The sequence below is a fragment of the Tetranychus urticae genome, chromosome 2, assembly GCF_039701765.1.
Source record: "Tetranychus urticae isolate SD_2017Ah chromosome 2, NJAU_TeUrti_SD_1.0, whole genome shotgun sequence".
Taxonomy (NCBI): domain Eukaryota; kingdom Metazoa; phylum Arthropoda; class Arachnida; order Trombidiformes; family Tetranychidae; genus Tetranychus; species Tetranychus urticae.
This window is the reverse complement of record NC_142959.1, coordinates 3806152-3930097: the sequence shown is the minus strand read 5'-3', so window position 1 is coordinate 3930097 and position 123946 is coordinate 3806152. Positions and strand designations below refer to the sequence as shown.

Sequence of the window (123946 nt, the reverse complement as noted above, 5' to 3'; positions counted from 1 at the left end):
AACTATCAATTTTATTGTTTCTTTCGAGGAAAAAATTTGTAAAACTTTTAGAATTGAGTTTTGGTTGTTGATCAAAATAACGGACAAAATGTAAAAATTTGAGTTTCTTCTGAACAGATTTCGAATTTATTCCAGAAGAAATTTGAACCTTTGATCGACTGAGTGAAACTTTTGAGTTTATTTGCAAAACAGAGAAAAGGAAAAACGTTTGGGAGGAAAAAGTTTCGATTTTTTGCGTTCTGCCCATCAAATTGACTTTTCTTATGGATAACGGTCGTTCTTTGAATTGTAATAAAAGAACTCGAAAAATTAGCAAATAATATCGAGAATAATTACCAACTAAATGGACTAAAACAAAGAGTTAACCCATCGAAGCTGTTTTCAGCTGATTTTGGTTGTGAAGTTGGTAAGTTAAGCATTCAATAGTCGAAACAATTTTCGTTGAAAAACTGTTTCTTAAATTCATTTACAACTGATTTCTTCCAAAAACATTGATCGAATCTTCGAACAAAAAACTCCAATAGTTTTCGTATAATCATAAAAATCTTTAGTTTCTTCTCTCAACCGTTCTGGTAACTTCGTTCTCATGAAAATTATGTTATTGAATCAACTTTTATTTTCCCTCATAGCGTTTTAGATTACATATCGTCTTGCAATTTTTCTGATTTGTTGTAAATTGCTGGAAAAATGTTCGTGCAATGATTTGGATTTTCTCGAATATTCAATTTCCTATGAGAGAAAAATGTTAACAAGAACGAAATTCAGTCATGATGAACTTTATAAGCTCTATCCTATCTGATCAAGGGATTGGACAATCGAAAGTTCTTCTTTACATTAACAACGTTAAGAAACTTGGAAGAGACCAAAGAGCAGTCCAGTAATCCAATAGCAAACACGAGAATCCTGTCTTGACTAAAATTTGAATAAAAATTGTTTAATGTTATCAGAATCTGAATGATTAGAGTTTGTTATTTCATGATGTTTCCTTTATAACAAGGTTTACTTAGAGATGTTCATTAAATATCAAATGTTACTCGAGATTCATTTTTACAGTCTAATTACTAAAGTAACTCTTCATCTCACATTTCACATGATGATTACTGTTGATCTAAAGTTAAATTGAAGGATTGATATTCCATAATAATAATAATAATAATAATCCAGAGACTAAACCTCTTTTGAAAGCGTCAACTTGATCCATCACTACTTTACAATGATTGTTAATACCACTGATAGTTATTAGTATAAATATGAATGTAAAGGAATGCAAAGAAGTATCTTAATAATGACAATAATTCCTTATATAATGGATTCTGTTGAAGAGGGAAAAACAGAGATTCAGTTTCAACCTATTCATTGGGTGTCCAATGCGAATGGATAATTGAAGGGAATGAAAAGTAAAGAGTATAACTGACTTATTAAAAGGCATCAGTCAAAGACGAAAAGATGAAAAATATGAAATCCGATTAACGTGAAAAGATGAAGGATAATGTTGAGAGACATGATGAGACTGAAATGGAAAAGAGAAAGAAAAAGATTTCAATCAAGATTATGGTTAATTTGTTATTGAAATGTTCAGCAAATGATCAGAAAAAAAAGGTAAAGAAAGGTAAAGATGAAGGAAAAAAGATGAGAAATGAGAAAAAGATGAAAATCTATTGTTAACATGTTCAATCAATACTGACAACAATAAATGGTGTTGCTTATTATAATAAACAATAACATTAAGAGTTAATAATTTACAGATTATTGTACTTTCAATATTCCAATCATTTAATCATTTCACTGCTTATCCATCAATATATTGACATGAATATCACGGTCTCAATAATTACTCATCATTTGCTAATGAAGATGTTATTTTACTTATTACTGTCAAGATATATTGATTTGTTGGCCTTAAAAAAATCACTTTTTTCCTTTTTCTTTTCGCTTTTCTACTCAATTGGCCAAAGATGAAAGATGAGCGAAATGAGATAATCACGAAGAGAGAGAGAGAGAGAAGAAGAAAAATTCATGATTGAATCAAATTATTTGGTGTTTTCGCCCTTTTCTTGTGCTTCGTTCATGGGATGATGATTGGGAAGGAAGGAAGGAAGAAGTTACATTGATTTTGGTGTAACTTCAATGATAACTTTGACAGCTTCTTAACTCCATTGACCGTTATCTTATATTATTTTTTCACTTCAACTGTCAAATCTGTTTTTGTTTTTGCTCTTCGTTTTCGCCAGATTCAATCATTTCTTCTTGCTTCTTCTTCTCCTGACTTTCACTTTTGTTTCAAGTGTTTGTTTACTGTTTGTATTTATTTGTGTACAGAGTTTCCACTTTGTTTTGATGGGCAGATGATTATGTTGATGCTGACCAAAACGGGCAATTTTTGCCTTCCATTTGTTTCTCATTAATAGCTATAAACGTTTGTAAACCAAATATCAAATTACCATTGAATTGCAAGAGATTTTCAATGTTTTTCAGCTTTTCTCCACTCAAATTGAAGAGGAAATTTCATTTTGAGTGAAAATTTTTCATCAATTGTAGCAATATCTATCATTTACTCCCTTTCAGTTAACAGACTTTCACTTTTTATTCAAAGTAAATCACAGTTTAAAGGATGTTTTAAAAAACAATGATTCAAGTCTGTAAAGCTCTTTCATGTAACTTGCATCCATTGAGATTTCGGTTTTGAGTCAAAAGCTTTGCTAAGGTTATGAAATTTTCAGGCAACATTATTGATCGATATTAATATTTGCGAATTGATAAACTGCAGTTCTAATTTGTTCAGAAACATAGCAATTTACATTGTGAAAACGTTTGCTCTGTGCTCGAGCAACTAGACTCAAAACTAAAGTTTCAATGCTCTCTGACAATTAGATTGTTGAAGTTGGTTTTATATTGTAAAGTTGGGATTTTGTTGGTTCAATAATCTTTTAGTTGGCAAAGGCCTCATAAGGTAGCGTTAGTTGTTTATCGTTTCAACATTAAAACTTTATTATGTTCTTAGCATTCAAGTCGACAGAAAAGTCTACTTTCGAAGTTAGTCACAGATTATCATCGGCTTGTAGTTTGTAATCGTTTGTTTCAATCCATTGTGTTTATTCATATTTTGCATGAAATCCCTGTTAAACTAAAGTCATTGATCATCCCAAAACTGGTCATTGATGTAACTTGGGTTTAGTCAAAAAAGTAGCAAAAAAGCTTCCCTTGATTACATAAATTATTACAGAATTTACAGGAAGGTTTGTAAACTTAAGCTTCATTCCCGATGCAAGCACACCAACTCGAAACGTTTCATCTAACTCAAACTGCTTTGCAATTGAAAAAAAGCTAAAAGGGAAAGTTTTCAGTTGATTGTCCGAAAGCAAAATCATTACTTCTTTGCATTTTCATTAAAATAAACTTAGTCTTTGACTTTACAATTGGAAGAGATGAACTCTTTTCTCTGAGTAAAAGCAATTACAAGTCGTTGTAAATGCTGTAAATGAGACAATAAATAATAGTAAAAACAGAATGCTTTGAGCGACAAAATTTGATATAAAATATTACAAGGCAATTGAACAACAAACCAATAGCAGGAATACACAGTTAAATGTCCCAATATCATAACCTGCGGCAAACCTAATGAAAACCTTACCAATATATTAATGGCAACAATGTTAATAGAGGTTCAACCAAATATCATGTAAAGCTAAATGGAGTGAAAAAAGAGCCAAAACTTATCAAGAAATCAATCAAAATGAGTTGAAAAAATGAGATTTACTTCTTATTTATCCATTTCACTTCAACTTTATGAAACAAAAAAGTAAACCAAAGGCAATGTTGAAGGGTAAAGTTAAATGATATCAAAAGCAAAAATGTCCAAAAGTGTCTATTGACACTTGAAGCTAATATTAATACAATACTTTGAAATAATATTTCGCTCATTTTTCCTGTTCTCTTTCCTATTAATAAATTATTTCAAAACCTGATTCACTTGAGCAAATGCCTTACGGTTAAAAGCGAGATTCAAAGCGATCCAAAAGCAATTCAACGATTCAATGATGATATCCATTTACATAAATACATTTTTCATTTGATATTAAAAAAGAAGAAGAAGAAAAGTGTTTCTCTGATATCATGTAAGTGTTTGTAAGCTCATTATTGTACCAATCGTATCAATGGTTAGAAGTCCATTCTCTGTCAATTTGTCGCGATTTGTTAAGCTGATAATGGACTGTTAGACTGGGTCGAGTTGTGCCCTCGAGTCGAAAGAGCTTTTTTCAATGTTTTTCTTTCCATTGTTTTCCTTTTGCGATCAATGTTGTTGCGTTTTTGCTTTCCTTTAATATTTAATATAAAAAGCAATCCAAATATCGATGTTCATTGTAAATAATATCCATTGAGGAAACTTGTTGAACCGTTTAACCATTTTATATGTTAAAGGTGTGAACAATTAGGAAAGACTGTCATCTCTTTCAACTATTAAAACTATTCAATCAACTTGTCCCAATGTCACTGATCGCTTCACCTTTTCATTGTTTGGCCTCAACATTTTGATAACAATCATTTATCACTTTTCACTTTTCATTTTTGCCCAGCGTTTGTTACCTGTGAATGTTGTTGGTGTCTCACTTAGAATCACAATCATTCCACTTGATTGAGAATGGACAATGTAAAGTAGATTTGCAGTGAATGAGAGAAGAGTGTTTTTGTTGGAAATAAAATGTATACTTAACTTAATGTGTTAAGTATTGCCTTGTTATTAACAGTTTTTGTGTCCAGAGTATTTTGTTTTCATGTTTTTTCTTGTGTATGTTAATGGTGAACATGATATGAATGAGTATAAATTTGGATGGGATTGAGGGATATTCAGTGGAAAAAGGTGGTCAAAGTTGTTGCTTTTTGTTGTTAGTGGTGAGGTTAGTATAGAGGAAACAGATTATCGTATTATCGGCTCGATTCAACTCTTTATCTTTCATTGGAGGCGAAAAGCGAAACATTGTAAATCCAAGTGCTCAAAACTGATATTCATCTGGATAAGTGTCTGAAGAGGAAACGATTATGTGGTTTTTGTTGTTAATGTACAATGGGTCAGATTCATAGGCCGTGTTAAGCCGGACAACTTTCATGTTCACTTATTTCATGTTATGTTGCTTTTTCTCGCTCAATCAAGACTATCAACTTTGCCGACTCGGTTTCTGCGTTTTAACATTGCTTCCGAAATTTAAAAGCAAAACAGAGAATGAAATTCAATCGAAAATGAACATTTTTCAAATGCAAACGCTTCGTTCTTCAGCAAATACTTGCAAGAGCATTTATAATGTCATTTCATATTCTAAGTATTGAGCAAATTGCTGTGAAAAACATATTTTCTTCGCAAATATTCACTAAATTTGCAACCTGAGGAATCTTTTCATCCGTTGAACCTAATTGCAAATGATTGATTAAATGCTGAAATGCACCTAATATCGAGATTTTAATATTTTCTTGCTTTCCTCCTAAACTATCCAAGTTAACATAACTACTTTGTAAATGTCTTTGCTTCTTGAGTTAGCGAAGCACTATCATGGCATCGGTAAGCATGTTAAAACAATCTTGAACGGAACTTGATCCATCATTTATCATTATTAAATCGTAACATGAATGGCAATATGTGCAGTTTGCAAAAGGGACTGATCTTCTTTTGGAACAGAATTTTTCTCTAAAAGTAAATTTCGAAGCAAAGTAAACCTAGAACATTCAATTCTTTCTAATTATTATTGGTCTTATTGGGTTTTAAAGCAATGAAAGTCTTAAATGGTTAGGTTAAATGCTTCCAATTGTTTACAAACAAGACTCGGTGTTTCTCAGTGTTCAACATTTAAAAGTGTCTAACACACACGAATAGTCTTTTGATCAGTCTTTTGAAGACCAAAGTGAACAGTAATCAATTAAACTGTTTGATCCAACATTGATCAAGCTTCAACTAATTTGGTTTCTTTATTTTTCCTCGACAAATCCCTTTCCTCTTTGATCACACACTTGATCAGGTCACTTTTCACTAATGTAAAGCAATGTTTACTCAATGTTTTTGTGAGCAACTTTCAAATTTATCAATTCAAGTTTATTAAACACAGTGGATGGATGTTGAAGAGGCAGAGAGAAGCCAAAGAAAAGGTAAAATTGAAAAGAAAAGCAAATTGAATAGGAAAAAAAGGATTTCTTGTTTTGCTCCTTTTGGTCAACCATTTACCCTAAACTAACCCTTGCAAATTGTATGCTCTCATCTTTGTCATCCTCATCCTCACCATCACACTGATTGACAGCTATTGATTTCTTATCTTATTAACCATCTAACAGTTTCAACTGAACTTGTTCAAGTAAAGACTACAATTATATTGATTACTGAGACTATTAAATGATTTAAATTACCTCTTACTGTGATTATGCCAATCGATGAAACTCAAGTGTTGGTTAAAATTTTACTTTGTATTAGAGCAAGTAAATCGAGAAAAAAGAAGAGAAAAATCGAAGAGAAAAAAAGTCATTTTTCTGTTATTCTTGTGACCAAAAGACACACTATTTTGTCAAATTGAATTCATTTAATGTTCATCACAATTATAATATTCACATCACACTCGATGACAATCAAAAGAATTGAATAGAAACTTTGGAAAGAAAATTGTTCTTTTGTTCTTTTTGTGTTTTCTGATTTCTGAACAAAATAACAACTTGAAAAATGTAAAACAAAATTAACAAATTGAAATCATTTAAACCATTCGAAGAGAGAAAAGGCCATTTTTCTTGTTCCATTGAATTGTCATTACCTTTGCGTGGTACAATTCAATCGAAATGTAATTTCATTAATGATAATTTAAAAGTGTTTTCATTATTATTCCTTCAATCTTTCAGATTCTTGTATCAAGTGAAACTCGACATGTGAACATCTTTTCATTAGAATTGGCAAATTTCCCTCAAAAAAGCACAAAATTTAGATTCTTTTGTTGAGAAAAGGCGAAAAGAAAAGTTTCAAAGTTTTTATTCTCTGATAATGTTTCACTTTTACCAATAACATTCACTAATTACAGGTTTACTGTTAGTGTTATTTTATTAAAAAACATTTTACTCTCAATGGAAATATTGTAATAAAAGATGAAAATGAAAAGTTTAATCGCATTGAGATAATTGCAATCTGGACTAATTAGATGTTGTTGTAATCATCAGAAGTTTGGTTCTTCGAATTTCCATTGAAATCATTGAAAGTTTTTGCATGAAAGGAATTCGCAGAGTTGGAACAGCTTGATTCGTCTAGTTGAGTGATGAGCTTTGATGGCCTTCCTTGGTTCCTTTCAGTGAATTGATCGTGGCTTGACCAGCGATTGATCCGAGTTCTGCTGCAATGAAAGAAGTGAAAAGAATTAGAATTTTGTATTTTGGAGTGAATGTTGAACGGGTTAAATTGATATAAATGGATGAGATAACCTGCGGGTAAAGCAATTATTGTTATATCATGAAATTGTAAATTTTTAGGCAACTTTAGTTACTTCAATTTTCAAGTGTTACAATCTGGTTGGAAATGTTGCCAAATTGAAATTTGTAATTGCCAATGTAATTGGCCAAGTGAGAAACGAAGGGAAAAAATATGTTTCAAAATTGATTCATCATCGCTATTAACATAATCATAATCACTTGGATAGTTTCATTCATATTACAAGGTAAAGTGAAAAGAAAAACATTTTGTAATGAATCTTTCCATGAAATGGGTAATGAAAAGTTGAATGTAATGTCCTCAGGATTGAAACATTGCAAATGGTTAAAGGCGAAAATTTAACTCTTTCGTTCTCATCACACGACTAAAACTCAGACTAATATCGAGCTTCAAAGACAACTGACGAAAAAGAGTTCACCAAATTTCCATTCAACGCATAAAACTTTCTCTTCTTGAGCTTTTGCATTCAATAAGAATCACATTTCATGAGCTTTAATCGAAAGTCATCTTTTAACTTTTAAATCTCGACAATCGAATCAATTCTTGTACAAAATTTGAAGAAAGTTTGTGAAAAGTTTCAGATTTTCATCAGTCTTTTTGTCTACTTGCACATTTATTAATAGATTGATCCAAAAGAGTTTTGTCAAATCGAATGTGAAACTTTTTGAAAATGCGTTTCAAAAATGTAACTTGATCATGTTTGAATTGCGAATGGAAATTATTGAAATTACTTTCAATTTTCCAATCAAAATAGACACAAAACAAGATCTAATTTGATGTAAACCCAACTGATTCATCGTGTCCTCATTGCTTCAATATTGATGCACATGAAACTGTAAATCCAGCGTAATCATAATTTTATTGCAAAATGTCTTCTGATTGTTGAAAGATGACAGGACCAATCAACACGATCAAACATTCATTTTCCAACCTTTTTCAGCCCAAATTTGGCACAATTTTCGTTTTCCTACTTTTCTTATTTTTGTGTTATTCTAGCTGCACTTTTCATCGTCGCCATTAAGTTACATGTCCAGATAGACTGGACAATAAACATTCTCACTCAACTTCAACTTTCCAAATGAACTCAAGTTGGAAATGAAAAGAGTTTCAGAACATCTTTTTCCAACCTTTTCTTCTTCTCCATGAAATCACAGTAATCAGTTTGCTATACTCTAATCAAGTGTATAAATAGTTTCCCGTCACAATAATATGTGGGAATTTCGTTGCTCTGCAAATGTTCACTTTGGCAACTTTGAAACAGCTTTGCATTCGCATGATAAAGTCGATTAAATTGATTGACTGCCAACATTGAACATTGAAGCAACTTTCACTTCATCAATCTTGATCATACTTGCAAAACTCAAATTTTCCCTGTCATTCATTTTCTCATCACCATCAACAAATAATCACAAGTAAAGTTTCCAAACTTTTCCAACAATTAAAACTCGAAATGCAAACTTTTCTCATTCAAATCTTTCTCCAAATTTCACCAAAATTTCTTCAAAATTCGCAATTTCTTCCAATGAAAGTTGAAGTTGTTTCATCATTACTCATTGCCAATAACAATACACTCTAATTGTGCTTGGTAAAAGAAGAGTTTGGAAGCAAAAATGTTGAAAGATATTGTTTGATTTAGTATCAATCATTAAACTTCAATCACTGAAGAGGGTGAAACCATCGAAACTATCGTTGTTAAAGATATTGAGAAATGAACATCAAAAATGATGAAAAAAAAACTTGTATTCAAGGTTAGTTAACAGAACAAAAGAAAAGGAAAAATTTTGCAGAAAACACAAAATGATACAGAACTTAACAGTTGAATGAGAAAACAAAAGGTAATCAGTAAAGGTTATCATGATGGTAACAGTGAGTTAATAGTGTGTAGGTTTTAACCTGAACCAGGCTCTTGTAATTGAACTAACAGGAGCAACATTAAGTACTACTTGGAGTTGAAGTTATCGTTAAAAACAAGTGATCCATCAGTTACAATATTATATCCACATATACACACTTACGGTCAGGTAATATATCTTTTACTCACCGTCATCCCTATCATTATCATCCTTCATCTTGTTCACCATTTCCCACCACGAAAAGAAGGTTAAGAAGGAGCGAAAAAAAGCTTTTTGATATTAATTTCTTTTTGCCATTGAAACAGAAGAAAAAAATTCTCTCTTCATTCTTCTTTACTTCTTTTGTGTGTGAGTATCTTGATCATGGTCAATGATAATTGACCAAATGGATGCTTATTTATGACGATGATGAGCTTGATGATTCTAATGATGATCAAAGTGGTGGAAGATGAAGAATGCATTATATCGATGAGTGGCTATTTGGTCAAGGTGCACCAATAATCAGGTAAAATGTTTGTTACATTTTTGTTTCTCTTTTTGCTTTTCCTTTTTTCATTTTCTCTCATTTTTAGTCTCATCCAGTCTTGAGTGGTCACGGTAACTTCAGATTTAGACTGAAAATCCATTGTGTGTTTCTCCATGAATATTACACTTCATTTCAATGATCAATCAGATTATGAACCATTCGTTTGGGTAAACAGAGTAAATTGCTTTTGGTAAATATCGCTTTGCTTCTCATCATTTCACACCGAAAATGAATTCCACTTTTTTTTGCAATAAAACTGAATGCAAAGTAAATGATCAGTTTAATATCGAAATTGACATTTGGAATTTTGTTGTTTCAAAAAATCAGAGTTCAACTTAACACTAATTAGTTGTTTAAATGGACATTTGACAGAAGACGAGATTATCATCAGAAACTTGATTTACTTGGATGGTAAAATGTCAAGCAATGTTCATTTGCAAATCAACTTTACCATGAGGTTTCCTCAATTGTCATGCAACATTCACATGCAAAGTGTATCATGTTACCCATTAAAATGTGAATATTAATCAGTTTAAGTCAACTTCGATTACAATTTAGATTAATTAGTAAACTTGTGAATTTGCAAGAAAACAAAAGGCCTTTTTGAACTCATCAGTAAAGGTCACTTTGACCATCAAACATGATGTCAAGTGACAATGATATCGGGCAAAAAAAGAAAAGAAATGTTCTTTGAAACTTTTCTCTTCCTCTCATGTTATTGATTTGATTCATTTATTTAAACATTTACCATTGAAATGTTTTCCTTTTTATCCAAATGATAAGGTAAACAGAATGAAATTCAATGAATCATGAACATTATTTGATACTTTTCTCGTTTTCCCTTCTCTTCTAATCTTTACTCATTTCTTCATCTTGTCTGTTCCATGTGATGCTGAGTAAACACACAAAGTTTTTCAACTTTTCTCAATCAAATTAAGAGTCAAACTTTGAGTTGAAATAGCAAATGCAAATAGAATGGAAAATGAATGTACAATGTTGGCGAAAAGGAAAAAAGAGAAGAGAAAAAAACTTTTCCATTCTATTCTTCTTTTCCTTCTTCATCATTATGATCAACTCGAGTTTTCTCTTTCACCTTTTCACTATTAATAACGAAGATGAAATTATATCATGTAATCTCAACTGTTTGTTTCTCTGGCCTTTTAATCTCAATTTGCACTTTAATATTTTCCACTTTACTCCATTAACGTTGATTACAGTTCAATTCGATTTACTGTTTACTTTTCATTCTCATTTCATTTTCACCTTCACTTATTACATCAACAAGATCGTATGACACTTGTACAGTTTAACAACATTGAACAGTTTGATTGGAAAATTAAACAAAAGTTTATTTTATTTGATTAAAGATGATCAACATGATGCACTCATCGAGATCAACAATCATTTCATTTACTGTCAATTGATATAATTGTTGATCAACTCTTGACTTTACTCAACTTTTCAGTTCAACTTCAAGTTCACTTTTCAATGTTGATTGCAATAAAATATTTTAATCGCAACTTTGCTAATCTAGATTTGCATTAAAGATTTTTTAGTTTCTAGTTTGATCCAAATGCGAATGTGAATTTTGCTGTTTGGCCAGTTGATCAACAGGTAAAATTGACGGGCAAATGGTGCTGTGGTCTGTGAATGCCTTTTCATGATAAGAAGTTGAAAATGCATATGAAGGTGAAGATGAAATCCTTTCAAGGATAGTCTCATAATTGGTCAAATTATCTTTTGTTGAAGCTCAAACAAGTCCAAGGAACACACAATTTTTGCTTAACTTGATTGAATTAGTTTGCAAGCAAGAGAAAAGGGAAGAAGATAAAGATGAAAATGATGAAGAAGAAGAAGAAGAGAAAGGTTGGTAAAGAAAAGACAAATAGACAGAGGTAAATAGTTACGCTTGAATGATCATTTTTTTGTAGCTCTTTTGCCTTCTCTTGACCATCTTCTTCATCATCTTTATCGTCTTCTTCACACTTTGAAACCAACCAAATAACCACTTGAAAGTATTTGATAGGTTTGAATGTACCTTAAAGGTGTTTTTCTTTCTTCTTCTTCTCTTCCAAAGATCATGAGAAGATGAAGATGAATATGATGAGATAGTATGAGTGGTTTTTAATAAAAGCAATTAGAGCTCTAGAAGGTAAAATTGGCAGAACAAGATGTTGATGAAGAAAAAAGAAGAAGAAAAGAAGATGAAGATGATTATGGAAAAGAGAAAGGTAAATGAATGTATACCTTGTAAAGGTAACAATGGTTCATGATGAAGATGTAAAGGTAAATTGTTTTGAGCCAATTAGGGCGAGTAGCACAGAAAATGTCATTTTTAGAGAAGCAAATGATTTTTGAAAAAAATGCTCTTTTCCCTTGTTCTTCTTTACACTTTCTTTTTCTTCTTCTTCGCTTTTCTTCATCTTCTTCTGTCATCATCATGGCCAACATCATCATTTTGTATGCTTGCATTTGCGCCATTATATTCTTGTTACTGTTTGGTCTTGGTGGAGTTCATATCATTATTGAATTGTTGCTACCTTTTTCATTGTGCAAAACGCATGTTAATATACTTATATCCACTTGAAAGATTATTGAGAACAGGAGAGATTATTATTGTTATCATTATTATAGCTGGTTGAGCTGCTCTTTTGTTGAAAGTGAATCTTTTTGTTTTCACGTATTTCATGTGATCGGTCAAAAGACTCTTGTGCTTCACTATTGACCTGACACTTTCAAAATGATTATCATTAATACCATTATAACCATCATTAACTACTTCATCAGATGCAATAATATCTTAATCAATCTTTAATCAACTTTTTTTCTGCTAAATTAATGCCAATTTCATCCAATTGCCTTTACCAATTCATCATTAAAGCCCAAGATTTGTTGCACCATTGCTATCATTAATTGAATATTCAACACTTTTTTTCCCACTTGATCTTTACCTTTTGTTAGGTGGTTCAATTGATTATCAATAACAGCTATTAGTCAATATTTAACATCCTTTTTGCTCAATTGGAGGCAAGTTTAAGGTCAACTCACAAGGGAAGTGTCCCAAGTCATCGAACCGATTTCGATGAGCAGTGTGTCATTCAATTTGTCAATAACAGTAGAGTTGGAATTCTGAGATCTTTACCGTTAACCGTTCGCGAATTATGATTGCAAACCGGTGTAAAATTGAAAACAATCGCCCGTTATAAAAGGAAAAGGAAATGCGTTTTAACTGTTGAATTGAATAGAAAGACTTGAACTTGAATTTGTGATGAGAGGCGAAATGGAAGTGTCTTAAAGTCGTAAACTGATGAGTAAAATCGCAACCTGACAGTTCACAGCATCAGGTTATTTTGCATCATAATTGTAACGAAAAACTTTTTTTATTTCAATGTTGACAACTTTGATGATTAGCGTTGAAGTTGACCTTTCTGTGAGTTTGAATGTTGATTATGGCTTAGCGAATGAGATCCTGAAAGAACGAGAAGTTTCTTATTGAGCCAGTGTTGCCCTTAAAATAGGAAAATGCGGTGAAAAAGGTTTCACTCCTAATTGATCATGTTTCAAATGAATGAATTTCAATTTTAAATCTGTTGATCTGATTGGCTGATGTAATGGTGAGAAAAAGTTGCTTCCAAGAAAAGTTTCATCCATATCTTGCATCTTCAAGTTTTACTTTGACAATGTCATTGACTGATAATTAAACATTACTTAGCAACATCATTATCATCCTCCATGATTACCAGTATTATTCTTGTTTTGCGGATGAATGAATATTCACTGAATTTACTCTTAAACATTACAAAAGTGTGTTCGTGTTTAACCAAAATTTTAGCCCATCCGGTTGAATTTATCAATATTATTGATGATTGTTAATGATGATGCAGTGATGATGGTTGCAAGAGGAAGGTAAACTTCATTGTCCTCACCATAATCATCTGTTGACAATAAAATGCGAATGGTCAATTAGTGATGAAACGGCCAATTGTCAATGAGAATAAAGTTATTAACGTTTTCCTCTAATTAGACGGCGATTATTGTGATTATCAAGACGATGTCGATAATGATGATGATCATCAAAAGACATTTGCAAATATCATCAATGTAAAGGTTGAAAAACTTTTCATCAACAATTGTTATTAACATGAAAGAAAAGGTAAAAGGAGAAAAAGTCAAACTTGTTCGTAGTACTTCAGGTTTGCGTGTCAACCTACGAACCTCATTAGTGTCTTTTGTCATCCTTCATCATCTTTACTCTTCTTATAGGTTTCATGTTTAATGGGAAAAGAAAATTGTTTTCTGAAGTTTTCCAGATTTTGGAATTTTTTGGCGAAAAATTGCAAAACGAAATCAATTTTTTCGAAATTGAAAGCGATGAAAGAAATTTAGATTCTTGCACTTGTTACTCAGCATGAGATTATCGACTTGGAACAACTTTTTTGATATAAAAATATGATTGGAATTCATGTAAACTTGCGGTGAATTTCGTTTTTTATTGAATTTTTGAACATGATAATTAATTACTAAACAATTGGATAAACATAAAATGTTCAATAATAATAATATGTTCGTTTTATTGAGAAGGGAAAAGAATAGAGAAAAGATAAAAAGTGAAAAGTGCGATTGAGTTATCAGTGAATCAGGTCAAAACTCATGCTGATATTTTTATTATCATTTTACCTTTTTAACTCTTGTGTGTTAATGGATTAAAGGATGAAGAGTGGATGGAATTGAGTAAAAAAAGAAACAATAAAATGATGAACAACAGGATGAAAGGAAAGAGCAACAATTATGAGATTAAACAAATAATCAGAAGCATTCCGAGCTTTATTAGTATATTAATATTTCCAATTTTGGAATTACTTTTCTATTAAACGACGTAAACGTAGCTGTTAAACTTTCACGCTTTTATGTAACAAAAAATGGTCAAAATTCATTGTCTTGGTTCGTCTTCAATTGAATTTGAAAAGAAATAGTTGACAGAGAAAATTTCGTTCTAACTCGCGTTCCAACTTTTAAAAGCCTAACAATTTTATCATCTAACTCAAAATTTAACCGTTTAGTAAAAGTTAGTGAAAAGCCTTTTTAAGTAAATCGTAAATATTTTGTTACAAAATAAACGTCAACTTAGCATTTCGTTTCAAGTGCAAAAAAATTGAAACGTAAAATTTTGGAAAATACAAAACTCGAAACTCTAGCACATCTTTAAAAACCTCGAATTCAGCCTGAACCAAGAACGTTAATCTATCATTTTTCATGCAACACTTTTGGGATAACTTTTCATTGAGTTTCCATTCATGAAGATGAAGATGAATTTGTAATTATAGGCTGAATATCATGCGCATTGAAATGAATCAATGAAATTTGCTCAATTTTCACCGAATCACTTGTTCATCAGTTTATCCATCAATTTTGACCGGCATTTGACACTCATGAAAATAATTGAATAATTGGCACAAGTTTTGATTGAAATGAATGTTATTATTTATAATATGGATGACTATATGAGAAAGGGCAAGAAAGAGAGAGAAACAAATTGGGAAAAATTTTCTTTTCTTTTTTACAGGGGAAGATGAAAATTCTATCCATTGATAACAATTATAGACAGATAGAGAGGTGAAGAATGATGAATAAAGAAAAGGAAAAGGATTGTTGAAGATGAAGATGATTATGGAGTGAAGATGCGAGTTGAATGGTGACAATCGGAAGGGGCTCATGAAAATTCCAAGTAGCTCAATCCAAATAATCTTTGAATCCATTTACTTTTGTGTGTGTTTGTCTTTGAAATTGCCGAGAACAAACGAAATGTCATGTTCACATTAATATTGGAATTGATTCGTTTACGTTTTTTTTAAATACACTTTTACAGGTAAATCAAGAACATTTTGTTTCCATATTCATTTATCTTTTGAATTCTGGTGTAATAATAATTTCCATTTGCAAATACATTTTGTTTCGTTAGTTTCTCGTTTGTTGCCGCACTTTTTGTTTTTTTTTCGTGTAATCACAGTGACTCAATTTTGTTGCTTTATTTAACTAATTACATGATCCTTGATTATCCAACACCCAAGTAGTTTTAGTTTCTGCCGATAAGTTATTTCCATGATAAGATATTTTTCCTTTTCCAGATTAATCGAGTTGCGGATTCTGATCAAATTGGATCTAAGTTTTTGTAGCCTTTGTATTTCCAGGTTAATTTCCTATCATCATCAATGTTCATTCTTTAACATCTTGGAACTTTGTAATGGACTATTATTCACCACCACAGACACGGAATTTTGTAAATTTTTCTTTAAATTCAACAACGATTGGTTGAATGTTAACGGCGGTGAAGCGGGCTTATCATCGATATCAATGGGATCTGGCAATGAAAAGAAATGCAAAATTTTCAGAAAACTTGGAAAAATTTTTCTAAAGTTGCCGAAGTTTCAGTTTTTTTGAAATTTGGAAACAAATAATTCTGTTTAAACTTCGAAGTTCAAATCAAATTTTATGTTTTGAAGCTTCGGGAGAAAGGAAATTTGAGTTTTTCAAATTTGGGAAAACAATTTTTCTTTCAAATTTCAAGATTGAATTTTGGTTTTGGGTTTTCGGAAAAGTTGAGGTTCTTGAATTTTGAAAAAATAATTAAGTTGGAGCTTCGAAGTTGAAATGGAGTTTGTTTTGTTTTGAAGTTTGGGAGAAAATCGAGTTTTGAAATTTTCTATACTCACCGTCATCATCAATGTCTATGTCATCCAGGTCATCGTCTGAATTGACTCCGTCATCACCAAGGCTTCCAAGGGAGGCATCTTCATCGGACGTCAAGTCCAAGGGTTCCCTTTTAGCGCCACCACCACTTGATCCATTTACATGGTGACCCTCAGAGGCGGGTGAAGATGATGATCGAATACCGGTTAAAGATTCAACACTGAACCGGTGCAGGGAAGAGGTATCATTGGTTCCCACTGAAGAGGGACTAATAACGGTGTTACCCGATCGACCCGAAAGGGAGGATCGATGGTGGTGCGAATGGTTATCACGGTCTCGATGGTCTCGATCACGTTCACAACGGCTCGACTTGTGAATCGATGAATGGTGCCCATGCATACCCAATTGTTGTTTTTGTATTTGCTTTTGAATTATTCTAGAAGAAAAGTGGAGAAATAAAAATTTCAATTAATATTCATTACAATAGGCTGTTAGTTACATGGATAAATATTGATAATTTAAAGAGTCAACAATAAACTTTCCCTCATATCATGTAATTCATCATAATGAAACAATAAACAGAAAAATTTTCTCAGACTTTTCATTGAAACTTTGATTGTAACCAAAATTTCCATGACCAATCTTGTTTGCACATTTACGCTTCTTATTTAAAAACCTGTAATCATGATGAGCTGAACAAGAATCCAGAAAAAGGTTGGCAAAGCACAGCAAACGCTTCAATTTAATAATAGTAATGAGTTGAACAGAAAAAGATTATTTCTGTTGGTAAAATCGGATTAACCCTGTTTTACTGATTATTATTGTAATTTGATGAAAGAAGATGAAAAAATAGATTTTTTGTGTTCAATATTGAACATGAACAAATGACTTCATTACTACAGATAATGAGTGAAAGGAAACAATGAAAATGGTGAAAAGAGCTTTTAATCAACTCTCGTTGTGATAATTAATGTCTTTTAATTGTCGAACCAAATGAGAAGAGATTTCTCCTCGAATGGCCTTAACTCGAGTATTCAAAGTTAATACTTGGTGCCTTATTGTTATCATTATTGTCATTATTATCAAGTATCTATTGATGATGAGTTTAGTCCTTTTATTTTGACGTTGATTCTTCATTGACACATTTAACAGCTATTAAAAGGTGGGCCAACCCTTCACATGAAGCAAAAAAACATAATAAAATATAATGGACTGATAATATTACTTTTATTATGGAAGTACAAAAACTTAAGCTTGACTTGTTATTTACAATAGCTTCAAGGATAGGCTCACTTGGAAGGCTTGTTGATCATCATCATCATCATCATCATCCTACATCAGTTGACATCTATTCAAAGAATGGTAAATATTGAAGACTCGCTTTTTTTCTGATCTCCTCATTTTTATTTGCATAAACTTTTATTTCAGTTGAAACTACTATATTGAATTACGGTGAGAAGAGGCAAGATGATGAAGATGGTGATGACGAGAAAGAGAGAGAGAGAAAGGACAAGTTTGAAAGAGAAGAAGAAGAAAAAATTGAAGTTGAATTACAATGGAAAGAGTCAAAGTAGGATGGTCCATGTTGGGAGGAGGAAGAGGAGTGATGAGTTGTGAAGAGGATGGGAAGGAAGTGGATTGTCAATACTCTCTGTTTGTGATTAACACTCTTAGTGAGTAAACCAAGAGTAAACCTAAAATGTAAACTTTACCATTGTACAATCAAACAGTTAACATTGTTGCATTTGAACAATGTAAAGAAAAGTAATTAAAATGAAACAAAATTTAAACTCCCAATTGGATTCACATTGGAAACCTTTTTTTTGCTACTTCTTCAGCTCAATTGCAACTCATAAGCAATTTAAAAATTGATATCATCGAAATATCGGCCAAGTTATAGCAATTTAAAAAAGACGCAAATTCGGATTTTTCAAGTTTTTCAAGAACCACAAAGAATCTACTGCAACATGATAAAAGAATGCCGAGAAAAACTGACAAAATTCTTGTCCCATCGAATGTAAAGTGATAATCCATTACCATTAATCAAACCTTGATTTGAGATGCAAAGAAAATCGATGAAAATCTCTGAGTGAAAAATGCTCGAACTGACTCGATAACTTTACGAAAATCTCGAGATCAACAATCGACTTTACCTTGATGAAATGTCGATTGAAACTCTTTTTGATGAATTGATCATTGAATCATTTTGCATTATTGTAACAAGAAATTGATCCAATTGAATTAACTTTGCTTTTAAAGCTTAATCTCAAGCGAATCTCATTGTCACATTATTAACATAATTGTGCATTGGATTCCCAGTTTTACCTCAACATGTTAATGGTTAGCCTCAACGGAAAGAGTCTGTTTTGACCAGTGGAATCATTAATCAAAAGTTGAATCGCGCAACAATCTGTAAACACTTTTAGCCACAATTGCATGGTAACTTGCTAATTGATCATTTATTACAAATGATTTACCAATGAATACTCTTGCTGTCTACTCATGCCACATTATTAATCCATTTATCTTCTGGTTTCTTCCTTTTCTTTCATTTATTTTGTTTCTCTTCATCTTCATGTTTTTTCCCTTTCACAAGCAATTGACTAGTTTTAATACCTTAACCTTGCGTGTGTTTTGTTTGTATTACTTGTGATAATGGTATTGGTAAGTAAAGGTAAAGGTAAAGTAAAGAAATGCTATTATTTTACTTGTTATCAAATGGTAGTCATTAAAAGGTACTAAATAACCTTGCATCAATAATAATGCATAATTATGTTGATTATCATTGCATTGATGATACATGAAAACCTTGGTTAAGAAGTGACTTGAGCGTATCAATACTAATCAACTATGATTAGTAAATAAATGAACAATTGTGTTGACAGGTAACCAAGCATTCATCTTTTTTCTTTATCAATTATTTTCTTCTCTTATTTTTTTACTAATTGTTCTGCCTTCAATTATCAAAAGTTAGAAGAAGAAGAAGAAGATAAATTAACTTGCATTGGCATGTAATTAACAAGATGCTGACAGGATAGGCGGTTTGGACTCCCACCTTTTAAACCACCAACATCAGCACGATGCAGATGTTTATCATCATTCAGCTTTATTTACTCACTAAGACCAATCAATCTGCAAGATGAAAGCTCAAAGATGATTTCCATTACCATAACTTAATCTGATTAGAGTAAATGAAATCTGATCAAATCACCTTTTATTCAATACTTCAGCCAGTAAGAGGTCGACTCCAGCACTCTCTGCACAGTTTGTAATTAACAGTTTTCCCTTTTATTTTAGGTTAGGTCACAAAGAGACTTACATTGGGAAGTTCACAAAGTTACATTCTTAACTGAATTGAAAAGAGCAGAAAAATCGGCAAAAATCTTTTCCCTAAACTTCACAACGATTTTGAACAAAATTTCTAACCTCGGATCCTAGCTGTTTTACCATCAACCTCAGCTACCTAATCTCGACTCAATAACTCCAAAGACAAAAAATTTTTCTCAGAAACGGAGATCACTTTTTTCGCTATAAATTTTAGGCAATACAAAAGTGATATCAGCTCTTCAAAGTTGAAGTCAAAACGCAACATCGATTCGCTTACTTTGATCAAAATTAATCAGTCAGACTTACACCCGCAAATGCATGTATATTTGACCCTCCAATATCACATCACTTTGCATCACTTCATAACCTCAACAAGAAACTTACGAGCTGTGCAGAGATTTCTCAATTTTTCACTTCTTTTTCAACGAATCGCGATTTTGTTCAACATTTGTCCATTTTTTAGATTTGATTAAAAATCATGTCACACAATTAAATGGCTCGATTAAACAATAATTTTCTCTCCCATTTGAATGCTCATGTTGACATGAAAATTGAATGACTTACGGCTTTTGTAAATAATGTCAATGAATCTCAACTTTAATCAAGCTTATTATTATCCTTATTAGACGTTATTCACGTGGTAAACATTTGTCAAGGTAAATTTGAATTAATCAAGTTTTCGCTTAAAGGGTTGAACAGGCAAAAGAGGAAGCAAAAATGATAAGTTTTTGGATGATAAATAATGATACAGAGAGTAAAGGTACAAGACAAGACGAGACTTGTATCATCAAGTCATGAAGAGAAAGAGATAAATTGAATATTAAATATAATCAAGAAGCGAAAGACAAACTCCAAGTAAATTATATTTTTCATTTTTTCTTTGCTTTACTCTTCTCGATAATAACTACAAGTAAAAAATAATGAAACTAACAAATGAAAGTTATGAATTGAAAAGATTTGCATAATTTGTTATCCAATCCCTGCGGGATCTCAATGGGCAAGTTAGACTAAATAGACATCATTTCATCTTCATCATCTTACCATCATAACCATCTTATCATCTCAATTTCCATCTTTCATCATCTCATTACAAGCTTATTAAAGACTTACCTTTTTTTTCATTCAGTCTATTTTACCTCGAATTACTTGGAATATTAATATTTTTGTTTCCCTGCTTTTTCAACACATAAGGATTATTTGGCCTTCAGGGAATCTTCAGATGAGGACAAAAAGTGTATCTTTATCTACCCTTAAGGATGACATTTACATTGTCAAATTAAATGCAACATTTTCCTCTTTTTTTTGCGTTTCGATTTTTTCCATTTCTAATTTTCAGTCAATCAAAATCTTTTGAAACAATTTCCATTTTTTACAGTTTTGTCGAGTTTTTGGTCAAACGTTTTGATGAAATGAATTGCAAACGTTTTCTCATTGTTCATTATCGTGTTCAGTTCATCTTTCATTGTATGAGAATGTTGAAAGTGATGAATAATATCAATAATATTTTATGATAATATTTGCTTTTCTGGTGAACAAGATGAAGAAAGGTGAGTTTTATTGACTTTATCCTTGGGTTGAATCATAAGTAAACCTACTCAATGAACACAACAGAAGCGGAATGGAATGGAATGAAGAAGAAGAAAAAAGTTAAATCGTTTTTTTTTTCTTAAACTTGACTGATAAGTGCTTAAATAAGATGTAATTTGAAAAGTTTTGAAGGTCAAAGTCAATTGTTGAAATAAGGTTTCAATGTGCTGATGATTGGAATGAAAAAAGGTAAAGATTAGGTAAATGTAAAGTCAAGATTGACACAAGAAAAGAAACAATCAAGATGGATAAGAGATGAACTGGAAATTTGCTTCTTCTTCTTCTTCTGATTCCTTTCTCGTGTTTCAAGATGAGAGAGAGATATTTATGATTCTGATGATTCTGTTGATTAAATAAGTGCAAAAATGGCATGAAATTGAAACCCCTGAAAATGGTAAAGTGACGTCTTTATCATTTCACTTTGGTCTCAACAGATTTTGTAATTGTCCTTCTTTACCTTGCCTTTCACCTTGTACACACAATCATTTGCTCTTTAATTATCATCATTAGTAACTTGCAGTTGTATCAATTGATGCAACAAAATGATTGATAAACAGATGATTACTTTGATTGATAATTGAGTCAATAAACGAAACATGTTTTGTTGTTGCAATCATTCATTAGCTGCGAATTGAACTTTTTTTGAAAACTTTGTTGTTCGCTTGCAAACCCAATCGATTAAGGGATGATAAAAATATTTAATTAATGATCAGTTTGGAGTGTGTTCAAGTTGTCTGACAAGTTTGTTAAAAGATGATTATCATGATGATGATAAGGGCAGGAGATGTGCTATTATTGTGATGGCAAAAGGCAAATGGACATGAAAACGCGTGTTACACTTAAGAGACTCTTGAGACTGGCTTTTTTACCCTCAAGAAAGAAAAGTGTAACTTTGTGTTTGTACAGCGATAACAGTGATGAATGGTAATGTAATAAGCACAACAATTGACAATATGTTAACATTTTTTCTGGTTACAACAGTAAACAATTGAACTTATTTTTACCATTTTTTTTTTGTCTTCTTTTCGATTCGTCATTTTCGTCCTTTTGGTTCAATTTGTACAGTTTTACCTTTTACATTTTTGTTTCAAGTTGGGTTTAATGTTCAAGAGCAACTTTTTTGATTGATAATTTAATGGATCTGCCTTTTGCTAATAATTTGTTTTGTGTCAACTTTGATCGGCCTTTTTGGTTGTTGCACACTTTTACGGTAAAAGAGTCAAAGGGACAATTGTACTTCAATGGCTGATGCTGATTGATTTGACGAGTTTTAATCATTTATTTGGTAAAGTTGGCTAAAGGTGACTGAAGGTTGAGTACATTTATCAAAGCAACAGTAAATTTGTTACATTGACTCAACTGTGCAACTTTACTTGAGCTTGTTGAGTTGTTTAGCAAAACTTATCTCATTTGTCAAATTGATCGGCTTACTAAGCTGGGTCAAAATTTTAAATCATGATCGGGTTATTTTGCATTGTTGAGACAAAATTTGTCAGCCACTTATCAGTTACAAGTGATGAGTTTTTAAGATTAAAGTGATTTTATCCTATTAAACAGTTCATTTGACAAAGCTTGAACTCTTGAATAAACTTCAAGCATTTCATCCAATAGCGAGGTGTGAACGGTGATTCAAACCACTAACCACTCTAACTTAATCCCTTAATTTTCAAATAAATTTTGTCTTCACTTTTAATTTTGACTCGGTCTTATCATTGTCTTATGATTGACTTTCAGTCCAGTCTTGGCTGTCTAGTTTAGGTTAGGTAAGGTTAGGTTATTTTGGAAAAAATGTGTTCAACTTCAAGAGTTCATCTGTTTGATTGATTACTGTTTATCTTAAACACATCGCTTGAATCTGTATTTTCATCGGTTCTTCAATCACCAGCATCATCACTTATTACACGAAGGTAGAGTACATGTAAGTCTTAAGGTCTTCCTTGGTACGATTGACTATAGCTGAGAGTTGGGCTTTAATGCTATCAGACATCATATCTTGCATATGTGTTCAAACTAGTCACTCAACAGCGTGAGCAGTATTAGTCTAGGACAATGAATTGAGGTAATTTAATAAAAGAGCAGCGTTTATCTCAGTAATGGTTGAGCTAATGGCTGGAATTGATTTGATCCTGAAATTGCTTTATCTATTAAATCCACATTTAAAATGATCGACAACAAAATACTTTCTGAAAATCTTACATTCTACTGTGCTTTTTCAAACCTGTGATATCAATTATATTATGCGTTTACCATATTGAAAGCTGGTTAACATTACAGGTCAAAATTGATTGCCTTGTTAATCAAGAGCTTTTCTTGAATGAACAATCCAACAAATCGTTTCATTCAATTTACCTAATATTGGATGAAGATAACAAAAAAGTGAATGACAAAATACACAGAAGGAAAGGAAAAATGTTTACAGGATCAATGAAAAGTTCAGTTGCTGCTTCTGTTAACAAGTTAACTTACTCCAAGTTTATACTTTTCATGCCATTGAATAATACCGGGTAATCCAATTAGGTTAGGGTGAAGATTGGGTTACATTGGGATGAATATAAACTAAAAGTTTACGATTCTTTGTCATTGGAAGGATAACTTAATTTCATTTAATTTCATCTTCTCTTTGCTTTTCACTTTTTTTTCTCGATGTAAAATCAAATTAATTTGAATGGGCAATTTAAATTTAAATTGAGATGCAAAGAGATATTATTGAGGATGAATGAAGAAGAAGAAGAAAAAGGTTCCCAAAATGATGATAAAATGAAAAGGGAGACAAAGAGATTGAGAAAAGAAGAGGAATAATGTAAAATAAGATTGAGTGAGAAGGATATTGATGAAAGTGTTTCATTCTTAATTCAATTTCATGGCAAAGAAATGATATCATCATTTTCATTAATGGCTAAAAATAACTTGAATTGCTTGTGATTTACCTGTTGGCATCATCATAGTCCACAGTATTATTACAATTGCTAATTATCTTGCCAACAACATCAATCAGACTTTTTCTTGTTCACTTTTCTTCTTCAATCACAATTTTCTTCTCTTTTTCTTCTTTTTCCTTTTTCATCGTTCCAATTCTGTTAATCTCATAGGCATTCTAGGTAAACACGCAACGACGCAAAACACTGTTATTATCATTTCAGTATCAAACCTATTCTCACCAGTAATGATAAAGTTAATGACAAGATTATGAAAATGAGTTGAGCGAAAGTAAAGTTTCAAATTTACCGAAAATCCTGAAAAAAAATCCAATCAACTTGATTCCATGAAAACTCTGAAAATTTCTCAAAACGGCAAACAAATTTCATTCTAAACTCAAGACTGAAACTGTAACACAATGTGAACTTTAGATGTTGGAACAAAACTTCAGACTTTTGATCAACTTTCACTTCATTTAATCTTAGGTAAATGTTATACCACTTCATGGAAAGTATCTGTGAATATATGAACAGAAAGCTGTCTTAATAATGTTAGATAAAAGAACTCTTGTTTAAGAATTTTTCTGAATCAGATTCATATTCCGTTCTTAACCTGTTAACATTGGTTATGAATGAATGAAATCGACTGAGAAAATGAAAAATTTATGAAAAAATTATTTGATTTTGGAAAGTTTGAGTTGTGAAAAAGTTTTTGGAAAAAGTTTGATTTCTCAAAAATAAACATTGAAACGATTGTAAATTACATTTGAGGCACGCACCATTCAAACGGTGCTTGACTGTCCAGGACAAAATTGGATGAAATGGCGATATTTGTTTGCATGAAAAGTCACTAAATTGCAAGTGAATATCAACTAATAAAGGAAGAAAGTTGAAGATGAGAAAAATTGAAAGATGAGTCTTGATTTGATGATTATTGTCATGTAATTACATTGGTGGCGATGATGATGATAATGAGCATCATCAACTGACCAGGTAAAATGTCATTGCATGATGAATAGATTTTTAGATTACCTTTTTTTTACTGCAAATTGAACTATGATTTTCATGACTATCCAATAACAATCAATCTAATAATGTAAAAAATAACTGAATGTTACTTTTCAATCTATTAAAGGAATCAAACAATTTATTTTCTTGTCCAATTTTGCCTACTTTTCTTGTTACATCTTCATCATCACATCTTGTCATTATCTTCATCATTACATCAACAACAACAAGCGAAACTGAAAGGCCAACATTTGTCCATTTAAAATGGTCAAAAGTGGTCAACAGTGAAAGGTAAAACTTGGGATTAGAGAAGCAAGAAAATCAAGTTTGTATCTCATTATGTTGATTGTTGACAAAAAAGATAATTTTTTCAATTCTTTTCTCATTTATTTCCATGCAATCGCCAATATTCATGGCAATATTGTTGAATGATAGTCATGTTAATACAAGGAAATAGGAGAAAATGTTTAACTTTGTTTTTTCCCTTTTCTCAACTTTTACCAATTCCATCATATTGAACAAGATGTTTCATGATAACTTGTGTGAGTGTAATTGATGGAATCATTTGTCAATGAAATTGACATTTTCAATGTCAGTTAATCATCTCAATCAATCAATTGAACCTTCCTTCATGATAAACAAAATGACAATTAACAATCACAATTGATAATCGGAACAAGATTTTACAGAAAATTTGAGAAACAAAATGTTGAACAAAAAAATGCAAAAAAAGAAGAGAAAAGTTTCCAAATTCAAAGTTGGTAAAGTGAATCATGAGCAAGTTCAAGTGGACAGTTTCAAGGCAACTCAACACCTACAAAGAGCTTTGGACTTGAACTAGGAAAATGTCGAAAAGAATTGGAAAGAATGAGAAAAATGAGAGAAAACAAAAAACTCGAAATGTCAATTGAACTTTATTGAATAATCAATGAGAAACGAGTTGCAACAACAAGCAAATATCATGACAAAATTGATGTATCATTTGTATTATCCTTGTCCCACTAAGATTTGTTATTATTAGTAGCTTGCGTTTCTCATGAAAAATGTGAAAACTTGATATCATGATTTATCTCATTTTTTACTGTTTCCACCTTCAAGGATAACTGCTATTACAGATTCAACATTGGGCCAACATTTAGCACGAGATGTTCAACTGAGTAAGCTGCGATTGTTTTCAATGTTTGACTTTACATTTATTTTCATTTGTTTCCTTCATTACATTTAATCAAGTTAATTTCATGTTGATTAACTGTGAAAATGAAATGTTGGTGTAAAGACAAAAGCAAAGGTAAGAAACTAAATGATCAGTTTCAGTTTATTTGCTATTCATTTTTTTTGGTTATTTACTTTTCACTGTTTTCCAGTTCATTTGATTGATGATATTGATAATGGATGATATTTGATTGGAAATGTTGTTTACTTGAAAATGTTTTCTCGATTCGTTTCAATTGATTTTTCAATGATTTGGGTTTGGGTCAGTCAATGGATTTTGGCCCAAAATTTGGAAAGGTTGACATTCGACCTTTTTTCTCAACTCGCAGGGTGTTCCGAATCTAACTCTATGTAAACTAGTGTCATGATGAGCCCATATCCGATATGAACAAAGGCACTCTTTTGACTCCCCATTGAGGTTAATTGTTGATTAAATTGAATAAAATGTGCAAAAAGAAGAACAAGAAATAAGATTTATCTTTTTTCTTCATTGTGTCTCTTCAATGGTTGTGTGCCTCTTCACATTACGATAATAATATCCAACGAATTGTGAACATTTTTTTTATTCATTTCAATCATTTCTAAGGATAACTTAAATATTATTATAAATATTATTCACTTTTTCATCATCAAGTATTATTGATAACTTTTTTGCTTCTTTTGTTGGTTTTTTATGTTTGCCCGAGATGGTGATGAAGATGCCGGTTAAGATGATGTTCAAGATGATGATCGAGATGATGATTGAGATTATTGTTAAAGTAATGAAACCATCAGAAAAGAGTTACGTGATACTTTTGTGAATAAAATTGAAAAGAAAAGGTAATCCAAGTGATCATCATGTTGTGGATGTTGGTAAACAGTAATGATGAAAAGACATTTGAACATTATTGATACAAGAACCTTGACCTTCTCAGCAAACAATAGTTAATATTATTTGATAGTTAAATGGATTTACGAGATTTTACCTTGTATTATTTATTTAAAAAAATTGCCTCTCAATTTATCTTCTTCTTCAATGTAACAAAAGATTTCCTCTTTTAAACACTTTTTTTTCTGGTCAAACATTATTAACACACTGATCAGGTAAAGTACAGGTTGAAACAAAATGTTTGCATTTCAAAGGTTGAGCTACTGAGATGAGTCGATGAAAATTGAACAATCTTTAGGTTGTTAGACTTTGGGAAATGAAACATTTTTTTTTCGCTTAAAAAAAGTGTTCTCTGAATCGATTTCAAGTTGATTTTGAGCAACAATTTAATTAGTCAAATTGATGTTTGTTGTTTCATGAAAGTTGATGGAAAAGGTTGGAAAGCAATTTATGAGCGAAATAACATGAAAGGAAAAGAATAACAAAGAAAAATGAAATGATGATGAGGATGAGTTTAAAGATGAAGTTAACTTAATTTAAGGCGAGAAAATATTAAGATATATATTGCGGTTAAAGAAAAAGTCTGTCACTGGATTATGATTGATGGCAAACCTTGGTTACGTTTACTTACCTGTTCACCTTTATTCTCATCCTTCACCTTTTCATAGGCCCAGAGGGGGTAAGCCAGTTGCTCACGAAGGTGAAGATATTACCAAAGATGTTGATAGAGAAGAAGAAGAAGAAATTACAGAAAAAAAATGAAGAAGCTGATGAAGATGAAGCTGATTGCAAGGTAAATACAGTTTTGTTACCTGCGAAATTAAAATGGCTTCTGTTGCCTCCCAATTTGAGGTACACTTTTGATCTGCTTCAAGACTTTAACCGTAAATTATCCGAAAGTAAAAGCTAATACAAGAAGCAAAATAAGCTACAAATGAGGTAATGTTACCTTCAACTTGTTATCATTATTGTTGCTGCGATTATTATAATTGTCGTTATTATTTTTCGTGTCCTTTTCAAGTCACTAGTCAAATGGTATTGAAAGGTAAAGCAGAGAAAAGGAAAACTTCTATTTACTGTGATTTACCAGAAAATCTGGTCAGTTAATTCATCCAATTGTCCATCTTCAACATTCTCCTAACGATAATTTGCTCTTTGGTTGTTTTTTGCTCATCATTTTTTTTTGTTGTTGTTGAAGAGTCTCTTTATCATCATCGCCTTCACCTCATCTTTACCTTGACGAGGTAAATACTCGCCATTTTTATCTTTCTCTTCCTTCTTCTTCTTTTTCTTCTTCTCAACATTATCATCTTTAAATGTTCATCTTTCTTCCTTCACCTTTTCATCATCTTCTGGAACATCCCTTATAGACTTTACCTTTTCTTTCTTGTTTCACTCTTAACCTGGTTTTGGGTTAAAACCTGGCACCGTATCAAGTTAACATTAAGTTTAAGAGTATAAAATAGGTAATAACATCTAACTGTTTCAACAATGTGTGTTTGTAAAGAAGCACAACATTTTGATTAACATAATCGCAAAGTTAATTCACAAGTTAAATTGCACAATTAAACCAACATTAGAATGAAACATTTAAACGTTATTGTGATCACTTTTCATGAGAATCTCTGGTTTATAAACTCATCAACATAACATAAGTCACCTAATTTCACCTTTAACTTTTTTGGGTGAAAATCGTCTCGAGCACCTTTGAAAAACTCTCAAAGTGAGATGAATATTCAAAGAAAATTAATAAATTTGATAAATGAAAATAAATCAAAGTATTGTCACAAGCTTTCGACAAATGAATTGGTATAAAACCTCGAAAATGTTGAGAAATTAAAATGAATTTAATTTATACCGTTCAATCAAAGCTTCAACTTGAATCAGTTTCAGGCTTAAAAGACAACATTGAAAATTTCATTTCTTATTTCTGTTGGACTCAATAAATTGTTTCATACTGATCAGACCTTAAACTTGAATATTGGTTTCAGCCAAGGACAAGAATTGGCCAAAACTTGGATTCAAAGTGGGACAAAATTTTTCATGAGGAAAAGGCGATAGTTTTAGAGGTTGAATGGACAGTCACTCACGGGCAAAATGAAAAGCTATTGAAACATTGGCTAAAGTATCAATATTTATCCATGAACACTTAACTTGAAAGTTGATCGAAAAGGAAACTTACTCATTTTTATTTTGCGCAGCCCTATCACGCTGCCTACGATTCTTAAACCAATTTCCGACCTGAGTTGGCGTTAGTCCAGTTTGCTGGGCAAGTTCCTTTTTCTTTGTTGGATTTGGATATTGATCTTGAAGGTACCATTCACGTAACAGTGTTCGAGTTCTTTCCTTGAAACAATGAGTCTTCTGTTCACCGTCCCAAATGGTTCTTGGAAGTGGATACTTTTTTCTTACTCGATACTTGTCCACTGGACCCAATGGACGTCCTCTCAGCTTTTCAGCCTCTGCATAATGAGCTTCAAGCCACATTTGTTGCAACTTTTGATGGGAAACACGGCTGAACCGATTATGTTCCAATATATTGTACAATTCACGATAATTGCCTGTACTAAAGGCAACTAATGCACGAGCTCGCAACACTGATTCATTTTTGGAGAGTTCAGCACAGTTTGGATGAGCCACGGGAAGAGACCAGAGGAAGCGACTTAACCTTTCAATGTCCGCCGACTCTTCCAATGTTTCACAAACAGTGGCCACTTGGCTAACAGTAAAGTTTAAAGTTGGTAACAATGAAAACATGATGGTGTCAATGGTGATGGCAGAGAGGTAAGAGTGTGATGAGTCCAGTGAGACCACGGGCAACACTAAACACAGCAACACAAGACAGTTTCTGGACACACAGAGAAAGACGAAAAAGACAACAAAACTAAACGAAAGAAAAGAAAGAGTTGCTATTAATACAATAATATACTTAATACTCTGGATAACTGAAAAAAAGGCAAAGAGACGCGAAACTGAGATGAGGACTCACAAAACAGATATGTTTCCATCTTCCTTCTCATCTCTCATCATCATCATTATTATTATTTTAATCATCATTCTCATTCTCATCTTCATTTCTCTACTCGAAAACCTATCCTTTTTCCTGTCTCTCTCTCTCTTTCTCTGTACAATCTCCTGAACTTTGAGACCGCCTTAAAGCGTATTATTATCGTCATTGAGAAAAGTAAACAAGAAAGGAAAGAGAGAGAGAGAGAGAGGAAAGAAAGAAGATGAAAGAAAGAGAAAGATGAAGATGAACCTTTTCTCTTGGTAAAGGTGGAGTCTGTGGGAGTTAAAAGATGAATTCAAGTGTTGCTATTGGTATCAGGGTATCAGAGTAACAGTATAATGACTTGAGGTAGGCTGTAACCAAGCCGTGTATCATCTTGCCTTGGATATCAGATGATAATATGGTATAAGGCGTGTTCACTGTAGACTGGATGAGAAGGGATGATGATGATGATAATGATGATGAGGTGGAATGAGATGCTAGATGAGAAGTAGGATAGGCAATAGGGAAGAAATGAAGATGAGAATGAGACTGAAAATGAGAATTCAATTTCTTATATTGTATTGTTATTAATTATGATACTGGCTTGGGAGGGTCAATATGTGACTCTTTTTTTACTGCTGCTGCTGTTGTTGTTGTTGATCTTGTTGTTATATTGTAAATAATCAAAATTTACATTATCTATTCAACTTTGCGGTCAATCAAACATTTATTTATAACCATTTCAACTCAATTAACGATTCATTTATTGATCATCAGCTACCTTTTAATTTACTTTCAACTCTTTTCTGCAGGACTTTTGCTTCCATTACCTTTATTATATTCACTTTTTTGTTACATTTTACATTGAATCTTTGGGTTGATCGATGGAAATTTAAAGTTGTTTTTGTTTCATTGAAATTAAATTGGAAAATTTAAAATAACAATTCAATTTTCATCTCATTTTGATGAGTATTTTTGTTAGTTTTGATTTACTTGGATGGTTGGTGTTGATATATGCGACAATTAGACGATGAGTGGTTTTAAATTGCACATTAGGAAAATTAAATCATTTTACTGTTTTTATGCCACTTGATAGTGATTAAGTATGATTGTAATTTGATTTTATGAGCTTTTAGATTTGATCGCTTTTGCTTTTAACAGTTGATCAATGTTATTGTCAAGTTATTTCAATTTGTCTGGTATCTTTTTTTTGCTCACTGGCTTCTAGGCGATGGATAACTTTACCTATGATTAAATGATTCATTAGCATGAATTAATTTAGCAGTTTTATAGGTTTTCATGTTAATTTATATGAATTTGTTTGAAAGTTTTTATGGTGGTGATAACGCCATCTATTGGTTGTGTTTTGAAAAATTTGGGTTATGCCTGTTTTTAAGAGTTTTAGTTATTTACTGGTTTCTCGCTTTGGGTTTTTTATAATTTTTAGTTGGTAATAATAATTGTTAAGTCAATTTATTTTAAAGTATTTTGTCTGATGAAATCTTGATTAGTATGGTATGTTCAAATGATCAATGAATGATGAAAGACTACATTAATTTGATGATTAAAAACGGATTGAATTATATTGCATTTTTTTATGGAATGAAATTACTTTAAATTATTGAACTTTTACGAATAATCATAGCTAATCTAACTACTTTAACCCTCAAGTTTATCTGATAGTTGAAAACCGTAGGTCAACGTTATCCTCATTTGATTAAATGACATTTTTTCCAATTTATCGACATTCTCTTGATTTTAGCCATTGGCCTAAAAACTTTGAGCCCAAATATTTCGAGTGCCAACAACCATCAAACATTAGATTCTACATTCAAGTTTTTAGGCCGATGGCCAGAACCAAGAGAACTTTCCATGAATTGAAAAAAGTGTTCGATTGTTTATGTGTACAAACATGGCTTATCGACGAATTGTAAGTTCCAGCTCTCTAACTCTTAAGATCACAGAAAGCGGATTGTTCAGCGGAAAATCGAACTGACTTATTGTACAGAAAGAGAAAATTTATTTCTCAAAATAATAATCTGGTTGATCAAAAGTTACATCAAAAATTTTACATTATTGATAATTTACTTTTATTGCTCAGGTCAATATCATGTAAAGGATTTATCTTTAGGTACAATCACGAATGTAGGTACAGAAGATACAACAACAAACTTTGAATCTGATAAAACATCTTTCAGTCTCTTAGTCAACTTGAAAGGATGGAATTGACTTGTCCTAGGATCTTGGAAGGCAATTTTCAGGTCATCGGTTTTATATTTTCTCTCGATATCCCAGTTTGGATGATTTTCATCCAAAGGAAACATTAACTTGAGATGATCGGTGAAAGAATCGTTTTCATTGAAACTTTCAATGAAATCTGTTTGGCCATATTCAGGGTAAACAAATAGCACTGGCCAAACCAACTGTCCTAAATTGTTAAGATAAACTTGATGTCCTTCAGCGGCTGGATGTGAAGCAGTGAAAAGTGATCCTTGATAGTTTATTTTACGTTCAGCTACTGCTTTCAATATCTCTTCTTGTTTGGCTTTAATCCTTCGTTCTTCAGCTTGTTGTTTCCTTAAATCTCGCTCAATGCGTTTCAATTCGTCTTGAGCTTTGGTTATGAATGAATTTAGTTCACTTTTAAAATTTGAATTTTGACAAAAGTCAATACATTGTTGATATTTTTCCAGTTTCATCATGCATTCGACAGCTCTTAGGACTGCTTTCTTGTTATCCGCCTTATACTTAACTGCTTGAAGTGCATCTTGCATGGAAGATCTAAAATTTCCAAGATGATAATGGGCAGAAGCTCTATTATTGCACAGAACTGAATTGAATTCACTGTCATCAATTTTACAATCTAAGGCTTTAGTATAACAGTCGATTGCCCATCGATATTTTTTAAAACGAAAATTTTCATTGCCATCATCCTTATAATTTTGGGCAAGCTCTCTTTTATTATCCATCTCTTCATCATATTTAACTTGAGCGATTGCTTCGACCAAAGGAGGTAATTCACCTTCTGGAGATTTTGTCATAAACAAAGGATGTTCTTCCATTTGCTGTTCCCATTTATCTTCATCCCAACCATCCTTGTATTGTCCAGACGTTACATGGTGAGCAATCACGTCAAATAAATCTTGCTCTTCCCCCACATCACCTTCCTTGCTATCCATGGTCTATAAAAAGAAACTTGAATGAAAAATTGATTGAAAAGACTAGTTAAAAAGAGATTGAGAAATAAATAGAGCAACATTTCGAAACATGTGTTTACCTGAAGCGCAAAGTCAAATCCAAGTTTAAATCTCTGTTAATTAAGAAAGCACGTGTACCATGTGTACCATTGAATTGTTGAGAATGTGAATTAATACGACAGTCAACGTGAAATAAAATCATGTGTAAACAAAAACAAGTTTCTTGCATAACAAAACTTGTACAGTAAACATGGTTTCAGTTGCCTATGACAATCAAACACAGACTCTTATTTGTCGAGCTTATTCTGTAGAAATAGGTTTTTTTGTCTAATTTAACTAAAATTTCTGTGAGTTTAACTCTTATGTTTACCAATTTTTCCAAATGTTCATCTGATTGTAATACTTTTTATTTTTATTGCTAGTCATTTTTTTATATGATTAAAATTATTCCAGGCATTTAGTATGGAGAAAATTAAAGGTATTCAAAGGGAGATTTATAAGCAAGATATTTTTGTTAAGACTTTACTCAAAGTAAGTTTCATTTTGTTTATGTATTTTTGTCTCTTTCATTCAAACGTAACGTCATTCATTTTGCTAAATTATTTTTTATCTTTATCTCATCTTATAGCAATTATGGGAGGCAAAAGACCAAGAAAATTTTAACTCAATCAATTCTGATTACATAGATGCAATCAATAATCATAAATTTTTAATAGATGTAAGTCTGAGAACATTTTTGATATTGTTGACACCTCTTGGCGATTCCAACACATAATTCAAGTAATCAGATTTAATCAGTTGTAGATCTATCTGTACATTGATAGACTTACAAGTGAACTGTCAGTGTTATTGATACTGTGTTTTGCTGATGTCAACTCCAACAAAATGCCAACAGAGAATGTCCAATGTCTCGGCAATTTAAACCTTTTATGAAATCTTTTTGTTTATTAATTTAGTGAGGTTGAGTTTGAGTAATTTTTCAATTTTTATTTTTCAGGACTTGGAGAGAAAAGTAAACTTATTCATCAAGCCATCAGAAAGGGAAGCCATGACTTCTGAATTGGAAGCCTTAAGATATCAATTAGAAAGTAATTACAAAAACCATAGGAAGGCAACGTGTGAAGTTAGAGAAATGATCAGGGAGGAAGAAAGAAAACGATTATTCAGTCATTCGAGTGATGAAACGGAACTAAGAAGACGACCAGTTGTATCCAAGACAGCAGGTCAGAGAGCAGCTAACGTCACCTCCGATTTGCATAGGATAAGAAGCCTTTTAGCGGATCAAGTGGAACGAAGTCGATTATCATATGAAGCATTGTTACGCTCATCTGACAATGTAAACCAAATTCGAGAAGAGTTCCATTCAATGAGAGGAGTTATCTCTCATTCAAAGAGTTTATTGAACAAATATGGTCGACGAGAAATAACTGATAACATTTTAATAATACTTTCATTTGTATTTTTCTATGCAACCTGCGCCTACATAATTTGGAAACGATATCCTTTTTGATAAATTTTTCCATACAATTTGTTTGATCAACGGTGCATTTATGTTTATAATAATATATAAATATGTGTTGGAATTGTTATTACAACAATTGTATCATTTTCAAGAGAAATGAAAATGTGTGGTAAAAATGAATGGATCGATTCAACATTAATGTTAAAGGTTACCATTTTGAGATGAAACGGAGCAAATCAAGAATGATAAATCCAAGTAATCAATACACAATGTCAAGGAATAGAGGAAATATAAATGATTGCTGTAGATGGCATCACCAGGGTTGAGATTTTTCTCAGATTTTTCAAGTTACCAGATATTCAGTATTTGGCTGGATAAAAGGCAAGAATCAATGTTAAATCATCTATTGAGTCTGGGCCAAAGAAAGTATCTGATGATAATAATAGCAGAAAGCGAAACACTAATCGAAAGAGGAAAAGAGGAAAGCAAAAGAATTGCTATGAAACCCAAAAATACGAAGAGGAACAATTTTGAAGACAGAGAGACAGAGAATACAAATAGACAGTAAAGCTAGACATAACTGTCAATAGAGACAGAGAAAGAGATGATGTAAAAATAGAGACACAGAAATGGAAAGACTGTAAAGACGGGAAAAAGGGAAGAAGAAGATGAAGATGAAAATGAAGGCAGATTGGGAAGGAAGAAAATCGATATAATATTATAGTTAGGAAGAAAGTAGCATAAGAAAACTGTGGGTTTCAACTGTATTTGGATCCACTTTTTTCTCTTTCTTTCTCTCTATTCTTTCTCCTAAAACCCAAACAATTTCAATTTTTCTTTTTCTGTTTTTATTTTCTTTCAATTGTTTTCTTCAGTTAATTTTTTTCTTTTCATCTGCTAATAAATATATAAAGTACAACATCTAAACAAGTGACAAGTCAAATTAGACAAACTAAAAGGACATCAGATGATATTAATTTGAAACACTATCAAACCGTTAGTATAACAAATCAACAAACAATCATCACCTTTACCCAAAACATTCACTTTTTTGTTCAATCGTAAAATATATTGTCATAATTTTTTGGTTGCCAATCCTTAAAATCCATTCCATTCACCGTCTCTTTATATTTGGTTGTTTTCCCTGTTTTCCTGTATCTCTTGATTTGCCACCGTTTATTTGGTTGTTTTCCCATTTCATCTTTTGCACCACATTTTATTTCCACCCCACCCTTTGACACTTATTTTCCTCTCTAACTCAGTGTCAATTGTAATCAAATTATGTGGACAGACCATCAAAATCATCATTACCATAACCTACATTCAATCCTTACCAGAGAGTCATCATTTAATTTCATTTTAATCATGTTTTGTTTTACAACCTTGTCCTTTGCTCTTTCAAAAGGTCGCTTCACCAGTTATTTTAAACATTAACCAAAAGGACTGTGCCAACATCATAGTTTTGATACTTATTTGTAGTTAACCAACAATTGGCTGTACATCAACACCGCCATCAATCCGTTAATAGTCATCTATTAACCATCAGGAATAACTCACCTATTCCTTGTATATTAACGGTAAGTCTAATTTGTCTTTACATCAGTTAATCTTCACCATTGAATCCCTTGGTTCACTTTTAAGCTTGCAATTTATTCCACCAAAGAAATCAATTCTTAGCCATATTAAATCGGCATTTACATGAGAATCAACTACAAATGTTAAATCCATTTGCGCGCTTCTCACCAAGCAACTCATGGAGTCATTGAAAGAAAATCACTTTCAAGAATCATTTTCCAGATCTTGTTTTTCTCCATCTCAACAAATTTGAAATGCATTTCTTCATTATCTCTGGTTCATTGAATAAATGAAACCAGTATTCCTAGGATTCTTTTTATAATATTTAATGTTTTATTAAGTCTGGTTTACAATGAAAATTCAAGATGTTCAGTGTGACCAATTGATTCTTTTAAATGAAAGGTTTTTTGATGAGAAAGCTTGGCAAATCATAGGAAAATGACCTACAATTATTACCATTTATCATGTAATAAGTATCTCTACTTGAATCTTCATTGGGTGTACCTTTTGTTTCCCAAATTTCATTAAATAATTAGCCAATGTGAGTTTGAACAATTCATCATTCAGTTTCCTCCATACATTCGAATCTCACTTTCACCTTGATTGCAATATTTTTATTCTGAACCAGGGAAATGAAACAAAAATCTTAATGTTCATTTCACGAAAAATGGCCAAAAGCAAGCCAAACCCAGTCAAATAAAATTAATGTGATGAAAAAATGTTCCATCAACCTATCAATTGATTGGTAATCATTTCAACTGAGCAACATAAATACCATACAATTATTGAATGTTAAACATTGAACATTATCGTTAAATCTAACCATGTCTAAGCATGAGTCTCATACTCACAATTACTAATCGTTGTTAACATGACCATGAACCATTGAAGGAACCATTTTTTTTATTCTAAACTTTTACCCAATCCAACAATGATAAACACTTTGTTACAATTCAACTTAAAACGATAATATCACAGCATTTTCAGTCTACACCTTCCTCTACTCATTTGTGCCTGTAGGGTTAACCATTTATCACCAATTAACGTGATTACAGTTTGATTCTATTCCAATCCTTTCCTTTTCTGCAAAAAAACGACTTTCCATTTCACTTTACATTTATGATTCAACACTCTAAATGTTTCACTTTGCTATCAATTTTAATCACAACACAGGTTAATTAGGATTTGAATTAGTGTTTGAAGTATAAACCCAATTTTGATCATTGAACACGAAATAAAAATTGGCTTCTTCAAACATATGTGAACATTGGGTTTATAATCATCGTCATCACCAGTTTTATCAACAACTAATTATCCCGTGAATTTAACAATGTTTAACCATCCAACATGATCATTATAGTATCAACATGATCATCATTAACATCATCATAATGAGAAATAACTTAAGCTTTTAACTTCCCTGTTTGCTGTTTCAACAAAAATCTCTGGTTTCAATAACCAGTGAAAAAAAAGATTGAAAGATGAGAGTGGAATGGACAAGAGAGAAAAGGGAAAGAGAAATGATCTTTACCCATTCAGTTTGAAATCTTGTTGGCGGTAGATGATGATTATTATGATTATGATGAATTTGTTGATGGTCAATAGCAACTCATTTAATCTGGTTAAACTTGTTATTGTGTATTTGACCGCAGGCTTTTAACAGTTCCATTCTTTACTTTTTGTTCATCTCTCAACTCTTTACGGTCAGTATCAACTTTTCTCATTCCATCCTTTTCCATTTCTCTTTCACTCTCTCTTTCTACCTTTCCCTTACTCTCCCATCGTCTTCATTACTTTCTTTCATCATCATCGTCATCCCCATCAAGCACGCCTTACCGATAACATTTAAAGCTTGTAATCATGTTGAAACAAACACCCGGTGTATCATGCACTCTCTTTAGTGTCTATTTGTTCATCTTTAACCGCTTCCATTTTACCACATTTTCACCATAATCTATGACCATCATTGAAACACCATTGGAATCACTCTTTTTCTGGTTTATCATTCTAATGTCATGACAAATCATCTCTTTACGCCAACATTCAATAGTCTTAACAGTTAAACTCGACCTTTGGTTTTTTTATACCTTTTCACTTGCTTTCCCATGTCTCCTTATTTATCAACCTAACCGTTTATTTAGCCGGTCATCTGTTTTTGTTGCTACAATAAGATTACTTCTCCAACGGATAAACTCATCATATCTACATTTTAATTTAATTGTTATCAACTTATAAATTCATGTCTTGTAGGTTTTCTGGTAACAAACCTTTGTGCTTTCTTTTTTTTCTCTTGTGATTCTCTTCTGGTTCATCGGCCATCTTTGCATGTTTTATCTCATTTCTTTAAATATTTTGTTCTACTTTATCTTTTTCACTTTGTTCTGTTTGCCTTTGACTACTGAGTAAGCAAGTTTAAGTGTTAATTGATTATTAATTGTTCACCGGTATAACCAAAAGTGTCCATTGTAACCTGCAAAAGAGGGAATATAAAGTGAGTTTATCCAATGGAAAATGAACGTCTTTTACCGGTTTTCGCTAAACCAACGTCTATCACCAAAACCAGGTTAGACCTTATGTTTACTTTTTTTTTAACTGTTTTACCCAAAGAATCACAAACTTAACCCAAAACCCATTTTTTTGCTAACTTCACATTCTGGTCTTTTCATGCCTTCTTATTTCATCATTCATGTGTGTTTCTAAACCCTCTCAATTAGTGATCGTTTCCTTTTCCTGTTTTCTCTTTCTCTCTCTACTTTTCTCTGTCTTCACTTTCCTATTAATGTTAGTTTCCTCTTTTTTTAAAAGGTAAATTTGCACTAAAATATTCTCTTTTCTTCTCTTTCGCCTCATCTCTGTCTATCTTCTCTCTAATTTTCCCTCTCTTTCTCTTTCTTCTGGTTTTCTTTGCTCTGAAAGCTAGTGTTTTTAGCTTCTTAATACATTAAATTATGTTACCTTTATTTTTTGCTGTTGAAGCCAATTTGTTGACTACTATCTTAACCTTGAAATTATTAGATTAAATTCAGGTAAACATTCTGGTCTCATCAGCATTTTACCATTGTTTTCTCATCATCTTTTCATCGTTTCAACTCTACTCTCTATCCTGGTTCCTTGTGGCCAATAGCAAAGTCAACAATTTCTCGTTTTTTCTGTTTTGTAAAACTCGCAATCTTCCGTGACAATTATGATTCTCTTGATTCAATTGAATTAGAGTTGATGAAACCAATTAATTCAGGTGAATGTTACTTGCAATTTGGTGAAATGTAACAATATTGAATTGTAACCTAAAGCGTCAACATATCAACAATAGGGATTTCAACATTATCCTCTTGAGCTATCATTGATTACTGGCCCACTCGTTTTTTTATGTCCGTTCTTCGTTTCATGCTTGATTCAGAGCTTCAATCAATATTTTCATGCTCATTTCAACTGCTATATTGAACATTTTCATTTTACAGAAATTAGAGGAATGAAATTAAAAAAACTATGATGTATCGATTTTGATGATTGTTTTTTTTCAAAATCATTTCAACAGTCACCAACCAATGTCATAGCAATTACAATTGTAGTTACAATACTTTTACCATTTTGTCCATTGATCACATCATCATTATCATTATCATTATAACCTTTTTCTGTTCAAATGTTGTTCATCATTCTGACAATTGCCTGATACTCATCAAATCATTAGATCAGCCAAACAAAACAATGATAAGTTCACAGTCCATTAGTGATACGATTTACAATAATCATTGACCAAGTAAGAAATTAAATAAACCATTGAAAATATAATAAGATTAAATGTAAAAATTTTACATTATTGAAAATTTATTCTTATTGCTCAGGACAATTTCATGAAAGTATCTGTCTATGTGTATCATCACAAATGTAGGTACGGAAGATACAACAACAAACTTTGAATCTGATTCGTTCTTCAGCCTGTTGTTTCCTTCAGCGTTCATCAGCTTTGGCTATGAATGAATTTAGTTCACTTGCAATATTTGAATTTTGACAAAAGTCAATACATTGTTGATATTTTTCAAGTTTCATCATGCATTCGACAGCTCTTAGGACTGCTTTCTTGTTATCCGCATTATACAGCCTTGTACTTTACTGCTTGAAGTGCATCTTGCATGGAAGATCTAAAATTTCCAAGATGATAATGGGTAGAAGCTCTATTATTACACAGAATTGAATTCACTGTCATCAAATTTATAATCTAAAGCTTTAATACAACAGTCGATTACAATACAAGCCCACAATGGTTATTGTCTTGTTCTAGGGTAAAATCCAAAAGTCCAATATTGATTGCTGAATTATGCGCAAATTAAATTACATCATTTGCAAGATATTCTTACACTATTTCAAAATTAAATATCATTATGGAATTCAAATTGATTGTGAAATATTTTTCTTCGTTTAGTCTTAATCAGTGTTATTTAATACTGAAATTGTTATTGAATTGCTCAAATTACTGAGCATTGAGTTTTATTTTTGTTTCATTTTACTTATAAGAGATGGAGCGAGCGAGCAAAAACAAAAAAAAATGAAAATTATGATGAGATTCTCATGATGAGAAGGGAAAGAAAGCTGAAAGTAATGGGAATTGAGATTTTAAATTGAGGAAAGTAAAGGATGATTGAATTGAGAGGACCCTTTTGACTTGAAATGAGATATAAGATGATGAGCCAAGGAGCTCATCGTTAGTCCCATAATTAAATCACCATTGGACCAAACTAAACTAATCAAATGAATCTCAACATTTGGGACCAACAAAGCTGGTTTACTGTACAGATACAACCAAATGGTTATCAATAAAACTATTCAAATTGATAAGGATAAAGATGATTCAGAATCCTTTACATAAATCTTAGCAATAGGTGGGATGATTGGATAAGAAACAACGGTTTTCTATCAAATGCTCATGTTATTATCTCAATCTTGTTATACTTTCAAGATATATTTGAAGATAGTTTGAAACTCAAAGCACAAATGCTAATTGTATTGAAATCGACACAATTTAACATTCGCTTTAAAGTCTCAGCACTTAAAAATCAAAGCTAAATTACAAACCATGTTAGCAGAACGAATCTGTATGAAGTAAAACTTGAACCATTTGTCATCAAATGGTCAAGGATTACCTTTTCATCATTCAACTGAATGAAAATTTAGTTTAACTCATTGAACCAGCCAGACAAGATAAAAAAATATTTGCTGAAAATTTGCTTAAAAAATCAGAAAATCATGGTTTATTGATGTTTTCCAGCTCGTACTTCTAGCATAAAAATCAAGATACTTTTTCGCTACTCATTTGATTCAGTTGAATAGCATTTAAACAATCAAAGGTTTTCAATTGCAGTAAACACTTTCTTCCCAAATGTTTCAGTTTTTCAGCAAAAAATTCCCCAATGTATTAATATTTACCTAAATGCTGTCAGTTAAACTTCTGAATACAATTGCAACCTCTGAATGTCGATGTTTTCAATCGGTTTGTCATTTTCTCGAACTGATTGGAAATTTATTATAAGAAAAGATTATTTGGGTGAAAAATCAATTGATGAATTTTCTTGTCGGGTTAAAAGTCCTCACCACAATTTAAATCATATCTTACTTTTAGCTCTTTACATATTCAATGGTTCAGTGTTTATACAGTTTGCTGAATAAATTATTAAAGATTTTATGCTCTCTAAGCGAATTAACTAATTGTATCTTTTTCTTTACCTATTTCGTTCGCCATCATCATCTTCGTCATCACTTCTCATCCAACTATCTGACCTTCTACTCAATGTTTCTTATTTCACCCAAATTTCATCATGTGGATAAAATAATCATTGTTAACATCCTCACCATCAACTATTCAAGTGTTATCCCATTGTGACCTCAGCTTAGTTTTGGTAAAAAAAGATTGCAAATTAATGTTGTTAGCTTATGTTAACATGTTAATTTCAGCATCTCTTTCCACGTCTTTTTTTGCGAGCTTCTTGCAAAGACGATGTTTCTTGAAATCACAGTTTCTAATAATAATTGTGATGTTGATCTTCTTTTCGATTCATCTTCCTTTCTCCATTTTCCAGTTACATTTGAAATTGCTCAAGCCATACTTGTTTAAATTAATCATTTATTCAATTTATTTAATCATTCAAGCTCAAAAAATGCACCAAAAAATGTGAAAATTGTTGGAAAAATTTTCACAAAATGTGCGATGGATTGACTTGTTGTCTTTTCATATATCAAATCGACATTTATCTATTAGAGGAAAAAAACTCAATTTCCTAGTCTTGATTCATATTTATAGTTGAACCCTTTTATTTTTATTGGAACCAAATTTTCACTCAATTTCCTGGTTGATAAATTATTTAGTTCATGATGTTGCTACAAATCTGTTGATTCCTAGCAAACTTGGTCATTTTCAGGCAATAATCTCAACACAAAGATATAAAATAATCCTATCAATGGACTATGAAAATAATTCATAAAGACTTTTCAATTTCAAAGATTTCTATGAAAGTTCCAAGTTTAAAATGTTCGTCTTTTAGAAAATTCATCCGAAATCAATTTTATCGATTTTCAAGTCTTCCAATGTAACTATCAAAAGCTTACTCGCATACAAAAAGTTACTGACGATCGTTAATATTATTGATGATTTTTCTAGTTGTTATTTCCGTGTCTAGTCCATATTCACCAACCCAGATTAAAACTTGAATCCATTTAATCTCCGATCATGTAAGCTGAGGTCATCATTGCCAAACACATTGTTAATGATGAATATAAGCAAATCATGTAATCAAAAAGATACTTCGATTAAATAATTGAGCAAAGTAATTTATCCTTAAGTCAACTTTGATTTGAAGCTGACAATCAGACTCAAGGTGAAGACATGTAAACGTCAAATAACCTGAAATCTGGGAACAAGTTTGTCCTCAATCAATCGAACTCATGTAAATTGGCTTCGAAGCTCAAGACACAATTTTCTATTCATGTAAAGGGTGTTAAGGTTTATTTGTTCCAAAATGGAAAGGAGAAAAAACAAGCTTACCTTAAGATAAAGATGAAAATGATAATGAAGAGATGATAAAGATGTAAAGCACAAATGAAATTGAATCTTTATCATCTCTTTCATTATCATTGTCATGTTATCATCATTTTCATCTTTATCTTAAGGTAAGCTTGTTTTTTCTCCTTTCCATTTTGGAACAAATAAACCTTAACACCCTTTACTTCTAATTTCAGTTTCCAAGCAAATTGAAACGCTTTCAAAAGTTGAATAAATATTCATCAAAACCCAATATCATGAAATTTTCTCAGTTTTACCAAGTAAATATAACTTTACATTTTGTTATCGATCACTGATATTTCCAGAATATGAAACCTCAGAACAGTCTAATCCTTTTCTTTTACACATTACCAGAATATCTTAAGATTGTTTGAACAGTTTCCATTATCGATCTGAAGTTACCTTTTGTATTTAAAAAGGGCAACTAAGAATACCAATTTTCATGAACAAGAAAAATGTTTATGAATTTACCATGTGATTAATTAATGACGAATATTGGCGATTATTGGATTTCATGGATTCTTAACATTTGAAATGTGATACTCTGATTTGTTCTTGTTCAGCTTCATGGAAATGTTGAACTTTTTTCTCTCTCTCTTTGCTCCTTTACCTTTCCTCAAATTGTTGTTTTGTACTTTTCATTTTCCTGTGATTGGGATTTCTTTTTTTTGCTGTTGCAGTGACTTTTCCTTTCACTTCTTTTCATCTCTTCTCATCTTCCCTGTCTCATCCATTTCATTCTTACTCTTCTGCTAACTGAATCTGAAAAACTGATTATTCCAAGTGAATACAATCAATAGTAAAAATCAGTTGTAACTCTGTCACCATTTTTCAAGTAGACTGGCGAGCATGTCTATTTGAAAAGATATTTTGTTCATCGATCAACTGAGTGAACCATGATATTCTTATTTTTCATGTAACTATTACTCTTCTGCTAATATAACCACCATTACTTGTCCTTCATCTTCATCACCATTTTTACGTTGAAACACACAATTTTTGCTGACCCAAGATGAAAATTTTTATCCTTTTCATCTCTTTCTTTTTCCCTCAACAACCAATGAACAATTAAAGTGATCAGAATCGTTTCAGCTGCTTACTCAGAGCAGAAAGAGTAAAAGATGAACATTAGGAAAAAAATAGACAGTGAGTTTGGAAAGGAAAAGTTCATAAAAATGGTTTACAAATCGATATTTTTTTGCTTTGCAACTATTATATCTAATAATAAATATTAGCTTGTAAATCATATTGAACAATTTAACATCAATTCAGATGTTTCACCGAAAGATTCAAGATTCAATTGTAAAACAGTTGTCAGCAGAGTTGCAGATAGATGGTTGAACAGTTGATTACACTAAATTGATTGATTCATGAAATATCCTCTTTAAATGGGCAAAAAACTCGTCCAAAAGTGAAACTGAATAAACGTTCATATTGATCTTGTCTCATTGTTGAATCTTAATTTGTTAATTACGTTGCCGTCTAGTTAACAGGATGATTTATCTGATTATATAAAATTACACTCGAGTTGCTTCAATTTGCCATGTCTGATGACATGATAATGCATCAACTAACTAAGTTGATCTCGAAATGTAATTGTATTATAAACGGCTTGTAAATGCTATAAAAATTAGTTGTAATAGTTTCATCAATTATCACAAAATTTGCATGAAATTGCGTGAATTTCATAGTAACCTGAAAAGGTAAATTTTCACTTCTGATTTGATGTCACATTCAGAAAACATTGTTTCCATTAAACGTTGAATCGACCATCTCGGACCAAATAAAGTCTCGATTGTTGACATTCAAATAAATTTACTTCTGATTATTGAGAAAATAGTAAATCTTCAGAAGTCTGAACATGATTCAACTGAAATGTTAAAAGTCAATTTAAACAATTTGTACTTTCCAACCAAATCAGTTTAACTCTTTAAGTCTTCAGTCTTCAGATTTATTCAGCTTCTTGTTCAAAATGTAATACAATTTAATATTGTTTCTTGAGCTTCTTACTGAAATCTGTGATACGCATTCCTCAGCCTTCTGATTAATCTGACCTTTCTAAATTACTCTAAAATATCAATTCACGTCAAACGCAATGATCTCAACGAATCTAATTATTCAAACCGATTAATGAAACTATAATTAGACAAAATGTTGATAAACCCTGATTAAACTAATTTCCGTTGCATTGTTAATTAAGATAGCTTTATTTCAGGTAAATTTTGCTCATGGGATTCTGTTTCATTCTTCATTCGTCAACATTTGAATAGTCGTTAATCTAAATTGCTTATACTCTAATCTTCCTTTTCCATTCATCATCAAAATCGATTGACTTAAAGGCCATCATTTGCAATAATTGATAGTTAAATACGAAAAGCAAACTCGATCAAATAACCAAAAAGCAACAAAAAAATCATTCAATTATAAACCTTTTTTAAACCCAAATTGAACCCAAACCCAAACCTTTGAAATATGAGGATGAAAGTATCCAAATTTAGGTGAATTCAATAATGTCAATGAATCGAGTTGAAAAGGTAAAAATTAAAACTGATTGTCTCAATAATTATTCATTGACAATAAACTTATTCAATTTTCAATTTTGATAAAGTTGATTGAAGGAATCGATCAATCCTCATCATTCAAGGCTTTCAAAACGAACCCTTTATTGGTTAAATTACGTTGTTGTCTCTCTGGTTTATCATTTATTTCATTCATCCACACTTCCGTTTGAAATTAAAAAATATTAACTGAATGATAATAGTGATTATCATGGAATCATGAAAAATTATTACAACTCTGAAGCCTTGAAAATCGCAAAAATAAAGTGAATGAAGATGATTTGGTAAAGCCAAAAACAATTTCAACATTGATTACCTATTTTTTGTTTGTTTCAACTTGATTTGCTTCAATGAAAAAGCTTGATAATTAGTTTTCCCAATCACAATGATAATAATAAAATAGATTAATAGCAAAAATTGTTTGCCTCATTGGTGATTTACCGAATGTAAATTCATAGCATTCAGTTAATTTTCACTTTCTAACCTTTCCTTTTCAACATTCAAGGTTGACTTTTTTTGTGGTTCAATTTTTGCACTCCCTGAAAAGTTTCAATAATCATGAGATTTGTTCATTAACCATTCCTTTACCATGAATCCAACAATTTCAACATTTCCACTTATAAACACTTTTAATCTTCATATCAATGAAATCTTTAGCAGACTTTAAATTTATTCAATTACATTTTCCCATCAAATATTCATCTTTTTTCATCATCATTTAGGATATCAAATTGTCTGTTTATTCATCTCATTGTTGTATTCAAATCAAATGAACAGTCATTTACTCGGAAAATGTGATAATGAATATGATTAACAATGATTTGCATTGAAACTTACATATTGCTTACACAAATCCAATGGTGAATCAATTTGCGTTTTTTTTGCAAATGCATCAGATATTGGTCTAAATACCATTTAATCTCCACTTCAATGGCGTTTTACTGATCAAATGATATTAAATTTGTTTAACTTTACTCATTAATATTCATTTTCAAACAACAATTATTGATGATTGAAGTATGTGTTGATATTTCATGAACATCAGTCACACAATAACGATTACAAACATAATGATGGCAACAATGAAATAAACCGAAAGGTTAATTTTAAGGTTAATGGTTAAAATTATCAGGAAAAAGTTGATTCCAATTCCAATTATTCCAATAAGCATGGAAATTTGAAAAACAGAAACATTAATCGGTATTTCCACCGAGTTTCAATGAAAAAAAGACAATCAAATCAAAAATTGAAATCGATACATTTTCTGGTTAAAATTTTAACCAGAAAATCTCAAAAGTCACCAGAAAAGACAAGCTTCTCAAAATTAAAAAATGTTTCTTTTCATTCACTTCTTTAGTTATCTCTTTACTTTATTTGAATTGAATTCAGATGATTCATATTGTTCATCACCTGATTGTTACATCGATCATTCAAGTTACTATCGACATTGTTTGTCTTGTTTTCCTATTTTTTAGCAATCCTCTTACCCAGCAATTAACCAATTTGCAATCAAAAGCAAAAAAAATCTTTACATTATCAAAACGTCTGTTCTTTTGTCACTCTTCATGTTCATTTCCCTCCTTTTTCTTCTCTATTCATTTTTTCCCTTGAAACACTTGAAAACTAATAAACCTTGATTTTAATATTTATCATTGATTAATTGTTTGGGTGATTTAAGTTCATATTGAATTGCTTGCTGTTTGGCAAAAAAGGAGGAGAAAAGGACAGTTACACTTTTATAAATCTTGTTATCGTCAATTGAAATGCTATAAATATACGTAGCCATCATCTTGTGTCATCCTTTTGTTTCTTGAATCTCATGTTGACTTGTTTATTCTTTTTCCATATTCAACTTGTACAGAATTGGCCATGTTTTTTACCCCTTAAACTATCATTTGTTTTAATTTAAACGATTTCCTTTCTTTTCTTATTTAACTTAACGGATTTTTTATTTTTGTAAAAGCCAACTCAAAGTTTAACTCTTCAACATTGTCTTCAACCAATTTTTAACCAGTTTTGCCTTCTGACTAAATCAAGTCTTAACCAGCAAAATCAACAAATCTTAATGCCTCTTGATTTAGATTGACCTTTTCCTTTGTTTAATACTCATCTAGTAAAAAACCGTCATTTTTATCTTTTGCCTTGTCTTTTCAACTTTACTGTTCATCAAACGTTTTTGATCTTTTTGTACAATCCTTTATTCAACGGAAAAAAATCAAATTGATTGATTTTAATAGATTGTCAAGAGTAAGGAAAAATGACGCTTAAGAGCACGCTGTAAGTTAACTTATCATTTCTTCAAATTCACTTTTCTTTCAGTTTTCAACGGTTTTCATTTTCCATTCAACTCAAATTGTGTTCTATTTGTTTTTTCACCTTTACAACCTTTATTTATAATTTCAATTTTTTGTCATTAATGTTGAACAATCTTTCCAGTTCAACATTAACAAAAGACTGTTTCAATGGTAAATTTGTATCAAAGTGAACAGTCAACTCTAATTGGTGCTAAAATATGGCGTTGAAAGAGTTTTCATCAGCCTTTTTCCCTTTCTATTCATGATATTATGATCTTGTGTATTTAATTGGTGGATTTAGTTATTTTACTTTAAGTAATATGATGCAAAATGCATCTGTCAACATTGATGACTCTTCCATTCACCATTTTATTTCACGCCATCACAGTTACGTTTCTCAGTTGATGTCAGTGTAATGGAATCAATGACGATGCTCTTGTGTGTTGATGTAAAACAAAAGCAGGACATGTGAGTTAAAGTTGAAGGTGAAGAGGGTGATAAGTGACGATGATCTTAAGAAAATCTGAAGAAAAATGAAGTTGTGAAATTGTATATAACATGAGTTTTAATCCAGTTTAGAATTAGCATCTACAAGATGTAAAAGAAGAAAAAAGTAAGTCATCCTCCTTGTTTGGCTTGGGTTCAAGCCTTGAGAAGGAAAACGAAAAAGGTTCTGTTGATATTTCCAAATTTCAATCTTCATCTTTTTTCCCCTTTGCTTTTCTTTCTTCATTCTCCATCTTAATTTTTTGTTCTTCTTAACCACCAAACGATTATCATGCTCTTTTCCATGTACCACTTTGACTTTACCATTCATCGTCTCAATTCCATTGCTTCTGTTAACAACATTAAGCTCATCATCATCTACAACCGTTAATGATCTTACACTTCATTTTGTATAATCTTCATTGTAAAGGACGTTTCATTCAATTTATATTTTATAATTAGTATCGTTTTCATTAAGTGAGAAGAAGAAAGTCAAATCAAAAGTAAAGTTTAATTACTGCTTTGATTTCTATTCCTTCCACCAGTAAGTGATATTTATAATTCTGTGTTTTTGTCTTCTTTGATATTGGTTTTGTTACCATTTGTTTCTCAAATCAGTCTAGTTTCAATTGATTCCTTCGTCATCTTTGCTATATTTAGAAGTAATATAAGAAGCTGTGTTGATTGTTATGTTGTGGAATAAATTGCCGCTTTCTCAAATTGCAAGTTGCCTTCTGTTTATGTGCATTTCTTATTAACGTCATCTTTTATTTTCTCTTTTCCTTTTATTCTTCATGTTATTCTCGATGTTTCCCTAATGATGATTGTGATGATAACTTGACTATTAATACAACTAATAATGATCACAATAATGTCAATATCAACATTTTACCAGGCCTTGGATGGATGCTAATAAAGGTGGTATCCCAATGGACGAGGCTCCTAAAGATCCCGGAGTCTTAACCACGCATCCATCATATACGGACACTGATTTTGAAGGTAAGTTACAATTTAAATCTGGTTATTATTCACACTCTTCCTAACCTTAACTATTTATGTGTTCACCCTTTTCAGGTCACAGAGCCCATGCTATGTATGTTGGCTTTCATGTTCCCGGAGGCTCGTATAGAAGACGAGGACATCATCGAAGGCATAAACATCATCACCATAAAAATGGTCACACAAAGAAACGAGAAGATGGAACCTTGAGCAGTGAACAAAGTGATATTCGTCCTGGTAAACTTTCTTTTCTTTCAACACTTTATTTCTCATTTATCATGTTAACTCATTTCTCTTCAACTCAATGAATTCCAGTATCACATAACTTATTTTAATGGCGCGATTGGCTGTATTTCAATTTCATTACTGACAAACCGATGTTTTCAAGTGTTAGATGTGACTGTTATGCCTTTATTGTGTTCGTTCAATCGACTGATTTGTGTGCATCAGATGAATTTTCTGCTTATTAGGTTAAGCTCTATCTTGTGAACACGTTGGATAACGTTATCAAACATCTTCACTCTTTTCGTATAATTAATTTGTTATAGACTCTTTGATAAGGAATTATGCATTTCAATTTTACATGGTTATTCAGTTTATCGTTTGGTGTTTACCAATAACCAATTATGCAATTTTTTGATAACTTTATCCAGTCAATTAATGAGATTGAACAGATGGCTTATAAAACTCAACTGGTTGGACTTGTGATTAAAGAGAGATGATAAAGGTGATGAAGATTGACTAGATGAAAGTTAATACATCCCAGTTGATAAGTGACATTGAATTTAGCTTTAGCAGTTTTGATTGAACTCATTTCATGATATCATGAATGGAAAATGTTTATTATTAATACTATCTTAGTATCTGTGTTTATTTTGTTAAGCAAACATTGCCATTCTGTTGAGGTTTCTTTCAATTAGCCCATCAATTACAGATCCTTATTTACAAAAGAGCTCTTACAGCATTTTCATCTTATCATAACTTCCAATTTTTAATTTTCAAATTTTCGCAACTCGAAAATTTTTTTAATTTTAATTTAATGTGATTTTTTACTAAAAAGCACTCATGTTAAGCCATCTCTTTCTAAACAATCAACACATTTCATGTCAATGATTTACTCTAATCTTTATCCCAACTCTGTTGAATTTTGTTCATAAGTCTAATCTTGAACTAGAGCTATTATTAGTGTTTCAAAAGGTTAATTACTCTTCATAATTTCGGAGTTCATCTTAAACTTAATCCATGAATCAGGATTTTGCACGAATATCAAAAGGCAGAAAATAGGTTAAATAAAATTTCATTACCCATTGATTTGAAAGTATTCACTGATATCTGAAATTCATATTGAAAATTCATTATTACCTTCAAATTTCTTATATTTAATAATTTCTTTACATAGTAACACCTCCAGCTGAAAGAGTTCAATTCATTTTGGGTGAAGATGACCAAGATGGTGCTCATGAATCTCATCCATTGTTCAGTGAACTGGAAGAACTTGTCAGTGATGGAAATGAACTGGAATGGCGGGAAACTGCAAGGTTGTTACTTTTGATTGACATTATAACTTGAAAAACTAAATTACAATATCTTAACAAAAGATATCTTTGTAAATATGGATATTATAGCTATTATCCTTTTTTTCATCTGAACGTCAAGTTCTTTCATCAATTCTTTATGAACTTTATTTTTTGGATAAAAACGCATTTACTATCTTTTAATAATTCTCATTTTTATCTTTTATGCAAATATTTTCCCTGTTTATTGTTCAACCCTAAAGATGGATCAAATTTGAAGAGGATGTGGAAGAAGGTGGAGATCGTTGGTCCAAACCTCATGTTGCAACGATATCTTTGCATTCTTTATTTGAACTTCGCAGTTGTATACTTAATGGAACGGTCATGTTAGACTTGGAAGGGTCCAGTTTGGATCAGATTGCAGGTAAAAAATTGTATTTACTTTTGTGGCAAACAAAAAAATGGCTAAATATTGTATTCCGAGAAAAACAGTATTACCAAGTCTTTTTTTTTCTTGACTAAAAGGTTTTATGCTGAAAATGTCATCATGGTATCATTAACATTTCTTATTGCTTATTTCACACAAGTATTTGTATTAATTCTTATATCATTACTCTTTGTCAGATCTTGTCTTAGAAAATATGGTGAATTCGGGTCAATTGAAATTAGAAGCTAAAGATAAGGTAAAAGAATCATTATTACGTCGTCATCGTCATCAACATGAAAAGAGACATGATAAAGATAAAAATCGTCTTCCCCTGATCCGATCACTTGCTGATATTGGAAGAAATTCAAGTAAAAGCATGTTTGGTTCTCACAGTAAGTTATTTTTGATTATTTTTAAAATCCACAAATGGCACAATTAGATTAATTTATTTCTGTATCGAGCTTTTGTTTTGGATAAAATATGGTTAAAATTTACCAGAAAAAAAAGGATTTTTAGATTGTTCCAAAGTAACTTTGATTTCTAAAGCTCCATCAATCTAATATTTCTCAGAGTTATTCAGTTTTTTCAGTTTCAAATCATTGTCCTCAGTTTATCCATTTCCCTAACTCAGGTCAACTTGTTTTGAATTTTTATTTACCTTTTTTGTGTTCTACCTGTGATTTGTTTCGCTTGCTTTGTCTTGTGAAACTCATGCTTGGCTCTATGTTATTTTACCATATTTGTTGTGTATTTTGCTCACATATTATCACCTCGTCACACAAATAAATGGCTAAATTATTAGGTCAGTTGGATAAAATTAAAGATAAAGATGGAGGTCATCCCAATGCTCCGGTTACCGCACCAGTAACCTCATCAGAGTGGAATCCTTCATTCGGCAAACTCTTGAGCGTTTCACTGGGTAAAAAGTTTTTACACTTAGATCATTATTATTACCTTAGTTACTACAGTAGGAAATACAAAACAGTAGTCTTCAATAAAGAATCAGTAAATATTGGCTTTTATCTAGTCCAATATATGTATGCGTATTTTACCTTTATATTTATTTAGTGAAATGCATGAAAACAATCAATCAATCAAGACAATGACAAAAACATTGATATGCATCATGCTCGGATCTATTAAAATTTATTGTAATGTTAAACACACACAAGCACACTAATGCCTAAAAATCTCAACTTGTTCATTCACCTGTAAGATATACTTTTTTCCAACCCTTTTTTTCAATACAATTTACATTGAAATTGATCAATAGTTGGCAAATTAAACAAAAATAACATTTTTGTTAATCCTGTTTGACAGAACCAATAACAATGCGTGAAATTGAAAATTGTTATCATTCATCTTCAATAGATACTTTGATATTAATATTTTTAAGATTATCATTTTTTGTTATTCTTCAATTCAACTCTTCCCTGTTTACCTTCAATGTTTTCAATCTATTGAACTGAAAATCTCTTTTTTAGTTGTAAAATTGCACGAAATTTCATCTTACATTTCTTTTTTATGCACTTTTCATGATATTTTCATGATATTTATAGATAAATAACAAATATCAATCTTTCCATCAATATTGATATTAATACATATGTTTCCATCATTTTTTATTAAACTTAACAGGCGGTAATCATGAAGGTGGATCAATACCTTTAAGTCCCAGTGCAACATCACTTCACTTAGGTGCTAACTGTCAAGGACTTTCGGGTTCATCCCTTGTGGACCAAAATGGTGCTTCTTCAGCCGATTTACAACACAAGGTATTTACACTTAACAATGTAAATAAATCAAATCACTAAATTTTTTGCTTCCTTTCAGGCGAATCAAGCATTCATGAAAAAAGTACCACCAGGAGCAGAAGCGGATAATATTCTTGTTGGGGAGGTTGAATTCCTTGATAAGCACATATCTGCTTTCGTAAGACTGGCTCAGGCTTGTCATTTAGGGGATCTGACTGAAGTACCTGTACCTACTCGATTTTTATTCATCCTTCTGGGTCCCCATAGCATTCCAGGCCGGTATCATGAAGTTGGACGAGCTATGGCTACTCTCATGTCCGATGAAGTAAATGTTTTCATTTATTATATCAAATTTGGCCATTTTTTTACAACAAATTTGAACGAACTGACAGTTGTGTTTTTATTTGACAGATTTTTCATGACGTGGCATATAAATCAAAAAGTAGGCAAGATCTTCTTGCCGGTGTTGATGAATTTTTAGACGCAGTAACTATCCTTCCCCCTGGAGCCTGGGATCCAAGCATTAGAATTGAACCACCGAATCAAATACCATCTCAAGAGTCTCGTAAAAAGCATGATCCCTCTGAACCTAAGAATATAATTGATGAAGAAGAAGAGGAAATGAAGGAACGAGAAGCAAGTGGATTAAAACGAACTGGAAGGTATCATGATAATACTACTATGCTTCATAACACAGAATTTGTTGATTTTTGCCAAATTTCTAGTCTCGTTCTTTGCTCTGTCTCAGAATTTTATAACTTTTTCCTGTTTGAAGGTTAAATTTATACATTTTCACTGCACAAATATACTTAATTCAACACCAATTCATCAGTTTATTGCTAGCTTTTTATCACTTTTCATCTCTTAACTAAACACAAATTTCCTATATATATTGAGTAACTTGTAATGGGATAACTAATATATCATGCTATCTGATATTTCGAAATGTCATCACATTTGAAAGTTTCAAGTACTTTTGCAATCACATGAGATTTTTCTGCAAAAACAATGTTTTAAATCTAAGCTTGAATATAGCTCAAGCCAACTATGCAAATTTACTTTAAAATCATTGAGATTTTACTATTTGATTTTTCAATTATTAATTTTCTTTGTTCAATTTCATGTTTTTAGATTATTCGGTGGTCTCATTAATGATGTGAAGCGTAAAGCCCCCTGGTATCTCAGCGACTTCAAGGATGCCTTAGCCTTGCAATCAATCGCTTCTGTAATTTTTTTATACTTCGCTTGTTTAGCTCCTATAATTACCTTCGGTGGTCTTCTTGGTGATGCTACAGGAGGAAATATTGTAAGCTATCAAACTTATGTTTGAACATTATTTAATTCAAACATGACCATCCGAATGTCTTTTAAACGACCTTTTAAAATGAATCTCAGGCTACCATGGAAAGCTTATTGAGTGGTGCTATTTGTGGAATAGTTTACGGATTTTTAAGTGGGCAGCCTTTGACTATACTCGGTAGCACTGGCCCAGTACTGGTTTATGAGACGATTGTTTATAATGTTTGCCAGTTAGTAAATTTTTTTTCAATATTATTCTTTAATCTTCTCTTGATAAACATTTAATTCCAATCTTGTTTTATCATGACAGAAAATTCGGGTTTCTTTATTTGTCTATTCGTATGTGGATTGGACTATGGACGGCTTTTTATCTTATGGTGTTTGTGGCCACCGATGCAAGTGCTTTTGTATGTTATATAACTCGTTTCACTGAAGAAAATTTTGCCACTTTGATCTCGGTAATCTTTATTTTCAAAGCTGTCGAAAAGGTAAAGTATTCATTGTTTTTAAACATTTATGGTTATGTTGATTAATCTCACTAATTTCATTTTCAGGTCCTAGAAATTGGTAAAGATTATCCAATACGAGGGGGTGTTATGGAAAGAATTGATTATAGCTGTAGTTGTCTTGACAAAGACAAACAATCTTATGAGATTCAGAAGTATGTCTACAATTCAACTGGAATCAAATATTGCATCGAAAACAGTGGAACTCTCGTAGGTCCTGGTTGTTACGAAAAAAATGTGCCTGATGTCTTCCTCTTCTCCGTCTTGCTTTTTATTTTCACCTTTGCCATTTCGGTATCTCTGAAAGAGTTTAAATTCACTCCTTTCTTCTCTAGTAAAATAAGACAATTTGTCAGTGATTTTTCCGTAGTGATAGCTATACTTGTTATGACTATGGTCGACTATAAAGTTGGCATTGCAACCCCTAAATTAGTTGTACCAGATAAATTTCAGGTAAGTTTATTATAAACTCTCGATAACACATAAAAGTTGAGCTTAGAAACCCTCTTCAAATAAGTTTATCCCATCGATATAAACCCTTATGGGTTCCAAATTTCACGAACAATACTTGAATATTTACCAAAAAAAAAAGGATATCAACTTTTTTTGAAGTATTGCTAAATTCAATAAAATTTCTGAATTTATTTGTGAATATTAACAAGCAATTTTTTTCGTAGCCTACTTCTGACCAACGTGGATGGCTTGTTCCTATCTTAGGAAACAATCCTTGGTGGATGCCATTGTTGATGCCGTTCCCTGCTCTTCTAGCTGTAATCCTTATTTTCATGGATCAGCAAATTACTGCTGTTATCGTCAATAGAAAAGAAAACAAACTCAAAGTAAGGCATAAGTTTATCTCTCTTTCATGTTTGAACTCTTTTAATAACATTTATTCTTATTCTCACCTCCAGAAAGGATGTGGTTATCACCTGGACCTGTTTGTCCTCTCCATTCTTATTGCAATATGTTCAATCTTAGGACTCCCATGGTTTGTTGCTGCCACTGTTCTTTCCATGACTCATGTAAACTCATTAAAAATGGAATCAGAATCAGCAGCACCAGGAGAAAAGCCACAATTTCTTGGTGTACGAGAACAGCGAGTCACCCATGTTTGTATTTTCATTCTTTGTGGTCTTTCCGTTTTTATGACTTCTGTTTTAAGAAACATCCCAATGCCAGTTTTGTATGGAGTCTTTCTTTACATGGGTACATCTTCGCTTAAAGGCTCTCAGGTTTGTTTTAATGATGGTTAATTTTATTTCTCAATCAACTATTGAATCACTAATAATTGATTTTTATCTTTTTTTATAAACAGTTCTTCGAAAGAATTTTGATTGTATTCATGCCTCAAAAATACCAGCCAGATTATGTTTTCTTACGACATGTTCCAACACCCAAAGTCCATCTTTTCACATTAATTCAAATAAGTTGCTTTACGCTTCTTTGGTTAATCAAATCATACAACAAGACGTCAATCTTATTCCCTTTGATGGTAAAGAATCGTTAAAACTTTCATACAATTAGCATTAATCTTGAATACATTCTGATTTATGAATCTTCTGGACAGATAATGATACCATATCAAACCTATAATATTGCTCTGTTATTGATTGATTAATATATTAATGTTCGTCTTTTCCTTGTATTTTCAGCTTGTTGTCATAATTGGTGTTCGTAAATGTCTGGACCTTATCTTTACTCAGCGAGAATTGAAATTACTTGACGACATTATGCCTGATTCAGTTCGACGTAAGGCAGAAGAAGACAAAGAAGACGATGATGATTCAAAGGGTGATGATAGCAATATGATATCTAATGAAAGTTTAGGTAACGTTGCTATTCCGTTAGCTAATGGCAATATACTCAAGATACCGGTCAATAAATTTAACGCGGAACCTGATCAATGTAATATTAATATAACTGAGCAGCTTGCTAAAAGTGGTACTTGGAAAAGTATTGATCAAAATCAAAAATCTAAATCTAATAAAGAAAACAAAGAATCTTCCAAAGATAAAGAAAAAGAAAAAGACAAGGAAAAGGATAAATCTTCAGGGTAAGATATTTTAGGTGAAATCGCAATGATACTAAAACATAATTATAGTTAAATGCTAGTCCTAAATATAACAATTTAATTCTAGTTTCCTAATATATTAATAGTTCCTATTTTTGCACTCATAATTGTTTTTTGTTTGCTATTGCCTCTTCCATGCGCCTTTATTTTTTTTATTAATTTTCAATTAACATTAAGTTCTATTAATTATTTTAACATTGTAGTGATATCGCCGTTTAATTTTTAATTGTTGGTACTATCAATGAGGATGATGATGATGATGAAGATGATTATTTGCACATAAATAAAATTGCACGAAATGGCCTAATCAATGAGTCCACATCGATGAAAACCATACTTCTAATAAATCAGCAATCAACCATCTTCGACAATCATCCAGACATGATCTTTAATTTCCAACCATTTTGGATTAAATTGTCCCCATTCCCGAATCTCACCATTAAGTTAATATTCACTTCCCATCAACTGTTTTCCCTCTTGATTAATTATCAATCAATCAAGACAGTCCAAGAAAATAATTTTGTTTTTTTGTTAAATCAAAAGAAAATTGTTGCAGCTCCTCAACATTGCTTTTAATTTTAACCATTGTTCTTATTATCAAAATGATGATTATTATTATTTTATTATTTAATTTGATTCCTCAAATCAACTTTCATTTTTCCCTGTTTAAAATGAAATTTCTTTTAATTTTGTTCCCATTTCTGTTATTTAATAACCAAACAAATGAATACTTATCACTATTCATTGTAATATGAAACAAGAAGAAAAAAAACAACTTAAATCAACTTTTTTTTCCTCATTTTTCCACAATTATCATTTCATTTTATCTGTTCTGAAACTGAGTATGATTGAGACAAAAATGAATCCAATAGACACAATTAAGTGTGAATTATCCACTAGACAATTACCATACAAATTACAGTAATATTGTAAGACCTTTATTTCATGTTTAAGGTATGTTAATTGCTTAACCTAATCAAATGTCCAATCTAATATCTTCATCATCAACATCCTCCAAATAAACCAAGAAAATTATGATTCTGTCTTTTCATTGATTTTTTTTCATTTTCCTCATTTTTTCACATCTTAACACATAAATTATTTAGACCTTTGGTATTTATTTCATTAGTTTTGTTTCACTTTCTCAACTCTTAATCGATTCCCGCAAGTTTAATCCTAAATAGTAAACATTAACCAATCAATGAAAAAATGATTTAATAGCGTAATCCGGTGTATTAATAACAAGATTTCATTACTCTATCATCCTTGAAACATGAAACAAACGTAAAACCAATCAATTTTTGTTTTACCATCCATACAACAACACAATAACCTTTTCCATTGAACCCAATCTTTTTTTACTCCAAACAAAACTCCATGTTTATTAACTTGTATCAATCAACTTATCATCATTTACATAATTATGAAGACATTTTTACGATTTTATCTTTGAGCTTTAAATCCTTATTCAACTCTTGCCACTTAACCTTTAAAGAACCCATATTAGTTATAATTTAATTACATTTAATGGTAATATTTCAAAAGCCAATTTTACAACTAACATTTTCAGTTGAAATGAACGCCTCTAAAATTACGTTTACTGCTAAAACAATCAAATTAATGCTTCTTAATAAATTAGATTGAAATAAAGGGTGCACAAGAAGTAGAGGCGCTTTTGGTTTTCGTTTTTTGGGTTTATTTTGATTATTTTTAAGCCAATTTTAAAACTCTTTTCAATAAGATGATTAGAAAAGTCTAGAGAAAAAAATACTGATTTATCAAAAAATAAAATTAAATCTTGATCGGTATTTACTCAAAAATCAAGAATGAAAAAAGCCTTTACTTCTTGTGCACCCCTTAAATCTACATTTTACGCTTAATTTTATCCATTTATCTGATTCTTATATTTTTTCTTCTCTTCATTTCTGCTCATCTCTTTCATTTCCTTTTACTTTCTCTTTGTATCCATGATGATCTTCAGGAAAAAGAAACGAGGTAATAAGAAAGATGCCAAAACAGAGGAAGAGAAGAAGCGACTCTCCACCATGACGGAAGAAGATGATGAGGAAGATTGTGGTATTACTATTAAAATAGATGGACCCACTCCTGTTCCGTCGGTTGTACCTTCAACTTTAAACTCACCCCAAGATGATTCAGCTCCATCAATTAAACACAATGAAACTCCTGTTTAAATAATTTCCTCATAACAATCACAATCATCTTCACTTTCATTATCCATTACCTGAATAATCAAAGAAAAATGTGAGAAGTAAAGAGATTGGTTACTGGGGAGAGATGAAACACGCCATTAAAGACTAGAGCCAAATGCTAAGACAGCAAAAGATATTGGATTTGCGTCTACTCAAATCAAATCTGGTACAAACTGAATCGAGTTTGTATTTATACATAGTATTAGTTAGTTAATTGCTGACAAAAAAAGATTCGAATGATGGGATTCTCAACTCATACACTCATACAATGAATACAAAGGTTCATAACTTAATTAAAAACTGTTGCCATTTTAACTTCATCTGGAATCACATATGTTGATTGAAATCACCAACCAATTCATTCTCATGACCACCACAATCGCAATCATCATAGTCATATATTCATCTTTATTAATCAGTTATTTTTAAATCCAATGATCTCATCTTGAACCTCAACAAGTTAGCTTAGGATAAATACTAGGGTTGATGAATAATCACAATTGTCGATAATGGAAACCAGCTAATTTGAGATTAATAACGATTGGAATAGGATTTCACGCTATAAATCATCTCGCAATCAATACAATTTTAAATTGACAATAAACATCTGCTGATATAATAGGATAGGATTCACTGATTGACCGATTGGCGTTGGATTTTTTTCAATTAAATAAGCAAATACAAGAAATTGATCAAAGATGTTACTCAATCTAGTAATTTTATGGTATTAATCTGACTCTAATGAGGATTGGGGAAGCAATTGAAACTATCCAGCAAACACTTTTCAACATTAGAGTATTTATTGATCAAACCTCTTCTCTCTTTAAAAAGAGTTGAATCTTTATAAAACAAATTTCTTCATCTTATATTGATACAGTTAAATCACCATCATCAGAAACAACCGCCATCACAGCCATCATCATCATCATTCATCATTAAAATTCATCTCTTCTTGCTTTTGTCTTTGTCAACTCAACCCAATTCATCTGAATATTCATATTGAGCTGTTCTGGGTTCTGGTTAGATCAGTTTAAATTAATTAGAAATGAGAAAGAGAAAAGCAAAACTTACATGACAAAAATGACGCTTAATTTTATAAAATTAGTTAACTATTATTGCTACGATTACAATTATTAAAATTGAATTAATATCTATTGACAATTTCAACTAGGTGATTAAAAACAAACGAACCCAAAGTTTTACAAGAAAACAAAACACTGATAATTATTATTACAATTTAGTTGAAGAGGAGTTTCAGAAAGATGTTGGTTTTCATCTGGAAACAGTTTGAATAAATAGTGTGAGAAGAGATGTTAACTTGAAGTTAATTATTGAGGAAATTGTGATGATTTAGTTGTATAATTACCTAATCCAATTGATTTTAAATTAAAACAAATCAAAAAACACTTTGTTATCTCTTTATTTTCAACTGTCAAACATTCACTAACAGTGAAACAATTTTTCAAAACTTTCGGCCAATGCGACTCTGACCGGGTAATCTGAAATCGATCAAATTCCCAACTTAATTCCTTAAAGTCAAGTTAGGTCTTAATAGCTCATTTTTTTCCTAAATTCACTGAAATGCACAAAATATACTGTATGTATAAACCCATATACCGGGTGTATCAGTCAAATAGCCGGTTTTGAATCGCTAATAACTTTTTCGTCCTTTGCTCGAATTCGAAATTTTTTGCAAATCCATGTTGTCAATGAGTCAAAGTTTTGTTTTTGGTAACTTTCAAAGAGGAGAAATGAGTCTACAGGGTGCAACACTGCCTCAAAGTCAAAAAAGTTTATTTTCAATGAAGGCTTCGTATATCGACTTCGAGTCATAGCTCGTGAGTGAAAGGACGCAGAATATTTTAGAAGATATCATCCGAATCATAAATTTTGACTAATTAACTATAAGGATTTGAAAAAAATTTTAAATTCGAGCAAAGGACGAAAAAGTTATTAGCGATTCAAAACCGGCTATTTGACTGATACACCCAGTATAATAGATAATAGAAAATGGCTTTCGATTCTGGCCAAACTTTTTTTGATACAGTGAAAATAGATTGGTTGAAGTCAGTCTCAAAAAAGAATGAAATGTTTTTGAAAAAAGAAGAAACTCACCTTAAGACGATTAGTATTAGCTCCTGGTAAATCCATGGTTCCAAAAATGGGTGAATCCGTTTTGAATTTGGGTGAAGAGAACACAAAAAAGGGTGAATATGGATAAGAGGTTTAAGTGGGTAAAATGAGGGTGAAGTAAATATTTTCAAAAATGGTGAAACCAAAAGTATAAAACAAAGAACTCATTTCAAAAAAGAACACATTTAGTCAAAGGTCATTGTCAAGACCAGAATTTTTTGAATTATTTCTTTCTTTTCAATTGTGAATTCAATATGACTAAAGTTAGTCGTGAGTTGAAAGATTTGATAATACAAGCTGACCGTGATGGAGAGACAACATCTTCGATTGCTGAAAAATTGAAAATTAATCTAAACACTGTGAAAACAGTCATTTATCGTTTTAAAAAATACAAAGTTGTTGAACGTGAACGTGGACATCGACCAAAAAAGCTTACTCCTGAAATGGTGTTAGAAGTGCAATCTTGGTTCGATAACGACTGTCAAACTACTCTAGCAACTGCTGCAGATCGAATTAAGGAAAAATTTGACATTGAGATTCATCCAGCATCAGTTCGCTACTATCTGAAGGAAGTTCATTTTTCAGTCAAAATTGTTTCATTGGTACCAGAGCGACGTAATTGTGAGTCAACAAAGCTACTGAGAAAAGAATATGCTTTGAAATTTTTGGAGATTCAAAGTTCAATGAACAAGATTTTCTATGTTGATGAAACAGGAGTGCAAATCAATGTGCGATCAAGACGAGGATGGGCGAGAAAAGGATGTCGAGCTAATTTGACAGTCAAAGCTATCCGTAGCAAAAGTCTATCTGTTTGTGCCGCCATGAATAACAAAAGTTTATTTTTGTATGAGGTCAAAGAACATGGTTATGACACAATTTCATTTGTTGATTTCTTGAAACAGCTTGTCGATTTCTTCGACTCAGAACAAGTCAATGGAGCTTACGTTATAATGGACAATGTCCGATTCCATCATAGAGGAGAAGTAAAAGAGCTAATTGAAGGAAAAGGTCATAATTTAATTTTTTTGCCTCCTTATTCTCCATTTTTGAACCCAATTGAAAATTTGTTTAATCAGTTTAAACATCACATTAAACGTCAAAAACCGACGACTTGTGATGATGTTTTTGCTGCTGCTAATGCTGCTTCACAAGTTATCACTGAACAACATTAAAACAATTATTTTTCTCATATGATGAAATATTTGGGAAGATGTATCAATATGGAGACAATTGAAAATTAAAATTTTGACAGTTTCAGTATTTTTTGAAATGAGTTCTTTGTTTTATACCTTTGGTTTCACCATTTTTGAAAATATTTACTTCACCCTCATTTCACCCACTTAAACCTCTTATCCATATTCACCCTTTTTTGTGTTCTCTTCACCCAAATTCAAAACGGATTCACCCATTTTTGGAACCATGGATTTACCAGGAGCTAATACTAATCGTCTTAAGGTGAGTTTCTTCTTTTTTCAAAAACATTTCATTCTTTTTTGAGACTGACTTCAACCAATCTATTTTCACTGTAATGTGAGCTTACAACTTTAGTTTTGAGAATTTTTGACGTTTGTGTTTTCATATACAGAAATCTTATCCGTAATGTAGTTGAAAGTAGCAAAGATCAAGATATCAAATGAAAAATTTTACCGTGAAAATTATCTTTATTGTTTTAGTTTGTTTGATTAAGCATTATGATTATCTTTAGATAGTTATAATATTTCTGATTATGAAATCTCAATTATGACCGTTGAAGATTTACTTGAACTTGTTAGTTTTACGCGAATGAGAACATCAAGAGCTATCTCTTGTTCATACTGCAAGGTTGACACAAGGTGCTCAAAAACAAATTCAATGTTTGAAAATAGTTGAGCCGTTTCGACTTTTTACCAAAATCAATTGATTTGACATGAATTTTTCTTAAATGATTTCTCCTTATGTGATACGATTTTTGAGTGTTTTGATAAAATTTGGATTATTTGACAGTTTCTTGGTTGTGGACGACTCATCAGGCTGATTTAGCTCATCCCAACTGAATCCGAATCGCTGGAATTAAATGGCCACGACAATAAAGCAAAATGCATCGACATCACTCCCGATAATCACAGCATACTTTTCTGTTCATTCAACATTGAAACTTTGTAGTACTGCCTGGCATCCCGAATAATAAAGAAAATTATGAAGTTCACCTGTAAAAACTGCACCTCACCAGAAATGGCTTATTTACACTATTCGTCGAGCATCGAAATTCATGATTTTCAATCTTCCTTATTAGATCAAATTTAACCTTAAATTTTGTTTTAATCTGATTTTGCGAGTTTTTTGATTGATATTTCACGAAAGAAAATTGAATAAAGTCAATTGATGAGTAAAGAAATCGAATCAAAAATCTACGAAAGATAAAAGTAGATAAAACTTCTTCTTAATAGGGACCATTTATACGAAGACATTATTTCATGTGTGTTTTGTTTGAAGTATTTAATGTATTTATGCCTAAACTTAATGATGATGATAATAATCATGATACCTGTTAATGAGTAAAAAGGAAGAAGAGATTCTGATGGATTATCTCAGTTTATTTGGAAGTTGATTTTTTAAGTGAAATGAAGGTTGGCGTCTAACGATACAGTCACCATTGAGATAATGCACCGCACTGGGAATAGCTTAGTTTCACTATTCGCCGGGCAGTGCATTGAAAAAATACAGATTTTTTAAACCCCTCCTTTATTAGAGACCATTGACAAATTTACTGTCATTATCTGGTATTTCACTGTAATCAAGAAAAAAAGTAAAGTGCAGTCACCATTGAGATAATGCACTCATTTTTCCATGGCCCTATTAAGGAGAAGTTTTATCTACTTTTGAATTTCGTATATTTTTGCTTCGATTTCTTTACTTATCAATTGACTATTCAATTTTCTTTCTTGCAATATCAATCAAAAAACTCGCAAAATCAGATTAAAGCAAAATTTAAGATTAAATTTGATCTAATAAGGAAGATTGGAAATCATTAAGCACGCTTCCCGAAAAATAGTGAATATAAGCTTTTCCCATTGCGGTGCATTATCTCAATGGTGACTGTATTTCAAGTTACTGTCATTATCTGGTACTTTACAGTGAGATCCCAGATAATGAGAGTACTGTGGAATAGCTTATTTTCACTATTCATCGGGCAGCTTATTTCATGATTTTCAATCTCCCTTAATAGATCGAATTTTATCGTAAATGTTAGTTTAAAATGATTTCGTGAGTTTTTTGATTAATATTTTACGAAAGAAATTCGAATCAAATCAATTGAAAATTAAAGAAATCAAAATGAAATTTGATGAAATTCAAATTGAATTAACTCCTCCTTAATTAGGGATCGTTGATAAATTTATCTCATTATGTGGGACTCTCATTATCTGGGATCTTACTGTACTGTACTTGTCAAAATTTGAATTGCAGAAAATTGTAATAAAACCAGTCACAAGGTGGCGCTTAGTGAGCCTCTTGAAAAATGAATCGTGAAAAGCGGATTTTTTATCATTCTTGTTCAAGTCTTTCAGAAGTTAACAATCAGTAACATGAAATGACATGATCTTTTTCTATGGTAACGATTACATTAAACATGTGTTAATGCTTTACTTCAATTCAAATGTTATTCACCTGTGAATCTTCGTGAAATCAACTTTACACTAAACTTGCCATCAGATAGTCGGACTTAACATTTATTGCAACAAATTGAAACCCATTTTCAGTTTTCATTTTTGTGTGACAATCTTTTGTTTCTTCATTTATTTTTGTTCATTCCAATGAATCCAATCATGAGGTAAATTTTAGTGATTTATAATTGTTCAGTTGATTTTAAATTTTTGATGAATCTGATGGGCTAAAGCCATCTTCTCTACCGTTATTTTTGCCCTTTAAAATGGCTTGTAACAGTTTTCTTGATGTGCTTTATTGACAAGTGAATTGTAATCTATCCTAAACTTTTTTCTCTCTTTTATTTTGACAGTTTAAGCACAACTTCATCCCCTTCGTCTTCATCTTCATCTTCATCCACATCATCTCTATCATCTTCATTGTCAACACCATCTCCATCCAGTTCACCTGAAATACCGCCAACATTAATCTCATCACCATTACTGAGGAATACTCGAACCCCAACTTCGCCTGAATTGAGGTAAGCCATTCCTATCACTAATTAACCTTGTCATCTCTCTGATTAAAAGGTGTTTTATATCTGTCAAATGTTTGTTCAAACCAACGAGGTTAACAGAAAGATAATGCTCGAGTTAATCTCAATGACAGTGTTGATCAACTCATTCACGTTTATCAATTCATTGAGTAGTAAACAAATGAGCATCTTTTACCCAATGCAAGTCTTTTATTCCCATTTCCCTGTCCTTGCAATTCCAACAAACCTTTATCCAATATCCGCCAATTAGCATTGATGAAGATGAAGATGATATTAAATCAAAGTCACAGCACAATCGATCCGACCCTTTGTGCCTTTTCATTATAATCTCAATCATGACCATTATTTTCAAGAGCATTTCCACAATCTAACAAAATCTTTTGGCGGGAACTCCACCTAATTTTAACTTGACAACCATGATAAGCACAAGTGGATGCGAGCTGAATGATAAGTTGAAATGAGCATGAGTAATGTTCAGATCGATATTACATTTAACTCGCTAAACATCCAGCAATAAACCAAAACAAAAGGCTGATTGTCTTGTATATAAACAGACAATAATGGCTCATAAACTGAATGTCATACTCAGTCTATATAATTAATTACCATCATTATCAACTTTACATTGACAGTAGTTTTACGATTTAACAGCGTAAGCTTAAAAACGAAAATTGAAAATCGATTATATCATGCAACACTAAAAACTGAACCATTTCCAAGTATTCAACCTTAAATCTTCAACTGTTGATATTGAAAGCTATTTTTAATACGATCAACAATCAATTATGAAAATGTCAACCTTGAATATCGATTCAATTGCCCATATTTGTTGTCAAAAAGGTTCAAAATTTTCAATAAAAAAGCATATAAATCAACATTCAACCCAAACATTCATTTTAGGTAAATTCAGTTCATTGAACTCTAAATTTTCTTCCTATCAGAGTTTATCTTTCAAGAACCATCAGAGTTTATCATTATTCCAATCATCGACTAAATCATTATAATCAGTAACTCCATAGACTTGCAATAGACTTGAAAATTAAACATTTATTTTGCCTCTAAAATCAATATTGACGACATTTTTGCTTCTCAAACATTCCAATCAGATCAGATTGTTCAATTGAAACGTTTCAACAATTAGAGCGTATAACTTGATATTTAAAATATTGGTTTATATTTGAAGTGTTTAAGAAAAGAGTTAATCACCCAAATCGTGTTTACTTTGTACTATACTGATCTTTTAATTGCATTTGTTTATCAAAAGATGATCAACAAACAATTTACAATTTAATGATACAAACCATTTTAAAAATTTCACTCAAAAAGTGTTGCCCTTTAATCACAATTAAAGTACAAGTAACACATAATTAGACTTACAATTGAAGGTGAAATATTCATTAACTAACTCTTCCTTTGTTAATCAATAACACAAATGATCCAATTTTTAATGGATTAATGATTAATTACAAAACTGTTGATTATCAACTAAACTTGAATTACATTTAGACACGCATCTAAATCAACTCACAATCAAATTGATCAACAGCCATTGTTGAACCATAGTTGCTCTGAACAATTCAAGTAAAAGGGAAAACCAAATTTCACTCAATTTTACAGATTAGTTTAAAGATGGTTAAGCAAATCCGTTATAAACAATCAACCGTTTCACCAACCAATTTGGATGAATCGGTGCAAGATTCAACAGTTAAATCTCCTTATGTTTACACTCAATTTTGGCTTAAATTGTCCGGTGTTTTGCCCTTGAAGAGTATCCAAGATGGACAGAAAGGAATCAAAATAATGTCGACAATTTACTCTCTTTATTGTCGCTTAATATCTTCAATGTTGTGGATCTTGTCCATTCGTGCTTTCATTTTAATGTTTATCGATGATCCCAAGTTGGCCTTTAAACTGGGCGATCTAACTGTTCTCTTCACTGATAATCGTTACATTTACTATCGTATGGTTTACTTTTGTTGGTCAGCTTCAGCAACTCTAATAGCAACATCTTATGCCTTGGATGAGACGCAATCATGTTTAGTACCTTTCAATACATTCAACTCGTCAAGATTAAACCATTATTACAATACAACAACTTATCGTAAATTGAAATATCTTTTAACCATTTGCTTTTGCTGGGTCATTATTGTCACAATTACTGGTGTGCTCAGCCACCTTCATTATCAATCGATGATAATTTACAATTTACTTTCTTCTCCCTCTTGGAATCCAATTGATCTCGCCAATCTCAACGTTAACCCATCTTTTTGGCTTATTTTACATGCTATTTGGTATTTTTACATTACATCAATTGTCGTCTTTACAGCTTTTCATTTTTCCCTGATTTGCTCAGTTTTGGAGCAACAATTTGATCTGGTTACAAGCAAAACTGAACTGATACTTTATTCAGACAATATAAAGCTTGATCTGAAAGATTCATCGCTTTTATCTCAATATGTTGAACACAATTTTCTTTGTGAAACACTCATCAAGTCCAACTCTTTCTGGAAAAGTGTCATTTCAACCATTTCAGGCTTTTACATTGTCAACCTTTGCTACATTTTTTACACTCTTTCCTATGGTCAAGTTAATCTCAACCTTTTCACCTTTTACTGTCTCATTGCTGGATTCAATTTTTTGATTCTTTATTTGATTTTCTTTCCAGCTGCTGCTGTTGCTAAAAAGGTTTGTCAAAAGTCACATCAAAATTAGTTTTCAATTGAAACTCAAGAGTCATCATCGGTTCATCTAACTTTATTGAGTATCTTTGATTTGATTATGATAAACGTTTCAGGCTTCTTGGTTAAACATAAGGTTTGACAGGAGAAACTTGATAATCAGTGGTAAGGCAATTAAATCGCCCACTTTGGGACAGATCACAATTTATAGCGAGATTAATCAATGGGTTGATCAAACAAGTAGCAAGTCAATTTTTCTTCCTTTTCTCAACTGTGCTCAATCAAAATCAGTAAATGTTTTGATAATTCTTGATATTTCATCTTGAAAACATCAACAATTTTATGCATTTTATTTGCTCGGAATCGCTGTTTATTCATTTTTCAAACACAACTTCCATCAGACCAAATAGCAAACCTTGGGTTAGGGTCAGCGAATGTCAAAGGTAGCTCTCGACTCGAATTTTGTATTATTATTCAAAGTGCTCTTAATGAAAACAAATGAAAGCTGTATTTACAAATTGATGATGAATAGAGTTCATTGAATCTTGTATTAGATAATTTATTTTGGAAATTGACATTTTTGAATGAACTCTTATTCAATTGTTCAGGCTTTTGCGGTCAACACAGCATTGTATCTATCAGGATCTGAATTTCTTCCCAGCTTTATCTATGTAAGTTTCAATAGTTGGCCTTATTCCTTGTGATTTTGCCTAATTTTTACTATCTTTTGATGTTTTTAAGGTTGAATCTTTTATTTTGCGCCTTAAATGTACAATCGGATACTCGGCATATCGCTTTTTTGTCATCAAATATACGACAATTGGAGCTGTAAGTTTCCCTAGAAATACAATCTTAGGACAGATTTTAACCTTTCAACTTTCATATCTTAGGTTATATCAGCTACTATAACTTATTTCCTGATTGTTGCTGACTTTTCACGATCAACTGGAAGTTCAACGCCAATAAATGATACCGACATTGATGTTTCATTGTCTTACAATCGTACACTTTTCACCAATCCATCCTTTATTAACATTTCCAGTGAATCTGGTTAATTACTGTTCTATCAAATTCAATAATCAATTTCATCTCTTCCCTCAACTTGACCAACTTCAATCCAGTTCACCATTAATCTTCAATATCAAACATTGATAATCTTCACATTTAATCCTAAATACTAAATCAATATCCATTATTAGATTTAACCTTTTAATAACAGTTAATCCAATTTACTTTCAACATGAATGTGCAAATGTCGAAACAAAATGCATAAAAACTCAAAAATCTGGTTTTACCAGAAAATCATCAACATCAGTGTTACTTGTATGAAATTACAAAAAATAGTTAATTAAAAGACTATCACTAATTATCACCTTATCATTGAACAGTAATCAGTAGTAATTCAATGTACTGAGCCAGTAATTTCAATAAATTAATATTCACAGTTAACTGGTCAAATTGAAATTACCAAAAAGTAGAAAGTAAAATATTAGACTTTTACAGATTAACCCAAATCCAATGTAAATCTTGAAATTTTAGGTCAACCTTTAAAACAATGTTGTTAATCAATTGTTGGCAACAAGAAGTTGAATGAAAGTTGAATGAACACTTTCAACTATCCAATGTGTTTAATTGTTCAACTCACAGTTGTTTTGCATTGTTTGTACACTATTAATCATTAAACAACCTCTGATCACAATTAACCAATACTGGTAAATATTTCAAACGCAAACTGTTCAATTGTTTGATTGTAATCTTGAAATAAAACAAAAACTCCAACAAAAGCAAAATCATATCTAAAACTGTTAATCAAATTTCATTCAAAGTTGAATAGTTTCTTGATCTTTGCATTATATCATTTACAATTTGATACAATCAAGGTTACCTTTTCATCTTCCTTCATCTTCCTTCATCTTTACACCTCTTACAATTTATCTGTCTATCATTTTCTTCTCTTTCTCTTCTCTCTCTCTCTTCTTTTTCTGTCTACCAAGTGAGTTGTTTTCCTTCTCACTCAACATTATTCAATGACTTTTTTGCTGCTGCTGTTGAGCGTTTTTGCCGAGCTTCTCATCACCAGCCTTATGTTTTGTGTCTCAATGTGACTCTTCAATGGGATAACGTTGGTTCATTCAACGCACCTTCATCTCTTTCATCCCATTTAACCATCTCATCATCATCTTCATAACAGCGCCAATTACTGTTCAGTGTTTCAAACAGCATTTTTCTTTCAATAGTAATCTAAATTTTTACTAATTAATTCACCTTATCAAAAATGCTCATTATAAACGTTACAATGTATGTTAATTTATATCAACAGTAATGTTTCAATCTCATGTGAACATTGATCTTTATGATTTACTCATCTTTTACCTTCGCTCATGTCAACCCGCTTCAACTGTCCCACTGCCCTGACTTGCTTTCCCATGCTAACCCTTTACTTCCCACCATTATTGACCTCTTTTCAGACTGTCATTTGATCAACCCTTTTCAACTTTCCTTCAATTTTCCGCTCTCGTCAAACCATTTCCTTGAATTGACAAACATTTTTACTCTTCGTTAATATTTACACCAAAATCATCATTGCTACCAATTTTTCATCTTTTCTCATCTTTTTCTTCTTTTTGTTTTTGTCTATTTTTGAATTAATTTGGTCAACGAAAAAATGAAAATTGAAAATTCGGTGGACATTGAATTCAGGAAATCAAGTACTGAAAAGTTACCGACCAATGGGAATGACTTGAAAGCAAACGATTTTCTGACTGACCCTCAATCTGAACCCATTAAATCTGGTGAAATAATTACCAAAGGATTGGATTGTAAAACTAATGGAACCAATGGAACCAATGGCCGGTTAAGGTCAATCAACTATGTTAACAATGACCATTTGTCAGCCATTTTCTCGTCCCTCAATTACATGAGGAAAAATGGTCAACTCTGTGATATTATTTTACAAGTCGCCGGATCTCAATTGAAAGCCCACAAAGTGGTCCTATCAGCTACCTCTGCTTATTTCAACGCCATGTTCAATAGTAAGTCATTTAAACCTTCAATCATAATCCATGTTCCCATGATAATCAATACAAAATAAAAGGCAAAATCTAAATCCAAATTAACCCAATCCAAATGGTTACCAAGACTTGCTTTTTATCCTTACAATATTGTAAAAACTTGATTTGTCATCCATTTTACATTATAATGTCTAATATCAATTGTGCGTTGTCAAGGTTTCACCAGTTTTTTGTACACATTTTAATTGTTTCACTGGTGATTATCATTGACAAATTGTGATTACTTTTCATGTTGCTAATTTTTTGTTTAATCATTTCAATAGTTTTATCTTATTAGATTTCATTTTCAAGTTTCCATGTCAACTGCCTTACAATTCAAGTGCATAGTTGACTAAATTGAGTTTCAATTTGCCAATATATTTTTGGGTAAACACTCGACTAGTAAAATTTTGGGTGTTGATCGTTTCATGTCTCATTGGTTCCTCTTTTGTCCCAACCAGACTATCACAATTTATCATCATTAATGAAACCATTACTTCCGCTCACACCCTTTAAGTCCTATTTTAATTCAATTTAATGATCAAACTGTAGACTCGGTTTGTCATTTGCTTTTTCAAAGTCTAATTTGTATTTTGTCAATTTATTAGGAAATTTAATCGGAAAAATCATCTGTTTATTTCACCTGTTTTTTCATCAAAATTAATATGCATTAAGAGATTCAAGTTGATTCAACTTTCAACTTTCATTAAAACAATTGTTCCAAATGGTCAGAATAATGATTAGAAAAGGCAAATCTGTTGATTCATGATGAACAATACTTTGATCATAACTAATATTAATTGCATGGTTAGCTAACTGAGGCTGCAAATGATTGTTCAATCTTTGCTTTACTTCAACTTAATCATTCATCCTCATGTTGACATGTTTGATTAAATTAAACAAATTGTCAAAAGATTTGCACTTACAATTAATAATCATTTAAACTGGTTTAATATTTTCTGGTAAAGATTGTATAACAAGTATATCAACATGTTTACAATGTTTGATAAAAGGATGATTTTAGGATTATTAGCACAAAAATAGGACCTTCTTCCTGATTTATTGATTGAAATGTGTTCCATATTATAATCATGTAACAATTGAAGTCAATCATTTATCCCTTGTTGTCCATATCATGATGAAAATTGTGAGTTAAATCACGCCAAGACTATAGTTTAACGGCCATTTGAATCAATTTGATTTTACAAGATAAATGTTTTTGTTGAAAGGTCAATTTGAATGAGTCTCAGTTGTTGCCAATTGATATATAAATTGCAAGATATAATTTGATCTCATCAGCAAGGAAACAATTTATATATTGATTACACATTTTACTGTCAACAACCATTAATCCATTTCCAATGATAATAACTTTCCAAGATAATAATCAAAGAAAATAGTAAAAATATATTCTCCGATTTTGTCTACCAACATGATTGTCCATTGACTAGAAAAACCTTACCTTGAGCAACAAAAAGATGATAGTAAAGGTTAGTTTAATGGCAAACCTTATGATTATGTTTGCATAATTATCTTCACAATCACGATATTTTGATTAATATTTTAAATTTCAACGATAATTCCACTGATTCAGATCGTCTAATGTTTGACCTCGGGCTGTGAATCATGCAATTGGGATTCCCTAATCAAAGTCAACCTTAAGTTATCCTTAAGTCAATTAGCTAATTGATTGATTACAAATCTGTGGATTAAATGTTGATATTCAAAATTACAATTTAGCTTCTTGGTTTAATTGTTAGTCGTAACCTTGATTGATTGGTTAATTGTTTGTCAACTTGAAAGAGATTTATCAAAACCTTGATTTGCATTGAAATTACTTGATTGTCAACCATCGTTAAGGTCAACCTTAAATTATCATGGTTTCTGAATGTCTCAGGCAAATGGTTATCATTGTGATTGTGATTAGTCTACAATTATATTCACGCATTTAAACGTGTTGTCACACGAATTTGACAGAAAATTTAATTTCGAATCAACTGTTCAACTGATTATCACGGTAATTGTATTCACATATGAAACCTTCAAATTTTCATCTTTTTCAAACTTCTCAAGGTTTGTGATATTTGGTTAATTAACCCAAACTTGAACCCAAGTTTCAATAAGATTCAATTGAAGATTCGTTCATTTGCTCATTTTGTAAACATTGATCTGCAATTAAATTTACAGTTGATTGGGTTTTCAATTTGAATCTTGATTGTTTGAGACTCAAAGTGTTTTAAAATTGAAAAGCTTCCAAAAAAGGCATTTAATCAACCATTTGAAACATTCAGTCGATTGTTTTTAAACTTAATTGTTGAGTTAATTGGACAAATTAATGTAATATTTTTGGACATCAGTTTAACCCAATTACAGTGTTTACATTTGATGATAAATTTCAATTTACCTTTTGATTGATAGTCACTAACTTTCCTTTTTTTCCCTGTTGATTTAGTGTATCATTATCATAATACTAATGATTAAAACGTTTGTAAACTAATCATTAACTATTAACTGGTTCAAGTTAATTAGATTAAAAATCAATGATCTTATTGACCCCGGAAAATGGTGAACAAAAAGGTTTTAAATAGTGATGAAGTTTCAAATATACATTTGAATAAAAAGCCATGAATCAAGATGAAACATTGAATGTAAACAAATGATTTTAAGGCTGTTTTTCAAAATTAATCATTTGTATTGGATGATTGCCAATTGAAATTTGATTAACAATCGTCAAAATTGATTTTCAACTTTTCACCAAACAAATAACATTAAGACGTTACTATCAACCAACAATAGATGTAAGATTGATTCACTTGAACTGTTGAAATGAAATTGATAAATTGATTTGTAATTGCGATCTACCCAGTCAACAGATTTAGTTCAAAAATGAGTAAAAAAAACCGTTCAAATTACCAATTTTACTCATTTCTTACTCAACACAGATTTTAGTCACTAATGAGTAAAAAAATGAGTAAAAGCAATGATTTTTATTCTTTCTTGACTCAAAAATTTCTCACAATTTGAGTCATAATAGAGGTTGTTTTAAGTAAATTTTGAGTCAACCTTTGCTCAAAGGGAAAGAAAAGTTCGAATGAATTTGAAGTGTGAGTTTTCGAAACTATTCGAAACACTAGATTCATCATCATTTGAATAATTTCCCTAGCTTTATAATTCAAGCTGTTTCGATTCGAATAAAATTTTGTAGGATTCGACAAAAATTCGATTTTCAAATCGAATCGAATCGATGCGATGGAATTATTCTCACGATTCAAAATCACAATGAACATAATCTGATAGAAAATATTCAACTGAAATTTTTCACTAAAAATAAATCCATTCAGTTTTCTGTCGTTATTTTTTATTGAACCCATTATTGAAAACGAAAAAGAACAAAAAAGAGGTTTTAAATTTGATCTGAAAAGTAACAAATTCTGTGTTTGATTGAAAAGAGATCAAAATCGTTCATTCATCCATATTTGATTGCGAGAAAATTTCACTTGAAAATATTCCATCGGTATAATTATCGTCAGTATCCAATGAGTTTGCCTGTGTTGATTTCTTTCTTTTTTCCTTATTGAGAAAGCATAAAACTCTGATTATTCTTGCTCTTACTCTTGCAAAATCTTGTTCGGAATACTTGAACAGTCCAGCTTTTCTAAAAATATGGTCTAAAAGAAAAATTAACATTAATAAGAAGAACAATTCACATGTTTTTTTCATCATTATTCATATTTAAAATTTTGAGTTAATTCTCAATTCAATTATTCTAATTACCAATAAATGAATCCACTCTAGCTTGACCCAAGTTATAGTCAAATTTACCATGGAAACGTTTGTTCAGTGGATCTTGATATCCAAAAACAATAGCTAATGGAATTTTTTCTGAAGAATCTTTTCTTTCGATGGCTGATATGAATGTATTCAATTCTTCTGGAGTGTAATATTTTTTTCCTAGGGTGGCATTCTGGAAGTAGCTTCTGGGAAACGCAAGTCTCACTATTTGATAAGCTATTGAGAACGGATTACTTGGTTTTGATAACTTTATTGCACGATTATAGGAGTCGAGTGGCAGCTGTAATTTTCCTTCAAGAAAAATCAAATTCTGTAAAAAAAATCTGCTGAATCAAACTGAAGTTACATAAGCTGATATTAACCAACCTTTGATTGAATCTTGTATGTTTCATCTGATTTCGGAATTTCACGGCTATTCTCATTAGATTCCACGTATTTGTTCATCAGAAAATTGAAAATATCATCCAATACATCAATCAACTGTCGCAGAACAACACCTGAGTTCTCAATTTCTGAAATAAAAGCCTTTCTTTTTTTGAGTTCGTCAATTTTACTTTTGACTTCTTTCAGCTTGATCTTTTTCTTGCTAGTAGAATTTTCAGAATCCTTTTCTTCAGACACAGAGATTTCATTTTCCACAAAATCCTTTTCTTTATCAGAATGTGAACCAGATTTTACTCTTTTCAATTTTGATTCTTCATCCTTAGAACCTTGAGCAAGCACACTCACATCATTTTCTTCATCCAGAAACAGGTGTTCGTTGGTCTTGGATTGGTCTTCATGGTTAGCAAATAGATCAATCAGTTCTTCAGTTTTCATCTCAACATATGGAAGACTATCTTCTTCGTAAATAGATGGATCTTGGTCAATTTTCAATACTTCCGATGTGAATTCGATCAATTTTTTCATGTTTTTCCAAGAGCTATTCATTGAAATACTCTTTTCTAATGAAACTTTCAATTGCTCGACTGATTCTGGTTCAAAGAAAATTAAGAATTAGTATAAAGATTTTTCGAATTTGAATAGATTCTTACCTCCTAAAGCTACTATCCGATAAGAAATATTCATGTATTTAATGAAGCTGCAGAATAAATTCAATTCGTCATCCAGAAAATCAAAATCAATTGTTACGCCAAGAATTTCTAATTCATTTTTGTCGAAAAGCACTAGCACAGGTTGTTGCATATTCCTTTTCATATTATCAACAACTAAAGGAAGAATAACAGCATAAATCTCAGATTCATCCATAATTTTCTTCACAGTAGAGCTTGTGTTGAATCCATCAACATTTTTGAAGAAACGACTTTTCTTGAATTTGTTCGATGATACTGTTGGATTACGGATTCTTGAGTAGGTGGATTCATTGTCATTTGTATCCGGTTGGCCGTAAGTTTTCAAATGATTGGTTGCAGATCGGGAAGAAGATCGAAGCGAAGAAGAAGTTGAACCACACTTTGAAGAATAATCACTTTTCGAGAACGAATTTTTACTAGTCTTTCGACTCATGTTTGCAAAGATAAGTATTAAATTAACACAAACAAAATAACAAACTGAAAAATTGAGTTAGTAAAGGTTATTTATTGGATCAAATGTAAGAGGAACACTTCAAACTGGATTACACAAAATGAAAGAGTTGATATTTATGAGTTTCCTCTATTTGTAAAAAAAACTATTTGCAATTCTCAACGGATTTAACTAGGTATGTGAAAAAATTCTGTTAGCACTTGATTGGCTATTGTAAGATTAGGTGATTTCATATTGAACACAACACTTGAGAAGAGGGAAATCAATGTGGGGGAAGAAAAGCAGCTTACTGCATTGGTTAGAAATTGAGAGGAAGTTTCTGGAATTTGAAAAACGGAAGTTGATTTTTAGAATTTCCGTTGAGATTGCAAAAAGTAATAATTAGATTTCACTTAGAATTTAAATCTTGATTTTGACCACTAATGGACTCTGAAGCTGATTTTAGAAATTTGTCCAAAAGATTGTTTTGTTTCAAAGCGAGTAACATTGCCTTTTGAGCTTCAGAAATAGTGTCTAGATTTTCAATTCTATTTGAGAAATCTATTTGTGTTAGTGGAAAAGTAACAATATCATCATTAGGTAAAGACACTTTTCTTTTTTTTTCAGCGTCATTCTCAGAATCTGACATTTCAATAGACCTTTTTGGAGTTGAAAATGTTTTTGGTTGACCAAATTGATCTGCATTTTCACTCGACAATGTGGAAGCATCTACAAAACCTGAAGAGTCTGTTTCAGTTTTGTCAGATTCTACTTCAGTTTTGCCAGATTCTTCTTCATTTTGTTCAGATTCTGGAATAGTTTGATCCGATTCTAATTCAGTTTTTTCAGATTCTTGAATGATTTGATCCGCTTCTAATTCAGTTTTTTCAGATTCTGGAATGATTTGATCAGATTCTACTTCATTATCTTCAGATTCTGGAATAGTTTGGTTTGATTCGGAAATGGTTTTGTTAGAATCTGAGAAGGGTTGAACAGTGTCTGTTGGTAATTCTTTCGGCTGATTTTCAACACTCGGAATATTTCCACTTAGCTTTCTTTCCTTTTGTTTTCCTTGATTGGTATTGGAAATTCTTTCTTTTTCACTTTCATTGGCGTCTTTTGTTGAGTCATTAGATTCTTTGTCATTGTCGAATTCTTTACCCAATCTTTGTGAATTTACTCTGGCTCTTGGCGCGAGAATTTCAACGTCTGAATTTTCATCTTCACTTTCATTCCCTTCCATATTATCAAAAAGGTTTTCACTCAAAGGGAAGAATCGAAGACCTCTCAGATTTCGTAGTTCTTTTTCAGCGGCAACAGCAGCATTTAATGTAGATCGCTTCGATGGTTTTTCAATCTTTTTCTCAACTTTCCTCGATGGTGTTAGCTTATTTCTTGCATAGTGCATCGCTTTAGACAATGTTGAAACTAGATTTTTCTCAACTTCTTTTCCATAAGATTTTTTTCCAGACATTCTGACGGAATGATCTAATTCAAAAGAAAGTTTGAAAAACATTTTCATTAATATTTTTCATATAATTTCATTTGTTGAAATTGCAAAATAGCGACAATTCTCACCTAACAATGCTCGAAATCGTTTTTCACCCAATTTCGGGTCAATTGGCTCCACAAGCGGATCTTTGAGTGGATCGACATAATTCCATATTCCGATCAAAGAAGTACGGCCTCCGGAGCCTCTCAATGTAACATTATCCAACCAATGATCCGGAAATGCGAACCGAATTATGTTACTCATGATGTTAACCGAATCAAGTTCCACTTTTTCATTTTTTATTCCTTTGAATTTGATTGCTGATCGGTAATTACGTGCTGGAAGCGGTAGGATTCCCTCTATGAGAATTACTTTTGAATTGAGATCTTTCGTGTGATCATCTTCAGGAATTATACGAATGGAATCACAGTTCGCAAAAGATTGATAAAATTCGATCGGCTCGAAACTTTCGTTGATCTTGATAAGATACTCCAAAATAGCTGAAGTTTCTTTGAAGAAAATTTTCTGTGGAGCGTTCAAAAGCGTTGAGCTACAAGTCGCCTTTATCTTTGCTAGACTTTCGTGAACTTTTTCACTATCCGGGGAATTCGCCAAATTCCTTTTACTTTGATTTGAATTATCATCTCCACTTTCATCTTCATAATTAGAAGTTTCATCACTTTCTGAGGACGTAGATTCTTTTTCCAAGTCGACTACTTCACTACTGCAGCTCGGAAATACTTTATCTGGAATTGGCTTTGAATTTTCTCTTCGTTTGAGCACATCAACTCTATTGAAAAACCCCTCCAAAAACTCTTTAGAAATAAGTTTCAAGCCTTTAGCTTCTGGTTGCTTCGCGATCCGAATTCCACTGATAGAGATCCATTTGTCTATCTTAGAAACAAAAGGCGCAACTTTATCTTTAATTTTTTCCATTTGATCACAGTAACGTGAATAAATTCCAATAAGATCCTTAGAATCATCTAGAATAGAAAGAAAATAGTCAATTTCAAATTGAATTTAGGAAAAATCAAAACTTACCGCCAATGGAAACAATCATCACTGGTACTGGTTCATAACCATCGATTTCCAAGCACACAAGATTATTCCTATGAATTTTTAAAGGTTTCAAATCTTTTGGAATATCTTGCTGGCTGATTTTAAAACCAAATGGAATGTTCAATTCAGATCCATATGAATCAGCACTTCTGGTTATAGCTACAACCAATTTTTCACCCTCCATTAGAGAACAATAACAACCTAACAAGGTTCGTTGTTTGTAGATTAATTTCTTTCGACGATTTTTTAAAACACTTGTTACAAGAGTATGGCTCTTGAACATGAAATTCACGAAATTAAAACAAGAAATTTGATGCACAATGATAAAAATTACTAAAATACGAATAATAATACGAAGAAAATTGATATTCTTCTGATAAATGTGAATTGATTTATGCGAAAAAAAGAATTTTTAAGCTTTAAATGCTTTTTTATGCTTTTTCTATTCTAAATTATGCTTTTTGTTCTTTTCTTGAAAGTCACGCCTTTCCTTTCTAGATAAGCTAGAGATTAGATTTCCTCTTCCAAAATTTCCTTTTTTGATAAGATAATCAGTTTAAAATTGTTTACTTCAAATTGTTTACTTTAAATTGTTTACTTTAAATTGTTTAATTCTAATTGTTTACTTCTAATTGTTTACTTCTAAGTGTTTACTTCTAAGTGTTTACTTTCAAGTTCTTGAGTATAAAATGAGTGAACCCTCAGAAAGATCAAAGAATCGCCGAAAGCGTAAGCTTCACAGTATTGAAGCAGATTCTTACATTGCTAATCTTCCTGATATACCAGAAGAAACTGTTGAATCTTCAACTTATGATACATCTTATAATGAACTCAAGATACCTTTGATGTTCAAGAAGAAACCGAAAATTGAACTTTCAAAACCAGCAGAATCTACATCAAATTCAAATTCCATTGGACAAAATCCTGGCAGTCCGAGTAGAATGGATTATTGTGAAGCTTTATTCTCATCAATTCTTTCATGCTCGAGTGTGTGTCTCAGCTCAGCTGAAAAAATCGTGAATCTTTTCAACTGCTATCTCGAAAGATTTCCAAATTCTAATAATCTTCCGAGTATTAGATATTTCTGGGACAAGAGAGCCAAAACTAGCTCTATTGGTATTTACATCATTTGTCAACACAATCACTCACATGGACCTTTCTTTGGTGAGCCCAAGTCATTCGGTACTTTCATCTGTAATGGTGAAAATATTCAAGCTGATTTGAAACCTGAAAAGTATTTTCTTCACATAAAATTCCAGTCACAGCTTGAAACTCACCTACCATTACTACCGAACAGCTGTTGGGATGAATCTGCTTTTCAAGAAATGGATATTTGTAATTCCAGTGAAGCAAAAAGAGTAAAGAGTTCGTATTCCGATCCAGATATAATTCGGATGACACTGACTCTCCACGCCGACGAAGTTTCAGTTGGAAATAGTTCCAATTCTTCGATTTTCCCGATTTTTTTGACAATAAATGAAATTTCAAAAAAGTATCAACGTGATAATTTTTTTCTTGTTGGACTATTTGTTGGGAGAAAAAAGCCTGCCTTGGAAATTTTCCTTGGTCCTTTGATTGACGAATTGGAAAAGATTTCCAAAGAACCTATTTCATGGAGGAAACTCGATGGTACATTTGTAAAATGTACTTTTCATCTGATTGCAGTCATTTCGGACGAGCCTATTTACGCAGTGTTAGACAATTCAACCATCTCAATGGATGCGATTGGTGCTTAGTGAAAGCTTCAACTGCGAACGGGGCAAGAGTTTATCCACTCCTTGATCAAAAAAGAATTCAAGAATTGCGAAGGAAAAAATCAGATTTCATCGATTTTATTCAACATAATGCTGAAAGTCAAAATATTGATATTTCTCGATTCGCCGGATTGATTGGATCATCTCCCCTCTTGAAACTTGCTGATTTTGATATCGTCAATGGCTTTGCAGTTGAACCAATGCATTGCATTGTTTTAGGAATTTTCCGGAATATCGTTTTCAAAAGCTGGCTCAAATGTGATAGAAATACGGTGCTTGAGCCTGGAATCGACAAGAATTTATTCGCAAATGAAATTGGAAAACGTTTGAAATCTATTAGAGTTCCTTCAGAATTTCCACGCCCTCCAAGAGATTTGAATCAGATCAAGTACTGGAAATCTTCGGAATTCGATAGTCTTCTTTGCTATTATTTTCTTGCCACTGTGAAAGGATTATTGCGGCCAAGAATCATTCACAACATGTTATGTTTGACAAGAATCTATATTTTGCTCAATGGAAATTCGGTTTCAAATGATATTCTGGCAGAATTGAAGAATTTAGTCGAGGAGTTCCAGAAAGGTGTAAATTCGTACTACGGTGAAACTCAGCTTACATATAATCTGCACATACTTTCCCACTTGCCAGATTCTATTTGTTCGCTTGGTCTCTATGCAAATTTGTCAGCATATCCATTGGAAAATAAAATGGGAATTTTAAAAGAAAAAGTTCGCCGGACAAGCAATATAGCACAGAATCTTGTCAGAGTTTTCTTGAATGACTTCAAGCATTATGAATTGCTTGAAACCAAAGTCAACTTTTGGTCATTGAATGACAAAGAAAAGAAATTATTCTCAACAAATTCAAATGTGGTGACATCTATTAAAGATGATAGGCCAGAGGATTCATTACGTCCTGAGGTTTCTTCAGCGTTGATGGACAATTTTGGTGTCTACATTGTTGCAAGGTTGCACAATCTCAGATATTTCAAAAGTATTTTGATAAATTCAGTTCGATTTTCGACTGTATTTTATTGTAGAGATAAAACAAGAGATGATTCCATATTGAAACTTCATGACGGCTCTTTTGCTAGAATCGAAACGATTTTCGCGCTTGAAGACAAGTATATGATGCTGGTTAGGAAATTCAAGAGTTCCGTTGTAAAGATAAAATTCAAAGGTGTTACTGGTACATTTCAATTTAAATTAGATAATCATCACGAAGTTGAAAGTGTTGAAGATCAATTGAATTTTGTCAAATTGACTGATATAAAGTGTAAAGGGATTTTGATTGAAAGCTTGAATTTCCACTTCAAGTACAAGAAAAATTTCCTAATCGAATCTTTTTTGCAGAATAAATGAATAATTCTATCATTTGTACAAGATTCATACTCATTAGAATAAATTCTCATTTTCTTTTAAAATTTTCAATGAATCGTACCTTATTTAATTCATCTCATAAAAATCGAAACATCTCTTTGAATTTGTCTTTTAGAAAAAATTCTAAAAACTAGAAAACACGCGTTTTCAGACTTACAAGAAATTCTAATATTCGTCATCGGTTTTTCGACTCAAAAATGAGTGAAATATTAAAAGAATATACTCTTTTTTGACTCAAACGGTGAAATTGAATCAAAACCGCTCCTCATTGAATTTTCTTGACTCATTAGCGACTCAAAGTCTAATAAAAAAGACTCTCTACAAAAGCTTCTGTTGACTGGGTATCGATACATTTAGATTATCATTTTAATAGAAAGTGTGAAAAAAATTTGATTTTAAGTCATTAAATACAAATCGATAAATTTAAGTTTAATTTTGTATCAAAACCAAACAATTGAGGTCAAAGTTAACTGTTAATTTAGTCAACTAAAAATGACAATTGAAAGGTTTAAAGTCACTGGGAATCTTATTGTATCTTATTGAATCAAATCTCAATTTGAATATCTAACATTATTGAATTGTAAAGGGCCAAGTTGGATATTGTATCTTATTATTGGTTTCAATTTGATTTAAAACCAGTTTTGTTGATTGAAATTGGATTGACAAACAAAGCTGATTGAAATTAGGAAAAGATTCAATTATACTTCAAATTGAGTTATTGTATATTCATCTTCATTATTGTTGTATCAATTTGGATGGGCTTGAAATTGGTAAACAAATTTTACTAAATTGGTAAAAAAATACTTGTGATGATCAATTATTGTCTAACCTTAATTGTATCACTGAATCATGCTCATTAATTGAATTGAAACAGACTAAATCAATTGTCTTAATTAACTGTATTACTAAGTACCAACATCTTACTGTAATTCAATCTTTACCTTATCCTTGAAGATTCACCCTTGAAATATTGTGTTATTGTAAGGTTTTTAACCTTTCAGATAATTTGTGGGATGATTTCAATCGATAATCATATAAAATAAACTGAATGGTCAGTCATTAGATCAAGTAATTTATCCTTCAACTTGAAGATCGATTAGTTGATTTAGTTGGTTCAATATTGTATTGATTAGTATTGTAAACTAAACAATATTGTCTTGTGTCTTGACAAATGCAATCGAGGCAATTTGAATCAAGTCGGTTCTCAATTTTATCAACTAATCTTATTTTTACTCATTAACTTGAAAGTGTTGATGTAATTAACTGTTGATTCAAGACTTCATTTTTTCACCAAACAACGTCGTTCAGCCCAAAATAACAATCTAAATAAGTAACTAAATTTAACCCTGACATGTTGAATGATTTTTACGTACAATAACACTTGTTTTTTATTGCTTGATTAATGTTGTCATCAATTTAATCACCCTTTTCCTATTCGGATGTTGGACTCTCTTGATAACTCAAAGCTTTTGTTATTACATTATCGATCCAGCTCTTGACCTAAATTATCTTGTGAAATACATTTTCATGGGACAATTGTTGACCTTGAATAGTAACTTCAACCAAAAAAAGCAACTTGCATCTTTAGGCTCATCTATAGTTCAATATTTGAGCTCATCAGTTGATAAACATGAATTGCTGGGCAACAATTGCTGTAGTTACAGTTGCAATTGTATTTGTTTAAAGTTTCCAATCCACATCTTTGAGTTGATCAATCTCTTTTTGTCAAAGTCAAAATTTTTGAAATCATTTCGTAGATTCTGGAAACTTTTTTTCAATACCAATTTGCTAGATGTTCAACAATAAATCATGTCCACATAGTCATTCAGCTTAACCTTTCTCCTGTTGATGTCCTTGTATTGATGAGTAGTTTTTTATTAACTCATATATCGTAATAATATAGCTTTATATTTTCATTGTTATTATCCAAGTCCATCATGGTTGCATTAATTTCCAGTCGGTAGCATCTAAACATTAAATTACTTCTGGCTTAGTAAATGGTAATACATTGTAATAAAAAATAGTCCAATGTTTTTTAACTGCCAGTAACTAGTAACCATCCTTGCAACAGTAAATAACATTTTGAAAATTAACTTTACATGGCTGTATCTAGCTAGTTGTCTACCGCATTAATCATGCAATATCAATCATGAAAAGATTGAGATTATTCCAAAGATTGTCCATGGATAAGTACATGTATTGATTATCACTTTGATTAACTATCCTTATTTTGTAGCAATTGGCTTGTTTAAACGTTAATCTCTTTTTTTTCTTCTTTTTCTTTCTTTCTTTCTCCAGGTGAAATGAGCGAGAAAAATAAACCTGTGATTATTTTGCATGATATTGAATTCAATGCTCTAAAATTGTTGATTGACTATGCATATTCCGGTGAAATTGTCATCAGTGAGGAAAATGTTCAAGCTTTATTACCAACTGCAAGTCTTCTTCAAATTTCTCCTGTTCGTGAAGCTTGCTGTAAGTTTCTTTTACGTCAACTTGATCCTTCCAATTGTTTAGGAATCCGTCAATTTGCTGATGCACATTCATGTGAAGAGCTACATCAAACATCGGACAAGTTTGTTGTTGAAAATTTTCCCGCCGTGGCAAAAACTGAAGAGTTTCTATTGTTACCATACAGTGAGGTAAATTATTATCTCAATTGTTGAACAAATAAATTTAGTCAACACTATTGATAGTGCGTAAAACGTTGAAAAAAATCATAAACAAACTAACTCAATTGTTTTCCTCCATTTTAGGTTGAAGATCTAATTTCAAGTAACCATTTAAACATTCACGACGAGAATGAGGTTTATAATGCAGTTATACGGTGGGTTAAATATGACCTTAAATCACGCGAAGGAAGATTAGGTTCTTTGCTTCAACACATAAGATTTCCGTTAATCCATAAGAATACTTTGTTAAATCATGTTTGTAAGGAACCCTTGATGGAAGGTAATCCTGATGGTAAAGATTTACTGATTGAGGCAATGAGGTACCACTTGAGTCCCGACCAACGAACCAACATTAAAAACATACGAACTCAATATCGCCGCCCAAAAGGTTTAAAGACGTACATTTTTGCCATTGGAGGTGGCTCATTGTTTGCTATTCACAATGAATGTGAATTTTATGATCCAGTTAGTGATACATGGTGCTCTTTTGCACCAACCTACAAGAGACGATCTCGAGCCGGAGTTACCACTTTAGGTCGTCATTTATATGCAATTGGAGGTTACAATGAGAATAAAGAATTGTCTTCAGGTGAATTTTACGATCCAATAGTTAATTCCTGGGAACCCTTGGCACAAGATATGGGAACAAAGCGTAGTTGTCTGGCTATAGCAACGTTGAATGGTCTCATATATGTTGCTGGTGGATATGATGGAGCTTCTTGTCTATCCTCGGTGGAAAGGTTTGACCCATTATCAGATATGTGGGCATCTGTTGAAGCCATGACCGGTAGACGAAGACATGGACGATTAACCGTATTAGATGGCTGTCTCTATGCAGTTGGAGGTTATGATGGAACCAATTATCAGGCTTCAATGGAAAGATATGATCCAAGGGTAAGAAATAATCAACAAATTAATTAATAATAAGAGTGTCAAACAAAGAGTTAACTAATAGCTTAAAACACTTGTTCATAATGCGTAGTCGCCATCTTGTGCAAAACAAGCTTAATTAAAAAAGAAAGAAAAATTTGCCCCTTTCTTTGATTGAAATCAATCTATGATTAAGAGGTTACCTACGATGAAAGGCGCTAAATTTACTTTCAAACCTACGAGATTTAGCCAGTTTTTGCCATGAGAATATTAGATTATCAGATTAATAAATTTCTAATAGCAGCATCTATTATATTGTTACAGTGGAGAAACTAAAAAGTTGACGATTTTTATTGTAGACTGCAAATTCATCTGTTTTGCTGGTGAAATTTGATTTTTTAAACAAGAAATAAATCATTTCCTCAATTATTTTGTATTGGAGGGAAAACAGATGATTAATTATTAAAATGTCATTAGCCTTGGGTTTCTGTTTTGCATTTTAGATACATGAAAGGTTATTGAATTTCTTTCATCTCATCTTCAATGAACAAAAGAAGCTATTTTCATCTGTTATTCCTAAAGCTCGTCCATTTATTGGTGTTGTGGTTCGTTGAAACGTCAATTTATGTTTCCAGGCATCAACGATCGATATTATTCCAAGTAAAAGGTTGATTAGAAACTCTGTTGTAAACTCTCTCCTTGGTTACTAACATTTTCATGATTGTAACCTTTATTTTGAAGTTCATTGACATCTTAGGGCCAACTCCCTGTAAAGCATGTTTTTGTTATGATTGTTGCTGCCTTCAATACCATTAAATATATCATCATGATGATCCTATTTCAACAATTAACCGTTACAATTATTGTTCCCATTGGTACAGTTGTTAATGGAAAATGTTAACCACAATTGAAAGAATTGAAAAAAACAATTGAAAAGTTACAATAACAGGAATCACAGTTGATTGACGGAGAGAGCAAAAGTGAACATAAAGATAAACACAGACACAATTTACGAGTTTAAAGCACTGCATAGATCATAGTAATTTGATTTTAGACATAACAGGCAAACCCTCATATTATCAATTAATCAGTCATGTTGAAGTGTATATCAATTACATTTTGATAATATGCTTTGTCTGCAATCATTGATGCTTTTATGAACACTGTAACAATGAAATTAAACAGTCTAAATCATTTTATAACAATAACTAATATCATTGTTTGATCTTATTATTTTCAGGAGGCTCGGTGGCAGTTAATGCCTCCAATGACTAATCGTCGCAGTAGTGCTGGAGTGGCCACTTTGGATGGTAAAATATACGCAGTTGGCGGCAATGATGGCAGTCTTTGTATGAATACAGTTGAACGTTTTGATCCAACAAAAAATGCTTGGGAATCAGTCGCACCAATGCATACTCGAAGGTAAATAAACTGTACACAGTTGACTTTATGATATGCTAATCGTTTTTTCATCTTGGCTTTAGGAGTACCCATGATGTTGTTGAGGCCGATGGATTTCTTTATGCGATTGGAGGCAATGATGGAAGCTCAAGCTTGAATACTGTTGAAAGATTTGAAATTAAAGGAAATCGATGGATTCCAATCAATTCAATGATGTTAAGGCGATCCTCTGTTGGAGCTGCAGCTTTGGAATGTCCGAATATGGAGAAAATTTTGGAAGCTTTGAATCATCAAGAATCGTGATCTGTGTGATAGTTAGAATTTGCTGCTTCGATTTTTTGTTCTTTTTTCTGTCTTGCAGTTGAAAAGATTTTTCCCGCTTTTCCCTGTTTCCTCCGTTTTTCTGTATTCTGATAAGATCGTGAGAAACCAACATTGATCTACCAAAATAGCCATCATGAAAAACCACCGCAATGACCATTCTTGTCACCATTTTGTCATTTTCATCATCTCTCTTTAACTTATGTTATGACTGCGAGTAAGAAAACATTGATCCATCATTGAAAATCATCATTTTTACTGGCAAACCACCAAGAAGCCTTGTGCTTTTGTTTTTTTATAAACAATTAATTTTTGATTATTATTATTATTATTATTACAATGTAAACTAAAGTTGAACAAACCACTGTTTTGTTTTAGTTTCTGTCAATTATACATCCATCACCAATCCTTGATGCTTGATGGTTTCCATCTTCATCTAAGAAATGAATACCAAAGGACTCATGATTAACATGAGTTGTTGTTTATTTGTCTTTTCCTGCTTTACAAAAGATCTTTTGTTATTAATTACAATGTTCAACCACTTTTTTGTTAACATTAACTTAAACAAAGTATCAAGCTAATCAAATTAAAACGCTTACCTTCCGAGAAACTGTATCTGAAATGCAATCAAATTGCATGTAGAGTCTTGAACCATTATCACTTTCTTGGACCAATTTGTGCAACAATATTCCACTAAAAATCCAATAAAAATAATGACCAAACCGTTTGATTAAAATCAAAACAATGTTAAAATTTCATTTCCTACAAAGCTGCCATCTATTGACCTTTGACTCGTCCTATCTATGACACTTGACTGTATTTATTCGGTTGATTTAAGTTTGAACTTATTTATCAACAAGTTTCTTACTGTTTTATTTGTGATTTTTTATACATTTTGTTTTTACTCAAATTTATTTATTTTTTCTGTGTTCTGATTAATATGTTTTCAACTGAGCCAATTACTCCGTCTGAAAGTTCAGAGTTTAGTGATGCAATCGCAAAATATGACCAAGAACCTCCATCCACAAATGTCTATTATTTTGGTTATGCAAAAGAATACTTTCCATCATGTCGTGCCTGTGTCTTGGGCCAAACTGACAAACAAATTGATAAAAGGTTGAATGATAAACTAATTTCTGGTTCCGATTTCCGTGTTGATGATTTTGAGGATTATATACACTCACATGATGCTGTTGATGTTATTGATGTTATAGATGAAGATGAACCCAATTCTAAACGACTACGGCTTCGAAGTAATGGTTCAACATTTGGTCCTGTCTCTAAGAAAATGTTTATAGATGCAATGGAAGTTGACCCTATTACTGATATAAGTCTAAACCATTCACCGATTGCTTCTTTTGACCATTCTATGTGGTTATTGATGAAAAATGTTGCTCATCTTTCACTTGTTGGCTGCCATTTAGAGATTGTTCCAGATGAACTCAAGCTTTTTACAAATTTGCAATCTCTTAATTTGGGTTATAATCAGATTCGGTCAATACCTGAATGGCTTGGCTCTTTATCTCATCTAAAATCACTGAGTTTGGACGGTAATCGGTTGACAAGTCTACCCGATACAATTTGTGATTTAATCCATCTCGAATATTTAACCATTGGAACCAATGAGATATCATATTTACCTGAGAAATTCGGTCAATTGACAAAACTTAAAACTTTCGACGCTTCTTTCAACAAACTTAACGAAGTACCTGATTCTTTTGGCTCTCTTAACTCCTTGGAAATTATTGAACTGGGAAGAAATCAGATTGAAAAGATGCCCAAATCTCTGGCTGGACTATCTAATTTAATTATTCTTGATTTTTCGGACAACAATCTAGAAAAATTGCCAAATTCTGTTGGATTCAGCGGTACAATAAAAAATATCCACCTCGACAATAACAGTTTGTATGAACTCCCCGAATGGTTCAATGATCTGCCCAATCTTGTTAAATTTACCTGCAAATGTAACAAACTGCAAGGGGAAGCTCTTTCTTCAAATTTTCTTATGAATAGCAAAAATTTGCAAGAGATTAACTTCAATGGAAATTTAATCAACACTTTGCCGGAAACTTTCTCCTCATTTAAGAAACTTGTTTTCCTTGAGTTGGGTAGTCCACTCATGTTTCCCGAAAGGAGGCCCGATTTGAAGAATGGCAATCGTTTAAGGACTCTTCCTGTTCAATTTGGATTGTATTTGAGCAATTTAATGGAGTTGCGAATAGATGAGAATGATTTGGAGAGTTTACCTGAACATTTTGGCACTGGTTTAATTAATTTACGAAAGCTCAATCTTTATCACAACAATTTAACACAGCTTCCAGACTCTATATGCTCTATGAAAAATCTCGAAGAGTGCATCTTATCTTATAACGGGCTGAAAGAACTGCCAGAAAACTTGGGTGATCTCGTAAATTTAAAGCTACTGAGGCTTGACTGTAATGAGGTATTTTTTTCTTTTGGTATCTTCTTAGGTAAATCTTGTATTGACAATTCAATCACCTAATTATTTTGTTACCTTTCTATTCTTGAATTTTTCAGCTTGATAAACTTCCACATTCATTCTCAAAACTATGCAATTTGACCCATTTGGATTTGTATGGAAACAAATTCAATCATTATCCAGAGATACTTTTAAAATTAGAAAAGATTAAATATATTGGAATGCAAGCTGGAGATTTTGAGTCGGATGAAGGTTTGGCTGAAGCTGATGGTCAAACAATGGATACTAAATGTGAAAAAAATTTTCCCGAAAACTACACTAATACGGATATAACTTGGTAAACTGAAATTCGGGTTAAAATTTTGATTGTTGAATCAAGCTGTCTTGTGGACTTGAATTTCTAATTTGTGGTTAGTGATGAAAATACAGCATTTGTAAACGCAATGATTTCCAAAATTCATGTTTAATTTACAAAAGGGCAATTTTGAAAAATCTGTGAAAATGCAAGTACATTAAGAGCCACCTCTCAACCAACATCATGATTATTTAATTCAGCTGAAATGTAAATTTTGTTATCTACAATTCAACATAAATTGGTATCTTTAATTCTAATGTAATAGGCAAGAAAGCGAAGAGAAATATTTAAATATATTTTCGTCAAACGTAATCAAATATCTTACAAGTTCCATCTTCGGAGGAAGTTAATATTAAATCTTTATCGAGGGCAAATGAAAAATCTAAAATTTGGTCATCGTGTCCAGTCTTGGTAGAAACCAAAGATGCATCTCTACCGTCAACGATTCTTAAATTGCCATCAAGACCAGCACAACAAATCAAATAAGGTACATTTGGACACCATCCAATCTTTGAAATCCCCTGATCACAATGGAAAGTAGATTTTTTCGTTTGAGTACTAATATCCCAAAATTCAAGATGCCCATTGAGTGATCCTGTTGCAAGAACTGAATAAATATTATTGAAACCCAGGCTTTCAACTGAGTTGGATGTATCGACTGTTTTATCATCTTCACTTATTCCACAGGCAAGATTTGCCACCACTTTACCAGATTGGGTGCTGATTAATTTAGCTGTTGAGTCGAGCGATCCAGAAGCAATCAAAGAATCATCTTTGGTTACATCTAAGGAGATGACTGCATCTTTATGAGCAGAAGGAGGTTTAATTGTATGAAGCGGTTTGGATTCCGTCAAATCCCATATTCTTATTTTACCATTTTCGTAACCAGTTACCACCTTTTGTCCATCATTGAAGAATATTCCCGCTGGATTGTCGGCACCAGGGCCTCTCAAATCTTTAGTGGTATAATCAAGTGAAAGAATGTAAGAAACTTCTGTTTGAGTGCCAACCATTAAGGTTCCTGGTTGATTAGGATGCCAGCGAAGCCAATTGATATCAGCTCCAATGTCATAATCGTATATTCGTTCACCATTTGATAAGCTGCAAACTTGGATATATCCTTCCATATCAATAGCAGCAATTAAACAATCATCACAGTTGAATCCAACATCAATAACTGAATCTTCAAAATCTAACTGGCCTATCACTTGATAGTTACTTGTCCTCCAAATGTAAGCTTTATCATCTTCACCTCCTGAAACTGCAACATCACCTTTACTGTTGAGGGAACAGCAAAAGACTGGACCTGAATGCCCATTAAACCTTTGGAAAGGATAAAAACAATAATTTCTTCAGACATATGGAAACAAAAACAAAAAACATGTGATAATATAGAAAATTTGCACTTACATGATTTGGATTATTTAAGTAAATAGCTTTTAAAAGAAGAGTACAATGATCTGAAGAAAAACTTATTAAGATTGTTGAATTGGTGTCATTCTGGTTAGGCTGGTTCTGATCTCTTCAAACTTGGATACCACGTGATCTCCATTCTTTTAAGTAAGACTTTACAAAAATCTGTCAACTAACGACTTTTAAAGTTTCAGCTAGCTAAGTCGATACATAAGCTAGTGAAGGTAACAAGATTAAAGTTAAATAATTTTAACTCGATTCAGTTAGAACAGACTAGATTAAGTAATGTTGAATTGGTTTAGTTTAAACGGAGTTCGATTAATTCGCATTAGGTTGAATCAGCTGTAAAAGTCGGTATCCTTCAAAGAGTAAGAAGAGAGTTAACTTCAATGGAAAAATAGGCATCACAAAAAAGTTGAAAAAGTCACCACAAGATGCCTCTGATGCAAAGATTAAGATATAAATTAATGTAAAATGCACATTTTAGTTCAGGCACATCACCACTGCATGGCTCTGTTCGCTGTATTTTACACAAAGAGTAACAAGAGACTGCACGACAATATGAGGGGTGTAAAATGAGATAAGAAAAGGGCAATCTCTCGCTGATAGATGGCGCGAGAAAGACTCTCTTTCTTTTCTCTTTCTTTTACAATTTTTCCCTCTCTTTTTCTCTTTCTTTTCTCTTTCTTTTCATAATTAAAAATTACATTAAAACAATTAATATTAACATTAGAAAAGGCTTTTTTGATTGTTTTTAATGGTTTAAATGTTATTTTAATTGATTTTGATGATTTTTATGCTTGGTTTTCTCATTGAGTAATGAATTGATTAGGATTTAACAGAGGAATGCAATTTTAACAAGGAAAATCTGAACTTATCAAGCAAAAGTCTATCAAAAAGTTTTTTTTATTTATTTCAATCTACATATATTTCATTTTAAACAATTTCTTCATCGGACATTCTGGTTCTGTCTCTTTTCCTGCCAGGTCATTCGCCACTTGAATCTTTTCCTGTGCAAACTCCATCATTTGCTGTGCCTTTCTTTTGAGATCTCTCCCCTCTTGCCTTAGCCCTTCTGCCTCAGCCGGATCATTACCAAGGCTAGAATTAGCCTTTGTGAACTTACCTATGGCTTGATCGTGTACACGACAAGCCCTCCGCTCGACTTTAGCTGCCCTCTTGGCGATCTTTTTGGCGACCATTGGATCAATGTCCCCAGAGGCTTCATACTGAGCTGCCACCTCAGCATCCCTCTCTTTCTTTCTTTCTTTGGTTCTGGATGAGGTTGTAGCCTCATCCATATCAGGGTAGTTCTGAAAAGAACTGTTTTTTATTTCAAAGACGTTTGGTACGAAGTAGATTCGAACGCGCAATCAAAGAGATTGTAAACAAACGCTTTATGGGAACAACCAATGGGAGACCCGAAAGCATGTGATTCAAAAAATGATATGTTCCTTGACCAATGAAAATTTTTAGTAGTGACATCTATTGTCTTTCTACACTGTTAAATATGAAATTTGGCATCAAATTGATTTCATACCATTTCACTATCAAAAATATATTGATTCAAGTGTATCATGAACAACATGATACTTGCTTGTCATAAACTATGGTTGTATAGTGAATTGTGTTGAACTCTGAGTCATGGTACCTCTATAAAGAGAAAATTCATGTTGATATTGACTTTTTATTAAATTTTTGGTAGGTTGTGATGTGCACAGGAAGAGAATGTGATAAAACAAAAATATAAAGCATCCATGACTAACCAGGGCACAAGTAAACCGAATTTTGCATTGTTAGTGATAATTCCCATTGCAAACGATCTACAGCAAGCATAATGGATTTTAAAATACATGTGATGAGGCAATGAGTCACTGTTAACTGCGAGTGATTGATCATAAAAATATATTTAGAAATATCAAAGGGTTGACTAATAAAGATAAATTGAAGCTTGTTTAGTTCAGGCAAAGAACAATTGAATTTACACTTTCCATTTATTTCTAGCAAGCAAACATAATGCTCGAAACATTAGAAAAAGAATAATCATGAAATATCAAAGACTTGGCTAATAAGGATTGATAGAAACTTGCATTTTACGGTTTTTCTTAAATGAAAGGTATAATTTTCGGGAATCATGCATAATCTTGACTTGCGATACATCAAATGAAAGCTCTTCTATTGCATTACACAGTGTAAAATGAAAAAACTTGAAAACTCGTTGCAATGACTAACAGGGATAAACTAATTATAATATTTAGTGCGATTTCGTCACATCTCGTCAAAGTAACATTTGTGCTAGACTATTTCAAGCTTACATGGTCACAATGGATTGCTCTTGTTTTGATCACGTCATTTAATCTCTGTATTGCCCGAAAAAACGGTGAAATCGACAATTAAAATCGAAATATTCGGTTGTCGGAAGTTGATCTGTAAGTCCATAACGGGATGACTTAGAAAGTTAGTTTTCAATGTAAACATTGACAAAATAATACCGGAACAAGATCTGCGATTCACAATGCAATCGTTTGAAGCAATCTATATGATGAATTGAGGAAGTTGAAGCTCTTCAAGCAATCAAAACGTGGTTTTCAACGTGTTTCTACATTTCAAAGATGTAAGTGGTTTTTTGGCGGCTTTTTTCCCTAGGTAGCGGGTCGTTCTGACCTGGTTGATGCCAGGTAGAATGACTGGCTGCCTAGGAGGTTTAGGAAATAAAAATTAGATCAGGTCTAGGGTCACGTCAGATTGCGTCATTTTTTCAGATTTTCAGATTTTTAGCTATTTTTGTAAAGTATTTTCAGCAGATGATTTTACTATTTTTTGAGTGGTTTTCAACCATAGATGGCTTTCAAACACGTTATTAACAATAATTTCTTTTATTTTTCATTTACAGATAATTTTCACAACACTTTTGGAATTTACCATTACTTCCTGTCAATTCATTCAAATCAAACAAATCAAGTAAGTAATTTTCATCCTGAATTGTTCTTAAATATAAATATCGAACGAGAATAATAATCTTTGTTGTTTCTATTCAGACTTTCATTTATAAACTAAAATTCATTGTCTCATAATAACATTCAACTCCATATCTTCAAAAGTATGTATTTATGTTTATTGTTATTTAATATTTAATGTTATAATCTTTGTTGCCGTCTTGTATTGAACATTGCTTTTGCATGTTGCATTTTCTGATCTGTCTTTCTTTTGCATCTTTGTTTTATTTGCATGTTGCATGTTTGCTTAATGTTTTATTTCATATGGCGCTTGTTTGTCTTTTTTGTGATCGTTGCATGATTTTGCATGTAATCAAGTGGGTAAAAAAAAATGTGTCATTCAAAACTGTCAATCATCAGAGCTTTCATCGGTATCATATTTTCATTTTCCACTAAACAGTGAACAAGCTGCGGCTTGGATTGAAATATTAAAACCAGCACTTTCATCAAACTTCACCTTAGACAATACCAAATTCGTCTGTTCATTGCATTTCGATCCATCATCTTATCATCAAGGACGCTCAGGAAGTTTACGTTTATTCCAAAATGCACTTCCAACGCCAATCACTATACCCGCATCTGCTACATCAACACAAGTGTCATCAGAACAATTATCATCAGAACAATTATCATCAGAACAATTATCATCAGAACAATTATCATCAGAACAATTATCATCAGAACAATTATCATCAGAACAATTATCATCTGAACCAGTACCAGAAATCGACCCAGAATCACCATCCACCAGCTTTTTGCATTCGCCATCACACATTGAAATCAATCAACCATCATCATCTTCAACAGAATCACCATCAGCATGTGACCAATTGATCACCCAACTCATTGAAAAGGATTCCATCATCGCTGACCTCAAAAAAAGATTATCCAATAGTCAAAAAAGATACACATTATTGTTTAATAATCCATCATCAACCTTCATTGTAAAGCATCTGGATAAAATCCAAGATCTTGTCTCACCTGAATCATTCATTTTGTTCACAAGTGCCATTGAAAATCATAAAAAGTCATTGAAAAGCCGACGTCACACCATCGAAGCCAAGCGTTTGGCAAATGAACTCCATTGTAAAAGTTTTCCTGCATTCAAAATCATGCGTTCATACTTCGCCTTACCATCATTTCGCACATTAGATCGTTTCAACAAGGATTTTTTTTCATCGACTGGAATGACTTCTGATATTGAGAAAGTTTTGTCGAAGAAAGCCACTGACTTGAGTGCTTTGGATAGATGCTGCATTTTAAGTTTTGATGAAACAAAAATCACACCAGAATTTGTTTATCATGCACGAAAAGATTTTGTTGACGGTTTTGTTGATTTGGGAAAGCATGGGAAAACTTCCAAAATTGCGAAATCTGTATTGGCCTTTGGCTTAAGAGGATTGCATGAAAGGAAATGGAAAACTCTAATTTCGTTTTATTTTCTCCCTCAGCAAGGTTTCAACTCATCAGATTTAGTTAAGTTAGTCAGGGAAAATATCGAAGCTGTTTTGAGAGCTGGTTTTCATTGTCTAGCCACTGTTTGTGATGGAGATTCAAAAAATAGATTGCTTAGAGGTCCTCTTGGTGTCGATGATAATACTTCAGAATTTCAAATCAATGGTGAATCGATGTTTTTCCTACATGATGTTCCTCATATCTTTAAGCTGATCAGAAACAATCTAATGATGTATCCTCTTTATTTCAAAGATGGGAGTTATGATGGTATCATGAAATGGGAAGATATCACGGATCCCCTTAATCCTATGATAAGTTCAGGAAATATTCTGAATCTCTGTCCTAGAATTACTGTGGATCATCTAGCTCCAAAGCACCGTAATAAAATGAAAGTGAAGCTTGCTGTTCAGGTTTTTAGCAACTCTGTGGCTGCAGCTCTTGCTTTTTCGGTGGCGAAAGGAGATTTACCAATTGAAAAATACTGTTTAGTAATTGAGGTTATCAAGAGGCTAGACAAGATATTCGACATTTTGAACACTTCAAAACAATCAGAAAATAGCGGAAAACCATGGAAAACAGCTTTGACACAGGAAGATAATCTTCTGAGTTATTTAGCTGATTTCGCAAATCTGATAGAAAATGAAAACTTCCATTTCGTTCGTTACGAAGAGTCACCGCGTGTTGCAAGGGTCAATAAGAACGTAAAATGTTTAACCATGCTTTCCCAAACAATTCGCGGACTGCAAGGACTCTCCATGGCCCTCTTCAACAGAGGATTTACGCACATATTCACTAGGCGGTTAACTCAGGATATTCTGGAGAATCATTTTGGGCAAGCTCGACATCAATACCCGCATCTCACAACATCTAAGTATCGCCTTGTATTCAGAAAACTCATGATTTTAACTTCACAGTCACTCAATTCATCCAACTGCGAGAAAGATGATGCAGAACCACTCCTTACACCACTTGACTTTGAAGAATCATCAGAAAGTCAACCCACATCGAGCAATTCGCTGCAAAACTTTTTTTCATCTTTCAACCCATCAACTGCTGATTTAGCAGAGTTTTTCTCCACATTTTCAACCGATGACATAGGTGAAGATAATTCAGCATTAGATAATCATCAAATACATCGCTCATCTTCAAATCGTGGATTAATTTCATATATCGCTGGATACCTCATCAATAAACTCACAAAAAATGGCCATGTTTGTGATCAGTGTCTTGATGTTTTAAAATCACCACAAATTTTAGATATTCATACATTCACAGTTTTGAAACAATATACAGCAAATCAACTCATTCTCGCCTCAATACCTTTCACCAACTACATCACTGATTGCTGCTCAACTCTACAGGACAATGTTCCATCAAAATTTTCAGAAGAAGCTCTTAAGTGCAAATTAATCATAGACTTAAGAGATATAAATTGTGCTTTCATTCCATCTTGTCATCATGATATCATCAAGAAACAATGTCATCGTCATCTCATCAACATGTTTGTGGGCAAATATGCTAAAGACTGTGTGAGGGAATTCAAGAAAGATCCCAAAATCAACTCATTCGATGATATATCATTATAAAACAGTGAGTATAAGTTCTCATTTGGTTTGAGATGATTACTAGCATTTCAAATCGTTAATCCAATAAATTTTTCTTACACTTACGTAGTTTCATTCATCATATCACAATAAATATGATTATCTAAGGTCCAAGTCCAATACATATCATAATAAAACAGTGAGTATAAGTTCTCATTTGGTTTGAGATAGTTATAAGCATTTTGTATCGTTAATATAATAAATTTTTCTTACGTTTACTTATTAACAGTCACAACACAACATCACAACATTACAACAGGAAATCACAACAGGAAATCACATCAGGAAATCACAACACATATGGTAATCGAAGTTCCAGGTCCAGTGCAGATTCACTTTCATAAACATTCCACTTTATCAATACATCATTTGTCAATTTTGTAATATTCCACTTATGTTATCACATCAATTTGTAAATATATTTCATGTAATGTCACTTTTGCTCATAATATCAATTAATAAATAATGTTAATTCAATTTATGCATAAAATTCTCTATTTCTACTCGGTTTAATGATTCCATTTCAGATATTATTTGTTAAAATTGCATTTCTATGTCAAATCATAACAAACACATAATTCAATAAGAAAAATAAGCATCGATATTGTTAAAATAAAGCAAAATAACATTAAATTCCTTTAAAATAAGTCAAAAAAGTCTTTTATATTGTTGATATTAATTGTTTTAATGTAATTTTTCATTTTGAAAAGAAAGAGAAAAGAAAGAGAAAAAGAGAGAGAAAAAATTGAAAAGAAAGTAAAAAGAAAGAGAGTCTTTCTCACGCCATCTATCAGCGAGAGATTTCCCTTTTCTTATCTCAGTTGTAACCCTCTACATCGTCGTGCTATCTCTTGCTCCTCTTTGATTTTACATTGCAAAACACTGGATTTCTTCCTTCAGCGCCATCTAGGGGTGACTTTTGCAACAATTTATTGAAAAAAGTGGTTTTTCATTAAGTGGTCTCTCTTGTTATACTCTTTGGTATCCTTAGTTTAGTAAGCTGTAGCTTATAAAAGAAGAAGTGAGCTGGTGGGTTGTTCAAATTCAATTCTATAGGGTTGAGTTTAAATATCACTCTATTCAACTCATTGATTTCAATATCAATCTTTTACTAGTCAAAGTAACTTGTGTCCAAGAATTCGAACTAAAATGTCAACTAAAGTTTATATCATTTCTCAATTGAATGCTAAAAAAGTTAAAGATGAATTAGAGAAATTATATCCGAAAGATGTTACCTTTGAACTGGTGCCAATAAGTAAGGCCAAGGAAGGTATATTCATCCGTGACTTGTGGTTGGAACCAGAAGATTTGGAGAAACTCAAGGATGCCGAAATAATTCTTGGTGATAACATGTTTATGCCTCAGATTTTAACAAGTTGTCCAAAATTGAAATGGATTCAAGGAACCTATGCTGGAGTGGATACAGTCTTTCATCGTCTTCCTAAATTTTTCAAATCGGGAGAGTTTCCATCAATACCGGCAGCTCGATTTTCTGGAAAAAGTTTTGGTAAACTCATGTCTGATTACTGTTTAGGTTATATTATTGCTGTTGAAAGAAATTTCATCAAATTTCGAGATAATCAACATACTCGAGATTGGTCAATATTGTTATCCCAACAATCTGGTTTAATTTATCGAAGTTTAGATGAAATAACAGTAACTGTTCTTGGCTTTGGTTCTATTGGTAAAGATATGTGTAAATGTTTCTCTAGTTTAGGTTGTAAGGTGACTGCTTTTGCTCGTAGTCCTAAACCCAAGAAAGATCTAGACTCGAACGGTGTTACTAATTTCACAACAAATCTTTCTGATGCCTTATCCAATACTGATTACATTGTTGCCATCTTACCAGATACACCAGACACAATTGGACTTTTAAATGGAAATGTTCTCAGTGTTTGTTCAGCTAAAAAGCCAACTTTGATAAATGTTGGTCGAGGTTCTCTTATTAGTTCAGTTGATGTAATTAAAGCTCTTGACAACGAATGGATTTCAAATGCTGTTCTAGATGTTTTCGAAGTTGAACCGCTGCCTGCTGACAATCCTCTATGGACTCATCCTAAGGTTATAATGACACCACACATATCCGCCTTGACTAAACCTAAAGATTTAGCTGAAGTTTTCCGTAATAACTTTGAACATTTTAAAAAAGGTGAACCTTTAGAATTGTTAATTGATTGGAAATCTGGTTATTGATTCAAAAACCTGAAACCAAGCCATAAAAGTAAACCTTTCCATATAGTTTGTTTAATATATGCATTTATATTATCCAGAAATTTTTAGATATTGACATTCATTTATTATTATTGGTTTCTGTTTATTAGGACAATAAAATATGTTACTTGTATGTTGCAGTTTTAGTTGAACATGATTGTCACCATGTTAAATCCACTTCAATAGATATTTTAAGATAATGATTCACACCTCCAAGGATATCAATAATCTATTCAGTTTATTGCAATAATAAAGAAATCTTTTATACACTTCAACCTTCTGTTAATGCAATCTATTGATCACTCGTAGATATGATGGTTTATTAAGAAAAAAGCAAATCTCAAACGCGTCACATTAATTGAATTGCACCTGTTACACAATTTGTCAAATCAATGCTGCGTTAAAACTTTATTTAACAAATTATATCAAATATATCTTACAATTTGTTAGTCCCCTTCGAGACGTTCTGAACAGATCAATGTGAAAATAGTTCCGATAGCAAAAATCGAGACTCCAAATGCAGCAATATAAAGAGATAAACTTTATCGATCAAACCTTATAAACTTGTTTCTGTGAATCGTTTAAGACAGACTGAATATCCTCCAAATTTCATTTATTTCTTGTTTCAAGTAACAATCATTTTTATATTTTATGATTTTTTTTGGATTTGACGTTTAACTTTCAAAATAATTTTTGGAGTCTTCATAATCATCTATTGGAATTAGTGTAGTGTAGAAGTCACGCGATTGCCAGTCATCGGCTGCTTGTACAGGATACAGTTGTTCGAGGCCAAAGATCATAGAACAGCAATAAAAAGTTTACGTATTCACAATGTTTTTGCTTGGATTGTCCGAAAATTTTTGATAATTTATCAGAAATCAGAAAGAAATCATCATTTTGTGAATATTAATTTTGCTCTTCTATAATATCGACAATTATGGTTTTGTGGAATTTTCATATTTGAGTGTTTAAAATAATAATAAATGAGTTAGTTACCGAAATCAAGCGTATTTTCAAATGCAACATTGTAAGGGAAATTAAAATTGAAATTAATCAAAAATTTATTTTAAAACAGTAGGTTCCATTTTTCAGGAACATAAAATCTTAATTGAATAAAGAAATAAAAGATGAAACATTAATTGTACATGATGGGCGATTTAATCATCAAGTTGAATTTTTAGATTCAGTTAATTTGTGTCCATTGAGAATACAAAGATCTCATAAGGGTAGTGATGAAAGGGAAAACATGATAATTACAGCAAGGTAACCCTTAATTTTATAGAATTTCAATGGTCTTGACTTGTCGAGTCACAGCAGGCCATTTTAAGACCTTGACCAAAAAATGAAAATCTATAAAATAAAGGGTTACTCTACTGTAAGTCAATAATGGCGGCAAAGATTGAGATGAATTTATAGCTGACAAAAATGTTTGGTTAATCTTTTCGGTGATAAGATGTAATCCTGAATATATCCGTTTTTGCTTACAATTGGTTTTGAATCGAGTCAAAAAATGACTAAATATAGTTATGAAGTTAGTTTAAGTTAAAGAAAATTACAAAACTAGATACAAAACAATAAACTTGAGATTAGTTTAAAAATCTCCATTTGGCTTATTCAACTATGAAATAAACTCTTTGTCATTATTATTAGTAATAGAAATTTATTACCATCAGAAATAAGCCAATTAAAGTTACTGAGATTTAACTGTTTTGAGTTCGTAACTGGTGATCAGAATCTGGTGGCTTTATTTTCATTGAATTGCAGTAAATTGTGGATACGAAACCATTTTGGCTCACCTGGAGCTAACTGGAGTTGAAACAAATATATTTAGGCTCGTTTTATCACCGACAATAATTCAGTCTCTTGAAATATTCAATTATCGTTTAACATATGCATCAATGATTTCTTTGGACAAAGGCTTGAGGAGGATGATCGGATTATCAGCTGAACATTCGATGGGTATGTCAGGGTCAAATAAATCAGCATCTCGCCAAAATGAACGTACACTACTAGAGTTTGAATGGTCCATCATACTACTGGGTAAAAAAATGTCATCGTCACATTTTTCAGGTTTTTTATTATCGTTCATAAGTGTTCTTCTCTTTGCTCTTCCATATCTGTTGGCTTTATTTGATGTTTCATTAGTCACTTTGGTCTCTTGTTCGTCGTTTAACTTGCTCTTGTAGTCAGATAAGGTCCTTCTTGAATAGGTTCGCGACTCCCTACTCAATTCATAGCTATCATTGGCATCGTGTTCATTAGATCGATGAATGAGAAGCATTATATTTGAATGGAAACTTTTATCACAATCGGTGCAGCAATGCGCTCTTTTTGGACTTCGAGAACGACTAACACCTAATTTTTTTTCCAAGCCAAGACTCACTGGATGGTCAAATTCGAGATGTTTGGCGAGAGAAATCTGCTTAAGAAAAACTTTGGAACATAGTTCACAGTGAAACTTTCCATCGTTAGGGTCTTTGTCTGGGATTACTCTATCCTCAAAAGATGATTCAGGACACCCTTCTTCGCCTTCATAATAATATTTTTTCAAGGGTTTACGAGGCGTCTTAACTCTAGGTCGACTTCGACTAATCGACTTGGTAGGCGAAGCTCTGAATCGATCATACTTTGACCGCGGATCTTCTGGTACTCCTTCAGCTGGTTCCATCAAGTCTTTAAGGATTTCTTCAGTAGATCTCATTTCATCTTTAGGAGCCAATTCAGAGTAAAGTTTATGCATGGCGCTAACTGCCCAGTCTAATCGTTTGAGATCTTCTTCAAATTGTTTTTGAAATGAGGCTATACGAGAATACATTTCCTGAATGTTTATAGGTGATCCAGCAATGGTTAGCTTATACTCAACTTTACCAAGACTGATGCAACTTGAACTCAGCTGTTTGAGCAATAATTCTCGACGAGCTAATAGTTTTTTCAATTCATGAGCCGCTGTATTGATGATTGCTTTGTCCGATGTTTGGATATTTCTCGAAGCGATAACTTTTCTTACTTTGGTAACTCCATCAGTTGACTTATTTTCTTCAATTGTACATTGATCAGAATTAGTTTGATTATCGTCTTTACTTTTTTTGACCGCCAAAATTGAACCTTTTTCGCTTAAATCAGCCTTGCGTCTGCGAGTTGGTGTAGTTGGTGTAGTAGCATTTACTGAGGGAACGTTTGAAAATTGCATTGGTTTTTTATTGGCACTTTTACCACTTAAATTGGAAGCTGGATGAGATACTGAATCATTTTTCTCTGAGCCAGAAATAAGCTGCTGTTGAGTACTGTCAATTAGTAGTGTCGGACTTCGTTTTGAATAAGTGATCAAAGTTTTCATTTGACCAGTGTCAGATTTTGATGTTGGATTATTAGAGACTTGATTATTGATTACTTGTAAATTCTTAGGTGACTTAGATTCAATCGTTGGGGTTGTTTGTTCAGCATTTGTGCTCGATATAGTCGGATTTTCTACAACTGGAACTTTATTTGGTGCATTGGTGATGGCAAAAGGTGTCTGAACTGTGGGAGCGAACTGAGTAGGTGGAACAATGAAGTTAATCTTATTGGGTGAAGTAATAGGCGCAGTTACTTTTGTAGGAGCAGGTTTTCCCATTGGTTTTATCATAGATCTTGAATTTAACGGAACCAAATTTGTTCCCGCTGGAAGATTTACATTTGGAGCACCAGATGGCATCGTATTAAAAGTTATTGTTTTAACACCAGTATTCAATGAGAGATTTGCTTGTTGACCTGTATTGGGATTTTGTACAGTCTTCTGAGAAGGAATGAGTATGTATTTGAGCGGAGGTGCATTCGCATTCGGAGGTCCAGTCGTAATTATATTAGTAAATGGTTTAGTAGCACTTGTACTGACTGGATCAACAGTAGGATTAGTTGTAGTCAACAAAATGAAAGATTGGTTTAGAGGTTCTGTACCAGGTTTAGATGGATTCGCCTGTGATGTAACAGGCGAATTTTTCACGATATACATGATGAATTTAAGGTAAGATGGTTTAACTTGAACTAAAACGATTCGAGTTACAAATAATCAACTTTTTATTATTAAAAAGGTTCAATAAAATTGAAAAGAAATATTGGAACACCGAGAGTTAATTCACGAGTAAAAAACAAAAGAGAATCAGACTGAATTTAAGCGAGTCTATGAAAGCAATAGATGGCGTTGGAGATCATATAAAGGGACCATATTCTAATAGACATCAAGTTAATGTCCATTGAGATTCATTGATTTTAACATCGCCGATGATTTAAAAAGAAATGATTAATTAGATGATTAATTTATTATATTTTACCTTTTTCCCTATTTCATTGATCTGAAGTCGATAAGTGGTTCAAAAATGAAGCAAAGTTCACAAATTGACTCTCAATCTAACTCTGACTAGCTTAATAGTTTTGTTTTGTTTTGTGGTAAGATTGAAATGATTGAAATTTATTGTTGCTATCTGATTGTTGTCTGATCAATGCTTTAGCTTGATCAATTTCGCAACAGTTTACTTGATTGTATTAACAGAAAAGTTGTAGACCATTAAAAGACCGTTGATCAGAAAAGGAAAGTTAAATATTTTTAATAGAATCATCAATTGATTTAATTTTTCCAAGTGGTATTAGACCTGTTAAGTGTTTCAAACTATTCAGCAATCTTATTTGATTGTTTGGTATGAAGATGATGATGGATGAATGAATAGAGAGGATAACTCTTTTGTTCTCATCTTTGATGGATTCAGGAACATTTTTGTTTGTTTTGTTGCCCAAAACCAGTCAACATCATGACAATATTTACCTACCTTTTACCTTTTGCACGTAAAATCACAATTCTTCCTCGTCAACATTGAACTCAATCAAACATTATCATCATCACAATTCAACTATTAATATTTTATATTCAATAATAAATACAATCAAATAACGTGTTTCATTTACTTCCTATTTACTCCTTACTAGGGACAACAATTGACACGTTTTTGCTTTACATTACAAATCAACAGGTTTAACAATGAGAAACCTTTATAACAAGTTAGTCAATCAACAGAAATTAAATTTAAAACAATTTAGAGCATTAATAAGATATTTATGGAAACCATGACCATTGATATAAAAATAATCAAATGTATCCATCATATTGGATCGCTTTAAAATGACAATAAAAATCAAGAAAAAAGTCATTTTTCAAGCAAAAAAATTACTTCGCCAAGATTCGTACAACCTTGATCTTAATAGCAATTTCAATTGCTATTAAGATATGTAGATAATTGCTGTAAGCAAATAAACTTGTCCAACCGTTAACATTGATTAGCCACGATGAAGATGCATGAAAACTAGACGATAAAAAAATATACAAATGTAAACATTAAAACCAAATAAGATAAACCGACGATTATTTTGATTAAATAAGCCTAAAATAGTAGACACTATGTAAAATTAAAATATTGATTAAGACGTGTACATGAGTTGAATAGTCAATTTGAAGGATTCCAGGATTAAAGCAAAAGATAATGAATATAAAAGCAAAGAATCTTGCTGTTAATGTTTGGATTATCGACTCCAATTGAAAATATTTTTATAAAAAACGGCCGATGATAGGAAATGTTGAGATAAGTGTTTAAATTTTATGATTAATATAATGATTTCTAGTGCAAAAGTGGGTTATTTATTCACTATTGAACCATTCGCTATCGCTCAAAACATTGAACACTAACAATAAAATTATCGTAATTCATGATAAAAATTGATTTTCTACAATTCTTTTGTGATTTACTTTACTTGTGATTAGGTCAATATGAAAGTAAATGTATCTATAATGTTTCGTCCTCTCTTCATGTATCCAAACTAAGGCTAAGTGTTATTGTTGACCAATTTACTTTCTCATCATTCTTATCCGATTGTCAATTCAATATCAATTGATTGAATGATGAAGTGAAGTGAAAAAAAAATCCTTTTCGAGTGGTTTTTAATGCAAAAAAGCGGAAGTGTCCCAACCTCCCAAATTTGTTGATAAAGGTGGGTTACTTTTACTTTTCTTGGGCCTTCCTTTTAACTCTATCTGAATCATCCTCATCCTTATCTCCATCTCCTGTTGTCAAGTTTTAGGTTGAAGGAAGTTATTCAAGTGATAATAGCAATTGTAGTGAGCTATAACAACAGAAGCAAAAAAAGAAAAGGTAAAAATTAAAACCCGATCTCAATTAGCAGGAGTAAGAGATGATAATATGCTTAGATAAATATTATAAATTATAAATCTACATTGTATTCGGACGTGTGTGAGATTTCAAGGAGGAACCAATAATGAAGAGGAGAGACAAAACATGAACACGATGAGAACGATCAGGATGGAGCGATTCGATCGATATAAAAGCCCAAAACATGTCCATCCATCGATTGCAGATGCATTTGCTTGTTAATTGAGTTGGTTTAGTGTTAACATCGAATTTAACGTGGAATCGCAATTGTTCTTGTCCCTTCGTTATGGTTATGTTTCAATCCGAGGTTTAAAAGTGAAAATTGGTTGGACTTGTTCATTTTTGCTTTTGTTCAATTCATCGTCCGGAATTGATAATCCTGTCACCTGGTTCTCCGTTGAATTTAAATAATTTAATCCATCCTCTGTGTTCAGTATTCACAACTTTTTTTAATTCACCATGAAGTGCTGTGGGATGAAATTACACCATCGTCTGACTGATCGTCCAGTAGTCTTTCTTTTGCTTGTTACTCTTTGTTGGCTTATATTCTCGGAAAATATCAGGCAAACTGAAGCTGGTAAATTACTTGCAATCAAAAAGTTGAAAAAGATTCTTCCATTGTTAGCTTTAATGCCAAAGTAAGTTGATCCTGCAATTTTTTTCACCATATGACAACATTTTACAGCCAATTTGAGCTAAACGAATCGCTTTCTTTTGATTTCCAGGAAGAAGACAATTCTATTACCACTTCCAATACCATTACCATTGCCTTTACCGTAAGTAGATTTGGTATTTTATTTTGATAATTTCAGGTTTTTATCAAACAGCAAATCTATTTGATTGTTAAATGTTCATTTTTTCACTTTTGTCAGAGTGTTGAAGTTCACTAAACAGAAAGAAATGCCCGATTTGAAAAGCTTGTTAGCCAAGTTTATGGCAGCCAGTGGAGGTGGCTGGGGAAGCTCAGGTGGCGGTGGATGGAGCGGAGGCTCAGGGATGATGATGCCAATGATGAGCTCACACGAAATGGAGGGCCAAAGTGGTGGATACTCGTCTGGTGGTCAATCGTCCGGTGGTTACTCATCTGGTGGATCCATGGGCGGTTGGGCTTAACAGGTTGACACTTATTTTTTTAATAATCATAATGATGAAAGTTATCATTGTTTCATCACTAAATACATGTATGTATTTACAAATCCCTTCAACTAAATTTATGTACAATCAATTTGTTTACTCTGTTGGCTGGGCCACAAGATTTGAAGAGAGTTTTGTTCTCACAAAATAAGATTCAACTCATAATTTTAAATGTTCATATTGAAGATATTTTTGATGAATTTCGTGAGAATAAAATATTTATATTTGTTGTTTTACTGTGAATCAATTTAAATCACATGTTTATCAACTGCTTGAAAAGTGCGGTTTAGTAAAAGCTCCTCCTTTTACATATAAATATTGGCGGGAAAAGTGTATCGTTTGTGTTTTTGTTTTGCTCAGCTTTTGCCAATAGTAATTCGGTTCTCATTTAACGTTTTATCCATGGATAATCCTGAAGTGACTTTAGAATCAGTGTTCAATGAAATTTCTCAGACGCTGATAGGAGACTATCGTTTCAACAGTAAGTTGGTTAATGAGAGGGTTGCTCGTCTTGATAAGTTTACCAGAAAGGTTGATGATGTCCTCTTCAGTTTTTTCAAGGTATGTTTTGGTTTGTTTTTTATCAAATGCTGTGTATTTAATCGTAATAATTTTCTAATTGTGTTCAATATTCCTTTTTAGAAATGTGTCGGAGATTTTCTCGAAGAAGAGGAAAAAATTTATGAAGAGATCAGTGGCAATCTTGATGAGGATGAATTACTTACAAAGCAAATAATTGATCTATCTAATGAAATTGAAGATACAATCGATGACACTCGCCAAATTATTGAACAATCCCACGAATTGAGTCGAGATATTTTGACTATTAATAGCAGAACACAATCATACAACCAGATTCAACAGGTTATCAGCAAATTAAAAGAAACTATGAAGCAAACCAAAGACATGGTACCAGTGGACCAAGAAGCAGTTATTATTGATGCGTTATAGATACTATTCAACACAGAGAGTATAACTCGTTGATTCGACATCTAGTGAAATAATGACAAGGCTTAGAGATAAATTGATTCCTACTATGAACATTTCTGTATAGTTACTCTTTGATGAAATACTTGTATAACTTTAAAATACTCTTTTAAAAATTATATTACATGATAGCCACGTCTCCTCACAAGAAAATTGGTGAGAAATCAGGTAACTGATAACAAGCCAGATATTTCTATCATTATAAAGCATAGCAAAGCATTAAAATATATAATGATAAATTTTCTCATATTAAAAGATGAATTTTGACACGTTAACACTTAATACAGTTTTCCTTAATAACAGGTTATAGTGCACCCTCGATATTTTGCAAAAGGGTTACAGTACCTGATGATTACTTCAACATAGCCAGTCAAGATTTTCCGGTCAAACAATCGTTAATTGATGTAAAAGTGATTATAAAAGATCAAATTAATAATAAAAAATTAAAATGCTTAATTCAAAAAGTTTAGTTTAGTTAAGCTGTCTATCAGTTTTTGCAAAAGGATTGTGTGGTTGAATTAAGTTCAAGATTATTGAATAGACTCGATATTCTGCATGGTTTGGATTTTCCTTGGTTGGTGATTTTCTTCTTTGAAATTCTTCCAAGTTTTAGCTTGTTTTAGGTTGTAACAGCTTCGGTTCAGTTAGTTTTCGTTCAATTTTAGTAAGAGGTCTGGTTATCGATCACAGAAAAAAATTTCATAGGTTCATAACTTGTAGCAATGCATGTAGCTATGTAAAGTCATGTTTTTTGCTCATTTATTGACTTTAAATTACTTAAATTAGTGATTTTTTATTTCAAGATTCAGTATAATTCATGGGAAGATTTATTCAAAGTATGTAAAAACCGAATTCATAAGTGAGCTTGGCCATCAAAGATGATGTAGCAAATTTGATAATTGGCTAAACCGTACCACACAATGCATACATTAAATTTGATTTTTGTATACTTTGTAAGTAATTCGAATAAAATACGATTCGAGTTAAATTAGAACCCCTTTCTAATCCTCATCGCTGTCAGAATCTCGACCTCCACCTAAACCACCTAAACATGTGTAATGTTTTCTTGGTTTAAAAGATTTTTTTCTTGGGTCTGATTCGAGGCTTGTTTTGATTGCACCAGTCTCTGAAATCATCCACTCTAAATCTGAAAATGTAAAAATAATCAGGAAAAAGAAAAAGATCAATTTATAATTCTTAAAAATTCTGGATTAGTTGATATTACCGTCTTGCTTGAGATTAGTCCCACCAAATGAGTCTGAGCCGAGGATTTGTTTTTTCAGCTCGCCTTCGTAATATACAAAAATTGCTGGTAAATTGGATTCCGGGAAATTAGGAATACAAAGTTGCACCAGACTTTTGATGAATTTGGTGGTTACAAATTTCATTGCCAGATATCTAAGATGATTATTGATCAATGAGCACAAAGTGTCACTGTAAATAAATAAAGAAAGTCAGTTAATAAATTTCTGTGAAAACAGGTCTGAAAGGCTCAGCTATAAACTGAACTAATTTCACAATAATAAGCTGTTTGGTTGCGAAAAATTGGGTGGAAGACTAAATACTAGGATTTTCAATGTAAGCAATGTCGATGTTTACACTGATACATGCAATCGAACTGTACATAACTCTCGAGTTTAATAGTAGCCATTAGTTAAATTCAAAATACTTACCCTTCTCGATAAACATGGAGAACCACCCAGATACCTTCACCAGCTTTATTTACTTGATCAACATAATCTTGCTTAGTAATCTCAATGACTTCACCAAATCTTGGCTTCATTTCTTGTAATCTCAACTCAGCCAGGCGCTTTTGCCGGTACTCATGGAAAGCTCTTTCATCGTCTTCTCCTAAATGGTCAAGGAAATCTTCATCATCGTCACTATTTTCATTAGAATCACTTTTGGGTTTTTCAAAGTAAGCCACAATTTTATCCTGGTTATCATTAAATCCTCCCTCCGATGATTGTAAAGTCAACTCATCTTGATCATCAATAGTGGCTTCATCCTTCTTAATGATTCCTTTCCTTTGTAAAACATCAATCCATTCTGTACCAGAGGCCTATTCAAAGAAAACAGTTAACAATTTTAATTAAACATCTAAATAAGCAAATTAAATTAAATAAAATGACTTACCATTTTAAAAGTGAAAAGAAGCAGCTACACAGTACAAATAATAATAAACAACAAGCCAAAAACTAGATGTTACCTTTTTAGGCGATGATTCAACCAACACACACCAGTCTCACTCGTTAGCAAAGAGGAGCAAGAGATAGCACGACGAGGTAAAGGGTGTAAAATGAGATAAGGGCTAACGCAAACTCTCGCTGATAGAGGGCATTGAAGGAAGCTAAAAAAAGAAAGACAATTTTGAAAAAATTATAAAAAATTAATTTTGAATTAAAGAGATTAATTTGCTTTTTAATTTCTCTCTCTCTTTGCCTTTCTTTTTTATTGCCATCTATCAGCGAGAGGTTAAACTAGCCCTTATCTCATTTTGCACCCCTTACATCATCGTGCAGTCTCTTGTTACTCTTTGCTCGTTAGTCAAAGCAACATGGCAAACATATGATTACAGTGATCACTGATTTCAACTCACCGATTGCTCTTTGATACAATCTCTATTGCAATTTAAACCACTACGTTTGAGGTAACCTTTATTTAATCAAATGGTTAAATTGTTTAATCTGGTGCTATTTTGAAATTGGTTAACTTAATAGTTAACTAACACTGTTAACTAAATAAGCACAGTTTGCTCTAAAGAGAGTGATTAGACCTGATAAAAAAAGTAAAAAGTAAAAATGAAAATGATAAGAAACCTAAAATGAAAATATGAAAACCCATTGAAAGCAATGGAAAATCAAGACAAAATTTTGGTTTGAAAATTGAAAAAAGGTGTTGAGATTAGATTACATAGTGGTTTAAATCAGTTAAACCACAATATCTCGAAGCTATGAGATAAAACACTCGGGCTTCGCCCTCGAGTTTATATCTCATAACTTCTCGATGCAGTGGTTTAACTATCACTTAATACATTGTTGCTCAGTACTGCTACAATTATGAGAATTGGTTTGCTTACAGAAATAGTTTTATTTTTTCTACTAGAATTTCAGTTTTTCAATGTATTTCTGTTAAATAGCTGCAGCCTGAACTTGTATCTAAAAATATCTGGAATGAAACAGCCTCTGAGTTTAAAGAATAACAATAATTTGATGGTTTCTCAATCAAATCCAATCTTATTGAAATTTGCTCGTTAAGATTGATTTTGCGTCAATCCTAACTAGCACTTCATGTAAAGCTGGTGAATTAAAATTACTAGTTTTCAAACCTTTCAATGTTTTTAAATGAATTTTTAATTGGTGAAAACAATTGTATTTCATGAATTAATCAACTGTTTTAAGGTTTAAACTTGAAATTGCAGTATTAATATCAAGTAAAATTAGCAATAAACAGACTCATAAACTAATTTTAATTCAAAACTACAAATAAATCAAATTGAATATTTTTCTACGAATCCATTGCAAAAGCAAATTACTCTCAATTAGAATGATTTAATTTAACTATTAAATCAAGTTAAGAAGTGAATTGGATGTAAATTGGCTTAATCATGGATGGACGTATAATCAGTCCAACAGTAATACATAGTTAAATAAAGCAGCAAAGTCGATTTAAATGATGACTAAATTGCTGTACATTCAGCCACTAACCTTAAATAACTGGCTTCAATTATGAGGCCTTCAATCGGACCAAATTTGGTTAACCACTTGACACGAAAAGAGCAACTTAAATATGATTAGATGATGACTATTAGTTGATTGTAGCATCACATTTACTAGATAATTGGCATCTTTAAGGTACAATTTCGGTCACAATAATTTTCACCCAAAATGTAACGAGAGATTAACAGTTTGGGCGCTTTTAATGAAACATTGAACCCAATAAGGTATAAATGGGAAATCATTTGAAACATTAGTTACATTTGAATTTTCATTGAAGATAAATATTGTGATCATTTTTGGATTTGAGTACTTGAATGAGATAAATAAACACATCACTGATGATTTAATTGAATTTGTAACCATGAAATTGTGATTATAATAGTTGAAGATGATATTGCTTGTAAACAAGTTATAGACTATGGATGCTGTTTAAAAGCTGTCAACATTCAATTGAATTATTGTGGTTATGATTAATAATGAAAACAATTTAAGTGAATACAAGATTCTTTTCTTAAATGACTTTGATTATTTGTAGTTAACATTGAAAGCTGTGTGATTAGTTGTAAGTAAAATTGGGAATGGTTGCTTGTTGATATTGAAGCTAATAAATCAAGTGAAGAGCAATTGATTGCATGTATTTTGAGTCCTAAAAATAAATTGTTGGGCGAAAATTGAGAATGAATATGATTTTGTTTATTCAAAAACATAATCAAAATTAAGAAAAATAGTGATACATGATATGTTGAGTGAAAGAGAGAAGATGAAGATGAATCAAATCAACTGTAGATGCGTTAACTTGATATTTATACGGTGCAACTCCAATGATGAATAATCGACTTCAAAAATAGCGCAGCTAACAGCTAAATTAGCAAAATTTTCAAATCTCAATTCGAACCGAAACATGGGAAAAAGCATGGATATTGATTGGTGCAAAATTAATCTTCGAATAGCTTGAAAAATCTAAAATTTACGCTCAACGAAAATGTGATCAATTTTCAGCCAACATTGAAATCGCCAAAAGCTATCAGTTCACTTAATGGTTTTACTGTAAGCTATCTTGATACATCCAAATGAATCCGAGTTTTAATTATTCCAGATAACTGATATACGATCGGAATAATCCATTACTAGATAATGGCAATGGCCATAGTTAATTGTGTTTCAGTTGAATGAAAGATGAAGAGGCTAAGGTTTTTCTAATATAAGATTGTAAAAAATGAAATTGTATCAATCGATGTAATATTGTAATATTGAAATAAATTAACGAGCAAATGTTTAAAATATTAATGAATATTATTTTCAATAAGTTGCTAAATCATTAACATATGGTGAAGAAATTAAATTGTTGATTGAGAAAAGATGATGACGATAAAAATAGTTATTTTGGAAATGATTTTACTCATCAGCAAAATACTGTAGATGAGGAAGAGGCTGATTTGTTGCAGTCCGATGGGTGGTTGTTGATAATTTGCTTCTTGGGTCATCTGTGGTTGAGGTTGTGCTTTGATGGTCATGATTATGGTGGCTGTTGGTTGATTTGGTTCGTTTAGTTACTGTTGAAGTAACGTCTTTTTTCAACCTTATTATCGAGGAGGGAAGGTTGAGAGAGGATACATCATCAGAAAAAGGTTAAGAGGTTCGAGAGTAAAATAAATTCTGTTTTGATGATTGAAGATGAGGTTACAGAGGAGTGAGGGAAACTAAGGAGAATGATGATGAGCTACAATTTGCTAAAAATTATTGGTTTCTAAGACAGAAAAAATGCGAGCAAAAGAGAATTTTGTTTCTTGATTCTATTCATTGGAGTTAAACATTATGAGAATGAACATGTTGTTCACTTCGTGTCCGAATGTTTCCAAATAATAATCCTGCTGCTGCGAAAACTGGATCCAAAAGGCACCGAACAACCGCGTTCCAATACTGAAAGTAAAAGGAAAGAATGTAACATAATGTAATTAATTTGAATGATTAAATTGCTTTATTATGGGAAGAAACGAGATAATTAACATGATGATGGTTGGGAGATGATTGAGGGTTAATTACAGTAGATTACAGTTTCAATTTGAATAACTCAATTTTATTGTTGTGTTTTTGCAAATTCCTGAGAAACAGCTTAATCAAAACTCAGTTTCATTTTTTAATGATTGGCAAATTGAATGTAAATTTTTCCTCATTTGATTCAATCATTAATAATGCAACCTAATCAGCTAAGACATTTAATACCAAGCAAAACAGAGGGGACTTTTAATCAATTTCGTACTATTCTTTACTTATCAATGAATTCATATTGATTGAGAAGAAATTGAAAAATAATTTTCATCAACTTCCCTTCTTCAAACCTTTCTTGTTGTTCATAAACTCATATCTGAATGACTCGAAAACAGGAGTTGAATTACTTCAGTGCCCAGTGCTTTTTCTCACAATTTAGTCCTAATTTCACTGTTTTCGGCTCGATGGTCAGGTTTAACAATGGCTCTGATGTTTACAACAACTCTGCAATTTTTATGGAATTCATTTTGAAATTTCTACTCAAAACACAATTGCTAACAATAAACTTTGTACAAAACTACTCATCAGTACAATACTGCTTCTTGAAATTTATACGCAAATTGCTTTATTTATGTACATCACAGCGATGGCACATCATTAAAAAGCTTGTTATTATAATTAAAATGAAGGAAATATATTTCAAATCAAGGTTAATCGAAATATTCAGCTAAATCTAATGATAAGTAGTGACAATAAAACTTACTAGCAAGTTGCAAGTTTGAGCTAAGTCAAGCATTTAATGTCTTGAACAATTGAAAGATTCCCTGAATATGGCTTACTTTTATACAATCATGAGGACAAGTAATTAACTGATTGTGGAACAATTTTATTCCTGTTATGTTAACCGTAAAATTCAAAATGATCGAAAAAAATAATGTGTATGCAATGATCTGTAGTTTTGTTTAGTTAGCCTAGTGCAATTGTTGAGTCTATTTGCGAGATCATTTAAGGGTCTATTGGAAGGTGAAATAACAAAGAAAGCTGAATATATATATAGTTAATTTAGATGACAAAATTTAACTAAAAGGTAATGAAAGAAGGGAACACTATTCTGTCACAGAAGATGCATATAATCAAGCGAAAATGAAAGCGTAGGGAACGAAAGAGATGAAAGTAAAAGTTTACTAGAGAAGGAGATAGAGCTAGTAATTAGTTTGACTAGATTGGGATGGTTCAACCGGAAATCCTGACCAAAAATATCTCATGTGGAACCAAATTTACTTGGCTTTATACGCCATTGATGGAGGGGAGGGAAAAAACAGGAGAGAGAAGGTAAGTTGAAGCATTGGGAATGAAAATGACTAAACTAGATATTGTCTGAGTCAAAGGGAAGGAGATGATTGAGCTGGTAGGAATGAATATGATTATGGTTGATGGAGAGATGGCGATGAGAGTGATGAGGGTGATGATTAAGGGTGTGTGCGTTTGTTTTCTTGTCTCTCTCATACAAATTGATGTTATATGAGAGGAAATCTGATGAAAGTTACATACCTTGTGTGCATAATGAATTGTTATCTCAAAAAGTTTGAAAAGTGGCATCAGAATCCAAACCATGGCGGCTGAAAAAATGGCAAAGATTAAAGCCCAAAAGATGGCTAAGAAGGGTGCGAGGACGGCTGTTATCAAACCATAGAACCAGCATCGTGAGTTGGTGAAGATGAGGTAAGTTACTCTCCAGATGAATTCAAATCCGTGAAGAGAATCAGCTTCAGCAATAACATCTTCAAAATAAATGTTCACATGGTCATTGATGTGCTTTTCATCTCGATCCAATACATTTAACCCAATTGTACAGTTTTGAGCGCAAGTGAGTGGAGTCTTTTTGGGTCCTTCTTTCTTCTCTTTGGGAGTCTTTTCTTTTTTAGCCTTCTTCTTGTCTGTTAAGATGATAAAACATTGTGCAAAAATTAATTACAGATACAAAACAGATAAATTAAAATGAGAATATAAGATTTGGCGAAAGCGATTTAAAAGTTTCATGTAAACAGTCAAAAGCTGTTCAGCCATTTAAAAAACAATTGAAGCAGATTAAATTGAAAAAATGATCAAACTGATGGGCCAACAACAGCCTAGATGGTCTGTTTAAGGTCACGTAAAGAGAGGGAGAACCTAAGGGAAAAGCTAAGGGCAACAGAAATGAAAGATCACGAAAGGTTGCTTTCAAATTCTTGTCATTGTAATGTCTATTTAGACTTTCTCTTCTCATTTTCTATCTCATTTCTTCTAATTTTGAATCTCAACTTCTTTTCTGTCAATGCGAACCTAAGAAAGTGAAGACAAGTGAAAAGAAAGGCGGGTTGAAAAAGGGAGGAAAGAGCAAAAGGGGCGTTGGGTAAGGCCAATGAAGGCCGTTAAAATATGGCCGTGTTTATTATCGTTTCAAGATATCTCTTTTTTTTTAAAAAAGAGGAATCTTTTACTCTCAATGGAAGCCATTTTTAAATCAAATGTTAAGTTTGTTCGTTAACTAAGAGGTTAAAAAGCGAAGTCAGACAAAAAAAAGCGTTAACTAACAACATTTAAAAATCAACATACGGCTAAGGATTAATCAATGGGAACGTTTCTTTGGAAACGGCGATCATAATTTTAAAAACATGCAACATTTATATTACGTAAAATCAGTAATGGCAGTAATAAAAGTAATCTATAAGCTATTTCTTAGGTATTACTATCAAGACTAAATCATAATAAAAGAGGCAAAATCTAATGCAACAAAACTATTCCTCATACTGAACTAATGACTAAACCCTGCAAGCTGCATTAAGCTAAGAAAAATAGATATAACTGCTAATGGTCATTTTGATGGGGTAAAATTTTAGAGAAAAATATTGATAGCAAAAGGAAAAATTACATGAGCATGTAAGGGAAAATCATGAAGATTGATGAGGTTATGACGCACGGCGGTTGAAACTTGCAAATGGTCAAGAAAATGAAAAAATTTTCACCAATCTAAGAGTTAACATTTGAAAATAATCTTACCTTTTTTATCATCGTCTTTCTTGTCGTCGGAAGATTTTTCATCCTTGTCACCATCTACTTTAGATTCCATTTCGATTTTTTCTTCTTTCTCAGGATGATCAATTTTACCTTCCTCTTCTAATAAAGGGATGTGAGATTCATTTAAATTGGGCTTTGATCCGCTCTTGTTAGTATCCATTGTATTTTAAGATGAATTGAAATCAGGGAAAAGTTTCACAAAAAAATGAGTAAAAGTAAAAAGAATGCAGCAAGTCGATAGACTAAAACGAAATAAGGGTTAGGAGGTAAAAAAGCTGGTTTATTGGGTTTGAGGTAAGAAGCTTGACTAAGAAACTTTTCTAGAAAAACTTTTTTTCAAACTTTGTGGACTGAATACGAAGACGTTTGATGATGAAGATGAAGGCGAAGAAGATGAAAAATTGAAGAAGACAAAGAAGCAGAAAGAGAGAGAGAGAGATGATAGAAAGAAGAAACGATAAATTGAGAGACAAACCCAGTTGAAGCAAAGGCTGGGTCAGGGCTGGCTGGTACTCATGCGCAGGACATATGTGATTTTTTCAAAAAATTTTCAGGTTAAAGATGTCACTTTTTTGATCATCGTTGACGCTATTTATAAATGATTATATTATAATTTTCAATTATTATCCATCGAAATAAGTTTTCATCGATTCTTGTGTTTTCCTAAAACTGTCATCATTTATTGGTAATTTGGAGGCAACAGTTGATTTGGCGTTTAAATGTCAAAGTAATTTCTTTTTTCTTTTAAGTGATGAGCCTGCTTTAAACCTTTTCAGCCATGTTTGTTAGGTTGACAAATGTGTAATCTGCCTGCACTTTTGATTATTGCAAGGAATTGTTTATTGAAATGTAAATTGTAAATATTGAAACTTACAGTTTAATCTAATATCTGGTCATGGTTAATTGTGCCTCTGGTTTTACACTTTAACTCGATAGTTAAACATTCAACTATGTCAATCTAATTTCCTGATAACTGTTAACCTGACTCCTGTTTCTCTTTGTATTTCCTATTTGATTGTTTAAACACTTGAATATTTTTCTTTTTCGCTCAGGCACAATTAAGTAAATAATAGTGATAATAATCAAACGCCAAAACTTTTATTAATGGGTAGCAATCTATTAATTTTAAAAAGGTACAAACTGCTTCAAGCTACCTTTAAATTTGGTAGTACAAGTTGAATGGTGAATGGCAAACAATACAAGAAGGGAACCCAAAAATGATCAAGAAAAATATCTTTTTATACTCAATGATTCAAAGTGTAAACCTGTTTCCATACAAAATTGATAGCGAAACAGAAGCCAAGAGAAGAGAAAACATTTTTATTCTTTGCTGTCTCTGTAATTATATTATAAATCAACAGAACACACTTGATTAATCAACGCCACACAAAGACACTTCTGTAATTACCGTATTACCTGGCTAATGATAATTTTCAATCCATCATTTGTTGGGTGAAAGTGAAAAACATTTTCAACGATTGTCTAAAATGATTAAAGCTAATGCTGTTGATTGTGTTACCTTTTTTCTTCATATATAAATATATTTGTTTGCCCAACAACATATTTGAAACAATTAATGACGGTCATGATGAATAGGTTTAATCATTATTATCAGTATCATGAAACAATAATATCTAAACCATATGCTGTTGATTATAATTTGATATTTTGTGTCTGTTTTATCACCAAGGGTTATCCAGATTGAGAGGCAATTCTTGATGGAAAGGCATGAAAACATGAGATAGGCAAAACACCCAAATTGTATTCACAGTTTACATAATTGCTATTAAGGAATCAGTTATTCAATGTAATTTGTGTGCAACTAAAAATAGATGAGTTCAAGGTTTAACTCAATCATTTTGATTAAACTTTTCATTGAAACACGATCAAAGCATCATGAACCGTCAGCCTTACATTTCATGGACTATGAAAGGTTAAAATCTTAATCAATCCAACCAGTCTAATCAATTTAGATTGCTGGTTACATCCATTGAGCTGGTAAAAACAAAAGTATTACATGTTTATGTTAATTGGCATTACAGAGTCTTGTAACCCAAACTAATCTTTTGGGTTAGCAACAAGTTGCTGTTACCAATAAATTTAATTATTTTACATTCCTTATCAAATGAAGACAATCAAATTAATAATAACTAATTCTCACTTCAATGTCAATTGTTCAACTTAAATTGAGTCCAATTGATTTTAATTTGCACCAGCAAGTTAATTCCTAGTCAATGGGTTTTGTTTTTACTAAGCACATGTCAAACCCAAAACTGGTAGTTAATCAGCTTTCCAGCTATTTAACAATTTTAAGCTGGAATGGATTTAAAACAACTGGTCAACCAGAAATGGTCAAAGTGGCCTTTTCTTAAATTGGACCAATAATCTATTCATGATTAATTAGATCCTTTAATTGGATCATGTAAAGCTACCGGTGTTTTAAATTCCAGCAAATCTGGTAAAGGGATTCGACTGTTAATCTGGTAAAGTGGATAAAGATAGACATTGGTATTGTCTTTGAATTTAGCAAAATAGTTGAATAGTTTATTGTTTTTAATGTAATTTACAAGCGACTTTTTCTTTTCGTGGTTCGATATAAGATATTTGATTCTGGTAAATCGTAACAAATACAAACACAACAAGATGGGAAACGAAACCAATCGGCAAATATTCCTCTGCATTCATTTTTTGGGTCAAAGGCAAGTAACCGGTGTAGACGGTATTGTTGTTCACATCGACAACCATCTCGGCAAAACATTTGACTATTTTCGTGGGCACATTTTTCCCAATGAACATATTGTTCAAAGGGGTAAACATTGAGTAGAGCCAATATTTCACCACGAGTGTTATTAGCCCAGTATGGAGCGATCACTTCTTCACGAACTGGACATGCATTTACACCTTTACTCTTTGGCTGTTCTGGATCAGGGGTTATAGAGGGTTGGGAAGGTTGACTGTTACTGCTTTCTTCACTTGAACCGTTATCCGTTAATGGATTTGGAGCCGCTGAACTTGTGCTTGTCGATGATGTTTCATGTCCATTGCTCATTGAAATGGTTGATGGTGATGTTTCAGGTGCCTTTTGATCATTACTTGCAACCATATAAAACCTTTCAGCAATAGTCATACCTGGGTCCAGTGATTCAGTTGGTGGTGAATTGTAATCTGGTGTTGTTGTCATTGCTGCCTCTAAATATTCACTATCACTTGGAGAGTTTTGTACATTTGTTGATGTCAAGATATCTGATGGAGTCTGAATGGTTGTTGACTCTTGATTATCACCATCTTCACTGTTTTCTGCGAGATTAAACGCTTGATTGTAGTTGGTTTCATTGTTGACTGTTTTAACATCACTGTGAACATTGTTTTCACTACTGACTGTCCGGTTGTCAATTGATGATGTCTGTGTTTCATTTACACTTTTAACAACACTGGTGACCACATCATCTCTTTTACTTTCCACCTTTTTATCCTGTTCACCCAAAACGGTGTCTTCTTCATTATCCTCTTCACCTTGTTCCAAAAAAAATGATCTCGGACGAAACTGGGGTTGATATTTATTGAATGGAGTTTGGTGGTTAAATATGTGATTGGATTCGTAAAATTTAGTCTCCTTGTTATTGATGAAAACATTGTCATATTTTTCCCTTAAATCTTGAATTTCATTAGTCAATATTTGATAATGACGCTGATCTCCATACATACGCCTGAGCAATCCTTGGTTTTCATAAATATATCGTCTGACTGCAGCCCATGGATAAATGGTTCCAGATAGTTCACAGAAATTTGATTTACTCATATCACATGGTATATCCATTAATAGACGAGCACTGACTTTAGGACCACAAGTTGATTGAGCCAAGATTGGAGTAATGTTAAACAATACGGTGATCACCTGGAACAGAAAGAAAGAAACACAAAAAGCAAACCATGAGTAACATCAACCCAAAAGGCAACCCATAACGAGATGAATGTAAACAAAAGCACAAAAATGGCACTTGTGGTGATTACAGGACTGGTAATAGTTGAAATAGATAATTTAATTGAAATCTAATCAACTTGTTTATCCATGTCAAGGTTACCGATCAAATGTCATGGTGAAGAATGAAAAAAAGAGATACATTTATAGATTGTAAACAAAGAGGTAAACGTTAACTGAACCAGAAACATCACTTTCACTTAAGGCCTTGTTAATACATTTATCAAGTCATATATTCTTACCTCAAAAATGAATGGAATCAACATTGTTACAACTTTCCAATCAATGTTAATCAATTATGTTTATTGAAATATCTTTCCTCACTCTTTTTTTGCATCAATCAACTACGGACATCAACTAATTTTTGGACAGCTTCCTTTCGACCATCAAGTTCAATGTCTTTATGGATCTCTTTTTTTTCATCAAAACTTGGTTTTCAAGTTTACAATCTTATTCTCTTCATCATCATCTTCTCCTTCTTGCCTCTCACTTTATCATTATCCAATTCTTTCCTTACCCAATCAATGTTACTTCCGTATTTGCGCGTATTGACCATCAATGGCACTAAGATTCCCTCATTAAATACTGTCCCTTCATCATCTTGATCACCTTTCCCCTGAAAGTATCGCCCAACATGTAAACTCGATCCAATTTTCAATGAGATGACTCCAAGACGACCTCCTAACGTGAAAGTTTTCTTGATGTTTACCTGTTTCTCGGTTCCAATCTTCAATCTATCATTAGCATCATCATCATTATTGCTTTCTCTCCAACCAATTCATCCTAATCGTTGCTTTAATCACCAAATAATTGTCTTATTGACCGATACTTTTGATAATAACAGTTGATCAACAGAGTGACATGCTTTTGCTGACATCTCTCTCATTCCCATTCAATCATGGTTTACCATTATTAACATCATTAGGAAATTTTAATATTTAACAAATTTTATAACTCTTTCAATGTCTTACCTTTAAACTTCTTTGAGGTAACCTTTAGGAGCCGTAACTTGGCCACCACAGCTCAACATTGATTCAGAAATGCAACAATCGTACGACCTTTTTCATGGGCCTTTTCTATCAATTTAGCAACTTCGTTGGCATACAGCTTTCCGATAACTTCATCGTCGTCATATTCATCTTTGTTGAATTTACCACGGTAATTGCATGGTAACGGTGCCTGAGATGAAAAAATGACAAAACATTGATTTAAAAACAATAAAAAATTATTGCAAGTTACGACTGGCAATTTGAATTAAACACTTACAATGTGAACCCAATTCTTCTTCTTGTGCCCCTTAATATTTTCAAATTTGTAAGGGCTAATTTCAACAACAGAGGTTAGGTGACCATGGTATGCACTAAGGGTAAACAAAATGAAAGATGATTTGCAAAATAAAAAACATTTAACTAAGAAATAAAATAAAAAACTTACCTATCTACAGCGATGACATCCTTGTGTTTTGTATGAGCACGAGCAAGTCGAAGAGCAAGATCATTGGCTTCAGAGCTATCAAATAAGACAAATTATTCAAGAAATCGTTAGAAATGTAGGAAAGAGGACGAAAGGATTACAAAGACAAATGAAATAAATACATACCCAGAGTTGACAAAGTAGCAGACTGACAAATTTTCAGGAAAATATTGAGTCAATCGCTTAGCATATATGACCATAGCATCATGAAGATATCGAGAATTGGTATAGATGAGTGACATTTGATGAGCAAAAGCTCGATTTATATGAGGATTACAGTGACCAACATGAGCAACATTGTTGATACAATCGAGATACTTGGTTCCAATTTCATCATACATGTATTGACCATCATCTTTAACAATTTTGAGTGGGTCATCTTTGAAAAACAGGGTACATGATTTTCCAATGTGTTGTTCACGAAGTCGTAAAGTTTCTTCTTTAGGAAGGGTTTCTAGAGGAATTATTGAAAATTAATTATCAATAATCATTATTTAACTGTATAATAATATTTGAAAGTATAAAACTATTATAAAATATAAACTGTAACAAAATAACAAAATTTTTAACCAGAGTAGCTTGCAAGCTCAAGTGAATAAAGATCGACATTTTTTGGATTGTCTTCGAATTATGCAAAAGTGTTAAATAGTTTATTGTTTTTAATGTAATTTACAAGCGACTTTTTCTTTTCGTGGTTCGATAAAAGATATTTGATTCTGGTAAATCGTAACAAATACAAACACAACAAGAAGGGAAACGAAACCAATCGGCAAATATTCCTCTGCATTCATTTTTTGGGTCAAAAGCAAGTAACCGGTGTAAACGGTATTGTTGTTC

The 123946-nt window shown here is 32.0% G+C and overlaps 16 protein-coding genes, 2 long non-coding RNA genes and 1 pseudogene across 43 annotated transcripts; 10 read left to right on the top strand and 9 right to left on the bottom strand.

Moving 5' to 3' along the window:
- Positions 1-15280: 15280 nt before the first annotated feature.
- Positions 15281-30458, bottom strand: LOC107363800 (homeobox protein SIX6-like). The gene is made up of 3 exons (XM_015931067.3): positions 29610-30458; positions 16534-16946; positions 15281-16181 (listed from the first exon to the last, which is right to left on the bottom strand). The coding sequence occupies exons 1-3, from the start codon at positions 30182-30184 to the stop codon at positions 16030-16032; spliced, it is 1140 nt and encodes a 379-aa protein (XP_015786553.2). The 5' UTR covers positions 30185-30458; the 3' UTR covers positions 15281-16029.
- Positions 30459-32416: 1958 nt separating this feature from the next.
- Dpit47 (DNA polymerase interacting tpr containing protein of 47kD) lies at positions 32417-33801 on the bottom strand. 2 transcript variants are annotated; one of them, XM_015930839.3, is made up of 2 exons: positions 33697-33801; positions 32417-33614 (listed from the first exon to the last, which is right to left on the bottom strand). In XM_015930839.3, the coding sequence occupies exon 2, from the start codon at positions 33596-33598 to the stop codon at positions 32528-32530; it is 1071 nt and encodes a 356-aa protein (XP_015786325.1). In that variant the 5' UTR covers positions 33599-33614; positions 33697-33801; the 3' UTR covers positions 32417-32527. The 2 variants fall into 2 exon arrangements, with proteins under 2 accessions (XP_015786325.1, XP_015786326.1); XM_015930840.3 differs by having other exon boundaries at positions 32417-33601.
- Positions 33802-33989: 188 nt separating this feature from the next.
- On the top strand, positions 33990-35205 carry Sec20 (vesicle transport protein Sec20). Its single transcript, XM_015930841.3, has 3 exons — positions 33990-34147; positions 34245-34334; positions 34614-35205. Exons 1-3 carry the CDS (start codon positions 34079-34081, stop codon positions 35124-35126), a joined length of 672 nt encoding a protein of 223 aa, XP_015786327.1. The 5' UTR covers positions 33990-34078; the 3' UTR covers positions 35127-35205.
- A 597-nt stretch (positions 35206-35802) lies between these two features.
- On the top strand, positions 35803-61231 carry Ndae1 (Na[+]-driven anion exchanger 1). 23 transcript variants are annotated; one of them, XM_015930835.3, is made up of 20 exons: positions 35807-36074; positions 36484-36655; positions 49941-50044; positions 50120-50281; positions 51444-51582; positions 51822-51982; positions 52183-52377; positions 52788-52904; positions 53624-53760; positions 53819-54064; positions 54151-54401; positions 54871-55045; positions 55135-55268; positions 55349-55526; positions 55593-55997; positions 56222-56383; positions 56456-56776; positions 56860-57036; positions 57197-57597; positions 59597-61231. In XM_015930835.3, the coding sequence occupies exons 3-20, from the start codon at positions 49948-49950 to the stop codon at positions 59805-59807; spliced, it is 3669 nt and encodes a 1222-aa protein (XP_015786321.1). In that variant the 5' UTR covers positions 35807-36074; positions 36484-36655; positions 49941-49947; the 3' UTR covers positions 59808-61231. The 23 variants fall into 23 exon arrangements, with proteins under 23 accessions (XP_089123304.1, XP_089123312.1, XP_015786321.1 ...); XM_089267177.1 differs by lacking the exon at positions 52788-52904 and having other exon boundaries at positions 35819-36074; XM_089267185.1 differs by lacking the exons at positions 52788-52904; positions 59597-61231 and adding an exon at positions 57819-58670 and having other exon boundaries at positions 35830-36074.
- Positions 61232-62212: 981 nt separating this feature from the next.
- LOC149093724 (uncharacterized) lies at positions 62213-63130 on the top strand. The gene has a single exon (XM_089268517.1). The coding sequence runs from the start codon at positions 62213-62215 to the stop codon at positions 63128-63130; it is 918 nt and encodes a 305-aa protein (XP_089124643.1).
- Positions 63131-65489: 2359 nt separating this feature from the next.
- LOC107363613 (kelch-like protein 17) lies at positions 65490-88718 on the top strand. Of its 2 annotated transcripts, XM_015930862.3 has the most exons (7): positions 65490-65766; positions 65953-66120; positions 71514-71845; positions 85138-85481; positions 85596-86405; positions 87622-87803; positions 87866-88718. In XM_015930862.3, the coding sequence occupies exons 1-7, from the start codon at positions 65750-65752 to the stop codon at positions 88083-88085; spliced, it is 2073 nt and encodes a 690-aa protein (XP_015786348.1). In that variant the 5' UTR covers positions 65490-65749; the 3' UTR covers positions 88086-88718. The 2 variants fall into 2 exon arrangements, with proteins under 2 accessions (XP_015786348.1, XP_015786349.1); XM_015930863.3 differs by lacking the exons at positions 65490-65766; positions 65953-66120 and adding an exon at positions 70878-71111.
- Positions 69420-70608, top strand: LOC149093723 (uncharacterized). Its single transcript, XR_016198486.1, has 3 exons — positions 69420-69484; positions 69555-69641; positions 69704-70608. It is a non-coding gene; the product is annotated as an uncharacterized LOC149093723 (long non-coding RNA).
- A 129-nt stretch (positions 88719-88847) lies between the features above and the next one.
- Positions 88848-91210, top strand: LOC107363614 (uncharacterized). Its single transcript, XM_015930864.3, has 2 exons — positions 88848-90546; positions 90642-91210. Exons 1-2 carry the CDS (start codon positions 89044-89046, stop codon positions 90882-90884), a joined length of 1746 nt encoding a protein of 581 aa, XP_015786350.2. The 5' UTR covers positions 88848-89043; the 3' UTR covers positions 90885-91210.
- LOC107363618 (angio-associated migratory cell protein) lies at positions 90988-92420 on the bottom strand. Its single transcript, XM_015930867.3, has 2 exons — positions 92309-92420; positions 90988-92221 (listed from the first exon to the last, which is right to left on the bottom strand). Coding segments are annotated over exons 1-2 (1023 nt in total). The 5' UTR covers positions 92311-92420; the 3' UTR covers positions 90988-91200.
- Positions 92421-94994: 2574 nt separating this feature from the next.
- LOC149093722 (uncharacterized) lies at positions 94995-99202 on the top strand. Its single transcript, XM_089268516.1, has 4 exons — positions 94995-95013; positions 95205-95276; positions 95626-98352; positions 98437-99202. The coding sequence occupies exons 1-3, from the start codon at positions 94995-94997 to the stop codon at positions 98346-98348; spliced, it is 2814 nt and encodes a 937-aa protein (XP_089124642.1). The 3' UTR covers positions 98349-98352; positions 98437-99202.
- Positions 99203-99356: 154 nt separating this feature from the next.
- LOC107363617 (uncharacterized) lies at positions 99357-100852 on the top strand. Its single transcript, XM_015930866.3, has one exon. The coding sequence runs from the start codon at positions 99516-99518 to the stop codon at positions 100557-100559; it is 1044 nt and encodes a 347-aa protein (XP_015786352.2). The 5' UTR covers positions 99357-99515; the 3' UTR covers positions 100560-100852.
- Positions 100853-101716: 864 nt separating this feature from the next.
- On the bottom strand, positions 101717-104694 carry LOC149093721 (uncharacterized). Its single transcript, XM_089267171.1, has one exon. It carries the CDS (start codon positions 104566-104568, stop codon positions 102454-102456), a length of 2115 nt encoding a protein of 704 aa, XP_089123297.1. The 5' UTR covers positions 104569-104694; the 3' UTR covers positions 101717-102453.
- Positions 104695-106117: 1423 nt separating this feature from the next.
- On the bottom strand, positions 106118-106976 carry LOC112538991 (uncharacterized). The gene is made up of 2 exons (XR_003082499.2): positions 106836-106976; positions 106118-106724 (listed from the first exon to the last, which is right to left on the bottom strand). It is a non-coding gene; the product is annotated as an uncharacterized LOC112538991 (long non-coding RNA).
- A 254-nt stretch (positions 106977-107230) lies between these two features.
- Positions 107231-108134, top strand: LOC107363751 (uncharacterized). The gene is made up of 3 exons (XM_015931018.3): positions 107231-107409; positions 107497-107547; positions 107644-108134. Exons 1-3 carry the CDS (start codon positions 107231-107233, stop codon positions 107882-107884), a joined length of 471 nt encoding a protein of 156 aa, XP_015786504.1. The 3' UTR covers positions 107885-108134.
- Positions 108135-108256: 122 nt separating this feature from the next.
- On the top strand, positions 108257-109167 carry LOC149093720 (uncharacterized). Its single transcript, XM_089267172.1, has 2 exons — positions 108257-108466; positions 108548-109167. The coding sequence occupies exons 1-2, from the start codon at positions 108308-108310 to the stop codon at positions 108854-108856; spliced, it is 468 nt and encodes a 155-aa protein (XP_089123298.1). The 5' UTR covers positions 108257-108307; the 3' UTR covers positions 108857-109167.
- Positions 109168-109696: 529 nt separating this feature from the next.
- On the bottom strand, positions 109697-111060 carry LOC107363750 (phosducin-like protein 3). The gene is made up of 4 exons (XM_015931017.3): positions 111029-111060; positions 110566-110954; positions 110118-110326; positions 109697-110039 (listed from the first exon to the last, which is right to left on the bottom strand). Exons 1-4 carry the CDS (start codon positions 111029-111031, stop codon positions 109894-109896), a joined length of 747 nt encoding a protein of 248 aa, XP_015786503.2. The 5' UTR covers positions 111032-111060; the 3' UTR covers positions 109697-109893.
- Positions 111061-113885: 2825 nt separating this feature from the next.
- Positions 113886-117956, bottom strand: LOC107363760 (caveolin-1). Its single transcript, XM_015931032.3, has 3 exons — positions 117640-117956; positions 116152-116537; positions 113886-114531 (listed from the first exon to the last, which is right to left on the bottom strand). Exons 1-3 carry the CDS (start codon positions 117815-117817, stop codon positions 114418-114420), a joined length of 678 nt encoding a protein of 225 aa, XP_015786518.1. The 5' UTR covers positions 117818-117956; the 3' UTR covers positions 113886-114417.
- Positions 117957-120173: 2217 nt separating this feature from the next.
- On the bottom strand, positions 120174-122472 carry spz4 (Spaetzle domain-containing protein 4). Its single transcript, XM_015931069.3, has 2 exons — positions 121879-122472; positions 120174-121552 (listed from the first exon to the last, which is right to left on the bottom strand). The coding sequence occupies exons 1-2, from the start codon at positions 121900-121902 to the stop codon at positions 120221-120223; spliced, it is 1356 nt and encodes a 451-aa protein (XP_015786555.2). The 5' UTR covers positions 121903-122472; the 3' UTR covers positions 120174-120220.
- A 56-nt stretch (positions 122473-122528) lies between these two features.
- LOC107363378 (ethanolamine-phosphate phospho-lyase-like) lies at positions 122529-123593 on the bottom strand (annotated as a pseudogene). Its single transcript, XR_016198485.1, has 4 exons — positions 123236-123593; positions 123071-123145; positions 122903-122996; positions 122529-122815 (listed from the first exon to the last, which is right to left on the bottom strand). The product of XR_016198485.1 is annotated as an ethanolamine-phosphate phospho-lyase-like (transcript).
- Between the last annotated feature and the right edge of the window lie 353 nt (positions 123594-123946).

Coding starts and splice junctions, on each gene's coding strand:
- LOC107363800 (XM_015931067.3), bottom strand. CDS start 30,184: ATGTTTTCATTGTTACCAACTTTAAACTTTACTGTTAGCCAAGTGGCC. Junction 16,947..29,609: donor GCTGCGCAAAATAAAAATGA/GTAAGTTTCCTT, acceptor CTTTTCTTCTAG/AATAATTCAAAAGCAAATAC. Junction 16,182..16,533: donor CATAGACATTGATGATGACG/GTGAGTATAGAA, acceptor TTTCATTGCCAG/ATCCCATTGATATCGATGAT.
- Dpit47 (XM_015930839.3), bottom strand. CDS start 33,598: ATGGATAGCAAGGAAGGTGATGTGGGGGAAGAGCAAGATTTATTTGAC.
- Sec20 (XM_015930841.3), top strand. CDS start 34,079: ATGGAGAAAATTAAAGGTATTCAAAGGGAGATTTATAAGCAAGATATT. Junction 34,148..34,244: donor TTGTTAAGACTTTACTCAAA/GTAAGTTTCATT, acceptor CTCATCTTATAG/CAATTATGGGAGGCAAAAGA. Junction 34,335..34,613: donor ATCATAAATTTTTAATAGAT/GTAAGTCTGAGA, acceptor TTTATTTTTCAG/GACTTGGAGAGAAAAGTAAA.
- Ndae1 (XM_015930831.3), top strand. CDS start 39,158: ATGGAAAATGAACGTCTTTTACCGGTTTTCGCTAAACCAACGTCTATC. Junction 50,282..51,443: donor ACAAAGTGATATTCGTCCTG/GTAAACTTTCTT, acceptor TTCTTTACATAG/TAACACCTCCAGCTGAAAGA. Junction 53,761..53,818: donor CAGCCGATTTACAACACAAG/GTATTTACACTT, acceptor GCTTCCTTTCAG/GCGAATCAAGCATTCATGAA.
- LOC149093724 (XM_089268517.1), top strand. CDS start 62,213: ATGACTAAAGTTAGTCGTGAGTTGAAAGATTTGATAATACAAGCTGAC.
- LOC107363613 (XM_015930862.3), top strand. Junction 66,121..71,513: donor CCAACTTCGCCTGAATTGAG/GTAAGCCATTCC, acceptor CATTGAATTCAG/GAAATCAAGTACTGAAAAGT. Junction 85,482..85,595: donor TATTGTTACCATACAGTGAG/GTAAATTATTAT, acceptor CCTCCATTTTAG/GTTGAAGATCTAATTTCAAG.
- LOC107363614 (XM_015930864.3), top strand. CDS start 89,044: ATGTTTTCAACTGAGCCAATTACTCCGTCTGAAAGTTCAGAGTTTAGT. Junction 90,547..90,641: donor TGAGGCTTGACTGTAATGAG/GTATTTTTTTCT, acceptor TGAATTTTTCAG/CTTGATAAACTTCCACATTC.
- LOC149093722 (XM_089268516.1), top strand. Junction 95,277..95,625: donor AAATCAAACAAATCAAGTAA/GTAATTTTCATC, acceptor CATGTAATCAAG/TGGGTAAAAAAAAATGTGTC.
- LOC107363617 (XM_015930866.3), top strand. CDS start 99,516: ATGTCAACTAAAGTTTATATCATTTCTCAATTGAATGCTAAAAAAGTT.
- LOC149093721 (XM_089267171.1), bottom strand. CDS start 104,568: ATGTATATCGTGAAAAATTCGCCTGTTACATCACAGGCGAATCCATCT.
- LOC107363751 (XM_015931018.3), top strand. CDS start 107,231: ATGAAGTGCTGTGGGATGAAATTACACCATCGTCTGACTGATCGTCCA. Junction 107,410..107,496: donor TTGTTAGCTTTAATGCCAAA/GTAAGTTGATCC, acceptor TTTGATTTCCAG/GAAGAAGACAATTCTATTAC. Junction 107,548..107,643: donor CCATTACCATTGCCTTTACC/GTAAGTAGATTT, acceptor CACTTTTGTCAG/AGTGTTGAAGTTCACTAAAC.
- LOC149093720 (XM_089267172.1), top strand. CDS start 108,308: ATGGATAATCCTGAAGTGACTTTAGAATCAGTGTTCAATGAAATTTCT. Junction 108,467..108,547: donor TCCTCTTCAGTTTTTTCAAG/GTATGTTTTGGT, acceptor ATTCCTTTTTAG/AAATGTGTCGGAGATTTTCT.
- LOC107363750 (XM_015931017.3), bottom strand. Junction 110,327..110,565: donor CTCCATGTTTATCGAGAAGG/GTAAGTATTTTG, acceptor ATTTATTTACAG/TGACACTTTGTGCTCATTGA. Junction 110,040..110,117: donor GACTAATCTCAAGCAAGACG/GTAATATCAACT, acceptor TTACATTTTCAG/ATTTAGAGTGGATGATTTCA.
- LOC107363760 (XM_015931032.3), bottom strand. CDS start 117,817: ATGGATACTAACAAGAGCGGATCAAAGCCCAATTTAAATGAATCTCAC. Junction 116,538..117,639: donor GAAAGACGATGATAAAAAAG/GTAAGATTATTT, acceptor TCATCTTAACAG/ACAAGAAGAAGGCTAAAAAA. Junction 114,532..116,151: donor CAATTCATTATGCACACAAG/GTATGTAACTTT, acceptor TTTTACTTTCAG/TATTGGAACGCGGTTGTTCG.
- spz4 (XM_015931069.3), bottom strand. CDS start 121,902: ATGTTGATTCCATTCATTTTTGAG. Junction 121,553..121,878: donor TGATTCCATTCATTTTTGAG/GTAAGAATATAT, acceptor TTTCTGTTCCAG/GTGATCACCGTATTGTTTAA.